Genomic DNA, 144,179 nt, shown 5'->3' on the forward strand with positions numbered 1-144,179 from the left:
GGTGACCTTGCCCGCCACCCAAGGTTTCCATGAGGTCACAGGCGGTTTTGGTCACTCTCCCTAATGGTCAAAAGTGGTTTCTGCGTGGTGGAGGCTTCATCTAGGTTGCTGCTATTTTTTCATCGTGATTAAAACCGGCCTCGACTAAAAATAGGTTGTCGTTTTAAAAATCGATTATTTTTTAGTCGCAGGTCTAATCAAAGCCGTTTGCGACGCTAGTCGAAGCTGGTCAAGGGAGGTCGAAGGAGGTTTTCTTCATAGTCGAGGAAGGTTTTCAACATATGCGTGGGAGGTGGTAGGAGGTTGCAGGTCACCTCGACCTTGATTTTTTTTTTTGGGTGGCGGCAAGGTCACCAGAGGTTGCCGTTTAGGTCTCCTAAGTGGGACAGGCCCTTAACTCAGCGGGCCAGTCAGCATCTCTGGGGAGAAGGAATGGGTGATGTTTCGGGTCGAGACCCTTCTTCGGTCTGAAGACTCGAGAGACTTCAACAAAGAGGCTGAGTGGAGATAGAAGGTAAGATAAGGTACGTTTTTGTTGTTGTAGCTCTTCTGTAGGGTGGTATGAACCTCCTGCTGGATGTGGGAGGTCAGGGAAACTTCCAGTGTCCACTGAGGACGACCCGTGTGGGAAACGCATCCAACTGTCTCTCCTGATTGACTGCATGAGGGAACTAGAGCTGCAGCTGGATGACCTCAGGATCAGAATCTCATGATCTATGGGACTGAGGGCTTCATAGATAGGGGTTACAGTGAGGTAGTTACACCTTAGATAGAGTAAAGTTAGTAGGTAGATCGTGCAGGAATCCCCTGTGGCAATTCCCCCCCCCCCCAAAAAAAAACAGATGTACACTTTGGGTACTGTGGGGAGGGGGTGACTGTTCATGGATGAACAGGGCAGGATTAAGACCCATAGAGGCTCTAAGCACTTAAACAATTTTGGTGCCCCCATATATATGTAATTCAAAATATAAACAATAATAAACCATAAAATAATTTTTTATTTTTCAAAATGAAACAAAACTAACAGTAAGATGGAAAATAATGTTTATTTTTGTATACTTCCACTTCATCATCATCATTCTTTATTGTCATCATGCAAAGCAACAAATTGTACAGTGCAAAATGAGAAGACGTTTCTCAGAGCATCGCACATAAAAACTTAAACATTTCACACATAAAATAAAAACAATCCAGTTCCTGATAAAAACAGTACGAATAGTTTAAAAAAAAATGCAGGTAAAAAAGCAACATTAAAATACAATTTTTTTTAAAAGAGTCATAAAATGTCCACTTTATTTATATTTGGAAAGTTTTCTCCTACATTTTCACTCTATAAATTGTTGTGCGTTATCACTGTAAATTTGCCGTGAAATAAACACCACACGCAAACGCCACTCACCAACGCATAAAACTGACTGGTAAATAATACCCAGCAACACGTGAATAAATTATAAACTCCGCCCATCTTGTTTATGATTGGTCAATTTTATATGACGTCACTATGACACCGTGAACACTTATATTTCCGATTATATAAACCACTTCGAATATTATTTTAGCAAGTGATTTATTCTGTGCCGTAAACCATTTACCATTTCTGTGATGCCCCCACCCCCCCTTCCCTTGATGCCCTAAGCACGTGCTTATTTTGCCTAATGGTTAATCCAGCCCTGTGGATGAACAGCAGCAGCAGCCATGCCTGGCTCTGAAGCACAACGAGGCAGGGTGAAGTCAGGGGGCATCATCAGATGGGGAGGCAGATAGAAGGTTATGTGACAGCAAATGAGACTTTGGGGTGGTGAGTTGAATCCCAGCCAGGATTCAGAATGACTTGGTGGTTTAGTATTGTATCTGCCTCAACCCACTACCCCCAACAGCACATTCCAGATACTCACCACCCTCTGTGTGAAAAAACTTGCTCCACTCATCTCCTCTGAACTTTGCCCCTCTCATCTCAAAGCTATGCCTTCTAGTGTTTGATTTTTCCATCCTGGGAAAAAGGTTCTGATTGTCTCTCCCGTCTATACCTCTCATAATATTATATACTTCTCTCAGGTCTCCCTGCAACCTCTGATGTTGCAGAGAAAACGATCCAAGCCTGCCCAACTTCTCCCTGTAGATAATTCCCCCCTAATCCAGGCATCATTCTGGTAAACCTATTCTGTGCCCTTCCCAAAGCCTCCACATCTGTCTAAGAATGGGGTAGCCAGAGCTGCACACGATGCTGCAAATGCAGCCAAACCTGTCTTACAAAGCTTCACCATGTCTTCCCGACTCTGATACTCAATATCCCGACCGATGAACGCAAGCATGCCACAACAGAGGAATACCACACATGGACAAGTGGAATGGACTTATGGTCTTCTCCTGCCCAAACCACTTGCTGTGACACTCTGTCACAACACTTACATTGTGCAGGATTTGTAAGGAATGCTTTGTAGCGTTAGACACCCATGGTCAAAGAGTTTGTGTGGGAGGCTTCCTTTAGATGTCCAGCTATCTGTCTCTGGGTCATAGCAGTCAAAGGCATCACTGTCTTCAATAATGTGGTCAGAAGTGATATGCCGGCCTCCAGTAACGTAAACTTTATTGTCTACAACTGTGGCCCCATGGTGCATCTTCCTCTCCTTCATATCGGCACATTTTATAAACTGGCTGCTCTTTGTGTCAAAGGCAATAGTCCTCCTTGTGTATCCTAAAAAAAATAAGAAGCAGACTTAAACCATAGCCATCATTCCCAGGCATAAAGCAAAATAATCTGCAATTCTGTGTCAAGGTGTCAGCGGAGGAGTAATAGTTCTCAATATGAATGCAACACGTACCTCCAATAATAATAATCTTGTCCCCAACCACAGCTGCGGGGCCGCAGATGTTTTTAACCATTCTTGTCTCCATTCTGAACCACATGTTCCGTGATATGTTGTAAACCTGAATCGTGTTACAGGATTAACAAACCAATATTACAAAAAAACTTCTGAATGAATTCTGCAGCAGGGTTAACTCCAGTGTAACTAAAGGGCCTGTCCCACTTTCACGACCTAATTCATGACCTTTTTTACTCGTGGACATTTTTCATCAGGCTAGAAAAAAACGCCGGGACCTACTTGATGCCACGAGTACTTACGACTGGCATCACGGCCTACCTACGACCTAGAATGACGACCATAGAAATGAGTCAGGACAAACTCAGCAGGAGTAGGCCATTCGGAAAGTGGGACCCCTTCGAAAAGCCTGCACCGCCTGATTCAAAAATATGATCATGGCTTTAGATCATCCAACCTTTCAGTATCCCGTACCTTCGCCTTCTCTCCATACCCCAACTGATCCCTTTCAGCCACAAGGGCCACAAACTCTAACTCCCTCTTAAATCAGGATCAAACCCAACTGGCCTCAGCAACTACCCTCCTGTGGCAGAAGAGTTCCAGAGATTCACCATCTCTCTGTGATGAAAAAAGTTCTTCTCATCTCGATTTTAAAGGATTTCCCCCTTATCCTTATCCCTACGACCTCCTACGACCTCATGATGACCATGCTGCGCTAGTATTTAGAGGATTGGGGGGGATCTCAAGAAACTCACAAAATCTTAAGGGGTTGGAGGTCTAGGCAGGAAGATTATGTCGTGAAAGTGGACAGGCCCTTTAAAATAGTACTTGCGCCTAGCCTGCACCGCCATTCAATATGATCATGGCTGATCATCCAAATCAGTAAGAATGAAGAGTCTGATTAATATTGAAAATAGGAAGAGAGAATTCACCACTTTGTAGTTTAGTTTCAGAGATACAATGTGGAAACTGTGACCCCTTTCCTGGACCAACAGGGTCCCTGCATCTAGCCGACCATTCCTTAAGCATTTTGTAAGTTTCTATAAGATTGGAGGAAAATTCTAGAGAGCAACTATGAGAAAGTTCATGCATTCACCAGGGAGACGTACAAACTCCCTCTATACAGACAGCATTTGGAGACATAACTGCACGCAATCAAAGGTGTGGGCCCCAGATCCTGTACTGGTGCTCCCTGCAGCTCAAATCCTCTATGAAAGCCAACATACTGCCTTTCCAACTTTGCCAAAGCCTATTTATTTGAAGGGATTGTTGGAGAGATGTAGATAATAATCTTGCTTGAAAAATGAGAATCAACATTTATCTTATATGTAAACATTTGCCCACTCACCCAGCCTATCCAAGTCTCCTAGCATCCTCCTCACAGCTAACACTGCCCCCCAGCTTAGTGTCATCCGCAAACTTGGAGATATTGCCTTCAATTCCCTCAACCAGATCATTAATATATATTGTATAGTTTTGGAGCCTCTCCTAATCTGAGGAAAAGGACCCGTTCTTGCTACTATTTGCTTCCTGTTTGCCATTCCATACTGAACCAGACTGATTCCTGGGGATGTCAGGACTTTCATGACTGTGGACCTATGAAGAAAGACTGGATAGACTTGGTTTATACTCTCTAGAATTTAGGAGATTGAGAGGGGATCTCATAGAAACTCACAAAATTCTTAAGGGGTTGGACAGGCTAGATGCAGGAAGATTGTTCCTGATGTTGGGGAAGTCCAGAGTTTTGAAAGTTTTGAAAGGAGGTCACAGTTTAAGGATGAGGGGGAAATCCTTTAGGACCGTGATGAGAAAAACATTTTTCACACAGAGAGTGGTGAATCTGTGGAATGCTCTGCCGCAGAAGGTAGTTGAGGCCAGTTCATTGGCTATATTTAAGAGGGAATTAGATGTGGTCCTTGTGGCTAAAGGTATCAGGGTGGTATGGAGAGGAGGCAGGAACAGGCTACTGAGTTGGATGATCAGCCATGATCATATTGAATGGCGGTGCAGGCTCGAAGGGCCGAATGGCCTACTCCTGCACCTATTTTCTATGTTTCTATGTTTCTATGTAATAGTGCATTGGTTCTGTACTTCCAAAATGTCTTAGATTCTCACAAACTGAGCAATCCCATCAATACCACTCCCATTCTTATTTCCCTATAACTCTGCAACTTTTTCTCTCATATCCATTAATTCCCTCTTGATTTTCCAGTCACCCATCCACACGAGCGGCAATTTACCAGTAGGTCTATGGGACGTGGGAGGAAACCAGAGCGCTCACAGGAAAACCACGAGGTCCCGGAGAGAACATGTAAATTCAACACAGACAGCACCGGAGGTCAGGGTCAGCACCTTTGACGCATACAACTCAGGAAAGATTTCTGTGTTGATATGTTCACTTGAGGGGAAACCCAAAAATATGGAGTCACAAATATAAGAGATATTCTTATGGTAAATCCATTTGGGAATCGACGAGAAACATTTTTAAACAGTGAGTGGACATGACTTCAGATTTAAGGGACAGAAGCTTAGGGATAACATGAGGGGGAACTTCTTTACTCAGAGAAAGGTAGCGGTGTGGAACGAGCTTCCAGTGGAAGTGGTGGAGGCAGGTTCGTTGGTATCATTTAAAAATAAATTGGATAGGCATATGGATGAGAAGGGAATGGAGGGTTATGGTATGAGTGCGGGCAGGTGGGACTAAGGGAAAAAAAGTTGTTCGGCACGGACTTGTAGGGCCAAGATGGCCTGTTTCCGTGCTGTAATTGTTATATGGTTATACATGGTTATCTCTGGAGGTGAGTAGTAGAGGTGGGCTTAAGGGGAAGCTGGACGAAGAGAGGGAAAGAAAAATGCGATGATGGGATAGATGGGGCATGTAAGTGGAGTCCTGGTTGAATCATAAATGCTGGCACAAGGTTGAATACACAGGGGTACTGATCGAGTATTCAGTGGCCTTGCCAATTAGTCCAAGGACATGGGCTTGAGTCCTGTGGAATTTGATAATTAGTTTTTTTCTGCATTTTTTTGGCCAGGTTCTTTTGTAAAGGTGCTCTTAATAATGGTGCTTTCCATTGACTGAGAGAGCACACAGTCCATTTCTTTCCTGCTGCAGTTGTTACCCGTAGGAAGATGGGGGAAACTTGATAATTAATGGTAGCGTCGACATGGTCGGGTCATATGGGTTGAGGAACACTTGGGGATGGACAATAAATGCTGCCATTGCTTAATGTCTGATCCAGTATATGGATAAATAAAAATAAGAAAGGTACTACAGGATATCTGGATCATTGGACAAGCCTGACGGAGAGAATTGTGTCCAAATCTGGGTGACAAACTTGAGAGAGAGCTGCAGAGATTTGCCAGAAGGTTGAGGGACTTGTTTAAGATGCAGAGACAGTGGTTGACGTCAGAGCAGAGTTTAGGTTAGTTTATTTTAGTTTGAATTTAGTTTAGTTTCGAGATACAGCGTGGAAACAGGCTCTTCGGCCCACTGAGTCCACGCCTGCGATCCCCGCACACTAACACTATCCTACACACACACACACACACACACACACACCACACACTACACACACACACACACACACACACACACACACACACACACACACACACACACACACACACACACACACACACCACACACCACACACACACACACACACATAGGGACAATGTTAATGTTACCAAGCCAATTAGCCTGCAAATGTGTACGTCTTAGGAGTGTGGGAGGGAACTGGAGCACCCGGAGAAAACCCACGCAGGTCATGGGGAGAAGGTACAAACTCCATACAGTCAGGATCAAACCCGGGTCTCTGGTACTGTGAGACAGCAACTCTACCGTTGTACCACCATGACACTTAGTTTAGTTTATTAATGTCACATGTACCATGGAACAGTGAAAAGCCTCTTGTTGCACGCTATCCTGGCCATGAAAAGACTATACATGGTTACAAGCTGTGTACAGATACAGGATGTTATGAGATAAATGAAACTTTCACTACTCGTACTTAACTTAACTTTATTTAAGCTTTAAGCAATTTATTTCTGCAATACACAACCTCAGAAACGTCTGGCAAACATGGCTGATTCCGCAGGCTTTTCCGCCCGAAATACTTCGCACATGCGCACACTCCAGAAATGTCCTGCGCATGCGCACACTCTAGAAGAGCTCAGCACATGCGCACAGGCGCCCACTTCACAGGATAAAGAGTATAACATTTAGTACAAGATGAAGTCCAATAACGTCCAATTAAAGATAGTTTAAAGGTTTCTAATGATAGTAGATAGTAGGTCAGGACTGCACTTCAGTTGGCGAGAGAACTGTTCAGTCGCCTGACAACAGCCAAGAGAGGGTTAAGGTGAAATTTATTTGGGTTATTCAATTAAATAGATATTTGTTTCCTTGACATTTGGATGAATAACTGGAATAAAATAAATAGGAAAGTACAGATGAGAAGAGGAGAATTATTTTTTATATAGTGCGTGATCTGGGATGTTCTGCAGATTGAACAGGAGGTTTCAAAAGAGAACTGGATAAATACAAGAAGCTGAGGAATCTGTGGGGCTATGGAGATGAGATCTAATCAGATCCCTGTTCTGTCGAAGGGTCTCGACCCGAAACGTCACCCATTCGTTCTCTCCTGAGATGTTGCCTGTCCCGCTAAGCTACTCCAGCTTTTTTGTGTCTATCCCCGTTCTGTAGAGTTGGCATTACCACAATGAGCTGAATGTCCTCTGTGTGCAGTGAGTCATATCATATGACTCAGTATCTGAATGGATGCAATTGTCTGAGTTATACTGTATTTGAACATTGTGTGGAGCAGCACTGATGGGGGTTTAGGCTTCTATCGTGATGTGTCTGCCCTGCAGAGTATTGCAATTTTGGTCACTTAGTCCACAGCAGATAAATTATTCACCAACTATTTTACAAAATTGTCAGCTAATCACAATCTCTGAACAAAAACTTTGCTCTGGATTTATCTCAGAGAGGTGAAGCGTTTAAATGCTCGATCTCAGTTATTCTTGATCACATTATTTATTGATTGTTTTAATTCTGCTGTCTCATGTTTCATGAGTCTACCAACTAATGTTCCGTTAATGGAGTTTCCATCTTGGTTAAACAGCCCATACAGATATAAATCATCAACGACAATCACTCAGAGAGCAGGGGATTAATGTTACAGTTATCTTCCACTTCCATTTAGACAGTTCTGAAAGCTCGTTTTCAATCCAGGCTAAATCATCCTGGTATATTTGCCTTATTTCCAGATTTCCAAATTATTTTCTCTCTTCTTTGTATGGCTTTGTAAATGTTTGATTAGTGTATAAATGTAAATAATTTGGTGTACATATAGCTGCTGGTGTACATATGGTGTACATATAGCTGCTAAATTTGTATAAGATAATTATAAGCAGTTGAATAAGGGGAGGGAATTAATAAGCTTTGGCTTCTTCCTGCTCCTTTTCGGACACATACAATTTCATTTATTTATAGATATTGTTTATGACACTTTATAAATATTCTTGTTTTGTTTTTTGTATGCTGTTTCACACTTGCATTTTATTCTTTTATTCTGTTTGAAATAATTAAATAAATATAAAGATAAATATATACATTCTTATTGGTGCTCATACATTAATCCGGAAGAAGGGTCTCAACCCAAAACGTCTCCTATTCCTTTTCTCCACAGAGGCTGTCTGACTCGCTGAGTTACTCCAGCTTTTTGTGCCTATCTTTGTTAAACCAGCATCTGCAGTTCCTTCCCACCCAATCCCGAATTGATGAAGCAACTTCAACGTGAGCAACTTTACGAAAGCTAGCCGTGCATAAAAACTTTTTGATTTTTATGCTTTGTACATCTGATTAGCAGGATTATTAAGCAGAGGAATGCCAGACTGCCAGAATTCTGTGCATGTAAAGTCTTCCAATAAATCAAAAAACATACAATGAGAAATATTGTGTCTTTAACTTAGGCCAAATTTCCCCAGGCCGATTAACTGGAGCGTTAGAAAACAAAGTTTAACACCAAGTCACGTGAGACGGATTTAAGGCAAATGACCAAACACCTGGCAGAAAGTTGGATTGAAGTGTTTTAAGGCTGGAGTGAGGGGTGGAAAGGGTTTAAAGAGGGAATTCCAGATCTTGACAACTGAAGGTATGGACACAAGTGGTGCTGCCATTGAATGGCAGGAAGCCAAAATTCATGGAGCGTACAGATCTCGGAGGTGGTTTAAGTTTCAGTTTATTATTGTCACGTGTACTGAGGGACAGTGAAAAGCTTTATTTTGCACGTTATCCAATCAGATCTGATAATACTATACATAAATACAACCAAGTCGTGGATATAGGATGCGGTGCGGGTATTCTATCGCAACTAAAGATAATTTTAAAACTGCAGCTTCAGCTAGGGGCCAGTGTGAGATAGTGTGTGGCATGGTGAGAGGCAGCACCACTGGCGGACTGGCCAGGGTGTCAGCTTGCCCGATGGCAAGTGGGCCCCTGATGAAGTGGGCCCCCTTTGTCTCCTGGCAACCAATATTTTTCGACCCAGTCCACCACTGGCCAGCACAGCTTGGGGAGGTGGGCAGCCTGCAGTGTTTGACATCTGCAGGTTTATGGAGGGAGGATACACAAAAATGCTGGAGAAACTCAGCGGGTGCAGCAGCATCTATGGAGCGAAGGAAGTAAGCAACGTTTCAGGCCAAAACCTTTCTTCAGGCTGAGGATGATGGGAGCCCAGACACCTTGGGATGGTCAAATGTCACAAGGCGTCACCAACTTGTGTCATGGCCCCTCCCTTTCTCCGAGCACTGTGTGCTCTGACAGCCGTACCTGTATCAAGCGAGCGGCATTCTGGACCACGTCCTCCCCGCCAACAACATAGAGGCGCTGGTTGACGGCAGCAGTGGCCGGGTGCAGCACGGCAACAGGCATGGGAGCCATCTTCTCCCAGGTACCAAACACACTGTCATACCTGTGCATGGTGTCCAGTATCTCCTGACTGGGCCCAATTCCTCCCAGAGAGAAAATACAATTCATGTGCGCCAGAGTCTGATGGGAATAGCAGGGGAGGGGCATGTCTCTCTCTGACCGCCAGCGATTCATTTTCAAGGAGAAACTATAAACTCTGGCACTTGCAATGCTCTTCTTGTTGTTACTGATCAGTCCCCCGAGGAGGTACACATTCCTGTGTAGACATACAGATGAAGCTTTGTAAAGATGTGCGGGAAGCTTCGAGAGGGCTAGCCATTGCTGTTTTGTGTAATTGTACAAGAACACCTCCCTTGTGGTCTGATGGTTGCTCTTCCTACCGCCAATGGTGACGAGGAACTCCTGGGAAGAATGCCTGCGTGGGACGTGCCACAGGGGCTGGACGTTAGGGCTGCTTGTGGGGCTCAAGGAAAATAGCAACCTCAGCGCTGATTCCAGGATACCTCTGCACATGGATGAGGCTTGGACAAAGGGGTTGATGGCGATGAAGTGGAAGAGGTAGGTGGGGTGCACGTACTGGAGTCGCACCTTCTCCAGGAGCTCGTGCGCGTACCGCTGCCTGGCCTCTGGGTCGTGGCTGATCCAGGTGGCCAGGGCCTCGAATACCTGCTCTTCTTCGGCGCAGAGTTTATCGTCTCCGAGGTAGCCCGCCATCTCGGTGCAGGAGAGCTCCTTCAGTTCGTCAGAGGATGCCACCTCCAGGAAGTGCTCCAATGCCACCTCTTTGGCCCCACACTGCAGACTTTTGCAGTCGTACATTTGCGCCAGCCTTACCATGCCCAGGCAGTTGTCAGCAGTTAACTGACTTTGCAAGTACACGGAACAAGCCTCAAGCACCCTGGGGTACAGGTAAATTGCAGCAGCATCCATCAAGGGGAAAACATTTGCCATGTTTATAGTAATTTCACCTGTATACACATAATCCACAAGTAGAGTCAGAATGTCCCCATCGATCCCCAACAACCGCACCTGTTTCAGGAATCTTTCTTTGAAGTTGTGACAAAACATAGCCCTGAAATAGGGACTACTTGATGCCAATACGTTTCGGTGACAAGGCAACTCTTTGTTCCCAGCACAGAGAACAACATCGGTTAAAGTCTCTTCGTCCCGTAGACTATTAAGCTGCCTTAATAATTGGTGAGACAGGTCCATTTCTTTGAACTGAAATGAGTCATGAGGAACTGCAGGGTTATTCATGCTGTAAAAACAGAAAGATTTTGCAATGTTAAAGATAAGGCCAGATCGTTTTAAGAGGAAATTCTTGCGGCAAGCTTTATGCATTTGTTATCATTTGATTCAGGAAAAATTAGATAAGCAAAAAACTATAAACATTCTACGATTGAACACCGATGAACTGTTCATGGATGGGAGTTGATCACGGATAGCAATGCATTCTCAAAAGTTTCACTTGTTTTATAAACTGCGCCAGTTGTTGGCAGAAGTCAGGGGTTTTATAGGTTGTTTTTTTAAAGATAGTCCACTGGAAACGCAGACTTTGGCTGTGGAAAGTAACAGCTATGTTCTGAGTTATTGTGGTCAGGAATGTACTGTTTGAAAGGGAGTGGAAGTGAAGTCTATATTTGTTATAGAAGGGAACTGGAGAGATGGTTATAGAATCATAGTCATACAGCATGGAAATGGATCCTCTACCCAACTTGCCGATGCCAAGATGCCTCATCTACACTAGTCCCACCTGCCTGTGTTTGCCCCATAGCCTTCTAAATCTTTCCTATTCATGTACTGATCAAAATGTGCTTTAAATGTTGCTTTTGTACCCGCCTCTGCAACCTCCTCCGGCAGCTCATTCCATCTGCTCACCATCCTCTGTGTGAAAACGTTGCCCCACTGATTCCGATTAAATCTTTCCTCTTTCACTTTAAACCTTTGTCATCTGGTTCTTGATTCCTCTACTCTGGATAAAAGACTCCATGCATTTACCCGAATCATATCACATTTTACACCTCTATAAGATCACCCTTTATCCTCCTGCTTTCCAAGGAATAAAGCCCTAGCTTGCTAAACCTCTCCCTATAGCTCAGGCCCTCGAGTCTTGGTAACATCCTCGTAAACCTTCTCTGCGCCCTTTCCAAATTTGAACTCACCGATGTTTTTTGCAATTGTAAAATAACATCTCAACTTCAATACTCCATAATAGACACAAAGTGCTGGAATAACTCAGCAGGTCAGGCAGCATCTCTGGAGAAAAAGGATGGGTGATGTTGCAGATCGGGAACCTTTTTCAGATTGAAGGTATGGAGTTTGAGGTGGGGGGGGGGGGGGGTTAGGGTTAAGAGCTGGAGGCTAGCATAAACCAGAACCATTCCAGACAAGCCCCAAATGATCTCATCTTCCAACCCCGCCCTGCCTGAGGTCATTTGTGCCGGCCTTGAATGGTCTTGGTCTATGCTCACCTCCAGGTCTTATCCCTACCACCCCCCACTCCCCCCCCCCCTTCCCCAACTCCATCCTCTCCCTCTGAAAAAGGGTCCCAATCCGAATTGTCACCCATCCTTTTTCTCCAGAGACGCTGCCTGATCCGCTGAGTTACTCTAGCACTTTGTGTCTATCTTTGGTACATGCCAGCATCTGCACTGCCTTGTTTCTATACTCAATACTCTGACTAATGAAGGTCAAATGTGCCGAAAGCCTTCTTGCCCACCCTATCTAGCTGTGGCACTACTATCAAGGAACAGTACATGCATCCCTAGATTCCTTTGCCCCTGCCATTCACTGTGAACAGTTGAAGATAGTCGGAGAAGTAAAATTTGCAAGGCTTTGAGGAAAGAGTAAGGGAAATGATATTAATTGAAGGGCTCATTCTGAAAGCTAGCATCCTATGCTGTGAAGCCTAACCAAGTTAGTGCCCTGCTCTAACCTGAATGCTCCACATGCCAGCGTAGAGGGTCAATACCAGGAGGGTCTCCAAATGTCAAGGAAACTCAGGCATAAAACAATTCATTTAAAAAAAAACATAAATAGCATTTGTTGCAAACGTATACGCTACAAACAGGGGCACAGTAGCTAGTGGTTGAGCAGATAGAGTCTGTGACCATTAAGTTCAATACCACCTTGACAGCTGGCAAAGGTTATTGAGCTAGTAAAACAAAGTTATTTTCAGCAGTGGTAATCATGAACGCGCTGGATTGTCAAATGACCAAATGTTCTTCAGAGTAGGTTATCTGCTGTCCTAACAATTTCCAGCCTATATGTGACCCCAGACCCAGTACAGAGACAATGGAGATAGCAATAAGTGTTAGTGTCACCAGGGATATTTCCATCCTGTGAGTTAAAATGAATTATCTCCTTTTTAACGTTGACCCAAGGGAAGATGGAAAAAGGTGCCAAGAACAACAGGAAGAAATTGATTGGCCTGTTGTGCATTATCCATTCTGATAGGTCCATATTGAACCATTTGATTAGGTTAAATACAATATATCCTAGTTCCTGAACTGAATTCTTTTTCTTTTTGTCCATTGAGGTGAAATAATTTTCTGGTAACGTGAATGTCTGATTGAGAATGGATATTGAAGCCATTTATATATTTTGCATTGTTTAAGAAGGAACTGCAGATGCTGGAAATTTGAAGTTAGACAAAAATGCATGAGAAACCAGCGGGTGCGGCATGAGAAACCAGCGGGTGCGGCAGCATCTATGGAGCGAAGGAAATAGGCAACGTTTCGGGCCGAAACCCTTCTTCAGACGCACCCGCTGAGTTTCTCCAGCATTCTTGTCTACCTTATATATTTTGCATTCCCCAACATCGGGATAATCTTCCCTGCATCTAGCCTGTCCAAACCCTTAAGAAGTTTGTAAGTTTCTAGAGATACCCTCAATCTTCTAAATTCTAGCAGAAAAGCCGAGTCCCTTTGACCCACAGTGTGAACCTTCTCTGTACCACACTGACCAAAAACTGTACAACCCCACCAAGTGCACTAGGACACTATCCTACACACGACTAGGGACAATTTTACATTTGATTTGTCCAATGATTTCACCACTTTCCAAATGTGCGCTCTCTTTAATGTTTAGGGACTACCGATGTTAAACAGAAGATCTTAAAGAGTTTTGAAAAATGCATCCACGGGGTTACTTCCTTAGTACTCTGGGATGCAGCCTATCTGGCCCTATTTATCGGCCTTTAATCCATTCAATTTACCTAACACCACTTCCCGGCTAACCTTCTTCAGACGGGTTTCGGCCCAAAACGTTGCCTATTTCCTTCGCTCCATAGATGCTGCCGCACCCGCTGAGTTTCTCCAGCATTTTTGTCTAGCTTATATATTTTGCATTGTTTAGTTTAGTTTAGAGATACAGCGCAGAAACAGTCCCTTTGACCCACTGAGTCCACACTGACCAGCAACCCCCGTGCACTAACACTATCCTACACACACTAGGGACAATTTTACATTTATACCAAGCCACTGTACGTCTTGGAATGTGGGAGGAAACAGAAGATCTTGGAGAAAATGCGCGCGGTTACAGGGAGAATGTACAAACTCCATATAGACAGCACCTGCAGTTGTGATCAAACCCGGGTCCCTGGTGCTGTAAGCTCTGTAAGGCAGCAACTCTACCGCTGCGCCATCATGCCGTGGTAAGTACCATGCCCTGGTAAGTACATGACAGTTCGGGGATTAATGCCTCACAGGTATGAGGGCTCATTGAGGTGATATTATAGCTGTTTGTCAGCTATAAAAACCTGGATGCAACATAATTTCCTCAAACTCAACAGCGATAAGATAGAATTCCTCCTCATAGGCTCCAAAGCCACACTCAGCAAAATCAATAACCCCACTCCCACCATCGACGGCACCACTGTCTCCCCAGGCCCGCAACCTTGGCGTGATCTTTGATTCCACCCTCTCCCTTGAGCCTCACATCCGCCATGCCATTAAAACCTCCTTCTTTCATCTCCGCAACATCGCCAAACTCAGACCCTCTCTCACACCGCCCGCTGCTGAAAGACTCATCCATGCCTTCATCTCATCCCGACTGGACTATTTCAACTCACTTCTCCTTGGCATCAGCTCCACCTACATCAACCGACTCCAACTGGTCCAGAACGCAGCCGCCCGACTCATCACCCACACCAAATCTTGGCATCACATCACTCCACTCCTCAAACAACTTCACTGGCTTCCCATCTCCCACCGGATCACCTACAAAATCCTGATCCTCACCTACAAAGCCCTCCACCATCTGGCCCCCCCATATCTCACTGACCTCCTCTCCCCCTACCAACCCTCACGGTCCCTCAGATCCACATCAGCTGGTCTCCTCTCCATCCACAAGTCCAACCTCCGCAGTTTTGGGGACAGAGCCTGCTCCAGGGCAGCTCCCAGGCTCTGGAACTCCCTCCCCCAACTGATCCGCAATTCCGTGTCCCTCACCATCTTCCAGTCCCGCCTCAAGACCCATCTCTTCACCTCTGCCTCTCCTTAGCCCCACGTCCCCCTCCCTTTTCATCTGTGCATTAATTGCCTCATACTGTGTTTTGTATTGAATTCTGTATTTACTTTGTGTACTAGTCATGTCTCTACTATTTATTTCATTCCCCTAACATGTTTTTCCTCTACCTGCTAAATCTTTGTAAGGTGTCCTTGAGACTCTTGAAAGGCGCCCATAAATAAAATTTATTATTATTATTATTATATTAGTTTATCATGCCTTCTTCCTTCTCCAAACTTACTAACATCAAACAGACACCTAGTCTCAATAAGGCCTCTCACTAGGTTATCAATAACAAAGGAAAATTGCACCATAATGGACCATCAAGAGGTTAATGTACAAAGGAACCCCTAACATGTTTAAGTAATGTTTGCCCAAATGTGTCCCACCCCAGATTTTGACCCTGCCCCCTTCCCTATTTCTCCCTGAAACACTGCAAGGCACACCCAAAGCCCCCAAGGAAATTTGATCTTGAATAAAGCAGGACAACCAATTACATGAGTGGATGGCAGGTACAAACACCTCATGTGGAAAAAACAATTAGTCACGAAATTTTAGCGACTGCATGAAATAATTCTATTCCCCAGTAACATGAGTGAGTCAATATGTTTTTTTTTTCAAAGCAAGCAGCAAAGACCAAAAGATTTCAATCTTGAAAAAAAACATGTTGGCAATGCAATGAATTTTGATGTGTTCACACATTTCAAATAGATTATTCAATTACCTGAGTTCCATGGTTGATGGTGTCCAGAGCACAGTCGCCGTTGAGTGTCAAACTTTCCCCTTTACACCTTCTTTTCTTTTCTGGAAGTTGATGTGTACCAGAGGTGCTTGAAGGTGCATACAGAACAACTGAACATGAATAATGCCTTGCACTGGTTGGTGTCGGTGTAATTTTCCTGAATTAATATTTCCAGATTTGTTAATAGGCAGACAGCCTTGCGTTGATACTTGTATTTACTTCAGCAGTCGATCAAAACATAACTTACATTCTGGGACTATTAATAGACCAGCATGGACTTCCAACTCACTCCACATGTGACATCTCACTTGCTTGTTTGTGCCGGTGCTAAGATAAGACCCGCACCATTTTTATGCCTGCCTGCCTTGGGGAGAAGGTGGTTTAATTTTAGCATGGTTTAAGGGGCCTACTTCCATCCACTTTAAACTGGGGACGTATGTGATGAGAATCGATTGCCAAGTGCTAAACCTGAGTCAATTTCTCCAAACTGGTGTTTCTATTCGTACCTCAAAAGCTAAACCCTGTTGTGGATGGTCTGCATTTTCCTGAAGCATATGTTGATATATTGGTGCGTGTAAGAAAATTGATCTCACAGATTACTGTCCTTACGGTTTGGAGCCAGGGTTTCTAATACCATCTCCCTGAGGTGCTGAATTCCTTCCAAAGTTTCTGTAAAAGAATCAGCAACTGCTAAAATTGGTAGGTTTAAACAAAAAACTGTGATCCCAGTTTGATGAGATGGGGGCTTCTGATAATAGATGGGGAGAGAATGTATTTATGTGGCACCTTTCAAATCTCAGCTTGTGGTAAGGCAATTTATGGCCAATTGAAGTGTGTTATGTCTGTGGGTGTGGTCTGCCTGACCGGAAACGTCATATGTCCACTTCCCTCCACAGACGCTGCCTGACTCTCTGAGTTCTTCCCGCTGTTTATTTTTAATTCAGGGTTCCATTATCTGCAGTCTCTTGTGACTCTACGGCTGCAGGAAGTACAGCGGTTAATTTACGCCATAAGGTCCGCAGACACCAATATAATGACTAGATTATTCAGAGCCAGGGAGTCTTGACCTTTGATCCAATTCATAAATACTAACCAAGATATCCAATCTATGATAATCCCATTTGCCTGTGCTTGGCCCATATCCCTCCAAATCTTTCCTCTGTATGTACCTGTCGAAATGTATTTTAAATGTTGTTATTTGTACCTGTAACTTCCTCAGGAAGCTTATTCCATCTACCCACCACCATCTATGTGAAAAAGCTGGCCCTCATATTCTGATGAAATTTTCACCCTCTCACCTTAAACCTACTGTATGTTGTCTAGTTCTTTATTCCCCAATCCTGGCAAAAAGACTATGTGCATTTACCCTATCTATTTTCCCCATGATTTTATACACCTTTAGAAGATGACCTCTCAGTGTCCTGTGCTCCAAGGAATAAAAGCTGACCCTTTCCATCCTTCCCCTGTTGCTTAGCCCTTGGGTTGATAGAACTCAACATCCTCATAAATCTTTGTACTCTTTCCAGCTTAATGGAATCTTTTCTATAGCAGAATGTCTAAACATAATACTCCAAGTGCATCCTCGCTAACGCCTTGCACAACTGTAAGATAACATCTCAACTTCTATATCCGATACCTTGTCTGATGAAGGCCAGCATGCTAAAAGTCTTCTTCACCACCTTATCTACCTGTGATGCCACTTTCAGGGAACTTTGTATTCCTAGATCTCTCTACTCTACCACCCAGTGCCATACCATTCACCATGAAGGTCCTGCCCTGGTTTGCTTTCCATAATGCAATGCCTCCACTTATCTACATTCAACTCCATAAGCCCGCTTGCCCAGCTGATCCCACTGTAATTCTTGATAACCCTCTTCACTGTCTATGAAACCACCTATTTTAGTGTCAACTGCAAACAAAAGAACAAACAACAGTGGGCCCAGCAATGATCCTGTGGCACACCGCTAGTCACAGGCCCCCAGTTCGAGAAGCAACCTTCCACCACCATGGGTTTGCTACCATGAAGCCTATACTGTCCACTTAGCTAGTTTTCCCTGGGTCCCTTGCAATCTAATCTTCCAGAGGAGCCTACCATGCAGAACCTTTTCAAAGGACCTCACTGAAGGCCATATACACAAAAGGACAAAGGACATTTATTGTCACATACACCAATTGGTGTAGTGAAATTTGAGTTGCCATTGCAGCACACCAATAAAATAAACACATTATTATAGAATTCAACATTAAACCAAAACCCCCCCCCCCCCCACAGCGAGGTCAACGTTTCCCACTGTGAGGGAAGGCAGCAAAGTGCAGTCCACTTCCTCCAAATTCACCCCTGGTTGGGGCATATTGAGGCCTCCACAGTCGCTGCTACGGCAGCCTGATGTTTCAGGCCCTCTCGCTGGGATGATGGAACTCCGGCATCGGAAGAACACTCTCAGCGGCTTGGAATTTCGAAACGGCCGCTTGCTACTGGAGACCGCAGCTCCCGAAGTCCACAGGCCGCGCTGGTCGGAGCTCCAACACTCAGCGAAAGACAGCGAAAGATCCCAGGTGTTCAGAGTCAGCGACGCCCGCAGCTGGTACTTCTGCAGACCACAGCTCCATGATGTTGAAGTCGGCAGTCCCAGCAGCTCCAACACGGCGTCCCGGGTAAGGCATCGCCTGCTCCGCGATGGTACCTCAGTGCTGCGCCGCCGCTGAAGCTGCAGCTCGAAACTCTGGCCGGTCTCTGGCAGGAAAGGCTGCGCCAATCCAGGTGGCAGGCCTCGAGGAGGGGGCGAAGATGCGGCTCGGAAGAAGAACGCATCCTCACCCAGGTAGGGGACTGGAGAAAAAAACGGTTTCCCCCCCCCCCCCCCCCCCCCCCCCCCCCCCCCCCCCCCCCCCCATCCCCCACATAAAATGACTAAAAGGCCTCCAGAAAAAAACTTTTTAAACAAACTAAAAATTAAAAAAAGGGTGAAGAATTCCCGGGATGGCGGGACTGTCATATGCTGAGAGAATGGAGCAGCTGGGCTTGTACACTCTGGAGTTTAGAAGGATGAGAGGATATCTCATTGAAACATATAAGATTGTTAAGGGTTTGGACACGCTAGAGGCAGGAAATATGTTCCTGATGTTGGGGGAGTCCAGAACTAGGGGCCACAGTTTAAGAATAAGGAGTAAGCCATTTAGAACGGAGACGAGGAAACACTTTTTCTCACAGAGAGTGGCGAGTCTGTGGAATTCTCTGCCTCAGAGGGCGGTGGAGGTAGGCTCTCTGGATGCTTTCAAGAGAGGGCTCTTAAAAATAGCGGAGTCAGGGGATATGGGGAGAAGGCAGGTACGGGGTACTGATTGTGGATGATCAGCCATGATCACATTGAATGGCGGTGCTGGCTCGAAGGGCCGAATGGCCTACTCCTGCATCTATTGTTTATTGTCTATTGAACGAACAGCTGCAGGCGAGGCTGCTGCATGTCTATGGCCCTGCCCTATTTAAACTTCATGGTTACTTCTTCAAAAACTCAATCAACTTCATGAGACACGATCCCCATGCACAAAGCCATGCTGAATGTTTGTTTGAGCTTGTTAGTTGAGAGATAAATATTGGTCCAGATACCGGGGAAAGTGGTGGTTGCACAGTGGCAACAGTTAGTGCTGATTGCCCAACAGCTCCAGTGACTCTGCTGCTAGGGTGCTGCCCTCACAGTGCTGTCTTTACGGATGTTGCTTGTTCTCCCTGTGATCGCATGGCCTCTGGTTTCCTCTCACATCTCAAAGAAATGCAGTTAGCTTAATTGACCTCTGTAAATGACCCCGAGTGTGCGGAGTAAGTGGCAGAAGGGTCGAGGGAGTTGAGAGAGAATGGGTTACATGGCAAGACGTGGAGAAATGGGATGAATATTCTCGCATCCTTCCCTACACCCAGCACCATCTGGCCGTTATCCCCGTCCTCACCTTGTTCTACCTGTTGCCAGCCGGCTCATAGAAACTTAGAGACATAGCAACATAGAAAATAGGTGCAGGAGGAGGCCATTCGGCCCTTCGAGCCAGCGCCGCCGTTCATTGTGATCATGGCTGATCGTCCCCATTCAATAATCCGTGCCTGCCTTCTCCCCATATCCCTTGACTCCACTAGCCCCTAGAGCTCTATCTAACTCTCTCTTAAATCCATCCAGTGACTTGGCCTCCGCTGCCCTCTGTGGCAGGGAATTCCATAAATGCACAACTCTCTGGGTGAAAACGTTTTTTCTCACCTCAGTCTTAAATGACCTCCCCTTTATTCTAAGACTGTGGCCCCTGGTTCTGGACGCGCCCAACATTGGGAACATTTTTCCTGCATCTAGCTTGTCCAGTCCTTTTATAATTTTATATGTTTCTATAAGAACACCCTTCACCCTTCTAAACTCCAGTGAATACAAGCCTAGTCTTTTCAATCTTTCCTCATATGACAGTCCCGCCATCCCAGGGATCAATCTCGTGAACCTACGCTGCACTGCCTCAATCACAAGGATGTCCTTCCTCAAATTAGGTGACCAAGACTGTACACAATACTCCAGATGTGGTCTCACCAGAGCCCTATACAACTGCAGAAGCTCCTGCCTCACTCCTCCTCTTCACCTTTTTTATACTGGTGTGTCTCTTCTCTACACATTCAGTCTCGATGCAGACCATCGACAGAATCTGCATGACCCACTGAGTTCCTCCAGCAATTTGTTTTTTTTTGCTCCACATTCCAGTGACTGCAGTCTCCTGCTCTTCTTTGAAATGGCAACCAGCAGGATGCACCCTGATGGGTGAAAATCCCCGATCGGCAGACATCCCATCGATAGGGAGGCATATCTGCTGAGCAGCACCTTCTCAGTACTTCACTTGGGGTGTCACACTGGGACATCGATTCCCAATCTGATATCAAGAGTCAATTTAATTGTCATTTGGACCCCTAGAGGTCCAAACGAAATGCCGTTTCTGCAGCCATACATTACACACAAATAGACCCAGACACAACATAATTACATTTTACATAAACATCCATCACATAGCTGTGATGGAAGGCCAAAAAAAACTTATCTCTCCACTGCACTCTCCCCCCCCCCCCGATGTCAGAGTCAAAGTCATAGCCCCCGGCTGGCGATGGCGATTGTCCCGCGGCCATTGAAGCCACGCCGGGTGGTGCGAGGTCGCACACCAGGTCTTGGTGTTGGAGCACCCGGTGTGCGCTCGTAAAGTCCCGCGGCCGTTCCAGCCGCGCGGGGCAGTGGTGTTAGGCCCCGCTCCAGGAGCGGGGCAGTGGTGTTAGGCCCCGCTCCAGGAGCTCTTCGACCCCGCAACTCGGGCGGGAGAATTCGCCGTTGCAGGAGCCCCGAAAAGCGGTCTCTCTCCAGGATATATGTAGCATAAGGAGTTTGCTTTACCCACGTAACCGACTCTGTGGCATGAGTGGCGCTCAGCATGGCACTGGACCACGTTGTCCACTGGGTATAGACACAAAAAGCTGGAGGAACTCAGCGGGACAGGCAGCATCTCTGGAGGGAAGGAATGACCAGAGACGTCACCCATTCCTTCTCTCCAGAGATGCTGCATGGCCCGCTGAGTTACTCCAGCTTTTTGGGTCTATCTTCGGTTTAAACCAGCACCTGCAGTTCCTTCCTTCACCCTGTGGAGAGGGTTATGGTTTGATTCATTTCCCGAGGAAGGAAACCAGAGATGAAGGGCAGCAGAACGTGTTGGCAAATGACCAAAGGGCAGTGCTTGTGGTAGAGCAGCTAAAGAACTGGTGCAACTGGAATTTCCTGCACCTCAGCTGCTGGAGTAACTCAGCTGAAGTGCAACGGAAGGATTAGGTGACTTCCAACCATTAATAAAGAAGCAAAGGAGCAGGAGGAGATCATTCGTCCCTTCATGCCAGGTCCACGAATCAGTCCCATCATAGTTGACTCCCTATTCCCACTCTCTGTCCATGACCCCGTATAGTGCCCAGAAACCCATCCATCTCTTTCTTTAATATATTCGGAGATTTGGCCCCTGATATGGGAGAGAATTACACATGTTAACCACCTTCTGGGTGAAGATGTTGCTCCTGATCTCAATTCTACATATCTTTGCCTGTGGGTGAAACTGAAACTGTGAACTCTGGCAGAATAACCAACGGGAAAATAAATGGTGAAGGATCTGCTCGCATGAGATCGCATTTCCTTGCAAGATGCCGCTGGGTTTCAAATGTATTTCTGACCGCTGCACTCTCTCACCAGATCGGTCACTCACTGGTTGAGAGTTGTACCACTTGGTCTTGCGGTCATAGTCAAAGGGCAGGGGAACAGGTCATTCCGCCCAACCTGCCCACGCCAACCAACATTCCCCATCTACACTAGTCCCACCTGCTTGCTTTTGGGCCATATCCCTCTAAACCTATCCTATCCTATCCATGTACAGATACCTCTCTAAATGTTTCTTAAATGTCGCGATAGTATCTGCCTCAACTACCTCCTCCGGTAGCATATTCCATGCACCCACCACCCTCTGAGTAACGAAAGTTACCCCTCAGGTTCCCATTCAATCTTCCTCCTCTCACCTTAAACCTATGTCCTCTGGTCCTCGATTCCCCTCCCCTGGGCAAGAGACTGTGCATTTACCCGATCTATTCCTTGCATGATTTTGAACACTGGAAGGAGTAGGTGGAAGTATTTTTGTGCGGTCCTGGTGTCAGGAAACTATTCATCTTGGCCAGAGCCCAGCATAACAGAGGAGACATCATGGAAAATACCACAAGCCACTCTGTACCTGCACTGTAGTTGACCCACATACAGACCGTTTGGTTGCACAAGCGTCCCTTGGCTCTGGTTCACATCATGTGATTGTCAACAACTTCTGACTCACTTTCGTCAGACTGAATAACTTTGTGGTAAACTCATTCTCTCCACCAGAGGGTGATTTAGCCAAGGTCTGGAAATAATCACATCGCATGCCATGTTACGTGATTATTGCATTAAAAGGGCAATTCTTTCTTTTCTGTTCAACCTTGCACATTATTATTAAAAATCCGTTTCCTTCACTTTCTAAATACATGTATAAGCTCTATGCTTGGATACTTTATTAGCTGTGGCTGAGAGGGATTTATTATTGAAGGATGTCGACAAAAATGCTGGAGGCAGCATCTATGGAGCGAAGGAAATAGGCAACGTTTCGAGCCAAAACCCTTCTTCAGACTGATATGGGGGAGCAGGGGGGGGAAAGGAAAAAGGAAAGAGGAGGAGCCAGAGGGCTGAGGGAGAGCTGAGAAGGGGAGGAGACAGCAAGGGCTACTGGAAATTGGAGAAGTCAATGTTCAAGCCGCTGGGGTGCAGACTGCCCAAGCGGAATATGAGGTGCTGCTCCTTCAATTTCCGGTGGTGCTCACTCTGGCCATGGAGAAGGCCCAGGACAGAAAGGTCGGATTCGGAATTGGGGGGGGAGTTGAAGTGCTGAGCCACAGGGAGGTCAGGTTGGTTAATGCAGGCCGAGCGGAGGTGTTCGGCGAAACGATTAGCAAGCCTACTCTTGGTCTCACCGATGGCGAGGTTTCCGGTTGGCGGCGCGACCAATGTTGCAGCGGCCCCTGCAGCCTGTCTGTCTTTTTTTTTTGTCCAGTTAAATGTAGTTGTTGTGTTCTTTTGTACTGTGTTTGATGTGTATATTTGGGGGGGAGGGGGGACCTTTTAAAATCTCTTCCCTGCACGGGAGGCCCGACCTTTTCCCTGTCGGGTCTCCATTGTCGTTGGGGCCTAGTACCGTGGAGCGGCCTCCAACCGGAATGACCTGGGGGCTCCAGTCGCGGAGCCTGTGGAGCGGAGCTGCAGACTTACCATCGTGGGGCTGGCCGGCCTCGGAGCGCGGGGAACGGTGGTGGCGCGTGGCTGCAACCCGATTCCGGAGCTCGGAGGCTCCAGCCGCAGGCCTGGTGGACAGGAACATCGGGAGCTTGCGGTTGCCTGGTGGGAGACCGCTTTACGGAGCTCCCGCAACGCAACTTCTCCCTCCCTTGTCGCGGGGTTGGAACGATCCGGAGCGGGGCCTTACATTGCCCGGTGCGGCTTTAACGGTCGCGAGAAATGCCAACGCCCGCTGGGGGCTCCCACATTGAGACATTAAGACCTGGAGCGGGGCCGTACATCGCCCGGCGCGGCCTTAACGGCCGTGGGACTTACCATCGCCCGCCTGGGGCTTTATCATCGGGAGAAAAATGGAACACAGGGGAGAGAAAAGACATGGCCTTCCATCACAGTGAGGAGGAGATTCACTGTGATGGATGTTTGTGTGAATTGTATTTTTGTGTGTCTTGTAGAAATTGTTTCTGTTTGTATGGCTGTAGAAACAGAGTTTCGTTTGAGCCTCATTCGAGGTTCAAATGACAATGAATAAATATTGTATTGTATGTAGATCAGCTGACATCTAGAGCAGCGGATGCAATAGATGAGGTTGGAGGAGGGGCAGTTGACGCGCTTTGAGACCCTCCTGGTGGGGGATGGAGGTGTAGAGTGACTGGACATCAATGGCGAAGATGAGGGGATGGGGGCCTAGAGAATGGAATGCCCGGACACGACCGAGAGTGTCTGAGGTGTCTTGAACATAGGTAGGGAGGGATTTAATCAGGGGGGATAGGATGGAGTTGAGGTATGTGGAAATAAGTTCGGTGGGGCACGAACAGGCAGAGACAATGGGTCTACCAGGACAGTCAGGTTTGTGGATTTTGGGGAGAAGGGATTTTGGGGAGAAAGATGCTGCACAAAAAGGTGGATGTTAGCTGAGGTAGTATTGACCTCCCTACATTCGGGATTTACAGAAAGAGTAGTCTCCAGAAGGCAACTAATATCATCAGAGGTCCACATCAAGGCCCTGGCCTTGCTCTCGTCTTGCTGTTTCCATCGGGAAGAAGGTCCAGGAGCCTGAGAACGGTTACTTCCAGGTTGTAGAGCAGCTTCTTCCTATCAGGCCTTTTTGAACCATCTTGCACAATCCTAACTACAGCCCTACTCAGCAAAGGTCTTTGCACTGTATGTTACATATTTTGCATCCTGCTTCATGGTCTGCTTTACCTAAAAAAATGATAATGTATTGTACATTTAGTTGTCGATGCGTTTCATGCATCTATAAAGGTGAAGCAAGTGTGATTTTCATTGATCCAATCCCAGTGCACATGACCATTCAACATTCTTGACACTCTTGATTAGTGATTCACAGTCACTCAACAAAGAAACAGGCCATTTGGTCCATCAGGTCATTTGGCTTGTTTCCTGTGACCCTGCAGGCAGTCCCATGATTCCCAGAGACCTCACTCCCCAAATCCCTCTTCCACTATTCCCAACTCTTGGGTTTCACTCTGTAACACAAGCTTCCATCCTTCATCTTAGAAATTCCCGTTAACAAGAGTACAGGCACAGATCAGACCCACAGCCAGTGGCCATTACTATCCACCCTCACATCATTCCTTACCTTATCCACAACCTTGGTCCCACATCCAAAAACCCACTGCCTGGAGCACTAAGGATCTCAAACATAATGAGACTGTGATGCCCCACATGTAGTTCAACCTGTTTAAATCACACTAGACCTCACCTTGATGGCAGAGATAGATCGATTAGTACAGGTGTCAGAGGTTATGGGGAGAAGGCAGGAGAATGGGGTTAGGAGAAAGGGATAAATCAGCCATGATTGAATGGCGGAGTAGAATTGATGGGCCAAATGGCCTAATTCTACTCCTATTCCTTCTGACCTAATGACCATACCACACTGTGCCCACTTTGTGTGTTCACCATGGCAGAAATGTTTAGTTCCAAGTAAAATAAATTCAGTGATTGACAGGCACATACATGCATAAACCAGGGGGCTGTTACAAGTGCCCTACAAGACAGAGGGAGCTCTTGTTAATTTCAATGCTGGTCAGACAGTAACTTTACCCTTGTTGTTTTTAATATATTATTTTCAGTTCACTTGCACCTCTCGGTTCACTCATCCCTTCCCATCCAAACCATTCCCTCTCCAGGGACATACCCCTGCAACCACCTGTCCTTATTCCTTCTCCCTCGACTCCATCCAGGGACCCCAACAGTCCTTTCAGGTGAGGCAGAGGTTCACTTGCACCTGCTCCAACCTCATCTACTGTAACCAGTGTTCCCGATGCGGGCTCCTATATATCGGCGGGACCAAGTGTGGACTTGCTGATCATTTTGCTGAACACTTGCGCTCAGTCCGTCTTGACCTATGCAATCTCCCAAAGTTTGCCAAACATTTTAATCCCTTTCCCATTCCAATACTGACCTTTCTGTTCTGGCCTTCCTCCCTCCATTGTCAGAGTGAGGCTCGCAATTTGGAGGAACACCACCTCATATTTTGCTTGGGCAGCTTCCAACGTCTTCCCCAGCCAACAATGGGCCATTATGGACTCCACCATTCGTGAGGTCATCAGTTGCTGTCCCTGTTTCGTTGTGGCCCTTTCTCGGCCCCAGTCCCCCACCGCCACCACCAACCTCTACATTTCAGTCAATGAAGAAGGGTTCAGACATGAAACGTCACCTATTCCTTTTTTTCCCCAGAGATGCCGCCTGACTTGCTGAGTTACTCCAGAACTTTGCGTCTATGTTCACTTTAATGCTGGCTTGGACACAGTCAGGGCCATTATATCAGCCTAAAATAGCCTCCAGGGACTGAACAGCGTCCTCTTGTCCCTGTGTGAAACAAAATCCTGGAAACTTTGGTGAGGGATTTGTTTGCTTTGAATACGTTCCTCTCTCAAAATGGTGGAGGGTTGGAATGAAGGGAATGTTCACAGCTTTATTTTTCTGGCCTCCCTCCTCCATCGCTTCTTCCCTCTGTCACTGCGGAAGTCATGCACAGAGTTCCAACAGAGGGAAACTTAGGGGTGGAATTTTGAATAAATATTTGCACTCTATATATTAAACAAGCCCTACTGATGTTTATAATATTAAATCATCGGACACAGGGCTAAAGGAACAAAATTAAGTAACTTGTGCTGAGGCATTGGGAGAGTTACAGGTAGGATGTGAAGGATCAGTGTCACACTTTGAAGTGGTAATTCTAGGAGAAATAAATATGTTATTTCCATGATATATCATGTGAACAGAGTCTTTGACTCGGAATAGACAAACTTTTGACATGACAGGTGGCACGGTGGCGCAGCAGTAGAGTTGCTGCCTTATAGCACCAGAGACCCGAGTTCGATCCTGACTACGAATGCTGTCTGTATGGAGTTTGTATGTTCTCCCTGTGATCACATGGGTTTTCCCCAGGTGCTCCAGTTTCCAAAGACGCACAGGTTTGTAGGTAAATTGGTAAAGATTGTAAATTGTCCCATGTGTGTAGATAGTGCTCGTGTATGGGGATCGTGGTGGGCACGGACTCGGTGGGCCAAAAGACCTGTTTCTGTGCTGTATCTCTAACCAAAAACCAATAATTAATGTGGATTTTCTTTTAATTACAATGCATTGCACTGAAATTAAAACTATGTTGTACATGTAAAGAGGACAGGTATATAGCAGCAGGTTGCTGCATGTTTAGGGATGCCATGAATTGAATACATCATAAAAATACTCCAGCAGATTTGTGGGTTCTTCTTACCACTGAACTTCTGATTGGTGGCAAGGTTAAAGAAGGAGCATGTTATCTGCATTTAGCTTTTACATTGGAAAGTTTGGTCTGCACTTCTAAAAAATAACCTTAATCTCAGACTTGGTGATTGGCCTCATCAGCAACAACGATGAGTCGGCCTATAAGGAGGAGGACCAGCTCCTAGCAGCACGGTGCGCTGATAACAACCTGGCCTTTAACTCCAAGAAGACCAAGGAGCTCATTGTGGACTTCAGAAGGTCTAGGGGCGGCACGCACACCCCCATCCACATTAACGGGACGGAGGTGGAACGTGTTTCCAGCTTCAGGTTCCTGGGAGTCAACATCTCCGATGACCTCTCTTGGACCCACAATACCTCAACTCTGGTCAAGAAGGCTCACCAGCGTCTCTTCTTCCTGAGGAGACTAAAGAAGGTCCATCTGTCTCCTCAGATTCTAGTGAACTTCTACCGCTGCACCATCGAGAGCATCCTTACCAACTGTGTCACAGTATGGCATGGCAACTGCTCCGTCTCCGACCGGAAGGCACTGCAGAGGGTGGTGAAAATTGCCCAACGCATCCCCGGTTCCACGCTCCCCTCCATTGAGTCTGTCTCTCCGGTAGGCGGCGCGGCTCTGGCCAGCAGCGGCCTCTGCAGCCTGTCCGCGTTTTTATTATTTTTTGTCTGTGTTTTTATGTAGTTTTTGTTATTTTATGTTGGGGTGTGTGTGTGGGGGGGGGGGGGGGGGTGGGAGGGGGGGGGGGGGAAACTTTTTGAATCTCTCCCTGCACTGGAGACCCGACCTTTTCTCGTCGGGTCTCAGGTGTCGTTGAGGTCGCAACGAGGAGTGGCCTCCAACGGGAAGAAGCCGGGGACTCTGGTGCCGACTCACCGTTGCCGTCGCGGAGCTGGCCGAGTCCGGAGCGGGTGGAGCGGTGGAGGAGCGCTGCTGCTGCTGCTGCTGCTGCTGCTGCTGCTGCTGCTGCTGCTGCTGCTGCTGATGCTACCGGAGCCTACATCACTGCCCCGCGCGGCTGGAATGGCCGCGGACTCTGCGAGCGCACACCGGGGGCTCCAACACCAAGACCCGGTGTGCGACCTCGCACCACCCGGCGTGGCTTTAATGGCCGCGGGACAATCGCCATCGCCAGCCGGGGGCTATGACTTTGACTCTGACATCGGGGGGGGGGGAGAGTGCAGTGGAGAGATAAGTTTATTTTGCCTTCCATCACAGCTATGTGATGGATGTTTATGTAAAATGTAATTATGTTGTGTCTGGGGTCTATTTGTGTGTAATGTATGGCTGCAGAAACGGCATTTCGTTTGGACCTCCAGGGGTCCAAATGACAATTAAATTGACTCTTGACTCTTGACTCTTGTCTTGACAAAGCAAGCGTTGTCTGTGGAGGGCGCTCAGCATCGCCAAGGACTACTCTCACCCCAACCATAGACTGTTTACCCTCCTACCATCCGGGAGGCGCTACAGGTCTCTCCGTTGCTGGACCAGCAGGTCCAGGAACTGCTTCTTCCCTGCGGCTGTCACTCTACTCAACAACGTACCTCGGTGATTGCCCCCCGACACTCCTCCCACCAGGAAAAACACTATGACTGTATGCACGTAAATATATTTATTTATTGCTCATATTCTATGTCGCTCTTCTAGGGAGATGCTAACTGCATTTCGTTGTCTCTGTACTGTACATTACACAATGACAATTAAAGTTGAATCTTTGAACCTTTGAATCTCTTTAGACTTAAAGAACATGTTTAATACCCATGTGATGCTGTATTCTAATTTCCAATTTGCTTGATGTATGGTTGCCAGGCAGCCAGGCCTCAGTTCACACAACACCATGAAGAACAGAAGGAATTAGATTGCTCCCTTACATTCTGGTTCGAGCCCATGCTTGGGGCAAAAATAAGTCTTCGAATGTCAAATAGACCACGATTTGGAACAACATGTTTTTTTCGATTATGACCATCCCCCTGTTCTTATTTTACCAAGGCCAGCAGAACCTTTTGGAAAGATCCGGAAGTCTCAGACTTGATTTCATCAGCCAAAGTTTTCTTGTACATCTCCTGGTAACTCTCCTTAATGGACGGAAGATCAATCTGTTGAATGAAGAGATGCGGGTCACCTTCCCTGTAATGTGAGAGTCATCTTATGTGGAGGAACATTACTGTGGAGAGAGGGCGGAGGGAGATGATGTGTATTTTCCATTCATGGGCTGTGGGTGCCACTGGTAAGGTTGGCATTCATTTCCCATCTCTTACTTGCCTTTGAGAGAGTGGTGGTGTGCCACTTTCTTAAGTTATTTTGTCAATGGTGCTTCCATAGTGCTGTGGAGAGGGAGTTCAGGGATTTAGATCCAGTGATTGTGCAGTAAAGATGGTGTGTGACTTGGAGGGAACCTGCAGATGATGCTGACCCATGTGACCACTGCCATCGTCCGTTGGTGGAGGTCAAAGGTTAGGAAGGTGCTGGCAAATAAACGGTAATGAACCTTGTGGATGGTACACACTGCAAACCCAGTGGTGGAGAGAGTGAAAGTCTAGGGTGATGTTTTGGTCCCAGTCATGTGGGTTGCTGTGGGTTGCATGACGTGGATTTCGTTGAAGTGTTGCTGAGCTATAATTACCCAGGAAAGTGGTGATTGTCTTATAGATTGTGTAAAATTTTAGCGAGTGAGGAGAGGACTTATTTGCCATGGAATCTTCAGCAGGAGACATTCGTACATCACAGTGATAGAGTCATACAACACAGAAACGAGCCCTTTGCCCCGTCAAATCCATGCTAACCATCAGGTGTCCATTTACTAGCGTTGTTATAAATTCGCTACCATCGGTGGCGCTCTTGATCTGCTCACTGCCCGTGCGTGCGACTCGAGAGGCTATGGGGTGGGGGGAGGGCCATTCGCGTTTTTTTTAACTATCGAATCGCTGGATGAAAATCATCAGATTAAAACGCCTTGAATCACGGATCGCAAATTCAGGACAAAGCAAAAGGTATGTACTGTTGACCGTTTATTTAACATCTTATCTAGTTTTTGGTGTAATTTCATTTAATCTGATGATCCGAAATATGTTATTTAGGCCTCGATATTGGCCGTGTCCTGTCTGACTGTGTGCAAAATCACGGTGGAAGCCACAATCCGATCTATGTATCTTACTCCACTCTAAAGATAATAAAAATCATTATTTTTTGCACAATCTGGTCATAAGAACATCTAAATTATCTATATTTTGTGTAATTGTCTATCCATGATCAATATTTTCATACTAAATATCTGACTAAAAACTATGTACTGTGGAAGTTTTTAGTCAGATCTTTAGTATGAAAACAAGACTAAGTGGGAGTGTGGGAGGGGGTGGGGAGAGGGGGTGTGGGGGAAGGGGGTGTCGTGGGTGGGGGGGGTGGGGGAGGGGGGTGTGTGTGGGGAGAGGGTGTGTGTGTGTGTGGGGGGGAGGGGTGTGTGTGTGGGGGGGGAGGGGTGTGTGTGTAGGGGGAGGGGTGTGTGTGGGGGGGAGGGGAGGGGTGTGTGTGGTAGGGAGGGTTTGTATGTGTAAGGGGGGGGTGTTGTGGGAGGAGGTGAAGGGGGTGTGGGCTCAGCGGCACCGGCTCCGACTGCACTCTAGGCTCCAGGACTCGGCTCCGGACTCACTCACCAGCTCCAGGACCAGGCGCCTGTTGCACTGAGTGGCTCCCAGCTCCGGCTGCACTCATCGGCACCCGGCTTGACGTGGTGGTCATCGTCCCCGCCCGCGAACACAGCAGCTCCCGCCCGCACTCAGCTCCTTCAGCCTTATTCTCCCAACGGTGATTGACAATGGGGCCGAAAGGGGCGTCGCTGTTCCGGCGAATAACCGACCAATAATTTTTGCAAAGATTTCACCAATCGGAATAAAACTTGATGCACTTGCAGCACAGGAGAATGGCGAGTAAGGTGGCGAAAAATCGTTGCGCTATGGGAAATTGTTTTTGCGCAAATTTAAAAACAAATTTTATAAGTGTATATATAGGAGATATTGATCATGGGTAGATAATAACACAATATATAAATAATTTAGACGTTCTTATGACATGATTGTGCAAAAAATAATGATTTTGATTATCTTGAGAGTGGATGTTTGTGGATTTTGAACACGTCTGTGCAAAACAGCCCTCGCCTGCTGCAGTGCTATAAACCAACAAAGTAAAATTTATGGGAATTAAACATTCAATTCCTTCGATTTGGCATAGAAATTCATGACAATGAGATTTAAACATCATTTTATATTGTGAATTCTTGTGTGAATTGGATCAGTTTGTTATTTGGATACTTTGGCTATTTAAACATTTATTTTTAGCCTTTTCTTAAGAATGGGATAGATGTTTAGATCTAGTAATTGAATTTAGACGAATTTAATTGATTTGATGACACCGATGAAGATTAATTTGCTATTTACTATTGTGTTTACTATTTGTTTTAATGTTGCAATAATATTAAAGTTCTGATCTTGAGAATATCACATTTTTGAATTTTCAAGGCAGTCTGGGTGTCTATTACTATTTCCGTCACAATGGTTAATTTTGTAATTAGCTACTTAATTAGGTAATTAACTAATTATATACTTTATTTTCAGGCTATCCAAGTAAGATGTATCATATTTGTTTCAGAATGCTTCAATCTATAATAACTGAACATTTAATTCAATTCTCTTAATTTTTGAGAAAGTTATGGGCTTTTATGTCAATTGACTGTCCTCGATCACAGCTGTTGTGTTAAGCTAATGGAAAAGCAATAGGGAACAAGATGCTAATTTCCAAATATGAAAATGCCCATAACTTTTTTAATACTGAAGATATGAAAGTGAATTAGGTATCAAATTAAAGTTATTTTTATGCTTTATCTGAAGCATAGGTGTTTTATTACTGTGAGGCTAGTTCCAGATTAACATTGTATTATAACCAATTTGTAGTATAACCGAATAGTGCTCCATAATTAATCAATCACGTTATATCCTCTATGCGTCATGGAATCTACGTTATGGCAGAAATACCTGTACCTTCAGGATACTGCCAATCATTTCCCTACTCTCCATCCTAACTGGAAACCAGACACAAAAAGCCAAGTTTGAACACAGTGTTACCTCTGAACGAGAGACCAGGATGCGAATCAGTATGTCCTCACTTGTCCCCACACCTTTCATCGCTTCATGTAGCACCTTTGCAAAATAGGCTTGGCAGTCCTTGGTACATTGAACTAGTTAAGGAAAATAAAGCAATACTGAGCACGGGTTCATTGGCTGATGGTTAATGTTTTAACTAAACCACAGGGCAAATTTCAAAAGCTGGCGGAGCCGACAGACAAAATTGCAGAAAAATAGTAGTTCCATTCATTGCTTTTCAAATACGGCAGGAAATCAGAGCGCATAGGAAAGCACCCAAATGCTTCCAGGGAGAACGTGCAAACTCCACACGCCAAAACCTGAGCCTCTGGAGCTATGAAGTCGCAGTGCTAACAATGTACCACAATGCCGCCCGCTCACACTCCACCTCATCCCGCCCTGACATTGCTTTCTTTCCAATGTTCCTTTCCTTCCAATTTTATTATGTGCTGTCAAACCTTTGGGACATATCCTAGTTTTTGTGGGTGTGTTAAGGGCCTGTCCCACTTACGTGACTTTTTTGGCGAATGCCGGCACCCGTCATAGGTCGCCGACAATTTTCAACATGTTGAAAATTCAGCGGCGACGAGAAAGACGCAACGACTCTTTGGGTGACTAGGAGACTACTCACGACCATACAGGCAACCCCTGGTGACATGTTGCGGTTGTCACGGGGTGTCACCAGGGGGCATGTCACCAGGGGGTCAACTGTATGATCGTGAGAGGTCGCTAGGGGTCGCCTGTATGGTCGTGAGAGGTCTCCTAGTCACCCAAAGAGTCGTAGTGTCTTTCTGGTCAATGGTGAATTTTCAACATGTTGAACATTTTCGGCGACCTATGACGGGTGCCGGCATTCGCCGAAAAGGTTGCGTAAATGGGACAGGCCCTTTAATTTTGCCCAGGTTAAATTCACCAAAGATGAACTTAAAGTGGAACATGCAAAGATTATGCAATGCATAGTAATGACTATGCATCACTAGTCATCGTAGTGATGGCTATCACTAGAGACTTGGCTTGAAGAATTGATAGGTTATAGTATCTCCAAATCATTCTGGTACCTGATGCTACTTTCTCTAATCATATGTGTGTGTTGACACAGTGAAGGATAAATTATTCTGAAGTAACAAGGAAAGCATGACCACATAAGGTGAACTTTGAACTTGGGTTAGACTGAACTGTGGACCCTATATCTCTTTCCACAGATGTCTAACTTGCTGACTATCCCTGGCATTTTCTTTTAAATTTCCAATATTTACAACTTTTTGCTTTCCCTGCCTTTGAATTTTTCTGTTGTATCCTTAATATGATGGTATTCTCAGCTGCTCAGCGGAACCAAGCAGGCATGATAAAAACAGAAAATGTCAAACACACTCAGCAGGCCGGGCAGCATCTATAAAGAGAGAAGTAGGGTTAATGGCCTGTCCCACTTACGCGACTGCCGGCACCTGTCATAGGTTGTTACCGAAAATGTTCAACATGTTGCAAATCCAGCGGCGACCAGAACAAGGTACGACTCTTTGGGCGACTACTCATGACCATAGAGGCTTCACCCCGGGACATGTCGCCCAAAGTGTCGCCTGTATGGTCGTGAGTAGTCTCCTAGTCACCCAAAGAGTCGTAGCGTTTTTCAGGTCGCCGCTGAATTTTCAACATGTTGAAAATGTTCGGCGACCTATGACGGGTGCCGACAGTCGCCAAAAAAGTCACGTAAGTGGGACATGCCCTTTAATGTCTCAGGTCAAAGATGCTTTCATTTTCAAGCAATGGATGGATTTATTTTTCGGAGAAACCTTCAGAGTTAGGTGAGCAAGGTTGTACTACAGAATAGCCTGATCCAAGAGAATGATGGGTAGGATTGAGGGGCTAAATGGCCTTCTCCTACATCTCTTGTGCTGCTGCAACCTCGCCATTATTAGACACTCATATTGAGCTTGTGACATTAATGTATCCCATGGCATGGAGTATTTATAAAAGAGAATATAAATATAATCTTGTGCTTGGTGCTCTAATAAAAGCCAAAACCAATTGGAGAAACAAGGAACTGCAGAAGCTGGTTTTACAAATAAAATACATAAAGTGCTGGATTAACAGCTTCTCTGGACAACATGGATAGGTAACATTTCAGGTCAGGACCATTCTTCAGACTATAGGTGACATTTCGGAATGGAACCTTTCTTCAGACTGCAGATGATGTTTTGGGTCAGTACCCATGGTTTCAACTCTGGAGAAGGGTCCCGACCCGAAACGTTGGCTATTCAGATTCTCCAGAGATGCTGCCTTGTCCACTGAGTTACTCCAACACTTTGTGTACTTTTTTAGTCTCAACTTATTACTAATCATTAATTAACAATTTACCGATTGTCAGATAAGCCTTTTCCATATCACCAGATGTTTCCTTTTTGATCACCTCCTCGATGCCTGAGCCATGGAGCTGTGGGAGTAAGAGGGAGATCAGTAGTAGTCCCAGTTCCACCTGTTCATCCACCCGTGGTTACTTATAGGGTGTCAGTCATGAGTTAGTAGGTAACTTTCTCATCTCTGCGACAAAATATCACGAGGTAAACTCCCACGCAAAAATCAGAGTGTACGATTCAGATTGACCCTTGCACTGTAGGTGGGGGGGGGGGGAGTGCTGAAATACAAAGTAAATGCTGCACAGTTGAAAATGCCACCTCTTGAATGAATTCTTGGTCTGATAAGTGCTGTTGGAATCTAATGCATTCTTAGAGAACATCAACCTACTACTGCATAGGGGATAAGAGGAGATCTCATCAAAACAAAACTTACAAAATATTTCAAGGACTTGGCTGGTGGAATGCTTCCCCTGAATGAGGAGTCTGGGACTAGAAGGCACAGTTTGAGATTAAAGGGTTGGCCATTTGGGACTAATATGGGAATGTTTTTACTCGGAGGGTAGTGAATCATTCAAATTCTCGAGCCAGAAGGCTGTCAAGGAGAAGCTATACTTCACCCTCGTTAGACCTCATTTGGACTACGCAGTTGCAGCATGGGACCCATACACAAATAAAAACATTTCTTCCATCGAACGTGTCCAAAGACAGGCAGCTCGATTTGTTACTAACACCAGAGAGAGAGAAGTGAGTGTTACCAAACTTCTGAATTCTCTGGGGTGGGACCCTCTCCAAGACAGATGTGAAGCTCACCGTTTGACCTGTTTTTACAAAATGTTAAATGGTCAGCTCGACATAGATTACAAGACCTACACCAAACCCAAACCAATTAGGAGCAGACGAGGGCATTCGATCCAATTTGTGATTCCAGCTACAAAGACAGATGTGTACAGCAATTCGTTCTTCCCCCGCACAATTAAAGCATGGAATAATCTCCACCCAACTATAGTTACCCAACCAGATGCAACTAAATTTAAAGTAGCTCTTTCTTCCAAATAACCCTTTCTGGCTTAAGTCCTCCCTCCACCACCTCCAGTTTAAATTCCATTTGGAATATTTTGGAGGACCAAGAAACCAAGAAGAAGAGACTTCAAGGTTGTGTTTTTCTGGATGTTAAGGGATGTGGTGAGAGGTGCAGGGAAATGGAGTTGAGCTTGAAGATCAGCCATAATGGCACCAGAGACAGCAGATGCTGGAATCTAGGTTGAAGAAAGGAGAGCTGCAGGGGGAAGATGACGGGCCAAGCAGCATCTCTGAGGGAATGTAGAAGCAAGGAACTGCAGATGCTGGTTTATACCAAAAATAGACACAAAGTGCTGGAGTAACTCAACAGGTCAGGCAGCATTTCTGGAGAAAAAGGATGGGTAACATTTCGGGTTGGGCCCCTTCTTCAGACTGAAGACTTCTTCAGTATTCTTCAGTCTGATGAAGGGTCCCGACCCAAAAAGTCACCCATCCTTTTTCTCTGGAGATGCCGCCTGACCTGCTGAGTTACTCTAGCACTTTGTGTCTATCTGTAGTATCTGTGAGGGAAATGGATAGCCAATATTTCGAGACCTTTCATCTGGACTGTTAGATGAAGGGTCTCGACCCAAAGCATCAAATATCAGGATCCATCTGCTGAGGCCCTGTTACCGCAAGAGCTACGAGGCTTCCAGTAGCTGCACGCCATTTCCTGTCTTGACATATTCTTATACAAATTTAAATTCTAAAATCGAAAGCTATTTTATGGGGAAATGCTGTATGCTTTACAAATTTATTTCCTGAAGGGGCCGGATCCAAGCTCATGTGTCAATGTCCATGACTCCATTCTCTCTCAACATCCAAGATTAACAATCGAATAAAATGAAACCAGAATGATACAGCTGAGATCAGGGGCAGATCAGCCATGATCATACAGAATGGCAGGGCAGGCTTGAGGGGCTGAGTGGTCTACTCCTGCACCTATTTTGTTTGTGTTCTCGTGTGGTTCGAAATGACACTCACTGTCTCATAAGCTTTGAAGGTAGCTCTCAGCTGCATACTATTCTTCTTGGTTAAAACATTAGTAAATGCCATTTCATCTGTGCCCCAACGATTTTCTCCAGCCTGCAAACAGAAATTAGTTTTATTTTTCGTTTAAAAGGTTATTCCAAATACATCCTTTAATTCTTGCATGATTTGGACCCGGCACAGTTTTATTTACCTCAAATAGTTTTTTGGCATCTTGTTCAGCCAGGTCTTGATTTACCCCAAATCCCTCATCACGGTTGGCCTGCATTTGAACAGGTGTCAATAAGGTTAGCCAAGTCATTTATTATTCAATGAACAGCTGTTGTTCTCTGTTTTTTGGATTGAGTTGATGAGACTTCCATGGATTGTGTTCAGAGTGGCCTCAGACAGGTCATGGTTTGGTTTGGTTTGGATTGGATTGGCTGTGGTTGGGTTGGATATGGATTGGCCATGACTGGGTCATGTTTGGATTTACCATAACTCGGGTGGGTTTGGAATGGTCTTGGTCAGGTCAGTTTGGATTGGCTGTGGTTGAGTCAAATTTGGATTGGTTGTGTTTGGATTGGTCACAGACCAGGTTGATTTGGATTGGCTGTGGTTGAGTCAAATTTGGATTGGTCACAGACTAGGTTGATTTGGATTGGCTGTGGTTCAGTCAAATTTGGATTGGTTGTGTTTGGATTGGTCACAGACTAGTTGGATTTGGATTGGCTGTGGTTGAGTCAAATTTGGATTGGTCACAGACTAGGTTGATTTGGATTGGCTGTGGTTGAATCAAATAAGGATTGGTTGTGTTTGGATTGGTCACAGACCAGGTGGATTTGGATTGGCCTTGGTCTGGTCAGATTGGCCTCGGATTTGCTGAGGTTGAATTGGGTCAGATTGATTTTTAATGCTCCCTCTTGTTTGCTGAATTATGGAAAGAACCAGCAAACTGGAAGAATTGAGGCGTTTTTAGGTTGGTGTGGCTACTGAGGATTGAATTACATCCTTTCTTACTTTGACAGACTTTCCTTCTGTTCCATAACTAACCTTTTCAAATAAGGATTGGATGAATACTAAAAAGGATATTAGTTTCATATTAGGGAAGACAAAATTGATTCATTTTACAAATCTTCTTGTTAGTTGTACATTTACCAGATATTTTAAATAACAACGTTGAGAGAAACAAGTACATTGGCTTTCAGTATATTCTTTTGTACTTTTTAAGAGAGCATTGATTGGTTTATCAGTTCTTACCTCAAGCAGTGAGATCAGCAACTTCTGTAGAGTTCCATTTGTGTCACCTTGAATATCATTAACCAGTTCAGACGAGAACACTGCACATAACAGAGGGATCATATTTACCATTGAGTCTAAATCTGATACGATGGATACTGAGTGAGGGAAATTTAGTGGTCAGATTATGCTTTCTTGTACAGTCCAGCCGGGTCCAGCGTGCATCCAAACTTTCCTAGTTTCCAAGGTTAGAAACACAAGAGGGTTCTCTCACAGTGTAACAGAGACTGGTAATAACTTGACAAAACTGGAAACACTTTATTGTGAAGTCAAGAGTGTTTTATTGTTATATGTCCCAGACGGGACAATGAATATGTAAACATTGTATATAACGGGGAAAAAAAGAAAAAGTTCAATAAATAACAAATATAGTGCAAATAACAAATAATAATATAGTCTTTTGCAGTTCAGAGCTCATAGCTTATTTGTTGTGTTTAAAAGCCTGATGGCTGTGGGGAAGGAGCTGTTCCTGAACCTGGACGTTACAGTCTTCAGGCTCCTGTACCTTCTTCCTGATGGCAGTGGTGAGATAAGTGTGTGGCCAGGATGGTGTGGGTTCTTGATGATTTTGGCTGCCTTTTTGAGGCAGCGACTACGATAGATCCCTTCGACGGCGGGGAGGTCAAAGCTGGTGATGGACTGGGCAGTGATCACAACTTTTTGTAGTCTTTTTCGCTCCTGGACATTCAAGTTGCCGAACCAGGCCACAATGCAACCAGTCAGAATGTTCTCTACCATGCACCTGTAGAAATTTAGGAGAATCCTCTTCAACATGTCGAATCTCCGTAATCTTCTCAGGAAGTAGAGTCGCTGATGTGCCTTCTTTACAATTGCATCGGTGTGCTGGGTCCAGGAAAGATCGTCTGAAATATGCACGCCCAGGAATTTGAAGTTATTGACCCTCTCCACTATCGCCCTGTTGATATAAACAGGATTGTGGGTCCTCATCCTTCCCCTACTAAAGTCCACAATCAGATCCTTGGTCTTACTGATGTTGAGGGCCAGGTTGTTGTGCTGGCTCCATTTGGTCAGTCAGCCGATCTCACTTCTATACTCAGACTCGTCCCCATCTGATTTGTCCAACCACAGTGGTGTCAACGGCGTACTTGATGATGGAGTTCGCACTATGATCGGCTACGTAGTCATGGGTATAGAATGAGTAAAGCAGGGGGACTGAGCACGCAGCCTTGAGGTGCTCCCGTACTAATTGTTACTGAGGATGAAGTGGTTCCTCCAATTCGAACAGACTGGTCTGTGGATGAGGAAGTCGAGGATCCAATTGCAGAGGGATGCGCAGAGGCCCAGTTCCATGAGCTTGGTAACCAGTTTGGAAGGGATGATCGTATTAAATGCCGAGCGGTAGTCTATAAACAACAGCCTGACATAGGTGTTTTTATTGTCCACGTGGTCCAGTGCGGAGTGGAGAGCTAGTGAAATTGCATCTACCGTTGACCTCTCGGACATCCGGTGGCGCTGTCACTAACTGCCTCTGCCCACAGTCTGGTTGTCTTTTGTTTTTTTGTTATGTTTAAAGTGTGTTTTTTTTGTTTTTTTTCCAGTATTTTTTATGTGGGGGGAAGGTATGATAAGGGGGAAGGTATGAGGGTATGATAATGGGGAACCGTCCTTCAGTCACTTCCTGACGAGGGTGCGACTGTTAACTGAGTCGCGCCCTCGCCCCCCTCCTCGCGGCCTACTAGCTAGATTGGCGCGGCCTTTCCTGCCGGACTGGTCCAGAGCTTCAGCAGCGGCGGCGAGGCCTTACCTGGGATTGCCGCTTGGAGCTCCGGAGTGTTGGACCGTTGCTCCAACATCGTGGAACTGTGGGTGTGGAGCTCCCAACGCGGGCGGTGCTGACCTCGACATCGTGGAGTCCTGGGACCCTTTGCCAGGGTTCGCCAGCGCGAATCTCCGCCCAGCGCGGCCTGTGGACATCGGGAGCCGCGGACTTCGGTGGGAGGTGGCTGATTCAGAGGTCCAGGCAGCTGAGGATGTCCTCCCATTCGACGTCGGGGTTCCATCGTTACCGGCGAGAGGGCTTGAACTTCGGGCCGCCCACAGCGGCAACTGCGGAGGGCTCGGGAGGCCCCGACCACGGGTGAACATTGGGGAACATCAGTGAGGAGGTTGACTGGACTTTGGTTCCTTCCCTCACAATGGGGAACTTTGGGGAAAAATAATTTTGTTGTCTCTTAATTGAAGACAATGACAATAAATTAAATCAAATCAAATCAAACTGTTGTGGCGGTAAGCGAACTGTAGTTGGTCGAGGTTCTTGTCGTGGTAGGAGTTGTGTGCGCCATATGCAACCTCTCAAAGCACTTCATCACCACAGACGTTAGTGCCACAGGTCGATAGTCATTGAGGCACGTCACCTTACTCTTCCTGGGTAATGGTATAATTGATGCCCTCTTAAAGCAGGTGGGAACCTCAGACCTCAGAAGTGCGAGGTTGAAAATGTCCGTTAAGTCACACCAGTAGGTCCGCACAGGTTTTTAGAACACGGCCGGGTATACCATCAGGTCCAGGCGCTTTCCGAGGATTCACCCCCTGAAGGATCTTCTGACGTCAGCCTCTGTGACTATGACTGTAACACCGTCAGGGCGAATAGGGGCTCGGGAAGGCACATCAGCGTTCTCCCTATCGAACCATGCGTAGAATACATTGAGCTCCTCAGGGAGTGATGCTTCGCTGTCATTTGAGCCGCCTGCTGATTTTGCCTTGTAGGAGATGATGTCATTCAAGCCCTGCCACAGTTGCCGAACATCCTCTCATCCTCCAGCTTAGAGCAGAAGTCTCTTATGGCCTTTTTGATGGCCTTACCAAGGTCGTATTTGGACGTCTTATAGACCTCTGCATTGCCAGACCTGAATGCCCGGGATCTAGTCTTCAGAAGAATGCGGATCTCATGGTTCATCCAAGGCTTCTGGTTTGGAAACACTTGGAAGGTTGTTGTTGGAACGCAGTCCTCCACACATTTCCTTATGAAGTCTGTAACGACTGTGGCGTATTCATCCAGGTCCGTTACCGAGACCTTGAACATTGCAACAGGAAGAAGCAGCACCGCTGAATGGTCGGATTTTCCGGAGTGAGGACGAGGGATAGAGCGTTAGGCATCTTTGATGGTGGTGTAGCAGTGGTCAAGGGTGTTTGATCCTCTGGTGCTGCAGGAGACATGTTGGTGGAATTTAGGGCGCGATTTCTTCAGGTTGGCTTTGTTGGAGTCCCCGGCTACGGTGGTAAATGCCTCGGGGTAAGTCGTCTGGTGCTTGTTGACCACGGCGTGCTGCTCCTCCAGTGCCAGACGGACGTTTGCCTGGGGAGGGATGTAGACCGCGGTCAGGATGATGGAGGTGAATTCCCTCGGAAGGTAGAAGGGACGGCACTTCACCGCCAGATGTTCGAGGTGTGGAGAGCAGGAGTTGGATAGGACAGCCAGGTCTGAGCACCACGCAGAGTTGACCATGAGGCAGACGCCCACTCCTCTCCCTTTCCCAGATGCCATTGTACGGTCCATGGCATGGATGGAGAAATCTTCAGGCTGGACCGCTGAGTGTGGGGAGCTGGGGGTGAGCCATGTCTCTGTGAAACAGAACACAGAGCATTCCCTCAGCTCCCTTTGGTAAAGCAGCCTTGCCCTTAAGTCCTCCACTTTGTTTTCTAGTGCCTGTACGTTGGCTAGTAGGATGGTAGGGAGAGGGGGCCAAAGTCCCCTGTGCTTCAGTCTTACTTGTAGTCCTGCCTGATGGCCTCGATTCCAGACTCCATGAAGGCCTCCCCGGTATTTACAGGTACAGCCTCCGCGAGGTCAGGGATTCCCCTCCGATCGGGGATTCCCTTACCGTCGCTATCTTCGGGAGTTCGCAATAGCACTAATGCATTTAAATGCATTAAATTGGAAAGCATCGACACTAGGCACTGCCTCAGGCCATCGACAACGTTCCTCATCATCTGGGCCATGCTGCTACTATTACACCACTTTACAGCCACTTCCCATCAGCTGCTAGCAATGAGGGATAGACTTGGCTATATCTCAGTACAGCAACATCATTCTTGATGTTGCTGTACTGAGGGATAACAAAGTCTATCTTTCTTGGCTAATAACCTAACCTTCGGCCTCACCCCTTGGACTCCCCCAACATCGGGAACATGTTTCCTGTCTCTAGCGTGTCCAAGCCCTTAACAATCTTATATGTTTCAATGAGATATCCTCTCATCCTTCTAAACTCCAGAGTGTACAAGCCCAGCTGCTCCATTCTCTCAGCATATGACAGTCCCGCCATCCCGGGAATTAACTTTGTAAACCTACACTGTGCGCCCTCAATAGCAAGAATGTCCTTCCTCAAATTAGGGGACCAAAACTGCACACAATACTCCAGGTGTGGTCTCACCAGGGTTCTGTACAACTGCAGAAGAACCTCTTTGCTCCTATATTTGATTCCTCTTGTTATAAAGGCCAACATGCCATTTCTTAGCGCTAACGGCAGGTACTCGGGAAACGTGGTAACTCGTGAAGATTTTTCAACATGTTGAAAAATGTCCACATGAAAAATATACTGAGGATGTAAAAATGTGATACTTTTTAACACGTAGGCATGCCGTAGTAGCTCGTGAGTTTACCGTAGTAGGACCTGGTGTCCTATATCACTATTGTATGTTCATGATGGAAATAAGAATACTCTGTATATTCATTACCTTTGAATTGTAGTTTTATGTAATCCTCCCATAATTTCTGAGTTCCATTTCACAATATCTATCAGACATACAGAATGTTGCAAGGTAATATCTTGCCCAAACTCCGTTGTATCTTTCTATCTCAATAAATATCACAAAATATGCCATTGTTTCAGCCACATTATGACAAAATATAGAATGTGGGTTATTTGTTATCAGTCACCCCATCCCAGAAACAACAGTACTTAAAGAAGAACATTTGTTTTACTAATTTACGAGCATGTACCATACAGAGTCCGTCGATCCATATCCAACAAACTATTGTGATAATTGCATAAAAAGTATTATTGTCTACGAAATTTGGTGTGGAATGATAATCCATCTCAGTACTCATTTGGGCAAGTCCCAAGCTATACATACTTCCCCCCCCCACCCCCAATCCCCCTCGCCCAATCTTCACTGAACCTATCATTTGACCGATATTTTACTCAGCTGCTGTAACGTTTCCTTCTTATCAAAATCTCTGTGTAGCATCTCTGTCCCTATCTTCCAATTCCCACTTTGAAATAAAATACAACTTTCGACAAAAATTTCGCAGCAAGATCGCGATATAAATGCAAATACATGGTATTTTATCCTAGCATCCCCCCCCCCCCCCCACCCCCCCCCCCTTTACCAACACACTAGAAGCATAACTTGAAGCGTTTGGATTTGGAGAAGTTCGATATGGACCAGGAATGAAAATTAATAGCTATGAATTGATTAACAGTGAGCTACGAGGTGAGATTGAAACACCTGTCAGAGGGCTAAGAAACAATCCTGAGTTGACGGCGTATTGTTTTAAGTGAGCATTTTGCAGCGACCTCACCTTATATTCTGGTTAAATATTCTTTCCACGGAAATCTCCTATTTCACTTTGAAATTATATTCAATTATAACAGTTTGTAACATCAGTAACCACCTTAATGTTCGTGCGTTTGGTACCGGGTACGCTTGAAACAATTTATTGTAATGTACTGTATCTTTAAAAAAAAAACAAAAAAACTATATCAACCAGGTGTTAAAATGACACTGAATCAAACGATGATTGAAAATGCGTGGGGTTTGAAGAAGGGGATGAATTATTTGCCCAACCACTGAGTGAATTAGGCGAAAGGAGATTTAAGGGATCAGGGATATAGAGAAGGGTAACAATATTGTCAAGTCTTTCCAATGCGAGCTGATGGCAGATATCCAGCTGTGTCAGGCATGGGATAGGGAGCGTGAGTGATGGAAAGAAGACAAGGGGCAAAGGAAAAGAAAGGAAGCGCAACAGTTGTTTTTAGAATTCTACAGAGCCAAAATTATGAACAGAGATAGTGTAAAAATAATCAAAAAACAAATTGCAGAATTGAAAGGGAAAATCCAGCAACATAAAAGAATGTCATGATTAATGACGGCAACTGGGACCCTGTAGGATGCAAGAGGGAATGATGACTAGGAACCAGCAGTTATAAGGCTCTGCGAGACAAGATTGACCTACAGGTGAGGATGGGCTAGATAATGGGAATGTCTACCTTTCTGGTGTCATATAGGGAGTTTTAACTCTAAAAGTTTGTAGAAAAATTATCTTGTGGCTCACGGGCAACTGCACTGGTTGACAGTTCTGGCAACAAGTTGCCTGTGCCCCCGAGTACAATAATAACAATACATTTATTGTCATTGTAAATACATACAACAAAATTTCAGGCTCGCTGCCTGAGCGGAGCTCCAACGTACCAGATAAATAATAACGACAATGGAAACAACAAAAACGGCAAGAAAATCGTCGTCTAGTCAGAATGTGCAATATTTCACAGTATAGTGTAAACTCCCCACCCCCCACTCCCACTCACACATGGCCCGCCTGCCCGCTCCCGGCGTTTAGAGTTGAATAATCACAGCCTGAGTTCGCTGCAGTGCTGGGGCTTGCCGCCCTGTAGACTTCCAACCCCCCCCCCGGGTCTGCTCCGGCAACAGAGAGTGACACAATTTAACGCATTTACTGAGGAATGCGGATCGATGCATTGTTTAACTACTTGCTAACTACTGGCTGTTTACAAGTGTTATAGTAGCAGTTAACACATCGTTTGTTATCCATGTTCGTTTTGTAGAAAAATCCGTATGGATAATGTTTTTTTCTTAATCTTTATTTAACATAGCAAATTTGTATTTCCATATGAAATACGGAAAATTAACGCGAGGCCCGCCTTGGGCGCGGGGCCCAATTTGGAAAAATCGGTCCAATCGGCCTAGGGCCGGCCCTGCCTCCTGCCAACATGTCCCTCTAAATCTTTCCTATCTGTGTACCTGTCCAAATGTCATTTAAATGTTATTATAGTACCTGCTTCAACTATCTTCTCTGGCATCTTTTTCCATATACAAATCAGACTGTGAAAAAAATTGCCCCTTGGGCTCCTATTAAATCATCCCTCTCTCACTTTAAACCTACATCCTCTGGTTCATGATTACCCTACTCTGTGTAAAATACTCTGTGCATCTACTCTATCTAGTCCCCTCATAAACTTCTATAAGATCACCCCTCATCCTCCTGCGGTCCAAGGAATGAAGTCCTAGGCTGCCCAACCTCTCCCTAAAGCTTAAGCCCTCACATCCAACAAACATCCTTGTAAATCTTCACTGCACTCCTTCTAGATTAACAACATCTTTCCTATAATTGGATGACCAAAACTGAACACAATACTCCAACGATGGCATCACCAATGCCTTATCCAATCTTCTGGCTGAGAAATTAAACCCAGGCCCCAACAGCCCATGCAGACCGTTGCACAGGATGCCAAGGCATGTTTTGAAGTGTTCTTCGTTGTGTGCTGGTTGATGTTCAAACATCAAACAACACACTCCACCTGGGGGCCTGTGGGAGAATTGCAAGCAAGTGCTTTTCCCTGTGCTGGGGCATGAGGATGCATCAATCATTTAAAATCTGCACTAAGACCGTGGCAAATCAGTTTTTCTTCCTGAGCAACCTAAGCAAATTCTGCGCTGTAGATGATGCAGTGAGTCTTTTAACTTACACTTGAATGCAATATTTATGCTTTAAATTGGATTAGCTATGAATAAAGTTAGGCTAAATTACATTCCGCAGTAGAGCTAGGCTCTGATCAACAGGTGCAGCACATGAAAGATCTTAGTATATTCATGTATGGAAATCAGATTATAATCAAGCATTTGGCCCATGTTGACCAACCTGGGTCTCACTGCACACCTGGTACTGCTCCTCACCCTGACTCCAGTTGCATACCTTCTCTCATTCCTGACCCTGAGTCCAGCTTTACACCTGCCCCCCTATTCTACACTGATCATTGCCTACCTGCTTAGGTTCCCAGTGCTGAACACTCCCAGCTTTGACTGCACACTTAGTACTATTCTAGACCTTGACTGGATGCACACTTGGCCTTGCTCCTCGCCCCTCTGCACTGACAATATATCTGGCCCACACATAAAGCCCCATATCTGACCCCCTGGACTTAACCTATTACGTTCAAGTCCACCGGTGCTTATCTCATGCAGTAATCTTTTATGGGGCACTTCGCAGAGCAAATTTTGGATAACAAAATTTGCTACATCCATTGGCTTCCTTGTTATCTAACATGCTAGTTACTTTGTCAAAGAAGTCATCAATTGGTTGAACATAATTTCTGATCCATAAAATTATACTCACTCAGCTGTATGTATTCTGTTACCATTTCCTTCATTTTCCTAACAAACTGTCCTGAAGTCATATTCACCCCAATATTTTCAGTATTTTGATGTTTTCCTCTCAGCTGGGACTTTTCCGAAATGCAAAGTCCAATAACAATATATATATTTAAGCAATAATATTCTACTTAATGTGATCTTGAGAGTACATAATATTTTCTGTGGTATTCATAAAACAACAATGATAAAAAGATCTTTGTTTTTTATTGCACCTACTAACATGCATACATTATTATATTACAGTTAATATGTACCAAGGGCAATTTTTTGTTCCAATGCTCCCCATTCCCAATTATTTTTACATTGATGTGATTGAAATCCAAGTGAAGTTTAAATGGCATCAGAAAAATAAAACCTCCGGAATGGATGATATTCATTACGTGGTTGTTTGGTGACAGTATCAGCACAATTATTATATTAAACTTTAATCCTGGTTCAAGCTATTTGTCTAAAGACAAATACTAACCTCCTCACACATTCCCAGTATCTTGGTCACTCCTTCTAAATATGTCCCTTATTTGAACAAGCTCTTAAACATTGCATCTGAATCAGTTTCCATCTGATTACACTCCTTGAGGATGTTCATCTATGTGTTCAATTAATAAAACAACGAGATTGGGAACATTTCTATTCAACCTGTCATAGGAATTTAGGGGGGTTAAGAAATAGTCAGTGAGGTAAACAAACATAATACTTGAGTGGCAAATGACAAATAGTACTACCTACCCAATATTTAACTGAAGGAAATAATGGGTTATCGGGGCTGTATGTTGTGACAGACAGCCTGACATTTGCATGTCATTTTAATATTACACTTACATTTCCTGCCTAACGTGAATTTCCTTCAGTTCCTCCGTCACCCTAGGTCCTCTGGCCACTAGTACATCTGGGAGATTGTTTGTGTCTTCCTTAGTGAAGACAGATCCAAAGTACCTGCTCAACTCATCTGCCATTTCTTTGTTCCTCATAATAAACTCACCTGTTTCTGTCTACAAGGGACCCACATTTGGCTTAACTAGTCTTTTCCTCTTCACACACCTAAAGTAGCTTTTACTATCCTCTATATTCTTGGCTAACTTACCGTCGTACCTCATCTTTTATCCGTGTTGCCTTTTTAGTTGTATTTTGTTGCACTTTAAAAGTTTTCCAATCCTCTGGCTTCCCGCTCATCTTTGCTATGTTGTACTTCTCTTTTATTTTTATACTGTCGACTTGCCTTGTCAGCCACGGTCTACTCTTACTTCCCTTAGAATCTTTCTTCCTCTTTGGAATGAACTGATCCTGCACCTTCTGTATTATTCCAAGAAATACCTGCCATTGTTGTCCCATTGTCATCCCTGCTCGGGTATCTTTCCAGTCAACTTTGGCCAGCTCCTCCCTCATGGCTCCATAGTCCCCTTTGCTCAACTGCAATACTGACATTTCCGATTTTCCTTTCTCCCTCTCAAATTGTAGATTAAAACAGCTCTCAAGCCAGCTCTGCAGTTTAAATGTAGAAACAAGGAACTGCAGATGCTTTTTTATATCAAAGATAGATACAAAGTACTGGAGTAACTCAGCAGGTCTGGCAGCATCTCTGGAGGCCACGACCTGAAACATCACCCATCCTTTTTCTCCAGAGATGCTGCCTGACCTCCTGAGTTACTCGAGCATTTTGTGTCTAGCTCTGTTGTTTATTTATGCCATGGCAATCTGATCTCAGCTGAAGTTTCTTGTCTGATCCTCAAATCCCTTGACTCCTCAATAGCCCAAATACTTGTCTCCATTTTTTTCTGTGCATCGTGATAGGCTAAATTAACAAAACATGACAAATGTTGCATTGAAGGTTTCATTGACACTTCAGAAATTCTTACAAAGTTCAACAGGCTGGATGCAGAGAGGGTTTGTACCCTTAAAGAGATGTCTCGAACCAAGGGTCACCGACTGAGAATAAAGGGGTGACCCAAGTTTCTCCAGCATTTTTGACAAAACTTTGCCTATTTCCTACGCTCCATAGATGCGGCCTCACCCAGCTGAGTTTCTCCAACATTTTTGTCGCTCAGCACTTTAACTCCCCCTCCCGTTCCGAATCCGACCTTTCTGTCCTGGGCCTCCTCCATGGCCAGAGTGAGGACCACCGTAAATTGGAGGAGCAGCTCATATTTTGCTTAGGCAGTTTGCACCCCAGCGGTATGACCATTGGCTTCTCTCATTTAGGTAGTCCCTGCTTTCTCCTCTCCTTCTCAGCTCTCCCTCGGCCCACTGTCTCTGCCTCTTCCTTTCTTCTTCTGGCCCCCCCCCTTCCTCACATCAGTCTGAAGAAGGGACTTGACCCGAAACGTTGCCTATTTCCTTTGCTCCATAGATGCCGCCGCACCCGCTGAGTTTCTCCAGCATTTTTGTGTACCACCCGAGAACAAAGAGGAGGCAGTTTAGGGCTGAGATGAGGAGGAATTTCTTCACTCAAAGGGTGGTGATTTTTTTAAATTCTCTATCCCGGAGGCCAGTGGAGGCTCAGTTGCCACCCACCCACGCTTTCAAAACATAAATTGTTGTTAAGATAATCAGGAGATTTGAGAATTGGGTTTAAAAAATGATGCTGAGATAGATTTGCCATAATCCTGATGAATGGCGGAGGAGGCTTGTATTCTTAATAAATTTGTAATAAGTACTCTTTCTAATTCATAAAGCATTTGTTGACTTATTTATTACTAACTACTTACATTGTTTGTATGCTTCTTTTGTGGCAATAATTTGCTGAAAAATAAATTAGAATTAGTAAATAATAAATGTGTATATACACACATCACAAGTTTTGTTTAGACAAAACTGAACTAAGGATGCATGTTTCAGGTGTCATTATAGATCGCAGAAATTATGAAATAAAGACTGAGGATGTGGGAGGCCAAGGACAGTGAACAAAAGTGGCGAGCAACTCGAAGAAAATAAAATGAATGCAGGAGGAAAATGTATGTGCATGCATGTGTGTGTGTCCCCATATTTGTGCACATGTATATATGTGCGTGTATTTATATTTGCATGTGTATTTGTGTTTAGGCATGTGTGTGTACTTTCTATATATATTTGTGGTTGTTCATGCTTTTGTGTGTGTTTCTGTCTCTGTGTGTATATATATAGGTGTATGTCTGGGTCTGTGCCTATTTTAGTGTGTGTGTGTGTGTGTGTCTGTATTTTTATGTGTATAAGTGTGATTGTGTGAGGAAGTGTTCACTTTGTGTTAACTCAGCAAGTAGTAAATGTATTATTTTGTGATTTTGCTGCTGGAAAGTCTCTAATGATGACCCCCCACTTCCCACCCCACCCATAACAACAGCCCCTCCGACTCCCAGCTTGGATCAAATGTCTAAGTTTAGCATTATTATTCTTTCTCCAAATTACAGTCTTGTGGCAGGAAATCTCATTTTAGCAGCACACAGAGTGCAAACACAGAGGTACAGTTGTCTCAAAATTCTATTGCAGAATGTTGTGCGCATCTGCACAATTGCGTTGGTTTTCCCTGAGGGAAATGCAATAACCGGTTTATAATTACAGATTTTCAATTGTGCATTTAAGGGTATGTGTCCCATTTGTATGCCTGACACGGTTTTCACGCCTGACATGCTCCCAATGACATCATTTCCTGTGCCACAATCCTTTGGCAACATTTCCCAAAATGTGGGGTTGAGAGTGGATAAAAGGGTTGTAACAGCATTCTGCTGAATTGAGATCCTACGGGTGTATGATCTGTGTATTCTTATGTGTGTATTTGTGCATGTGTGTGTGTCCACGTGCATGTGTGTGTATTTGTATTTGTGTGCGGTTTATCTCTGTGTGTATGTGAATTCTTAAGTGTGTGTGTGTGCGTGTGTGTATAAATGTGTTTGCATGTGTGCGGAAGAGTTCATTTTGTGGTAACCATGCAAATAGTAAATGTATCATTTTACGATTTTGCTCCTGTCCTTTGCTTCCATCCTTTAGGCCACCCTCCCCTCTCAAATGACACTGTTCCCACCCCAAACCTCAACATGCATAGGTCACACCATCCCCCACTACCCCAATCCCCTGACCTTTGTTCATCCTAGCCCCAAATTCATCATCACTCCAGAATCTTGAATATCCATATCTACCAATTGCCAACTTGTGTTGAAGGAAAATGGGAAGAGACTAAAGTATGGGACTACCTGGAGATCCCACTTAAAGAGGCAGCATGGGCCTGATGGGTCAAATCAGCTTCCTTGCTGCATGATCTAATTTTTCAGCTCCTTCTACTTGGGAATACCTTTTAATGACCGCAGTCAAAATATGTTTATGCTGTCAATAATATTCTCAGAATCAAACATACTGAATTGGCTCGTGTGCAGAGAAGTTCGATGAGGATATCTTCATCTGTTCCAGCTCCTTTCATTGCCTTGTTCAGCAACTTGGCATCAAAGTAGCCGGGCTGATCTAACATAGCCAATAGTGTCTTTAATACGTCCCCACTGAGGTCTTCTCGAAGTGCTTTCTCAAGATCCTGTGGAGAAAAACAGGGAGACGCTGTACTGAAGTGTTGGTCAATGTTATTCATTCTTCTATATGTTTCAGGCCATCAGAACACTTTATGTTCTTCTGAGTCCCATTTGGTCTCTGAGGAACCTCGTCAGTGGGTGGGAGATTGGGCACAAGTCTCAGTCCAGGAGAGATGGGTTTTGGTTGTTTCCTCTATAATGGTGTAATGGCCAGGTTTACCGGCATTACCAACACATGAGAATATGCCACCCATCCTCTTGACCGCACTCTGATTCACTGCCCATGGTGAGCTGGGGGCTGCAATGCCTTCCCTTATTGAATTACCGCCAACAGGGAGAGAAGCAAAGCAATTAAGATTTGCATTTTTATAACACTATCAGGCTTGAAGGGTCAAATGGCCAACTCCTGCACCTATTGTCTATTGTATCCTACTGTGGCTCAGAAAGCTTTAAAGCCAATGAAATGTTTTGATGGCACAGGGGTGCAGTGAGATGAGCTGCTGACTCAGAGCTCCAGCAATCCCAGATGAATCCTGGCCTCGGGTGCTGTCTGTGTGGGACTGGGCATTCTCCATGTAAATGTGTGGGTCACCTCCTCATGCTCTGGCTTCCTCCCATTGCCAAACTATGTTTAGTTTGGTAGGTTTGTACTATACTGCAGGATGCAGGAAGATTGTTCCCGATGTTGGGTAAGTCCAGAACAAGGGGTCACAGTTTAAGGATAAGGGGGAAATCTTTTAGGACCGAGATGAGGAAAACATTTTTCACACAGAGAGTGGTGAATCTCTGGAATTCTCTGCCACAGAAGGTAGTTGAGTCCAGTTCATTGGCTATATTTAAGAGGGAGTTAGATGTGGCCCTTGTAGCTAAAGGGATCAGGGGGTATGGAGAGAAGGCAAGTACAGGATACTGAGTTGGATGATCAGCCATGATCATATTGAATGGCGGTGCAGGCTCGAAGGGCCGAATGGCCTACCTCTGCACCTATTTTCTATGTTTCTATGTATACTGTTCTCTATCCTATGTTAAATAACTACTGTAAATTGCCCATAGCGTTTATGTGAGTGGTAGAATCTGCGCAAACTCTTCAGGGAGAGTTGATGGGAACGTGGGGAGAATTAAAAAATTAGGACAGGGGGGTGGTTAACTTAGTCACTGCCAGAGTTCTAAGGGCGGCATGGTGGTGCAGCGGTAGAGTTGTTGCCTGACAGTGCTTTCAGCGCCAGAGACGAGGGTTCGATCCCGACTACGGGAGCTGCCTGTATGGAGTTTGTACATCCTCCCCGTGGCCGTGTGGGCTTTCTCCGAGATCTTCAGTTTCCTCCCACACTCCAAAGACGTACAGGTTTGTAGGTTAATTGGCTCGGTATAAATGTAAATTGTCCCCAGGGTTCGTAGGGTAGTGTTAATGTGCGGGGATCGCTGGTTGGTGCAGACTCAGTGAGCCAAAGGGCCTGTTTCCGTGCTGTATCTCTAAACTAAATTAAAAAAGGATAAGTGTAGATAAGTGTAAATGTGTGTTTGATAGTTTGCTTGGACACGACAGGCTGATCGGCCTGTTTCCCTTCACTAAAGGGAATGGAAACACAATCCTTTTGTTCCGGTATTTGTTTACCACTGCTTGATGAGGTCATCTGCTTTGGTCCTAATTAAGATGGGATATAGGTGCTCCCAGTTACAAACGTTTGAATTATGAATCCCCTACATACGACCAGACTCACATACCAGTATTAAATTCAGACATTTTATGCAAGTTAATTCCTGCAAATGAAAAGTTTCTCTCTCTTGTTATGTCTCTCACTCTCCACTTTTATTAATTGTTCATTTTTATCAGTCTTCTGTGATTTTGATATCATTCGTTACAATACTGTGGCGTTTTCGTTATTGTATCGAATGATTTCCGTCTCTTTTCCAACAAAGACAAAATTGACGTCTGTAAAACTGGAACTCGTTCTGTACCCAGGAATGCCTTGTAATATTTGGTCATAGTGGGGATACAACAAGACGGGTGTACTGGACTGATCTCTGGACCTGGCAGGTTTTCTCCTGTGGGAAGATTGAACAGACTAGGCAACACCTGCTGGAAATTATAAAACGGAGAGGGGACTTGATTTAAACATATAAGGTCCTGATGAGTCATACGGGCATAAGTGATAGGAACGAATTGGACCATTTGGCCCATCATCTACACCATTCAATCATGGCTGATCCATCTCTCCCTCCTAACCCCATTCTCCTGCCTTCTCCCCGTAACTGCTGTAATCCATACTAATCAAGAATCTATCCATCTCTGCCTGAAAATATCCATTGACTTTCCTTCCACAGCGTTCTGTGGCAAAGAATTCTACAGATTCACCACCCTCTGACGAAGGAAATTCCTTCTCATCTTCTTAAAGGAACGTCCTTTAATTCTGAGGCTATGAAACTCTGTCCTTGGCAGAGTTGATGTTTCCTTTAGATAGACACAAAAAGCTGGAGTAACTCAGCGGGACGGCAGCATGTCTGGAGAGAAGGAATGGGTGATGTTTCAGGTCGAGACAATTCTTCAGACTGGTCCCTAATCAGTCTGAAGAAGGGTCTCGACCTGAAACATCACCCATTCCTTCTCTCCAGACATGCTGCCTGTCCTGCTGTTAACTCCAGCTTTTTGTGTCTATCTTCGGTTTTAACCAGCATCTGCAGTTCATTCCTGCACTTGATGTTTAAACTTGCACAATTTCGTATTTTGGATTTACTTTCAGAAGACTTCTCCCACAAGACTGAGAGTCTTTGGAACTCTCTTCCTCAAAGGTGAAGCAAAATCTTTGAATATTTTTAAAGTAGAGGTGGATTAATGTTTGATAAAGTTGTTGCAGGTAGTGGAGTTGAGGTTACAATCAGATCAGCCATCATGATATGAAACAACAAAGCAGGTTTGAGTAGCCAAGTGGCATACTTCTGCTTAGGAGAATGCTTACATGTTTGATTAAAATGTCACAAAAAAACACTGAAATGATTAGCTAGGCTAGTGAAGAGGTGGCATTTCTCTTCAAGCTGGCCCACAGCAAAACAAAGCCCTGGTTAGACCTTGGAAACACAAGAGACTGCAGATGGTGGGATACGGAGTAAAAATAAAACTGATGGAGGAACTGAACTGGTCAGACAGCATCTGTAGAAAGAAATGGGCAAACATTGTTTCAGGTTGGGACCCTTCTTCAGACTGATTAGACCTTGCCTATAGAACTGGAAGTGTGGATCACCAATCACCAATTTGAATCATCAATGGGCTTTATTTTGCAGATGTTGTTGACGGATAGAGTTGATGTGCAAAGAGTACAAAATCCAGGGTTGTAAACTGTGGAACTTAGAAGGTTAAGGGATGATTTGGATGACTTTTCCAATGTTGAAGGACAATGGTAGGTTAGGTGAGCAAGACTTTCCCCACTGGTCAGAGAGTCTGGGATGAGGGAGTAGAAACTAAAAATTGGAGCTGGGCTTTTTTGAGGTGAAGTTTGGAGATAGTTCCACATGCAGATGACAGGAGAAACTTTGGCTATTCCACACATGATGCTCAGCTTTATTTTAAACTGAGGTTGGTGAGACCTCTATTAAAAAGATATTGAAGGGTTAAAGAGCAAAAAGGGTTAAAGTGGAGTCTTTGTATGCAAAACAAGATCTCACTGTACCTAGGTATAAATGACAATAAAGTATCACTAAATAATTGACCATTGCATCATTGATCGCAGATCTGCCATGCTCTCACGGAATGGTGGAACATTCCCACGAGGCCACATGGCTGCCTCCTCCTGTTCCAATGTGTTAAACTTCGCCTGAGCCTTTGTGCAAGTTGTACTTACTTTTCCATACAGAATCCTGTACTTCTCTTTTATTTTCTGCCTCTGTTCAGAAGAGTTACTCGCTAGAACTTTAATAATTGCAACTTCATCTGTTCCTGTGAAACGCAAAAGTAAATTGTGCAGCTAAGATAGATTGTAATGCATGTTGCCAATCACATTCGGTCGAAGAATTAACATAATGGGGCAATATAGATGAAGTTTATGAAAGAGCTGTGCAGCAGTTAGTGCTTCACAGACCCAATGATCCTGGGTTCATCCCTGACCTCGGGTTCTCTCCGTATGGAATTTGCACTTCCTCTGAAGGCGTGGGTTTCTAGATTATACCATTTGCTTACAGACTAATTGCAATTTCCACTGGCCAATTAACCTTGTAAAACTGTGCATCTTTGGCAGGTGCAAGAAAACGGGAGGGACAGCACCTGGATGAAACCCATTCAGTCATAGAGAGAACATGCAAACTCCACACAGACAACGCACAAAGTCAGGATTGAAACTGGGGTTCTGGCGTGTGAGGCAGCACCACCAAAAGTACTGCCATTTTACAAACGACCAAGGGGACACTTAAGACCTAACAGAACCTCCCGCATCTCAGCGTCATGTGGTCGGTAGGTTAATTGGCCTCTGTGAATTGTCCTAGGTGTAGAGTGGATGGAGGAGAATCGGGGGAATTGATGGGCATGTAGGAGATAAGAGGTTACTGGGATCTGCGAGGAAATAAGAATGATGGGATTGGTGTGAGAACTGACATAGTCTTGATGGACCAAATGGCCGCCTATCTCGTAAGAAAGCACGATATACAAAATATATATCAAGGGAGAAAATTACTTCTTATTATAAGAGGACATGACTTCAGAATTAAGGGACAGAAGTTTAGGGGTAACATGAGGGGGAACTTCTTTACTCGGAGAGTGGTAGCGGTGTGGAATGAGCTTCCAGTGGAAGTGGTGGAGGAAGGTTCGTTGGTATCATTTAAAAATAAATTGGATAGGCATATGGATGAGAAGGGAATGGAGGGTTATGGTATGAGTGCAGGCAGGTGGGACTAAGGGAAAAAAGTTGTTCGGCACGGACTTGTAGGGCCGAGATGGCCTGTTTCCGTGCTGTAATTATTATATGGTTGTTATATGGTTATGGGGAACAAGGGAGTGCAGAATTACAGCTGGGTAGAGAACAGAACGACCAAGGGGATCCGAGGATCCTCCAGTGCTTCTACGCAGCGGCGGTGGAAAGCATCTTGTCCGGGAACATTACCATCTGGTTCGGGAATTGCTCTGCCAAGGACAAGAAGGCTAAGCAGAGAGTAGTGCGTTCGGCTGAACGCACTATGGGAACTTCACTCACCCCCCTGCAGGAACTATACAACAGGAGGTGCAACTCCAGAGCAAACAAAATCATGAGAGACCTCTTCCACCCCTGCAATGGACTGTTCCAGCCGCTACGGTCAGGCAAACGCCTCCGTTGCCATGCAGTGAGAACGGAGAGGTTGAGAAGGAGTTTCTTCCCAGAGGCAATTCGGACTGTAAACGCCTTTCTCACCAGGGACTAACTCTACAGAACGTTTTTCCTTCTATTATTTATTATGTAAAAGAATATGTGTGTTATGATTGTGTTTATAATTTGTTTGGTTGTTTTGTTGTTTGTCTTTTGCACAAAAGTCCGCGAGCATTGCCACTTTCATTTCACTGCACAACTCGTATGTGTATGTGACAAATAAACTTGACTTGACTTGACTTGACTTGACTTGAGAGAGAAGTTATTACATAGAAGGGGGGGCTGATCCCTCGTGTTGCTGTCGTGCTTTGGACGGTCATCATATTGAGGAACAAACCAAAGAGATGTTTTGCTTTGAAATGTAATATGAGAAGAAGCAGCCGGAAACTAGTGACAGGTAATATAAACTAGGTGGTGTTGTCTGTTAGCAGGGCTGTTGACTGAGAAACCACTATCATGTTACGATGGATTTGAAGCACGCCACTGTTCATTGTCGTAGAACAAAAACTGAGGAGCCATGTTCTAGTCTCTATTTAATGGCATCACATACACCAAAAAAAAATCCTTGGCTCCTCCATCAATTTGGTTTCTGAAGCTCTAACATCAATCCACCTTCCTTTGAGCCATGCATTAATTTGATCTCGAGTCTGCAACACATCATAGGCAAAGTCACAGGATCCACGGGCAGCTCAGCAAGTGTTCCTCTTATTGAGGCAACATATTACCCTGGGCAGAAAGACAATTGAAAAATATAGAAAAACTGCTTGAAGTCTTAGCCTATTTTACTTAGGCTGTAAAATAGTTTTGAATGTCCTTCTACCGGGGAAAGTAATTTCAACGAATTTCTTCATGTCATGTTCCCTTAAAAGAAGGCCATTCAGCCCACTGGGTTTATTCAGGGTCTCAGAGCAATCCCAGCGATCACGTGCATCCACTTACTTCCCTGTAGTCTTCCCTTTCATACATGGCCTGTTGCTTTGACCCCTTCCCCCCCCCCCTCTACCCCCCCTCCCCCCCCCCCCCCCCCTCTATACCAGGGGTCACTTCCAGCAGCATATTAAGTTATCAACCCGCTCGTCTTTGGCAGGTGAGAGACAACTGGAGCAACCGATGGAAACCCATTCAGTCACAAGGAACACTTGCAAACTCCACACAGACAGCGGCGGGGGTTGAACCTGGGCCATTGGAGTTGTGAAACAACTGCACTATGGAGAGTGCCACTGTGTCAGAATTGTACTTTAATTTCATTGCCCATTCTCCCCGTCCCAGAACCTCTGCTTGGAGGCTAAAAATGCTTCAATACTTGTTAATTTGGCCACGAGGAAGGCAATCAGCTGTTATTATGATCTTTGTTCCATTATGTCTGCATCTTATCTCAAAATATTAGCTATGTATAACTCAAGTGAAAACGTATTGTCCATTCAGCAACATTAAAGTACCTGCTCCTTTGCACGCCTTTCTGATCTTCTTGGCATCATCCTCTTCACTGAAGTGCACATGGTATTGAGCAGTTGTCTGAAAAATAAACCACGAATTACTCACTTCCATAATGTATACCAAATATTATATGGTTATAAATTCACGGTGTGAAAAAGAGGCTCAGCTGCAGGAGGGGGTGGGAGAGGCAGAAACTGTTAAAATATTTAAAAGATCTTTGGATAGTAGAGACACGAGGAACTGCAGATGCTGGAGCTTTGAGTAAAACCACTGTGATGGAGGCATCATCTGTGGAGGGAATGGACAGGCAACATTTTGGGTGAGGACCCTTCTTCAGATATTATTTTGGATAAGTACATAAATAGGAACGTTTTAGGGTAACGTAGCCAAATGGGACCAGCTCAGGCCAGCAACAGGTGACATGGACAAGTTGGGCTGAAGAGGGAGGTGTTTACTCCAGATTTCACGAGTTTGAAGATGAGCTTGGTTGGATAATGGTTTTGAAAGCTGAGCTCCAGTCTGTGAATAGGCTCCAATATAGCTGTCGTTCTTATCCAGGTGCTCCAGTGATGAGTGCGGGGCCAGGGAGATGGCATTAGCTGTGGATCTTTTGTGGCGGTAGGCAAACTGCAGTGGATCACAGTTGTTTAGTAGGCTGGATTTAATGTGTGCCATAACCAGCCTCTCGAAGCATGGCATGATGGTGAATGTCAAGGCCACTGGACAGTGGCCTTAAGGCATTAGATCATGCTTTTCTATGGCTCCGGGATGATAATGGTCTTCTTGAAGCAGGTGGGTACTTCAGAACTGAGTTGGGAGAAATTAAAGATGTCCGTGAGCACTCCTGCTAGTTGGTCTGTGCCGTTCCCAAGGACTTGGTCAGGGACTCCGTCTGGGTCAGTCGCTTTCCGTGGGTTCACCCTCGAAGGTCAATTTAACTTCTGCAACAGTGACCCTGGGAAATGGCACTGACAGTCTAATGGGACAAATGTCATCACCCTGTTGGCCTTTTGCTTAAAGAGAGCGTAGAATGTTTTTGTAAAGTCACAAACGCAATCCCCAAACAAACATTCTTCCAAACTAATGCTGTTACACTCTATCAGCATATCGTAAGAGTGAATAGGAACATAATTTTTTAAGCGTAATTATGTTACTCTTTAGTTGTTGGTAAAATAGTAGTTGTAAAATACAGCAACCTTTACCAGCATACTGTATTTTGCATCAAATGAGCACATTGACTCGTACATCAGACTTCATGGCATGGAAGGAGGAATAGGCTGTTAAGCCACCAAGCATCAAGTCAGGAAATCCAAAATTTAAACATTGCTCTAGGTAACAAACAAGGTGAAACTATTTTCCTCAAGTATGTATCCAACTCCTTTGTAAATGATCTCCACAGACCAGCTTACTGGAAGCATATTTGCATTCTCTCCACTATTTAGGAGGTAAAGTTTCTTTTTAATTTTAGTACACGCTATCTCATTTTTTGTCTCTCTCGCAAAAGAAAATATCTTCTTTGCATCAGTCATTTAATCTAAGTATCTCTTAGTTGTTTTAAAAGTTTCTTTTTTACACCGGATGTAGACACCCAATGAGCATCTTGGTCAGTACAGTTGTGTGAGGGGTGTGGGGAGGGGGCAGGGAGGGGGCATGTGTGGAGGGGGGGGGCGTGGGGCATGGGGGGAGGTGGGGGGGGGGGGGCGTAGGGAAGGGGTGTGGGGGGGGGGGGTGTAGGGAAGGGGGGGGGGTGTGTGGGTGGGGGGAGGAGGGTGTAGGAGGGGGGGGGGCGGGAGGCTCAGGGGCTCCCGGCTCCAACCGCACTCACCGGCGGCAGGACCCGGCTCCGGACTCACTCGGGGGCTCCCATCCCGGCTCCTGTCACACTCACAGCCCCCGGCCCCGGTGCACTCTCGCGAGGGGACGAGGAGAATAAAACCCCGGAGGCGGGGCTGAGTCTGAAAGCCGTGCAGAGAAGAACGACCAGCGAAGCGACCAGCCCAGCCAGCGCCGTGTCGGAGATAGCGCCGATGTTGCCAAACGGAAAGCGATTCCCGGCGGAGAACGACCAGCGAATTGACCAGAGCCCGCTGCGAGTCCCCATCGCACCCCCAACCCCTTCCCCTATGGTCCACCTCACTGGCACCTGCCCCCTCCCCCGTGATACCGCATCTCTCCATGGCTCTTCCCCGTCTTTTCTCCAAGCTCTCTCCCCCCTACCCCACCCCCCCCGCCCCCCCAACCCCCCCCGCACCCACCCCCCCCACACCCCCCCCCACCCCCAACCCCCCACACCTCACACTCTCCCCCTGCCCACACAACCCCTCTCCCACACCCCCCCCACACCCTCTCCCCAACCCCCCTCCCACACACCCCCCACAACTCTCCCCCTGCCCACACAATCCTCTCCCCAACCCCCCACTGCCCACACTCCGCCCCCCCCATACCCCCACAGCCCCCTCCCTCCCCCACAACCCCCCTCGCCCACACCACCACCACAAAACTGCGCGCCCCCCCCTCCACAATGCCACAAACTCCCCGCCCACACACCCCCCCCTCCACCCCAATCCTCTCTCTCACCACAGAACCCCCACTCCCCCCCTCCCCCCCCACAACGCCCGTCCCCACCACAGCCCCCCCCCCCCCCCCCACACCACCTCTCCACCCCCATCCCCCCCCCCACCCCCCCCCCCCCCTCCCCCCCCACACCACCTCTCCACCCCCTCCCCCCCACACAACTCCCCTGAGATCCTCCCCACACAATTTGCCCCCTTCCACTCCCCTCCACAACCACCCCGCCCAAACATACCCCCCCTGTCCCTACACACATCCCTCCCCCAAACCACCCCCTTTTCCAGGCAGAGGTCCAACATCCTCTCTCTCTTAATCCCCCCTACACCCCCACCCACACCAGGTCACGTGGCAGTCCGAGAAAGGTCCACGAGTTCAGAACTATTGACCACAAGCAACCTATTTTTTTTTAGAGTTCTCATGCTGATTGGCAAATATTTCTCGTGTGTGCTTTTCTGCAATTAGGTTGTAAACTTTGCTTTATGCTTCAGTACCTTTCAGTACCAAACACACTGGGCAGATCTTTGTTGACTTAGACATCATAAATTACAATATCAGCAGATAACATTGTACAGGTCAATCATCTTCCAAGACAAAGACTGTTGGGGTGCGGAGCAGAACCCAATTGTTCAAAATGACTTACTCCACTTAGATTTAACTTAGACTCATCACCTTAATCGACAGCTGGCTGCTAAACAGTGCACTTACTGTTGTACAGCCACCTTTTCTCAGGTATAAGATCGAGTACTTAGTTGTCGTGAACTACTGGAGGGGAATGGGATGGACAGCAATGAGAACAGTAGACTTGGTTGGTTTTTGATATTGTAAATGATGGAGTTAAGGCATGTAAACAGTATCAAGCAAGTTATCAAATGTGATGTGACTAAATGCCAGGGCTGGATAGTGAGGCCTATTGCTGGTGATGATGGCATGAACAATCACTGGATTGATATGCCTTGAACCTGTTCTAACATTCATTTAGCTAAGAGGTTCTCAAATTTTCCTTTAAGCACATCCTCTTCCAAATTATCCATCAGACATCGCACCAACATTCTATACTTTAATCCATTAAATTGTAGCATTTTATTATTGTTTAATTATCATTGGATCTGTTTGTCACTTGTGAAAACATTTTGCTTCTTATTTGGATTCCTTATCTAGGATTATTCACCTTTGACTACGTTGACTGTGCTCTGTAAATGCAAGCTGTTGTTGTTCTTGAGTCATAGGGAGCAAGTTATTTATAGCTACCTTCTTTCCTCTATTCATTGCTGTCATACTGCCACCCTTTGATGATAATGGCTCTCTATCAGCACCCAAAAGAAAGAGCGTGGCTTCCTCCATCATCTCCTGATGCCAAAGTCTAACTTGGATAAGGATGTAAAGTCACCCCGGCCACTCCCTCTTCTCCCCTCTCCCACCAGGCTAGAGGTACAGAAGTTTGAAACCGCATTGCACCAGATTCAAGAACAATTTCTTCCCTGCTGTTATTATGCAACTGAACTGTCCCCTCACGGGCTAGAGAATAATCATGACCTCCCATCTACCTTATTGGTGACCCTTAGTCTATCTTTAATGGGACTTCACTGTGCTTTATTTTGCACTAAACTTTCTACTCTTCTTATATCTGTCCACTGTAGATGGCTTGTTTGCAATCATGCATATGTGGCGGCTCCTAAGGGTCGTGCCATTATACTGCCGAACCCCTCGGCACAGGAGTGGCGCAGTCCGGAGGCGGTCCTTAGCCGGAGGGTATAAAAGGCAGGGTTTGGGTGCCATCTTTTCCTGGTTTCGTCTTCCCCTGAACCGGGAGGAATTAAAGTAAAGTGCTTCTCAAACTTCAGACTACTTGCCTCATTTTGAGACCCACGCACTACATTGGTGACCCCGACGTGATCGGCTCCATTGTAGTGGCGTTGACCAAACGCTGACGCCCGACGTCCACCATGAGGGAATGCGTCCGGAGAAAATCGGCCCCAAGCAATGGTTGGGAGACGTCGGCAACGGTGAAGTTCCATGAAAAATGGCAGGAGCCGAGCACGATGGGAACCATGCGCAGTCCATATGTGTGGATGGGGCTGCCGTTCGCCGCGGTGAGGACGGGCCCCCGCTTACCGGAACGAATGTCGGCCAGCGAAAGGGGCAGGACACTGAGCTCCGCTCCGACATTCGCACTACACATAGCCTTTTTGCTGACTGTACAGCATGCAACAAAAAGCTTTTCACTGTACCCCGGTATATCTGATAATAAACTAAACTATACGGCCATTTATATGGGTTTATGAAAACAGCTTAGAATGGGTGAAATGATTGTCACGGCTTCTTCTCGGGGAATACCTCGGAAATAGACAATAGACAATAGGTGCAGGAGTAGGCCATTCGGCTCTTCGAGCCAGCACCGCCATTCAATGTGATCATGGCTGATCATCCCCAATCAGTACCCCGTTCCTGCCTTCTCTCCATATCCCCTGACTCCGCTATTTTTTAAGTGCCCTATCTAGCTCTCTCTTGAAAGCATCCAGAGAACCGGCCTCCACCGCCCTCAGAGGCAGAGAATTCCACAGACTGGTTTATGTCCACTCTGGTCTGTCTCAATTATTGTCACTTTCAGGAGGTGTTAACCTGTAGGGAACAGGAAAACCGTGGAGATAATAGTGGGACACAAAGTGCTGGAGTAACTCAGTGGGGCTGGAGAACATGGATAGTTGATGCTTCAGGTCATGACCTACGAGATAAAAGTGGGGGTTGATGTTGTCATCAAAAGATCATAATTGATAGAAGGACTAGGCCATTTGGCCCATCGAGTCTAATCCACCGTTCAATCAAGGCTGATCTATCTCTCCCTCCTAAGCCCATTCTCCTGCCTTCTGCCCATAACCTCTGACACCCGTACTAATCAAGAATTGATCTATCTCTGCCTTAAATATATACAGACTGCCTCCGCAGCCTTCTGTGGCAAAGAATTCCACAGATTCACCACCCTCAGACAAAAGTCATCTACTGCCTACAGGATGCAGTGGAGCAACTCACTCAGATTCCTTAAATAGCACTTTTCAGACATACCACTGGAAGGACAACAGCAGAAAAAGCATGGGGATAGCAACATCTGATGATTGCCTTCCAAACTACACAGCTTCCTGCTTGGAAACATATTGCCATTCCAACACTGTAACTGGGCCAAAATCATGGTAACTCTCTTTGATACCTTTGTCATATACCAACACCTCAAGGACTGTAGTGGTTCAAGATGGGGGCTCACCACTACCTTCTCCAGAACTAAGGAGGGAAAAGTAAATGCCAGCTAAGCCTACAAAGCCCATATCCCTTGAATGAATACATTTTTTTAAAGAAACATGAAGAGATATCTTAACTCAGTACATCCATATAACCATATAACAATTACAGCACGGAAACAGGCCATCTCGACCCTTCTAGTCCGTGCTGAACACATAATCTCCCCTAGTCCCATATACCTGCGCTCAGACCATAACCCTCCATTCCCTCCATCCAAGTACTGTTGAGTTATTCCAAATGGCTCCATCCCAAAACTTTGCCTATCCAGTCTCTCTCCAGACGCTGTCTGATCTGTTGAATCCATCTAGTACTTTGTTTTGTGCGGCTGTAGTTCAGCATTTGTAGTTTCCAGCAACTTGTGCCTCAATTCAAATCAGGTTTATTGCCACATACACATGTACGGTGAGGTGCAGATACAATGAAAATCTTGCTTGCAACAGTATCACAGGCACATCCGCTCAGACAACACAACACAAGTCAAATATAAATTACACATACGTTCTGCAAGACAGTAAAGAAAAAGCCTGGAAACAAAAAAAAAAGGCAATAGTGCAAAACATAATTAACCATATAACCATATAACAATTACAGCACGGAAACAGGCCATCTCGGCCCTACAAGTCCGTGCCGAACAAATGTTTTTTCCCCTTAGTCCCACCTGCTTGCACTCATACCATAACCCTCCATTCCCTTCTCTCTTTGATACCTTTTAGGGAATTAGAAAAACAACTCCATGGTAATGCAAGAAAAGACGGAAGTGTCCCATTGCCAATTAATCCACTCCAATGACAGTTAACTCATGACAATTATTAATAGGTTAACCAACATTGAGAATCAATAAAACCTTCTAAAACAAGCTTTATGGAATATTTCATAGAAATCTTTTGCAACTCGGTTCGGATCATTTTCAGGGGACATTTTCACTTGAGCAGATTTCAGAGTCGGGAAATTCAGACACAGTATCCATTTGAGTGAGTTTTGTCAAAGTCTAGTTGCATTTTTACTTACGTGAGTATTGCCCATTTCGCCTCTGTTGGGTCTGCCTTCTGCAGCTCACTGAGCTGAGAGAAACGTATGGTTCAATTTTTATATAAGCTGCAATAAAACCGATCCTTCCAAGCGACTGGGCGTGACTTCACCGTACATGGTTTGAAGTACAGGGATAAAAAGCTTAATGTACTCCCTGACACGTCACCTTGACACCAAGATGCGTAAGTACAAAGAGGCAGAGTTCAGATTATTCATACAAGTTTTGAAAAGTAAATAAACCATTGCCTCATTTGTCGAGCAACAAAATAGGTTCCTGGGCTTTCCCTGAGCATGGGGCAATGGCACTTTGCACCAAATCCCAATCATATATTGTTCTGTGCTTGATGATCTGAATTGGTTCATGTCCAGCAAAGTCTGAATTCCTAAGCACCTTGTTTCCAAATCCCCCAGTGGGCTCAATCCTCCTTATCTCTGTGATCTCTTCCAATTCTGCAATCCGTGATGTTCTTCCAATTCCAGCAACTTGTGCAATCCTGAATTTAAACTCTCCATTGCAGCTGTCAGCAGCCTGGACCCCGACAATCTCTAACTTCACTAACAAGTATGATTTAGTGTCAATGTTTGCTAACACTTCTGTGAAGCATCCAGGCCATGTACACACAGGTTTTGGTGTTGTTAAATGTGTGTAGAAAGCCCAGTAAGGTCATTGAAATATTTAAATTCAATGTCAATTAACCCTACAAAACTCTCAATGTGTCACCAAAGTGTTTTTTCACTGATATGAGGGGGGTACAAAGTTTGCCCGAGTTTGATTATATGTATCTCCAGACCCTTTCAAAGAAAAGCACATATGATAGTGTAAGTCTGAAATAAACCAGGAAATGCTAGAAATCCCCACAACGTCAGTCAGCATTTAGAGTGAGTCATAGAGTCATACAGTGTGGATACAGGCCCTTCGGCCCAACTTGACCACACCGGCCAACATGTCCCAGCTGCACTAGTCCCCCACCTGCTTGCATTTGGTCCATATCCCTCAAAACCTGTCCTATCCATGTACCTGTCTAACTGTTTTTTAAACATTGGGATAGTCCCAGCCTCAACTACCTCCTCTGGCACCTTGTTCCATACACCCTTTTGTGTGAAAAGGTTGCCCCTCAGATTCCTATTAAACCTTTTCCCCTTTTTCTTGAACACATGTCCTATGGTCTGCGATTCCCCTACTCTGGGCAAGAGATTCTGTGCATCTTTCTCATAAGATCACCCCTCATCCTCCTGCGCTCCAAGGAATAGAGACCCAGCCTACTCAATCTCTTCCTATAGCTCAGACCCTCGAGTCCTGGCAACATCATCGTAAATCTTCTCTGAACCCTTTCAAGCGTGACAATATCTTTCCTATAACATGGCGCCCAGAACTGAACACAATAGAGAGTGGGCGGCGCGACTCACGTCGCAGCAGCGGCCTCTGCAGTCCGTCTGTCTTTTTATTATTTTTTGTCTCGTTTGAATGTAGTTTTTATTTTATTTTTTTGTGTATGTGTGTGTGGGGCGGGGGGCGGGGGGTGGGGAAACCTTAAAAATCTATCCCCTGCACGGAGAACCCGACCTTTTCGCTGTCGGGTCTCCGTTGTCGTTGGGGCCTAGCACCGTGGAGCGGCCTCCAGCAGGAACGACCTGGGGCTCCAGTCGCGGAGCTGTGGACCTACTCACCATCATGGAGCTGGCTGAGTTCGGAGTGGGTGGAGCTGTGGTGGAGCGCGGCTGCGACCCGACTCCGGGGATTCGGAGGCTCCAACCGCAGGTCTGGTGGACAGTGACACCGGGAGCTCGCGGGTCCCTGCTGGGAGACCGCTTTTCGGGGCTTCCGCAACGGCGACTTCTCTGGCCCGAAGTGTGGGGTCGAGTAGTGCCTGGAGCGGGGCCTTACATCATCACCCGGAGCGGCTTCAACAGCTGTGGGACTTTGCTAGCGCCCGCCGGGGGCTCCAACACTAAGATCCGGAGCGTGGCCTTGCATCACCCGGCGCGGCGTAAATGGCCGTGGGACAATTATCATTGCCCGCCGGGGGCTTTGACTCTGACATCGGGAGGGGAATGGGGAGTGCAGGGGAGAGATAAATCTTTGCCTTCCATCACAGCGAGGAGGAGATGCGCTGTGATGGATGTTTGTGTAAATTGTGTTGTGTCTTGTTTCTTTCTTGTGTGTAATGACTGCAGAAACAACATTTCGTTTGAACCTCAATGGGGTTCAAATGACAAATAAATTGTAACGTATGTAATGTAATGTATGTAATACTCTAAATGCGGTCTCACCAACGTCTTATACAACTGTAACATGACCTCCCAACCTCTATACTCAATACTCTGGGTGATGAAGGCCAATGTGCCAAAAGCCTTTTTGACCTCCTTATCTACATATGACTTGACCTTCAAGAAACCATGCACCTGCACTCCTAGATCCCTGTGCAGAGATAAACAAGTTAACCTATTAAGTCAAAGGTCTTGAGATCCAAAGATAGACACAAAAAGCTGGAATAACTCAGCAGGTTAGAAAGCATCTCTGGTGCAAAGGAATAGGTGATGTTTCAGGTCTATGTGATCCCCTTTGCATCCTACACAAAGGGGTGATTTTAACAGAAGCCAATTAACCAACAAACTTCCATGTCTTTGGAATGTGAGAGGAAACTGGAGCACCTGGAGAAAACCCACATGGTCACAGAGTGAACACTCCGCACACACAGTAACCATATAGTAATGCCCCTGTCCCACTTAGGAAACCTGAACGGAAACCTCTGGAGACTTTATGCTCCACCCAAGGTTTCCGTGCGGTTCCCAGAGGTTTTTGTCAGTCTCCCTACCTGCTTCCACTACCTGCAACCACCTGCAACCTCCGGGAACCGCATGGAAACCTTGGGTGGGGCGCAGAGTCTCCAGAGATTTCCGTTCAGGTTTCCTAAGTGGGACAGGGGCATAAGGATCAAACACGGTTCTCTTGGTGCTGTGAGGAAGCAACTCTACCACTGTACCATTGTGTAGACATAATTATTTTTCTTCTTTCCCTTTTCTTTGTTTTCTTTCCCACAGGGTTGAAAATACCTTGCTCCCATTCTGATTTTGAGTTCCAAGCTGATTGAATATGGCCAATGTGGAAACCCCAAGCTCGTCCAAAAATGGTGCAGGAGATGCTCATCAGGGTGGGCAGGCAGGCAAGTGGGTAGTTTGTGAAGTGGTTGGCTCCTTCTGCTGCTTATGCAGGACATCTGCTTGCTTTCAACAAGACAATTTGGGGTCCTTAATACCATTCAAATGCTCTTTCTCCACTTTGAGCAGTCCAGGACCAGAGATGCCCAGATGTCAGCAGGGGTGTTGCATTTCCTGAGAGGATTTGAATATTTCCCCCTGTCAACCTGGTTACCTCCAACCATGACATAGCTCATACTGAATCAGCTAAGCTAATATTTGTTTACTTACCTTCAGTAAAGGAACCGGTTCTGCGCTGCGCTGCGCTGCTGAAAAAGGTCCAGCAGAGACTGCACTTCCTGAGGGTGCTCAGGAAGAACAACATCACTCAGAGACTGCTGCTGTCCTTTTATCGGTGCTCCATTGAGAGCATACTAACATACTGTGTATGCGTGTGGTACACCAGCTGCACAGCGGCTCAGAGGAAAGCGCTCCAGAGGGCCATTGACAACGCCCAGAGGATTGTCGGCTGCCCTCTCCTTACCTTGGAGGACTTACACAGTTCCCGCTGCACCAAAAAAACCCAGAATATCATAAAGGACATTTCCCACCCCGGACACTCCCTGTTTGAACTGTTGCCGTCAGGCAGACGGTACAGATCTACAAGGACAAGGACAAACAGACTCAAAAACAGTTTTTACCCCACTGCTATAAAGGCACTAAATGTAGCCGCCAAGGAACGCAGGGGCGATACAGACTAAGGGACTGTGGTAACTGTGAAATCGACAGAAGGATGGAGGGTTGGGTGTGCATGCGTGCTGTGTTCGTGATATTTATTTAGTTGTTTATCTTTATTATTTTACCGTGTATGTATCGTTAGCTTTTAGAAATGTTTGAATGCTGCACTGACTGGCTGACATTTTAAATTTCATTGTACATGGTCCATGTTACAATGACAATAAAGAAACTATTCTATTCTATTCTATTCTATTCTATTCTATTCTATTCAATATGCACTGTTTGGCAAATAATAAGGCGGTGGTAAAAGGGTCAGCTCTGCAGATTTCTACCTCCATTCCTTTCACAATGAAGTCTTGTTAACCAAACTCAAAAAAGCACAAAGGTATATCCAATTTTGGAAAACACTTCCTATTTCCCTTCTTGGTAGATTAAATGCTATAAAGAAGATCAGCCTTCCGCAACTTTTATACTTATTCCAATCAATACCGATATATCTCCCTAAAAGCTTTTTCAAAAAAAATTGACTCTATTGTTACTAACTTTATTTGGGACTACAAAACCCACCGAATACACAAAAGACATTTGTGCAAATCCAAAGAAAATGAAGGATTAGCTCTACCTAACTTTCTCTTTTACCATTGGGCAACTAATATTAAAAATATAATTATCTGGTTGGACGACACATGTCAACATGTAAATTGGTTAAAAATGGAGAGGGAAGATTGTTTGCCTTTTTGTATAGGCTCGATTCTACTATCTCCAATACATCTGAATAAGTCAACGTATGAGCATGAGCAAAACCCGATAATACATGATACTTTCTGTATCTGGAAACAGCTGAAACTCAGTCTTAAATTGAGAAACATGTCTCTCCTTCTTCCCATTGCCCAGAGGATTGTCGGCTGCCCTCTCCTTACCTTGGAGGACTTACACAGTTCCCGCTGCATCAAAAAATCCCAGAGTATTATAAAGGACATTTCCCACCCCGGACACTCCCTGTTTGAACTGTTGCCGTCAGGCAGATGGTACAGATCTACAAGGACAAGGACAAACAGACTTAAAAACAGTTTTTACCCCACTGCTATAAAAGCACTAAATGTAGCCGCCAAGGAACGCAGGGGCGATATATACTAAGGGACTGTGGTACACTGTGAAATCGACAGAAGGATGGAGGGTTGGGTGTTTATGCGTGCTATTTTCATGATATTTATTTTAGTTGTTCATCTTTTAATATTTTATCTTGTATGTATCGTTAGCTTTTAGAAATGTTTGAATGGTGCACTGACTGGCTGACATTTTTAAATTTCGTTGTACATGGTTCATGTTACAATGACAATAAATAAACTATTCTATTCTATTCTATAATCCCTCTTTTAAACCGTCTACTTTAGATGTGGTGTTTGCTCAATGGAAGAATCAAGGAATCAATACTGTGGGAGACTTCTATCAGAAGGGGACTCTCTCCTCTTTTCAAGAACTGCAGGAGAAATATGATTTGAATGCCAATCATTTTTTTTGATATCTCCAACTTCGAGATTACGTGAAAACATATACACAAGATTGTTCCCTTATGGGTCCTGATATATTAGATGACTGTTTGAATAGACATGCCGATACAAGCAAGTTGATATCTTACATTTATAATAGCCGTCTAATTATTGACACTCCACCTTCTGAGATTTACAGGCGAGCATGGGAGTACAAGCTGGGTCAACCTATTTAGAAAGATATATGGGATGAAAGCCTTCAATACATACATTACTGAGAAAAACATTTTTTACACAGAGAGTGGTGAATCTCTGGAATTCTCTGCCACAGAATGTAGTTGAAGCCAGTTCATTGGCTATATTTAAGAGGGAGTTAGATGTGGCCCTTGTGGCTAAAGGGATCAGGGGGTATGGAGAGAAGGCAGGTACAGGATACTGAGTTGGGTAATCAGCCATGATCATATTGAATGGCAGTGCAGGCTCGAAGGGCCAAATGGCCTACTCCTGCACCTATTTTCTATGTTTCTATGTTCTTTAAATGCCAGGCATTGCCTGATACAATTTAAAGTATTGCATAGGTTATACTACTCAAAGACCAAATTGAACAAGATCTTCCCAACTGTTTCTCCTTTTTGTGATAACTGTCACTTTCATAAGCCACCCTAACTCATACTTTTGTATCCTGTATACAAATACAAAACTTCTGGACGGAAATATTCAATATTATTTCTAAAACACTTAAAAATCCATTGGAGCCAGATCCAAAACTAATAATATTAGGAATGTCAGAGGGCTGCGCTTATCTAAAGATATTTCAAAGACGCTTCCTTGTCTACGGTATAATAACTCCAAAAAAACTTATACAGGTGCACAACCTTTTATCCGAAAGCCTTGGGACCAGACACTTGTCGGATTTCGGACATTTTCGGATTTCAGAATGGAAGATTTTTAGCGTAGATTAGGTAGGTAGCGCGGGCGGCTTGAAAAGTCTGGAGCAGCTGCCTCCTCCCCGGAGACCGGGAGAATCATTGCATAAATGTTAGTCAGTTAGTTTGGAGGGATTTTATGTGGTGGTGGTGGTGTAGGGGTGAAGGGGGAAACTTTAATTCTTAGTCCCCTACCTACCTGGTCGGCGACTCCCAACCTCGCGGAGCTGGGGGCTCCGTCCGGCCGCGGGCGGCGCCGGTTGGAGCTCCGACCCCGGCAACTCTACCCCTGGCTGCGAGGCGCTCTAAATCCAGCGCGGCCCACGGCCGGACGTCCCAGCTCCGAGAATATCGGGAGTCGGCGGCGTCGCAGCGCTGGGATACCAGCGGGGAGCGAGCAATGCCTTGCCGGGTCGCCGTGCGTCAAGCTCCGGAGCGCTGTGGCCGCCTTCTTCCAACATTCGCGGAGCGTCGCTGGATTTGGAGCCGCGGAGCTGGGGGCACCACCGGCCGCGGGCGGCGCCGGTTGGAGCTCCGACCCCGGCAACTCTACCCCTGGCTGCGCGGCTCCAAATCCAGCGACGCTCCGCGATGTTGTGTGTCGGCGGCCACAGCGCTCCGGAGCTTGCCGCACGGCGACCCGGTAAGGCATTGCCCGCACCCCGCTGGTATCCCAGCGCTGCGACGCCGCCGACTCCCGACATTCGCGGAGCTGGGGCGTCCGGCCGCGGGCCGCGCTGGATTTGGAGCGCCTTGCAGCCAGGGGTAGAGTTGCCGGGGTCGGAGCTACAACCGGCGCCGCCCGCGGCCCCACCGGCCACAGCGCTGCGGAGCTTACTGCACAGCGACCCGGTAAGGCATTGACCGCTCCCCGCCTCTCCGACCAGGTAGGGGACTAAGAATTAAAGTTTACCCCTTCACCCCCCTTCACATAAAAGCCCTCCAAACTAACTGACTAACATTTAAGCAATGATTTACAGATGTTTAAGCATCTCCCGGTCTCCAGGGAGGAGGCAGCCGCTACAGTAGTACAGACCTGGGTTGACCGTGGGTCGTTTTGGGGCAGGTTTGGCGCCAAACGCGAGCTTTGGTGCGCAGACGACATCTGGAAAAAATGGTCGGTTTTCGGAGCTTTTCGGTTTCTGGAACACCGGATAAAAGGTTGTGCACCTGTACTTAAATTCTGGAAAAGGATAATAACAGTCCCCACAGTGAAGATGTGGACGCAGAAATGACCGAGACACTACATCTAGAAAAAATAAGGTTCGTCTTGACTGACAAACCAGATCAATTTTCAAAAATATGGTCTCCTTTTATTGAATTTCTTCAACAACATAATGGTTGAACACAAACTCAAAACCGATGGTAGGGTTGGGTGAGCGGGCGTACAGATGGGTAATTGGATATATCTCCGCTTCTTTTTCACCTTTTCTAGTTCTGTTTTGTTTTCCTTGCTTTTTTTTCCCCTTTTCTTCTTTCTTTTCTTTTTTCCATTTTTTTTTCCTATATAGTTTATAAAATGTTAAAACTGAAGCTGTACGAAAATTGTATAACTGCTATGTCGATCTTTTTTTTTTGTACAATTGTTTCTAACAAAAATAAAAAATAATAAAAATGGAAAAAAAAATCACAAAGGGCCACAAAGCAATTCTGAAATAAAACAGATAATGCTGGAAGAACTCAGCAGGTCAAGCAGCATTTGTGGAGGAAAACCCCCCCCAAAATGTTTCAGATCTGAGATCCACTCCCCTTGTGATTACTGAGAAAGAGAGAAAACAAGTCACCAAGCAGTAGAGAACGACAAAGGGCCTTGGGCTATATTTTCTCCCTTTCTCAGTTCTGTTGCAGAATCTTAGATCTGCAACATTAACTGTTCCTTCTCTACGTATGCCGCTTGATCTGCTGAGTTTTTCCAGCATTTCTGTTTTAAAATTACAGATTTCCAGCATTTGCCTTTTTAATAAAATATATAATCTTGAAACATTTCCAATGTTTGCACAATGCTTTGGCTTCTCAGTCGCACTCCACATCATCAAGGTGAAAACAAAACCCATGCTCCAATACTGACAACCGTTGAAACTGCCAGAACAGACAAAGTCACACCATACATGAGTACAACAGGTACAAAATAGCAAGAATATAGTGTTACTACTACAAAGAAAGTGTACATCCGTTCCACCCACAATCCACATCACCAAAATCACCATGTCCTTTATCCTGCATTCCATAAGACTGAAACATTTAGCCAACCCTTAAGCACTGTTAAAAGCAGATTCATAAATTGTTCGCTAAACACTCTGGAGTCCAAGATGTCCAAAATGAGGAAAGTCTGGGTGCTGGCCCATAAATAATCAATTATGGTCATAAGGCCATCAGGAATAGGAGTAGAATTAGGCCATTGGGCCCATCTAGTCTTCTCCGCCATTCAATCATGGCTGATTTATCTCTCCCTCCTAACCGCATTCTCCTGCCTTCTCACGATAACCTCTGACACATGTCAACACCTTGTATTTTTTTTTATTGTATGGCTGTATGGGAATTTCATTTCACTGTGCCATCTGGCACATGTGATGAATAAAATCTATCTTGTATCTTGTATCTTATATCAACTCATTAGTTACCCAAGTGGCAACCTACAATAGAATGTCTTGCAATTCTAGAGCATCTTTTGCAATCACGGATGTCCAGAGCACCTTAGCCAATGAAATGTTGTAACAGGAAACCAGGCAACAAAATAGTGCCCTCGCAAAAATCAAGGTGATATTGACCAGGACATGAGTGATGTGGGGAGAGGAACAAATATTGGCTTGACAGCAGCAATAAATCTTTTGCTTTTACTTCAATATAATTTTAACACAAGCAAAAAAATAATTGTAGAAGCAACGAACCGCAGATGCTTGTTTGCAAAAGACGGACATTAAATGCTAAAGTAACTCAGCAGGTTTGGCAGCATCTCTGGAGAACATCAATAGGTGACGTTTTGGATCAGAACCCTTCTTAATTGTAATTCTCCAGGCTGTGTTATAAACTGTGGGTGTCCTAAGTTTTATTATTTAATGCTATTGAATCCTTGTTATGATCAGTTCAGATCAGTTTAATTTAGAGATCAGCGCGGAAACAGACCCTTCGGCCCACCGGATCCGCGCCGACCAGCAATCCCCGCCGACTAGGAACAATTTTTTTTTTCATTTACCAAGCTAATTAACCTACAAATCTGGACGTCTTTGGAGTTGTGATTTATTTTAAGAATGTGTATATGTCAGATATGCACTCTCTTTCGTAACAAGTTCCACATTCACCACTCTATGGGTAAATACATTTCCACAAAATTCCCTTTTGGATTTATTAATGAACACCTCAAATTATATGGCTTTTGTTTTGCTCTTCCTGAAATGCTGGTGCAAGAATTAATATGGCTGCCTCACAACTCCGGGGATCTGGGTTCAATCTTGATCTTGAATGCAGAATGCGTGTCTTCTGATTAATTCTTCTAGTGATGGTATGATTTCTCCCACATCCCCAAAATGTGCTATTAGTTTAATTGGCCAAATATATTTATCCTTAAGCAAAAACCGAGCTGCTAGAGGAACTCAGCAAGTCAGGCAGCATCTGTGATTGAAATCGGGTCTCAACGTTTCACATTGAGACCCTTCATCTGAGGTCATCTCTCCCCAGAGATGCCAACTGATCCACTGAGTTCCTCCAGCAGCTCATTTTTGCCGTGGTTTATAACGTCTGCAGCCTCGGTAGTACAGGTGCACAACCTTTTATCCGACAGCCTTGGGACCAGACACTTTTCGTAATTCAGAATTTGTCGGTCTTCGGAATGGATTTATTTTTGCGTAGATTTTAATGTCTGGCTCAGTGGTAGAGTGCTCGGCTCGTATCCGCAAGGTCGCGAATTTGCGCCTTGATCCCGGCAGTTCCTCGGTCGCGAGTTTGAGTCTTCAATGCCGTTTTTTCTTGCAGAATAAATGTCTGTATGAAATGCAGTGTAGGAGAGGTGTACTGACTGTGTGGGCAGAACTTTGGAAGTGATTGCCCACCAGTCTAAAAAGCCGCTGTGTCTCCCTGTCCCTGGGATAGCAGGTGGTGATCAAACAGCACAATACCCCCCTCCCCCTCCAACTTCAGAGGAATCTGCTCCCCGATGGGCCGCTACAGCGACAAGTGGCAGTTTGCCCACAGCCCGAGCTGCGCCTCCTCATCCGCCACCCCAAGACTTACCTTGCACACCATCAGGTTCTGCCCCTACGTGTTCCTCTGGAGTTGGAGCGGGGCTGGGCTGGAGTTGCTGCTGGCTGTGGGTCTCTGGGATCTCCGTGCTTGCAGTGGGCCTGGGGGCCGCTGTCCCGCTGGTCCTGACGTCTCCGGCCACCCCGCTGGACTGGAGCTGAGACTGGGAACTGTACCGCCCTTGCCCCCTCCCTCTGCAAACAACCCCACTCTCCTGCAAGGGCGGTACAGTTCCCGGAGGATAGCAGGTGTCCGGAGACGTCAGGACCAACAGGAACCCGCTCCCCGAAGGGCCCCTACGACGCCCCGAGCTGCGCCCCATCATCCGCAACCCAGGTTCCTCTGTAGTTGGAGCGGGGCTGGGTGCTGCTGGCTGTGGGTCTCTGGGGTCTCCGTGCTTGCGGTGGGCCTGGTGGTCGACGTCCAATTGGTCCTGACGTCTCCGGTGACTGCACTGACCTGCTGGCTGCCATCGCCGACGTGAAGACAGTACAAAGCCCCCGCGCCGGTGCGATGGGCGGTGAGTTGGAGAGGGGAGGGATGGGGTCACACACATGGCCGGGAAGCAGAGGGGCGTAGGTGGGGTGAAACTGAAGGGAGCGACAATTTGCTGCTGCCTGCTCGCCGAGTTAAAAGGTTTCCACGCAAGACTCACGATACACTGTGTATCGAGTCTACCGTGGGAACTTTTAAACTCAGCGGGCAGGCAGCAGCATATTGTCAATTATTAACCCTCCCGCGCAATATACCCTCACCTTCTCTTTTATGAATGGGGATTTAGTTCCCCTTTCTTCGAGGAGCGACCGGAGGTTCCGCTGTCACCTCTGCGGGCCGCCCTCGGTGAACGTTTTCAAGGACCTTTCTTCAAGGACCGAAAAAATGTCGCTATTCGGAGGTTTTCGTTATTTGGATCGTCGGATAAAAGGTTGTGCACCTGTATAGTGGTTCGTATCCCCGCCTGTTTGGGCAGTGGGCAGGTGCGATAGACCTGCACGGGAAGGTAGACGCTCCCGCCCCCATGAGTCTCGGGCAGATGGGACCCGTCAGCCTGGGAAGGCAGTCCATCTACGAGAGGGAAAACTGTGATTTAAAACCTCCACTGCCTTGTGGCCATACCCAGTCATAGAAAAGGCTCCTGGAGTAAACCTCAAGAAAATCCGGAGTTGGAGCCCCTAAGGCAGTTCGTCGTTGTGTACAACCTCGCTCTGGCAGCTCCTGCAACGGCGCTGGTGCCAAACTGTAACGGTCCTGCTGTTCCTTTGGATCGATCAGCGACGTAGAGAGGGGGGACGTGCTGCATGGGCAACAGCCTGTCCTCCATATGACATCGCCCAGGCTTGCATCCGACCACACATCACCTGCAAACTAGGATGCATCACCCATGGTCAGTCATGACTGAGAAGGGCCTACTACTAGTCTTTTGTGCCTCTATATTACTCCTAATGTAGGAAAGTGACGAAAAAATAATCAGAGCTGTTGATAGACGTGTGAGAGTGAATACGTTGTACAGGACATGGAAATGTGTAAAGGAATGGAACTGATGGGATCCCTCTGCTGGGCATGAGCATTGATCTAAGGGACAGGATCAAGTTCAAGTGAGTTTATTGTCATGTGTCCCTGTATAGGACAATGAAATTCTTGCTTTGCTTAAGCACACAGAAAATAGTAGGCATTTACTACAAAACAGATAAATGTGTCCATATACCATGATATAAATATATACACACATGAATAAATAAACTGATAAAGTGCAAATAGCTGAAAGTGGTGATTAATAATCAGAGATTTCTCCGAGCCAGGTTTAATAGCCTGATGGCTGTGGGGAAGTAGCTATTCCTGAACCTGGTTGTTGCAGTCTTCAGGCTCCTGTACCTTCTACCCGAAGGTAGCAGGGAGATGAGTGCGTGGCCAGGATGGTGTGAGTCCTTGATGATACTGCCAGCCTTTTTGAGGCAGCGACTGCGATAAATCCCCTCGATGGAAGGAAGGTCAGAGCCGATGATGGACTGGGCAGTGTTTACTACTTTTTGTAGTCTTTTCCTCTCCAGGGCGCTCAAATTGCCGAACCAAGCCACGATGCAACCGGTCAGCATGCTCTCTACTGTGCACCTGTAGAAGTTAGAGACAGTCTTCCTTGACAAACTGACTCTCCGTAACCTTCTTAGGAAGTAGAGGCGCTGATGAGCTTTTTTGATAATTGCGTTAGTGTTCTCGGACCAGGAAAGATCTTCAGAGATGTGCACACCCAGGAATTTGAAGCTCTTGACCCTTTCCACCATCGACCCGTTGATATAAATGGGGCTGTGGGTCCCCCTCCTACTCCTTCCAAAGTCCACAATCAGTTCCTTGGTTTTGCTGGTGTTGAGGGCCAGGTTATTGCGCTGGCACCATATGGACAGTTGCTCGATCTCTCTTCTGTATTCTGACTCATCCCCATCAGTGATACGTCCCACAACAGTGGTGCCGTCAGCGAACTTGATGATGGAGTTCGCACTGTGGTTGGCTACGCAGTCATGGGTATAGAGTGAGTACAGCAGGGGGCTGAGCACGCAGCCTTGAGGTGCTCCCGTGCTGATTGTTATCGAGGCTGACACATTTCCACCAATACGAACAGACTGTGGTCTGTGGATGAGGAAGTCGAGGATCCAGTTGCAGAGGGATGCGCAGAGACCCAGTTCTGCGAGTTTGGTAACCAGTTTGGAGGGGATGATTGTGTTGAATGCCGAGCTGTAATCGATGAATAACAGCCTGACATATGAGTTTTTGTTGTCCAAGTGGTCCAGTGCGGAGTGGAGGGCCAGCGAGATCGCATCCACCGTTGATCTGTTGTGGCGGTAAGCGAACTGCAGTGGGTCCAGGTTTTTGTTGAGGTAGGAGCTGATTTGCTCCATGATCAGCCTCTCAAAGCACTTCATCACCACCGACGTTAGTGCCACTGGTCTTATTGCCTCATTGGGTATTGTTATCGCAAATAGATTAACCTTAAGTCCTTCCTGATAAGTGAATGCTCTTGGCTGAGTCATGCAAGTTCACACCCCATTCATGATTCATGTCTGCAGAGATAAGTTGCTAAATCATTTATAATGTTGCAAGTCATCGGCTTTCTGAAATACTACCACTTTGTGCAAGGTATTCTGTGAGAATGGGTGAGAAAAGAAACAAAGCTCCAAATGGCTAAAGATTGTAAAATAACAATTTGCAGCAGTGTGGAACAGCAACGTTGCAAGGAAGAAGGGAGTGCAAAGTATTATTCAAATATAAGGTGGAGTTAAAAATATGATAAGCATCATCTTAAAATGGCAGTATTCCAGAGTCAGCTTTTTACCAAACATGACCACCAGTAGTTCTGGCAAAATTAAAAGTATTGTACTTCCGGTGGCGCTGGTGCCAGCAGCCTCCACCTACAGCCCGGTATCTTTTTGTTTTTTTGTTTATTTAGTTATGTAAAAGTGTATTTCTTTGTGTTTTTTTTGTGTTTTTATGTGGGGGAAGAGGGCACGGTGCGGGGGATACTGTACTTCAGCCGCTTCCTGGTGAGGACGCGACTATTATTCGAGTCGCGTCCTCCCCCCCCCCCCCTCCCCACACAGCGGCCTACCTACCTGGATTGGCGCGGCCTTTCCTGCCGGGATCGACCGGAGCTCCAGCAGCGGCGGGACAGCGCTGGAACATCGCGGGGCTGGTGATGCCTTACCGGGGGTCGCCGTCTGGAGCCCGGAGTGCTGGACCTGCTGCACCAACATCACGGAGCTGCGGTTTGCAGAGCTCCCAACGCGGGCGGCGCTGACTAATCAACGCGGGGTCCTGCGACTCTGCCCAGCTCGACCTGTGGACTCAGGAGCTGCAGACTCCGGGAGCGGGAGGCGGCTGATCAGAAGGTCCGGGCCGCTGAGGAGGAGGATACTCACCGTCGGGGTTCGGCGTCGGCGTTCCACCAGCCCGGCGTGAGGGCCTGAACATCGGGCCACCCGGGGCGGCGACTGCGGGTGCTTGGAAGGCCCCGTCCACGGATGAACACGGAGGGGAGGCTGGCTGGACTATGGTGCCGTCCTCACCTGGGTGCCATTTATGTTATGTTGTGTCGTGGACTTCTGTATTTGTGCTTTTTTTTTAAAAATTTTAATTCAATTTCAATTTTATTTTTAATATGTTTTATTATTTATTTATTATTTATTTTTATAATTTCTTTGTGATTTTTTTAATGATACTGCCTGTAAGGAAAATTCATTTCGTTGTCTCAAATTGAGACAATGACAATAAATTTGAATACAATACAATACAATACAATAACCTGAGACATTAAATCTGTTTCTCTCCCCACTGAAGTTGCCTGACTTGTTGAGTATTGCCAGCATTTTTGCTTGATTTCAGAATTCCAGCACCTGCAGCTTCTTATTTTTGATTTGATTATTAATCATAGGTAGACACAAAATGGTGGAGTCTCAGTGGGACAGGCAGCATCTCTGGAGAGAAGGAATGGGTGACATTTCTCGACCCGAAACGTTGAAGAAGGGTCGAGACCCTTCTTCACGATTATTAATCATGCTTTATTAAAATTTGTAATTGAGATTCAGTGTTAACCATCTCAATTTCCATTTACATACCTTGGGTCTTGTGAATTATTGTTATAAAAATATGATTAGGTATATAGAACTAACTGTTTCAAAGAGGCTAACTGTTTAAAAATTATAAGGCGACACAATGGTACAGGTAGTATAGCCGCTGTCTCATTGTGTCAGCAACCCAGGTTCAATACTGATCTCCAATGCAGTCTATGTGGAGTTTGAACATTCTCTTTATGGCCATGTGGGAGTTTCCGTGCATGCTCCTATTTTCTTCCACATCCCAAAGATGTGCAATGTGATAGGTTAATTGGCCCCTGTAACTTGCCCCTGTAAATGATAAAATCTGTGGGAGATAATAAAAATGTAGGTAGAATAGGCTACACAGGAATGATATTACTACATAAATCACTGTGCATTTGATGGATTAATTAATTAATCTCCTTTAATGTTGCAATGAGATATTAAATATTATCACCTACATCTCTGACGTATAATTGCTTTAGACCCACTTTTCAAATGTCCAAGCTGCAAGATTTTGCAGTTTGGAGATAATTCTGGAAAGCATACTTGCCTTCTTTTGGACATTCTGAAATAGAATATACAATACTGCAGATGCTTGTTTTTGCCAGATAGACACAAAGAGCCGAGTAACTCAGTGGGCTAGGCAGCATCTGTGGAGAAAAAGGATGGGTGACATTTCGGGTCAAAACCCTTCTTCAGACTGGATTCCAACCCGAATCGTCATCCATCCTTGTCCTCCACAGATGCTGCCTGACCTGCTGAGTTACTCCAGCACTTTGTGTCTACCTTTAGTATAAACCAGCATCTGCAGTTTCCTTCTACATATAAAACAGTGCAGCATTGAAACAGGCCCTAAGGCCCTCAATATCTGTGTCAAAACATGATGCCATATTAAACTAATTCCTTCTACCTACATGCCATCCTTATCACTCCATATTCATAGGCCTATCTAAGAGCCGCTTTTTGTTTAAAATTTAAACTTTTAATTCTGAAGACACAAGGTAGATCGTCATCTATTGGACAATTTCCTGTGAACTGATGGGCTTGTTGATCCAATAGAAAGGATCACTTTGAAGTCTGCCACATTTCTGTGTGTCTGGAGTCTGCCAGCAGGCATCATTCTCTAGTATCTCAGTGAACCAGCAACATATAGTGTTTCATCGTCACTGTTACTGATGCCAGCATTTTGTTCCAGATTTTGTTCCAGATTATTGAATTTGAATCCTCCAGTTGCCATGGGGTATTTTTGAAATTGATTCTGGATTTTTGTTCAGACCTCTGGAAAAGAAAGATGGAGAGACAAACAAAGAGAGATGGAAAGATAAAGGTCAAAGAGAAAGAATAAAAGTATACGCAAGAGAGAGAGAGAGAGAGAGAGAGAGAGAGAGAGAGAGAGAGAGAGAGAGAGAGAGAGAGAGAGAGAGAGAGAGAGAGAGAGAGAGAGAGAGAGAGAGAGAGAGAGAGAGAGAGAGAGAGAGAGAGAGAGAGAGAGAGAGAGAGAGAGAGAGAGAGAGAGAGAGAGAGAGAGAGAGAAGAGAGAGAGAGAGAGAGAGAGAGAGAGAGAGAGAGAGAGAGAGAGAGAGAGAGAGAGAAAGAGAGAGAGAGAGAGAGAGAGAGAGAGAGAGAGAGAGAGAGAGAGAGAGAGAGAGAGAGAGAGAGAAAGAGAAAGAGAAAGAAAAGAAGGAGAGAGAGGAAAGAAAGAGAGAAAGAAAGAGAAAGAGAGAAAGAAAGAAAGAAAGAAAGACAGACAGACAGACAGACAGACAGACAGACAGACAGACAGACAGACAGACAGACAGACAGACCTTGTGTAACAACCTGAATACTTTTGGAAGTACCTACTGATTTTGGAAGAATGTCGGAAATTATTTTATCAGTCCATTGAAAAATCACTCTGTTCCTGCAGCCCCTTGAGTAACCTCATTTGTTTTATACAGTGTCGTTGTTTTATTTTCTGACCTTTCAATCCTACCAGCATTAGGAAATGTGTAACTGAGTAAAATAATTTATTGATTTCCAATAATACACACAGAAACCAGGAATGTTTGCTTGACATGAGGTCGTTTTATTATCTGTATAATAATGTCATTTCTCCTATTAACACTGTGCAGTCAGTACCAGTTCACGGTTGCACTGACTAATGATTTCCATGACACGCAGTTGTACAATGTTTGGAGACCTTTTCACAAAATTAGACTATATTTGTCCTTTTCAATTATGAGAGTAGTGTTGGATGAAGGGAGAGTGACAGGAGCTGCATGTGGATGGAGTACAAATGAGGACATTTAGGCTAAATGGTTGCTTTGGCTTAGATTCTATATAATTTACTGATTCTATAGGTAGGCCATTCAGAACAGAGATGAGGAAGTACTTTTTCACCCAGAGAGTTGTGAATCTGTGGAATTCTCTGCCTCAGAAGTCAGTGGAGGCCGATTCTCTGGATGCTTTCAAGAGAGAGTTAGATAGAGCCCTTAAAGATAGCGGAGTCAAGGGATATGGGGAGAAGGCAGGAACGGGGTACTGATTGTGGATGATCAGCCATGACCAGTGAATGGTGGTGCTGGCTCGAAGGGCCGAATGGCCTACTCCTGCACTTATTGTCTATATTTAAATTAATTTTCCATCTCCCTTACCAATCTTAACGACCACTCTGTTTACAATTCCCATCTGGTTTGGAAATGCTCACACTGATTCACCTCTCTATCTCTTTGAGATTCTGCAGTCACAAAACCCTCTGAGAACTAAGTCTAGCCTCTCGTTTGTCCCCTATTTGTATCCCCTGCATTCTTAGCTCTGCAATTCACCTTTTGCGCCACCTCAAGACTCTCCCCTTACTTAATCTTCCATATTACTGTTCCCTTTTTTTGGTCCAGTTATAGATTTTGTCTCATAATGCACACATGAAGCACCTAAGGATGTATTACTGATAACTAAATGCAAGTTCAGTCTTCTTTGCAAGAAATGGATCACCTTGTGAAATAAATTGCCTCACTGGAAATAATTAGCAAGAGAATCAGAAGAGAGACTAGGCTAAGTGGGATCCGTTGGGTCCCAGTCACACGAATGGCCTGGTCCCCAACGCAACCCATTTCCCAACGCAATATTCCAACACTCACCTGTTCCCACAACACAACCCGTTCCCCCAACGCAATATTCCGCCGCTCACCCACAGCCCCTAACTGTGTAGGCACGGCTCATTTCCCCATATCCCCCAGTTCTCCCTTCCCCTCCTCTTCATGTGTGTGAGGGGAGGGAAGGGGGGTGTGGGGGGGGGGGGGGTCGTGTGGGGGTGTGTGGGGGGGGGGGGGTGTGTGCGGTTGTAGGGGGAGAGGAGTGGTGGGGGGGGGTTGTGGGGTGTGTGGGTGGGGGGGTTGTGGGGGGGGGGGGGGGGTTGTAGGGGAGCGGGTGGTGGGGGCGGGGGAGGGGTTGTAGGGGAGGGGCTGTGTGGATGGGGTGGGGTTTGTGGGGGAGGGGGGTTGTGGGGGGGGGGCAGGGGTTGTAGGGGGCGCGGGTGTGTGGGCAGGGTGGAGGAGGAAAAACTTTTTCACAGAGAGTTGTGAATTTGTGGAATTCTCTGCCTCAGAAGGCAGTGGAGGCTGATTCACTGGATCATTCTAAAGAGTTAAATAGAGCTGTTAGGGATATGTGGTGAAAGCAGGAACGGGGCACTGATTGTGGATGATCAGCTGTGATCACATTGGATGGCGGTGCTGTCTCAAAGGGCAGAATGTCCCACTCCTGCACCTGTTGTCCATGTATCTTTGGTGCCTTCCCACACAGTGGGAAACTTTGATTCTGCTGTGTGGGGATGTTTTATGTCAAATTCGATAGTGTGTTGTGTTCTTTATTTTTTTTATTGTATGGCTGTTTGGGAATTTCATTTCACTGTGCCATCTGGCACATGTGACAATTAAATGTATCTTGTATCTATGAACAGAGCATTGGTCCTTGCATCCAGCATCACCTACCTGGGTGTCCCTGGACCTCGGTGCGCACGCGCGGGTTGTCGGGCCGGCGCATGCGCAGGCCGGCTGGCGGGCGGGCGGGCGGCGATGGCGTCGTGGTGCCGGTGAGCGGAGGGGCCGGGCCGGGCGGGGACGGGACGGGCAGCGCAGCGCAACACCGCGCCCTGTGGATTACAGCGCCAGTAATTACCGCCATGGATTGACGAGCGCTCGGAGGATCAGGGGCGGGGGCAGCGATCGGGCCGCTCGCCATGAATATCGACGTGGAGTTTCACATCCGCCAGAACTACCCGTGGGCCAAGCTACCGGGCAACGTCAAGCAGGTGAGGCGAGGCCCGGGCCTGCGCTCCATGGCGCCTGACACATCCCCCCCCTCCCCACCTCTCCCCACCCCCGTGAGAGACTCAGCACCAGACGCGCAGGAACTGCCGTCAATGTGTGGACATGACAACCTGCACACAGCAAGAGTCCGGGGAGGAGTCAGGATGCCTGTCAGTGCCCTTCAACAAGAGCTCAGCAAAGGGGCCAGAACGATGATTGTTGTGTTATATGAGCTGGAGTTATAGGGAGAGATTGGATAAACTGGGACTTTATCCATTTGAGCATATGAGGCCGAGAGATTATGTTATTGAGGGGCATTGTAATGCATTTCGTTGTAATGCATTTCGTTGTCTCTGTACTGTACACTGACAATGACAATTAAAATTGAATCTGAATCATGGGTATGGTGAATGCTCACAATGTTTTTCCCCAGGGTAGTGGGTTCTAAAACTAGAGGGGGGGAAGAGGGGTAATGTTTTCACTCTGCGTGTAATCTGTATCATAGAAACATAGAAAATAGGTGCAGGAGTAGGCCATTTGGCCCTTCGAGCCTGCACCGCCATTCAATATGATCATGGCTGATCATCCAACTCAGTATCCCATTCCTACCTTCTCTCCATACCCCCTGATCCCTTTAGCCACAAAGGCAACATCTAACTCCCTCTTAAATATAGCCAATGAACTGGAAGCTAAAGAAGTGGATATAATTACTAAATCTAAACGATATGTGGACTAATGTATGAGTAGGAAGAGATTGGAGAGCTATAAGTAAATGCCGGCTAATTGGACTGTTTGTCAACTTTACTGTTTGTCAACTTGGTTGGCAAAGGTAAGATTAGCTGAAGGGCTGTTTCCAGGCAGTATTGGTCTATGATTCTCTAAGTTTAGGAGGAGCCCGGGTGCCTTTTTGCACTCGGCAGGAGATCAGGACGTGTTGTGTTGCCTATATGCACATAGCAGGGGCAAGGGTGCCTGTCAGTGTGTGGCAATAAACCAGGAGAAGTCTGTGTGTTGTGCATGGCAAGAGCCCAAATGGAGTGTCGATGTCTGCACACGGCAAGAGCCCAGGAGGAGCTTGGGGTCCTGTCTGCACAGAGTACGAGCTATATCCATGATAAGGGCCCAGGAGAAGCAAGAGTACCTGTCTGCAACAGTCCAAGGGAAGTCAAGGTTCCCCTGAGCATAGCAGGAGCCCAGTAGCAGCCAGGTTGACTGTTGCATGTAAGGCCCGAAGGACCAGTGTGCCAATTGGTGCAAGGCAACAGCCCAGAAAGAGCCAGGGTGCCCATTAGTGCACGACAAGGGGCCAGAGAAGCCAGTATACCTGTTTATGCATAGCAAGAGCCCACTGGTACAGCGTATCTGTTACAAACCAGCTTGTCCTTTTCTGGCAACATTGTGTTCAGTTCTGGGCACCATGTTATAGGAAAGGTGTCAAGCTGGAAAAGGTACCGAGAAGATTTACGAGGATGTTGCCAGGATTTGACTGTATGAGCTCTAGGGAAAGGCTGAGTTGGCTGGGACTCTACTGGAGTGCAGGGGGATGAGGGGTGATCTGAGAGAGGTGTATAAAATCATGAGAGGAATAGATCGGATAGATACTCAGAGTCTCTTGCCCAGAATAGGGAAACCAAGGAATAGAGAATGTAGGTTTAAAGTGAAGAGAAAAAGATTTAATAGGTATTTGAGGGGTAACTTCTTCAGACAAAGGGTGGTGGGTGTATGGAACGAGCTGCCAGAGGAGGTAGTTGAGGCTAGGGACTATCACATCGTTTAAGAAACGGGTACATGGATAGGACAGGTCTGGAGGGATATGGGCCAAACACAGGTAGGTGGGACTGGTATAGCTGGGACATGTTGGCTGGTTGGGCCTGTTTCCAAGCTGTATGACGATGAAGATGCCAGAAGCAGTTGGTCGGACCACTTTTGCACAGCAAGATACCAAGAGGACCTGCCAGTTCATCTATGCATAAAGATCCCATCAATCAGTTTATGCACCACAAAATCTTAGAAGCAGCAATCATCCCAGGGTTTCCAGCTAATTTCTGCACAGTGTGATCCCACAGGCATCACTTTTTTGTGGTACCTTTTGAGAAAAACACACTAAATTATTTAAATATGTTATAAAGCAGAGCTGTTCCGTTAGACTAAACTTTTCGATGTTTTTTTAACTGGGTAAAGCTATTGATTTAATTAACTAGCCTATTACCTGTTATCCCGTGAGTAGCGTGCATACATAAAGTTTGATCTGTCGACTGCTCTAAATTTAGAATGGATAATAAATAATAAATAAACCACAGAGAATGGTGAGTCTATGGAATTCTCTGCCTCAGAGGGCGGTAGAGGCAGGTTATCTGGATGCTTCCAGGAGAGAGATAGATAGGGCTCTTAAAAATAGCGGATGCAGGGGATATGGGGGAGAAGGCAGGAACGGGGTACTGATTGGGGATGATCAGCCGTGATCACATTGAATGGCGGTGCTGGCTCGAAGGGCCGAATGGCCTACTCCTGCAGCTATTGTCTAATAAATAAAGAATGAAGAAATCTAGGCATCCCATGGAATGAAGAGCGAATGTCTTTAGTATATATCAGCATGAGAAGCTGATGAAGTATTGGTAAAAGTCAGTGATGCATCACAGAAACAGACCCTTCTGCCCACCTGGTCTGTGCTGACTATCAACCACTCATTAAAAATCATTTATTATCATTTACAACACAATCCTCCGAAATTTCCACCACCTACAACGGGAGCCACATTTTCTCATTTCCACACCTTTCTGCCTGCCCGCAGAGACCATTCGACCCGCAACTCCCTGGTTAACTCATCCCTTCCCACCCAAACCACTCCCTCCCTAGGTACCTTCCCCTGCTACTGCAGAAGATGCAACACCTGTCGCTTTTCCTCCTCCCTCGACTGTCCAGGGACCCCAACAGTCCTTTCAGGTTAGGCAGAGGTTCACTTGCACCTCGTCCAACCTCATCTACTGTATCCGTTGTTCAAGATGTGGACTCTTATACATCGGCAAGACCAAATGCAGATTGGGCGATCGTTTCACAGAACACCTTCGCTCACCCCGCGTGATCCAACCTGATCTCCCGGTTGATGGACACTTTAATTCTCCTTCCCATTACTACGCAGATCTTTCTGACCTCGGTCTCTTCCATTGTCAGAGTGAGGCTAAACGTAAATTGGAGGAACAGCATCTCATACATCGCATGGGCAGCTTGCAGCCCAGTAATGTGAATATTGATTTCTCTCACTTCAGGTAACCCTGGCATTCCCTCTCTCTCTATCCCTCCCCCACCCAAGTCGCACCAGCTTCTCATTTTCATCCGACAAACAGCTTACAATGATCTGTTTCCTTTATCATCGTTACTTTTTTGCATATCTTTCATTCATTGTTCTTTATCTCTCCACATCAGCATCTATATCTCTAGTTTCTCTTATCCCTAACCAGTCTGAAGAAGGGTCTCAACCCAAAACGTCACGCATTCCTTCTCTCCAGAGATGCTGCATGTCCCGCTGAGTTACTCCAGCTTTTTCAAAGATTCAAAGATCAGTTTATTGTCACATGTACCAATTAAGGTACGGTGAAACAAAAAGTAACAAGGCACACAACTACATAAAAGTTAACATAAACATTCACCACAGTGGATTCCCACATTCCTCACTGTGATGGAAGGCAATGAAGTCCAATCTGCTTCCTCCTTATTCTCCCGCGGTCGGGGCAGTCGAACCATCCACAGTCGGGGCGATCGAAGTTCCCGCAGCCGGCGGTCAAAGCCCCCCCGCGTCGGAGCGGTCGAAGCTCCTGCGGCTGGAGCTCCCGAAGTTGGTCATTAACCAGGGACTGCCAGCTCCACGATGTTAAAGTCTGCAAGCTCACACGGTTGGAGCTTCGAGGTCGATCCCCGACAAGGATCGCGAGCTCCACGATGGTAAGTCCGCAAACTCCCGAAGTCGGTCTCCAGCAAAGGCCGCCAACTCCTCGATGTTAGCGGTAGTGCGGGCAGAGATTCAATACGGAAAAGAAATTGCATCTCTGCCGAGGTAAGAGATTAAAAAAAAGTTTCCCCCAACAAAACGTTTTCTCGTTTATACTAATACCATATTACATTAATCCTATTATTAATTACATTTTTTTAATTCTTACTTTGCTCATAGGAGCCCCAATGGCCTAATGCATAGAATTTGAGTACACTTCTGTCTCCCAATGGATTGGTTCTTTATTTCATTTTTTCATTAGAATCAAATATTTCCAGCATTTTCTGGGTATTTCTGATTTCTAGCATGCACTTTATTGCCTCTGAATATATTTTCATTTGTGATTGTTGTGTTTTTGTAATTTAAAAAAAGTTATTGGAGAAGTAAAGAAGGATACCATGAATATTTGTGGTTATTGTGCAGTACTTTGTATTGCAGTATTTTTGAGCCAAGATTGGAATGGAAAGTTAAGATGGAACAAGATGTACAGAATGGAATTACCATTCAGATGCGATGTTAATTGCTTGCTTTCTTTGAAAGAAAAATTATATTTTGAAGAGTAAAAATTTGTGTTATTGTGTTGAGTATTATTCATGTGCTGTCCTGGGGCGATTGTTACAAGTTCAACGGAGCTATTTTAAAGAAATAATAATTCTCCAATAATTGATTTCATAATCAACAGCAATAATACTTTTCTGGCTCTTATCGCTGTTAGTGGAAATTTCCTCTGTACAAATTGACTACTGCAAATCCACATTTGTAACAACTGCAATTGTACAGTATTTCAGTGGCTTCTTAGGAGCATCCTGAAGTCATTAACATTTTCTTTCAGCCTTGTGCTGGCCAGAATATCTGTTAGGAAATTCTTCACAATTGAGAAGTATCTTGGCAAGGAAATTGATTCAAATATATTTCCGATTCCTAGTTCTGGAATATTTTTCCAGTGAAAGTGATTTAAAAAAAAAAAAAAAAAAAATGTGGTTATGGAATTTCCATTTTATCATGCATTTTAAATGGCTAACTCAGAAGTATGAACACTTTCATAAGTTGACTTATGAACTCGAGAGCAGGCTCAGGTAAAAATTCACAGTTGAGATTTCTGTTTGCGAAGAGCTTCATAATACAGGTTTTGATGTCTTTATTGTACTTGTGTATAACAAAGACAAGCTAGTATTTTATGACAAACCCATTTGGCACGGACATTTAAAGTTGTATTTTTCCAGTTCTATGGCCTTTACAAATTCAATGACACATAGTATGATCAACCCCAGCGATTGTGCTCATTTTTGCATTTCTGTATTTTTGCTTCAACAATTTTCAATGTTACTAAATAGGAAGGAGCTGACCTTTTGCATATCAGGAGGATTAAATTTCATTTTTGCATTAGTACCAAGAAGTTCATCTACCTCCTACTCAAAATGGGTATTTGGATGCAATTCCTGCTGGATTGTCTGACACCACCATAATATGACAAATTTCAAAGATACATTGAGGAGCACCTCCATATAAGCTCCATAATGCAGTTGCACTTCACTTCTACTTCTGGTACAAAAAAAAAATCTTATGGTTGAATTATAAATAACCAGAATTGTGTGTGTTCATGGTAACTTGCCTGCTGTAACTTGCTCAAACACTTTTTTAGTTTCACAGATGAGATATTTTCCCAAACCAGAAGCAAGTATCTGGGTGCCTGTTAGGGGTATGTAGAGAGTGCTTGGTTACAAAAGGCCAGTTTTTAAAACCATGTCTTTAGCAAGAGGCAGCAACAGAATATGGCAGCCTTATTTCTGGTGAGCAGGACCATACATCTCTAGCGCTCAAGCAACAAGTGTTATCAACAAATGATCATCATGAGGCAGAGGCAGAGGCAGGCCAAGGAAACTAGCATGATTGAGACCCTTCTGAAGACTATTTCTGGTTGACCATTGAAAACATCCTGTGATCACTGTTTTACAACTCCTTTTTGCAGATTGTATTGTGGAGCAGGTTAACTAAAAGCTGACATAATTTAACAGGATGGTGTGGTATTTTCACTGAACTGTCACATATTAAAAGCCCAATTCTTGAAGTGGGTGGGTTGTTTAGCACAATGAGCTCTCCAAACTTTCCCTCTCATGGGCTTACTTTGAGCTGTGGTTTTTGGAAATTGCAGTTCTGCTTATGCCAGAATGTAGTGACTCTGTGCTGCTCCAGAATGAGAATCTATCGTACTCTTCATGTACAGTATGATTTGACCAGAAAACAAGCAGAACAAGCATTTCACTATATCTCTGTACATGTGACAATAAATAAGCTAACTAACCAATTACCGAGATGCAGTTTGGGGCAGACTTGCCAATGCTATTAGTGAAGTAGTCTCGTGAGATCCTTTAATTGGAGTACAATCCAAAATATTGCATTTCAGATGGAGCAGCATTTTCTGAAGTTTTATGCTTAAATCTACCAATCCTTCTGATTGGGGTGAGAGTGCAAATTCATTTAACATACTATTTCCCTGATACTGTCTGATGAAGTGTTTCTCGCAGCATCTGAATGGCAATCTGCAACTTCCAACACGTAAACTCGTAACATTTCTAACCTCAGCCCAATCCCCAATTCCTCAATAACTGACTGGTATCTGATCTTGCATTAATTCATTGTTGTCTGCTACTTGTTAACGTATTAATTTTATAGTTGTGTCTGCTGTATTCTTAATTTATTGTTTTATTATATGCAGTGCTTTATGAATTTATTAATTCCCTGCTGCATTGCTTCATTTATTGATCTGGCATGCTGGTTATGAATTTATTAATTCTGCTCTGCTAACTTATTTATTTGTTGGTGTGCCTGCAATGTCATTAAGTTGATTTATGATTGCTTTTCCCGTTAATCTTATGAGTTGTTGCTGTGCCTGGTGCTCCATGAATTTGTTAGCTCACTGTTATTTGCTGCTCTGTAAATTTAATGCCCTGTCCATTGCTGAATTATTCGACTTGTTCCTGATGCATTTATTTATGCCTTTATCATTGGCCCTTCCACCATTTCATTTATTGATTTGTTGATGCACTTTCTGCAGTATGAGTTCATTGATTTGTATTATAACTTTTTTTTGTGTAGTTCATTGCTGCCCACTTTTCCATTTAATTCAGTGGTGTCTGCTACTCTTAAATTTGGTGTTCTTAAAAAAATGTTTACCAGTACAGTAGCCTGCTCTTCATCCATCTGCTGAACTTCTTGGTTCCTGATTTATGATAAGGGTTGAGGAGTAAATATTAGCCAGGACTGAAGAGAAAAATATCCACGATTCATAGTGACTTGGTTATATGGACTCAGAACTGGCTTACTGAAAGAAGATGGAGGATTATGGTGGAAGGGTGTTATTCAGGCTGGAGGACTGTGACCAATGGAGTACATGAAATATATAAAATTATGATTGTATGTGTCGATAGGGGTCTGTGCTGGGACATTGCTTGTTGTAATATATATAAATTACTTGGATGCAACTGTAGATGGTTAGTATGGTTTTACAGATGACATCAAGATTGCTAGAATCATGGACTGTGAGGAAGGCTGCGAAAGTAAACCTATGTAGATCAGTTACATAAATGGCATATGGAGTTTAATCTGAGCAAGTGTGAGGTTTTGCACTAAGGCTATGGGTGAATGGTGGAATATTGCGTTGGGGAAAGGGTGACGTTGGGGGAACGGGTGAGTGGTGGATTATTGCGTTGTGGACAGGGCCTAACGGGTCCACTTAGTCTAGTCCACTATAAAAATCAGGTAGCCGCATTTGGAGTGTTGTGTTCAGTTCTGGTCGCCCCTTTATCGGAATGATGTGGTGGCTTTGGAGAGGGTGCATCAAAGATATACCAGAATGATGCATGTATTAGAGGGTATAAAATATGAGGAGAGTTCGGACAAACTTGGATTTTCTCTGAAATGCAGGTTGCCAGGAGACCCTATAAGAAGTATATAAAGTTATGATTATATGTGTAGATAGGGTAGGCAGTCAGAACATTTTTCCCAGAATGGAAATGTCAAAAGCTAGAGGGCATAGCTGTAAAGTGAGAGGGGCAAAATTGAAAGCAGATGTACTGGATACGTTTTCTTTCACAGAGGATGGATTGTGGAACATGTTGCCATGGATGGTGGTGGAGACTGAAATTATAGTGGCATTGAAGAGGCTTTTAAATCAGCATGTGGATATATAGAGAGTGGAGAATTGTGGATAATGTGCAGGCAAATGAGATTAGCTTATCTTGGCATCGTATTCAGGCAGATTTGTTCCTGTTACTGTGCTATGCTGTTCAGTGTTCTTCCTTTGAAATTATGCTGCAGGTGTTTTGCATCTATTTAATACCAGACTAAGTGGGACCCGTTGGGTCCCATGTTCACACGGGAGGGCTGGTCCCCGAAGGCAATATTCCACGTCTCCACCAATTCCAATATTGGTGGCCAGTGGTGGGGGGGGGGGGGGGGGGGGGGGGGGGGGGGGGGGGGGGGGGGGGGGGGGGGGGGGGGGGGGGGGGGCTTTTTTTGGAGTGCTAGTATGGGTGTTGTGGGCCAAAGGGACTGGTTTCCAGAGGGCTAGTATGGACATTGTGGGCGAATGAATTCTTGGGCTGGCAGCCCAATCACTGAGGCCTGGTGGGGGCTGGCAGCTCAGTCACTTAGGGCTGTTTGGCTGGCAGCTCACTCACGGCTATTCCTTGAAATTCCTATCCTGACAGGGTGCAGGCCACCAAATTGCCAAACAACTCATTGCATTGTCATTAAGGGCTAATAAATCATTTATTGCAAGTACATTGCAGACTCACAATTCACAGCTGAGAATGACAGTCATGACCTCTCCCTTGCGATCTTGCACACAGTGACTGACATATCCAGGCATCCGGGGGGCTTTATAGTCCTGTCTCCCCCCCCCCCCCCCCCCCCCCCCCCCCCCCCCACCCCCGGAGGGGCGTTACCTTCATCGCGGTGATTGACAGGCGAGAGGACCAATCAGCTGATCTCAAGGTTTTTTAAACACTCATAACTTTTTTTATTTTTCATCGGTGGAAAAAATCCTGGGGCCTCCTCAGTGGAGGAGGACTGTGAGTAAGATGGCCAAAAATCATAGCGATATATGGTAGCATTTTTTCTAAAATCAATATACAGCGCAGACAGGAAGTGGTCAAGATGACACTTTTAATTATATAGACGACACCCAGCAAAGCCTTGAAAGATATCATCTGAAAGATGGGACCTCTAAAAATACCCCTACCTTTAGACCAGGACATGTGTTAACCTTGATTCAGTACAGGTCCCTCTCAGGTTATGAGTGTTAAGACTTATGGACAGGCCATATATATAAGTGAATGTTTGGGAGACCAGTGGGATGGATTTGCCGGCTGTTGCACACATCTTGTGTGCAGGAACTCGGCTTGTGGCAATTTCATTGCATTTTGCAGAGAAATCTGAATGGTTGAGATAAGCGCCCTTGTTGAAACTTTGTATTGCCAATGTTTTTATTTAAATATATTGCCATGTGGCCGCATTTATGACTTGGGAACAGTTCTCTTGAACAGAATCCTGTCATAACCCAGGAAGGGCCACTGCTCAAGTTTCTCGAATATGATCCAAAACCTTGAGACATCCAATATTCTGCTTCTCTTGGAAGACAGTTTTGTTTAAATTACATTATAAATAAAACTGGTATTGTGTGTGGATGGATCGAGAGTACAATGTAAATTTTATAAAGTCCACGGTAGTCCAAGTGGTGACCTGTTGTGCTCTGCAGCTGAGGTAGGATTATGTTTATGCAGATCAGTTCAACAATCTGATGGTTGTAGGAAAGTAGCTGTGTCTGAACCTGGTGGTGTGGGACCTTCGGCTTCTGTAGAGACGCTTGCATGCCTTGTTCATAATTACATTTATTTGCTGGGCCCAGGATAGGTCAACTGAGATGTTAGTGTCCCGGAATTTGAAGCTGCTAACTTTCTCCGCTGCCAACCCTTCAATGAAAACTGACATGTGGTCTCGACTTCCCCTTTCTGAAGTTAAAGTATAGTTTCTTGGTTTTGTTACCATTGAGCAAGAGTTGGAGGAAATATTGGGTGACAAGATCTCCTTAAATCTGTTTTAAATCTCCAGTTCAGGCAGTAGCACATCACATTCCAAGATGCCATTTGTTTAGCCAAGGCCCCATCATAGATCGACTAAATAATCCTATGGCTTACTTGAAAGAAAGGAAAGTTCACAATTTTCTGACCAATATTAAGCTTTTGATGAACATGACGAAACCATTATCTGGTGATTTTATGTAAAAAGAACCCACTCTTAATTGTGATCTATTTTTGCAACTCAAAATAAACTTGTGTCACTGGTGCTAATACTTTTAAGAGTTCTGATAATTACAAAAAGCTGTGATCTTTTGCAGAGTCTCGGGAACTCTCAGCGCGAGTATGAGAAACAGGTTCTGCTTTATAGCATCCGCAATCAGCTGCGATATAGAACTAATTTGGGTAAGCAGAACAATGATTTATGCAAAGTCTGACCTTCATTATTTAAAATTGTATATGCTTCAGTTTCGAGCCCTTCAAGGAAAAGGGGAAGCTTTAAATCCTCAAATCTTACCCAATGTTCTAGAATTGTATATTATTGAATAATGAAACATTCTTGACATTCTTTCTTAAATCCAAATATTTAAGAAAATCAGATTGCTTACAATTTTAATGGCTAGATTTTCTTTACTTAAAACACAAGTTGGTTTGGAAAAACTGTCTAAAATTATTTTGTCAAAAGATCATATCTACAATAAACTCATAGAATGTGCATCTTAATTTCCCCAGCTATCTGAGATCTTAACTGGAATTCATTTTTGATAACTTCTGCATCTCTCTCCTCCTCTAAATACTCCTTAAAACCTACCCTTTGAACCTCAGTTTTGAGACATGGAACTGAATCTTTTCGCCAGCTCTGCCTACCATTTTCTTTATTTAATTTAGATTTCCAGTATTCACAGTACTTTGCTTTTGTTCTGTTAAAAAATGATAAAATTTGATGTGCCTCAATGTTTTGCTCTGTTGTTATGGTGGGTTTTAATTTGTCTGCTTTCCTGATTATTCTCTCTTAATTTCAACCTCCCCCTGTCACCAGTTAGATGCATCAAGAAAGATGAACGCAAATACTATGAAGAGCTATTTAAGTATAGCAGAGAACATCTCATGTTGTATCCATACCATTTATCTGACATCATGGTGAAGGGATTGCGGGTCACACCCTTTTCCTATTATATAGGAATTATGGAGGTGAGTTTAATAATTCATTAACTTCAAACTGTCATGCAGAAGTCTTAACATGCAATATTATGCACACTCATGGAAATCTGAGGTGTTATTTTTCATTTGGTTATGGGTGTTGTTTTATTGATGCAAGCCTGCATCCTGTGTGTAAGAAGGAACCACAGATGCTGGTTTAAACCAAAGATAGACACAAAAATCTGGAGTAACTCAGCGGGTTAGACAGCGTCTCTGGAGAAAAGGAATTGGTGATGTTTTGGGTCGAGACCCTTCTTCAGACTGAAGAAGGGTCTCGACCCAAAACATCACCTATTCCTTTTCTTCAGACTAAAAAAGGGTCTCAACCAGAAACATCACCCATTCCTTTTCTTCAGAGATCCTGTCTGACCCGCTGAGTTACTCCAGGTTTTTGTGTCTATCTTCCTTTAAGATTCTATTGCTTTCATCCATTGGATCCCAGACTTCTAACCAAATGGGATTAGTTGGATGGCATTAGTAAAGGGGTGAATGAGTTGAATGGCTTCTTCTGTGTTCTATCTTCTGCATGGAATGCAGAGCATAAAAATGGACCATTTCACCACACATTCATGCTGGTGTTTATGTTGCATGCGAGCTATCCCACCCCCCTTGATCTAATGTTATAAATCTGATGATTGCCCCCTCCCTTTTTTATTTTTGTCTGATTTCAATTACTTTCTAATGGAGCTGTCCCACTTAGGCAATTTTTTAGGTGACTGCCGATGACTGTTAAATTGCCGGCAGTTCCCTTAAAAAGCGGCAACTGGAATGGCGACTGTAAGATTGGAACACAAACAGATACGTGCGGACACACAGATACAGATACACACACACACACACACACACACACACACACACACACACACACACACACACACACACACACACCCGAGTGAAATTGACACGGTGCAAAGCCGATGTGATGCATACAATAATGGGTGCAGGAAGAGAGGCTTGGATTATAAATATAATCTGTGGGATTAGCAAGAGCACCTCAACAAATGATTCTAAACCTGGTAAATTGCTAAGGGTGCCAATCCTTGTGAGTTAGCTGATTTTATACCAGTAGTTGTATAATTCAGGAACAAGATCTCTACAGTTTCGGACTGTAATACAGCTGTCAACAGAACCCAATTAAAAAAATATATTTTTCTTTTCCCTTTTAGGATATCATGAATAGTGAAAAAAGTTATGATTCGTTACCTAACTTCACAGCTGCTGATTGTAAGTCTTTTGGTGCTGGAGTAAATGTTCTTTGTTCTTTGTTTAGTAGTGTGTGTCCAACAAACAAAGACTTTTAGAACCCTTTTAATGTAGGGTTGATGTGAGTTTGGGACTTGGTGCTAGTTGGGACACATGCAGTAAAATTTGGACTTTAAAGAATAGAAACAGTTTGGAAACTTTCTAGGATAAAAGATTGGGTCACTGACTGAAAACTGACTTTGAAAAATAAACATAATATTGGAAATAAAGTCATTGTTTAAAAAATCTTCTTCTTCTTGCGTATGGCGTGCACAGCCTAAAGTTGTAGATCAAGGGTAGACATCCAGGCCAGGACAGCATCAGTCAGTTACTGGGTGGATGGCTTTGATGCCCCCAGGGAAAACCCTCAGTGGGCAGTCATTCACGATGTGTGGGATGGTCTGGTCTGGATATCCTCAGTTGCAAGCAGGGCTGTCTGTCATACCCCACTTATGCAGGCGATGAGCTGTTCTTGCATGGAGGATGTGGATTCTGATCAGGGTTACCCATTGCTTGCGATGGAGGTCAAAACCTGGTGGTTTTACTGTGGGGTCTGTGATAACCTTTCCATATATGGTGTTGCAACTTTCCAGGCTCTGCGCCACTCGGTCTTGGAGTCAAAGTCTTCCGGGGATTTAACGGAAGACCAGAAGGGTTTGTGGGTCACCATGGATGGGAAGGTCAGGGTTTAAAAAATAACAACTTAAGAGAGATCTCGGTGAACTTTTTCATTCAGAGGGTAGTCGGTATCTGCAAAGAGCTGCCATGTGAAGCTTGGGATGGTTGCAAATCCGACTTTGAAAAGAAATTTGGATAGATGTATGACACAAAAAGCTGGAGTAACTCAGCGGGCCAGGCAGCATCTCTGGAGAGAAGGAATGGGTGACGTTTTGGGTCAAGACCCATCTTCAGAGTAGATGTATGGATGGTAAGGGTTAAAAGAGACCTGAGCCAAATGCAGGCAGATGGGACTAGCCCAGAATTATAATTTGGACGGCATGGACAAGTTGGGCCAGAGTGCCTGTTTCTGCATTGTGAATCCACATTACAACCAAACCTCAAAGATTCCCTCTCAAGATCTCTGTCTCTTTGTCCTTTAAGAATCTCTAATGTATAGTTCTTTGGTTATCCTATATAGTTAAATTAAAAATTAAAACAATAATTACTGTATTTGCAGCTGTTTTAACAATAAAACTCTTGGTGTTTTGAAAAAGGTGGCTTAATAAACATGCTTTTCTTTTAAAGGTCTTAGGCTTCTGGGAATTGGAAGGAACCAGTATATTGACCTTATGAATCAATGTAGATCATCTAAAGTGAGTGCCATTGTAATTAATTTGAAGCAGTATGATTTTCCATTTTACTGATGTATTGTATGTTGGGCAAGTGATATTTCTTTCCCTTTACAGTAGAAAATAACAAGATGCAGAGTGGAAGGCACATTTTAAAGATGGTTATACAAATTTTAAAGTGGTTATGTTTCTGGATTAGTAATCTGATATCTGCTGCTGAAGAATTGTCACTAAATAAAACTGTAATAAAATGTTAGAAATGGTCAACAGTAATTTTCTGAATTGTAGTAAATCTGATTTATTAACACCCCTAAATTGGGAACCTGCCATCCTTGTGTAGTATGGCCCAAATGTGCCCTTGGAAAAGGATAAGCTTGCAAATGAATGAATAACAATTGTATAAGCTGTCACAGCCTCTCCCTCATTGGTTATGGCCAATTTGTGCCAACTTTTAAGCAGTTTTATGCAGTGGGAGCATAATAAATCCTTTTTGGATCTGCATATGTTGAATTGGAGAACCTCATAATTTAACTTGGAGATTTCAATGCCAATCTAGATGTAAATATGACATCTACACAACACGTAGCTTAAGATCATCTTTAATCCACATACAGACTTAACAGCATGTTAGTAGTCACTGTCTCCTGTCTGCTACCGAACTGCGTAGCATAGGAAGTCGGCGTTAATATAAATGATACAGTAAGGCGGGGTTAGTGATGCTTACCTATATATGATTGGTTGCCTGCATAAACCAGTCTACACTAGACATTTATCTGAACCTGGATCAAGTTTTTACAAAGCAAAGAATAGTCATGTTATTAGGACAACGCAGAACGCACAGATTTATCTTAAACCTGTGGGCTAATTGTAACCTGATTAGATCGGAGTGTAAAAGCACCATATTGGAGACTGCACGTGGAAAAAATATTGGAAGAAGGTGATTTATAACTTTATCCACTTTAAGCATTACTATCGGTGAAATGAAGCGCAGTATGTCAATACTAGATGTAAAAAGTATCAGCCATCCACGGGTAATGAATAGCTTCCATTTTTACAGACGTCCACATGTGAATTTTGTACACAAACATCTCTCAACATGCTACCCATATATCCACAGTTTTGTAATGAATAGCAACAAACACACACAAGACTGATAAGAAAGGATATTGACAAATAATGTAGAAATACAGAGGAAATTAATTCTTTGTTTGTAGGAACGAACATATTGACATTGGACTTTTCAATTTCATGATATTGGCGGAGCTCGTTCTTATGTAGGTAGAGGAGTCCATAAATCAGGTGTTCATAACCTGGGCACGACCTCTATCATACAGCTCTGAAATATCTCTGGTTTAATGAGTAGGTATATATGAAAAAAAGAATGATGGAGAATGATAATGTATGTAATTGGGCTCCAATGAAAATCCATTGAATAGATGAGTGACCTCAAACCCGTTTCCCCCACCCGCAGCTATACTATTTTATCCTCTGTGGCTGGGCAAAATCTCGCATTGAGACTGATTTTTAGCTACTGCCAAGATGCGGTGCAGTACAGGGCCTTTCTTGCCTCTGCCTCGAACATAGCTTAGAGTCTAGACAGTTAATGGCATTAACAAATGTCTGGAAATATCTGACTGCTATTAACATAAATACAAATCATAAATTAAACTGATTAAAGTTGAAACACTGAAAATACTTGCACATGCTTTAACCCATTAAATCAAATATAAAAGGCACAAAGTGAAAACTGCTTCTGCTGGAGATTTGGAGTAAAAACAGAAAATGCTCGAAATACTCATTGGGTCAGATATGTGGAGAGACAGATGGTTACCTTTTCAGGTTGATGATGAAAGATCATTGACTGTAATCAGTAACACTTTTTCTCTGTAGACGCTGCCTGACCCAAGTATTTTGAGCGTTTTCTGTTTTCATTTCAATTATGTGGTCTGCTAAATGTTCTGTGGACAGATATTTATTTCCATTGGATTTAGAAAGGTGCAGCAGGCAGATTTCCTGGGAAGATCTGAGGAAGTCTGTATTAGACTGTTGGATTCCATGAGGAATCGAGCAGTCCAAAGTGGATAACTGGAGCAAAATGCTGGACTTCAGTCTGTGCTTGGAGTCCTGAGCTTCTGGCTAGTTAAATGTGTCAAAGCTAGCAGGTCTAAGTATATCTGTTGGCTTTTCGGCATAATATGGAGGCCAGTAATTTCAATTTTAAATGTTTAATATGTTTTTTTTTTTTAATTAACTTTGTTCGAGGAATATAATGGCATTTGCTAATTGTAGAGTAAACAATATTTAATCAATATGTAATGGAAGTTCATTAATTGTGTTGAACAATCAATATTCCAGAAATTTTTCAGGAGGAAAACTGCTCGTGACTTGCTGCCAGTGAAGCCTGTAGAGATTACTATTGAGCCATGGTGGGTGGTTCAGGCTGGTTTTATCACAGAAGATGATATCAAGGTAAAATAAAAAAACAATAATGGTTGATGGCAGAAGCTTCATTTGTTGCTGTTGTATTTGTTGCCAAAGACTATTAAATTCATATTAATGATTGAGTGCAGGATCTATACAACATCCTATGCAACTCTGAAATAAGTTAATTTGGTTCACAGAATAGTGTGGAATAGTGATTGCATGGGACTCTTCTGAATATTCAGTTTGTGAGGTTGGAGAGGCATTCATATAGAGGGTGAGAAATGTTGAGGTCTATAACCTGGGAACTGGTAATAGATTTATTAAGAGCATTGGCGTTTGGAGGAGATATCGGAGTGTTATCTTTCAGCGATGGAAAAGTTATTAAGCCCTTTCAGTCAGTATAAGTGTCCCTTTCTCAGTGGGTTGTTTACAAAGTCAGTATTGGACCTGTGAAAATAGAAGTGAGGGTGCAGCAAGATGTCAATCAACGTCAATGTGGTTGGTGAAGTAACTAAATATTTTTCAATAATCCACAGGGTCTGGGAACAGAGGGCCAGGTCCAGGCACAGCTTGGGAACTGAGACAGCCAGTGTATTAGTCCGGGCAAAGCAAAGTTAAGCACTAAAATAAGAAGGGGAAAAATAGCTTGGAGTTGGGTTGAGTAAGGAATTTTGAAATAAGAGCCAAGCATATGAAGCTGACAGCTTTGTGGGCAAGTCTTTAAGGGTCCAAAGAGCAGAAGGTCAAAGGGCACCATTAAAATGTAACCAAGTGTTTGATCGGAAGGGATGAATTGGAACACGTTTCAATCTTTGAAAAATCAGGTTATAGATAGATTCTGTTTTCAAATCCAATAGTGTGTCCTTGTGGGACCCAGAAATATGGCCAACCTACAAATCAGCACAACTAACTGGTAACTTTGTGGTCTTTGAAAAACTTAAGTTTGGGTATTTTCTGATTCTCATCTTAGATCATTTTCAAAATAGCTGCCTTATTTTTCTAGCTTTGTTCTGGGCCTGAAAAGAGTTCTATTGATAAAATTATTGATTCGGGACCTCAGTTGGTTGGAGTATTGGAACACAATGTGGTTCTTGGTGAGTATATTCTTTAGGATGTCTTCACAAAACTTTTCTTGCTGAATCCTGAAACTCTTAACTTTGCCCTCAATAATTGGGTCAACTACTTGTTGAACCAAAGTGTGGCAGATGGATTTCAGCAAAGGTATGTGCAAGGTTGGCTTGTTGGCCTTGCAGAAAGTATAGATCAAAACATTTTTTTTAACTGGAGCAGGAGAAAGCTATATGATTCATGTAAGATTGTGGCAGCTCAACATACTAAATTCTACTTCATTCCTGTGCTTCATTCTCGGTTCCTTTCAAACATGCATCAATCTTATTCTGGAATACGCTTGTCACATTTGTGTTTTCTGGGCAAGATAAATCAACTGTGGCTATTTCCCCAGCCACTAACAGCAGAGAGTTCCAAAGATTTGCATCCCTGTCAAGTGAAGACATGTTTCCGCCTTTTTAGTTTAGAGATCCAGCACGGAAACAGGCCCTTGGGCCCACGGAGTCCGCGCTAACCATCGATCCCCGCATACTAACACCATCACACACACGAGGGACAATTTACAATTACATCACCATTACAAGTCCAATTAGCCTTTAGAATGCGGGAGGAAACTGGAGAAAACCCACACAGTTCATGGGGAGAACATACAATTATTTAATAATAATTCAATAGATAATAGTTTTCATGATCAATTTGTTGATTCAAGTTCTTTTCTGGCATTTTGGTTGAAAAAACTTTGGGAAATACTTTCAGCTGTTGTGAATATTAACAGATTAATGTGCTTTTTCATGGAATCATTTGATTTGCACTTAAATCACCTTGAAATTGGAGGATAACAGGATCTGTTGAGAGCAGGGAAAAGTTCTTGTAAGTTTTGGGTAATGCCAGATTGTTGGGAAGAATAGATGGCAATCTTTATGTCAGGTTGCCTTTCCTGGCTTTATCTAATATGACCCCCTAAAAGGATGAGTGCAGACGTATTCCTCAGTATTAAAACCATTTGCTACTTATTTTTAGTTTTAAAAAGATGGGAATTAAATTAAAAGCACTGAGCACGAGTTGAAAAAACTGTACATTTGTGGCTTCTGGGCAAGATAAATCAACAATGTCTGATTGCACTTAACTGACCAGTTTGCTTTTCAAATTTGCAGGTTTGTATAACAAAGGCTTCATTTACCTTGATGTACCAATATCTGATGACAGCTGTATTGCAGGTGAGCAGTGTGCTTCCAGTGAGCTTGCAGTAACACTAAAGGTGAAGCTTGCAATGGAGCACGTGATCTGAGTGAATTTATGAATAAATCTATCCCTTGCGTAAATTATTATCACAATGATTTTAAAGTAGGATCGTTCGCAGTCAAGATTAAACTATTTTTTAATAGCTCTCGGATCTCTACTTTTGATGTGGAGTAAATAAGAAGAAACTGGTTTGGCTCAATAACCATAAATTTAAGGTAATTGGCAAAACAATTGTTTTGATCTGTTAAATATTGAGAACAGGATTGCAGCAGATGGAATATTAACCTACAAAAAAGGATGTGTGGTGAGCAATATTTGCAGAAGAGATAAATGTATAGTGTCCTCCATAATGTTTGGGACATAGACCCATAATTTATTTATTTGCCTCTGTACTCCACAATTTGAGATTTGTAATAGAAAAAAAAGCACATGTGGTTAAAGTGCACATTGTCAGATTTTATTAAAGGCCATTTTTATACATTTTGGTTTCACTATGTAGAAATTACAGCTGTTTTTTTACATAATCCCCCCATTTCAGGGCACCATATGTTTGGGACACATGACTTCACAGGTGTTTGTATTTGCTCAGGTGTGTTTAATTGCCTCCTTAGTGCGAGAATAAGAGAGCTCACAGCACCTCGTCTCTCCTCCAGTTTTTCCATCACCTTTGGAAACTTTTATTGCTGTTTATCAACATGAGGACCAAAGTTGTGCCAATGAAAGTCAAAGAAGCCATTATGAGACTGAGAAACAAGAATAAAACTGTTAGAGACATCAGGCAAACCGTTACCAAAATCAACTGTTTGGAACATCATTAAGAAGAAAGAGAGCACTGGTGAGCTTACTAATCACAAAGGGACTGGCAGGCCAAGGAAGACCCCCACAGCTGATGACAGAAGAATTCATTCTATAATAAAGAAAAACCCCCAAACACCTGTCCGGCCGACCAGAAACACTCTTCAGGAGTCAGGTGTGGATTTGTCAATGACCACTGTCTGCTGAAGATTTCATGAACAGAAATACAGAGGCTACACTGCAAGATGCAAACCACTGGTTAGCTGCAAAAATAGGATGGCCAGGTTACAGTTTGCTAAGAAGTAATTAAAAGATCAACCACAGTTCTGGAAAAAACATCTTGAAGTGTATAGACACATCCTATCTGCTCAAGTTCAAACAAATGCCTCAAAACTCATTGGCCAGTGGTTCGTTCTGCAGCAAGACAATGATCCCAAACATACTGCTCCGAGATCGCCAGAGTTGGAGCTCCAACCAGCGCGGCCTGAGGACTTCGGCTGCCGCGGTCTCCGGGGAGGGAGCGGCTGCTCCAGACGTTTCCAAGCCGCTGAGGAGTGTTCACCTGACGCCAGAGTTCCATTTTCCCGGCAAGAGGGCCTGAAAACATCGGACTGGCTGCGGAGGCCACAAATAGGCCCCGACCTCGGGTGATCACAGAGGAAGAGGTCTGAACCTTCTGGTGCCTTTCCCCACAGTGGAACATTTTGAGTCTGATGTGGGGGGATGTTCATGTTGAATTCTATAATGTGTTGTGTCATTTTTCTTTTTTAAATTTTTCTATCGATGTACTTAATTATTTCTTCTATGTAAAGCATTTTGGTTTCAACGCGAGTTGATTTAAACGTGCTATATAAATAAAATTTACTTACTGCTAAAGCAGCAAAGGAGTTTTTCAAAGCTAAAAAATGGTCAAATCTTGAGTGGCCAAGTCAATCACCTATCTGAACCCAATTGAGCATGCCTATTATATGCTGAAGAGAAAACTAAAGGGGACTAGCCCCCAAAACAGCTAAGCTAAAGATGACTGTAATACAGGCCTGGCACAGCATTACCAGAGAAGACATCCAGCAACTGGTGATGTCCATGAATCACAGACTTCAAGCAGTCATTGCGTGCAAAGGATACGCAACAAAATACTAAACATGACTACTTTCATTTACATGACATTACTGTGTCCCAAATATTATGTTGCCCTGAATTTGCACTAAAACACTGCTGTAATTTCTACATGGTGAAACCAAATGTATAAAATGGCCTTTATGTGCACATTAACCACATGTGATTTTTTTTCTATTACAAATCTCAAATTGTGGAGCACAGAGGCAAATAAATAAACGATGGGTCTTTGTCCCAAATATTATGGAGAGCATTGTATGGGGTAACTCCTTCAAAGAGTTAGCACATTGACCATATAGTGCCCTCCTGAACTACATCATTTTATAACTCGGTAGTAATGTCTCTAAATTCCATGTTTTTCCTGTTATTTTAAATTAAAATTCTTCTTCAGAAGCCTGTGGCTTAATCTTAGATGGCATCCTTGTGATAATGTTCCATCTGTTGGAACGTTTGCAATGGGCAATTTACCTGTTATAGAGAAAAATATATTTGGATTGCATAAAGAACCTTAAATTACATAAAGGAACCTTTATTCTGATTTTAAGTGGTTCATTCTTAACATTTGCCTCATGTCAGAAGGTGATAACTCAAATCTCACTTTAGTACAAGAGATTGTAACTTAAAGTCACACTTCAGAGCAGTCTTGAAAAAGTTGTGCACTGTTCAAGTTCTGGTGGGACACATTAGTATCTGAAAAATGCACAATTCCATTGACATGCCATCACAAAGGTCATATGGAAGATTCCACAGTCCAGTTAGTTGTGGTAAATAGCATGTTTCCATGTCACAAATTAAATATAACACGATTGATGAATTAGGGATGCTGTTAAAATGACCTTAGTTTTTGACAATTATATGGAGAAAAAACATTGTTATTGCGAGTCTGGAATTCTCTCGACCCTTTTCTCTATTGACACAATTATTTTTCTAACACTGTTTTCTATAACACAAGGTTTTTAAGGACCTGAACTATCACATTATAACATAAATACCTGTACTTACTGCCTGAAGATGAACTGGGAATTTCTGTGCTGTCCGTCTCAGCAGCATCACAGGAAACAGATGGTTGTGAGATTGAAATAAGATAATATGGTAGAGATGGGTTAGGCAAGTACAGAGATATAATGTTTCAGGTTGATGACCTTACAGGGGTTATGTGTTTAACACATTTTGATGGGACGTAAATGGGGTGATTTAAAAAAAAGTCTAGAATATGTGCAAAAAGTTGCAGTAGGATCTTTTATTCCTTGGCTGCAGGACTCTTGGACGAACCATCTTGCTATCCTTGTGTTGTTAGCGGATCCTTAACCTAGATATCAGCTTACACCTTGTCCACTCAGTAGTACCACCTGTGCATTCACCATATCTCTTGCTGTCCAGAACCCCAAACACTTCCAAATGTTTGTACTGCTTCACCATTTAGTGCAGTCTCTTCCTCTAACAAATGCAGATTGAGCAATGACATCACCTATCATCTCCATTTCAATCCATGAGCAAGATTTAACAAACTTAATTCAAAGTTGTCACTGTGATATTGGGGGGAAGGGATAGTAAAGCTGTGTTGAGAGCAACAATGAGGCAAAATGATTATGAAACCCTCCTTTAGGGAAACATGCAACTTTGTAATTATTGATTTCAAATTAAACATTTCAATGATTAAGGTTTGAGAACTGGAAAATCCTTTTTGATTTCTTCTTTTCATTTTTAGTTCCACCATTGGAAGGTTTTGTGATGAACAGGGTGCAAGGTGATTACTTTGAAACGCTTCTCTACAAGATTTTTGTTTCTATCGATGAACAAACCAATGTTGCAGAGGTAGGGGGGCTAAAACAAAAGCTATGTCATTCAATACATTTTCTTTCCCATTGCAAATAAGTACTTTATGTGGCAAAGAAGAATTTTGTTACTGAGGGAATAATGAATTGTGAGAGGCCTGGTCTTTCTTATGAGATGTTGATGAGAAGCTCTGACTTCTCTCTGGGGTATCTGTAATGAATCCCACAGCACACGATTAAGAGCAGGGCAATGGCCTCCATTGTACCTGGCAGTTTTATAATTCAATCAGCAAACATTTCTTTAAAACAATGTTTGTGTTTTCATTAGTGTTTGTATAAGTTAGCTGTGGGCAAATTGACAACAAGGTTTCTTATATTACATAAGTGCCAACAATTAAAAAGTTTCATTACGTGGGAAGCACTTAAGAAGGTCTTGAGATCATGAAAGATGCATTGTAAATGCAATTGTTTGCTTGTTTCTTTTTTTAAATTTTTATATAGCTTGACTTTTTTCATATATTTCTCTGAGAAACTTTCACTAAAGTTTTGAACCTGAAAAGGAAATAATGTTAAGACATTAGAAAAGAAAAGTGAAACAATTGCTTAAATTAGATTATTCATATCTATTAAAAAAAATCACAAAATGCCAAAAGTTAATTGTTAATGGTAAGTTTTGTATTGACTAGGCCATAGTTTTTATATTGTGTGCTGTTTTGGATATGCTTTCTGGAGGTAACTTCAAGTCTAGTTCAAGTTCAAGTGAGTTTATTGTCATGTGTCCCTGATAGGACATTGAAATTCTTGCTTTGCTTAGCACACAGAACATAGTAGGCATTTACTATCTATAGATAATAAAGAGCATGAATCACCCAACACCCAACTGTAGGAAATTATAATAAGATGGAATTGTGGAAATATTGCCTCTATCCCAAAGCAGGCAAGAAATATCACACATTTAATTAGAAAGATTTAGGGAACCCAATTTCAATTACTTTGGGTGTGTTCACGATGGGGGGTATTTGGAAAATAGATTGGGAGGGAAAGTATGACATATGAAGGGGAAATCATGCTTGACTAATCTTCTGGAATTTTTTGAGGATGTAACAAGAATAAATGATAAGGGAGAGCTAGTGGGTGTGGTGGACTTTCAAAAAGCCTTTAACAAGATCCCACACGAGATTAATATGCAAAATTAGAGCACATAGTATTGGGGGTAGGGTATTGACATGGATAGAGAACTGGTTGGCAGACAGGAAGCAAGGAGTATGAATTAATGGGTCATTTTCAGAATGGCAGGCAGTGACTAGTGGGATGCCGCAGGGCTTGGTGCTGGGACCCCCGTTATTTAATATATATTAATGATTTAGACGAGGGAATTAAATGTAACATTTCTGGGTGGCAGCGTGAGCTGTGAGAATGCTATGAGGCTGCAGGATGACTTGGATAGGTTGGATGAGTGGGAAGATGCAGTATAATGTGGATAAATATGAGGTTATCCATTTTGGTGGCAAGAACAGGAAGACAGATTATTATCTGAATGGTGTCAGATTAGGAAAAGGGGAGGTGCAACGAGACCTGGGGGTGCTTGTACATCAGTGACTGAAAGTAAACATACAGGTACAGCAGAGCTAATTATTGCAAGAGGATTTGAGTTTAAGAGCAAGGCGGTCCTACTGCAGTTGTACAGGGCCCTGGTGAGACCGCACCTGGAGTATTGTGTGCAATTGTGGTCTCCTAATTTGAGGAAGGACTTTATTGCTATTGAGGGAGTGCAGCGTAGGTTTGCCTGGTTAATTCCCGGTATGGCGAGACTGGCATATGATGAACCAATGGGGTGACTAGGCTTGTATTCACTGGAATTTAGAAGGATGAGAGGGAATCTTATAGAAACATATACAATTCTTAAAGGATTGGACAGGCTAGAAGCAGGAAAAATGTTCCCAATGTCAGGGGAGTCCAGAACCAGGGGGTTACAATTTAAGAATAAGTGGTAGGCCATTTAGGACTGAGGTGAGGAAAAACATTTTCACCCAGAGAGTTAGAAATCTGGAATTCTCTGCCACAGAAGGCAGTGGAGGCCAATTCACTGGATGTTTTCAAGAGAGAGTTAGATTTAGATCTTAGGGCTCAAGGAATCAAGTGATATGGGGAAAAAGCAGGAACGGGAGATCAGCCATGATCACATTGAATGGTGGTGCTGACTTGAAGGGCTGAATGGCCTACTCCTGCACCTATTTTTCTCTGTTTCTATGACATGAATAATGAGGTGAATGGGAAAATGGCAAAGTCTCATTTGTGATAGAGATGGCAGGTTTGAACCGGCCCGTTTGCGGAGCACGGATTCAGCCGCGGGACTTACCTATCATCACCTGGCGGGGTCACAACATCGGAGGCTTGGATTGCCTCAGCACAGAGGGAGAGCAAGGAGGGAAGAGACAATGACTTTGGGACTTAAACTGTGTTGAGTGTTTGTTATTTATTCTATGTTATGACTGCAGGCTAAACCATTTCGTTGCACTGAAAAGTGCAATGACAATAATTTGAATCAAATCAAATCAAATCAGGAGAGGAATCGAGAATAGAAGAAAATGGCAAGATTTGATAGAGAATTATGAATATGCGAGTCATCTTTGCAGAGATTCAGGAGACTAATTAATTTGTCTATTTTACAATCTCTATCTTTGAATAATGTAATGATTTTTTAATGTTTTTCAGTTGGCAAATGTGTTGGAGATAGATCTATCCCTTGTGAAGGTATGTTGCTTTGCTAAATAATACACTGATTACTGTTTTGTGATTACTGTTTAACCTTTTACAGTTATTCTAATTTATGATAGCGGTATTTTTGGTTGTTCAGAGTCTGTTTAAATATACAAACTGGTTAGAAAATACTGTGAATATTAGTATGCATCTATGCTACCTTTTGTAGTTCTGCACATCTCCACAAGAATGGACAGAGAAATAGAATTTTTTAAATACCAGTAAAGATTTTTAAATGTACTTTAAAAAGAAAGGAATTTTACTAATTCAGTCCGTTTTTGATGTCCACCACAAACAATAAACTAGCCAATTTAGTCTATTTCCTTCCATTTTTTTTCCTCTTTTCCCCTTTCCATTCCTTTTATCATTATTTTCCCTTTTCTCCATACTTTTCTTACTTTTTCTTTGTTTTTCCGTCCTTTTCATTCTATTCTGGAATTGCCAATGTGGGAACTGCAAACTATTTTTCAAAGACTAGGCAGGTAGTTGTAGATATCACAGGTGGATTGGTAGTATGTGATGTGGTTAACTCCTTTCATTGCTTATGCAAGACTTCCGTGCGACTCCAAGGCACAACCTCAGTAATCTCGTTACCATCCTGATTATTTTATCTCCACTGGGTGGTCATGGGCAGGACATTCTCACGAGTCGGTGGAGATGTTGCATTTTACAAGGAGGCTAGCAGCATCTCTTTGAATTGTTTGCTCTGTTTATTTGGTTGTCTCTTTCTGTGACAGCTCTGAATAGTGTGTTTTGGGAGTGGTATTGGACATGTGAATAACGTGCCTTGCCGAATCTAGTCAGCTGAATAACTATTGTCTCAGTACTGGGAGATGTTGGACTGGGAGAGGATACTAATGTCAGTGCACCTATTCAAAATGAATTTGGAGTACTTTACAGAGACAGTGCTGATAGTGTTTTTCCAGTGTTTTGAAATGTCTAAAAGATCCTGGAGCATCCAGGAGGGCAGGTTTTATGCTGTCTGGCAGGCTATGAGTTTTGTAACAAGGCTGAGGCTTGATTTTCAATACCCTCTTCCTCAATCAACTGAATAATGTGCTGGCAAATTGAAAGTAGTGGTTACTTTTATTGTCCGTGTCTGCCTTTGTAGAGAAGTAGCACCCAAGATACATGAAATGGTCCATGTTTGGTAGTGTCTTATGCATCTTTGTCAAAGGGCACTTTGGTGAGAGGGAGCAGATTGGTAAAGGAATTTTGTCTTGCAGTTACTGAGCATTAGACCCATTCTCCCATTTACACAGTTAAAGCATTGATAATGTCTTGGATCTTTGCCATGATCATGTGCATGCACAGGCATCCTCTTTATGCTCTGTGGAGTCTTTTAAGTTCCACGGGAGTCTGTGGAGTCTTTTAAGTTCCTGGGAACCATCATCTCCAAGGACCTTAAGTGGGGTGCGACCATCGACTCCACAGTCAAAAAGGCACAACAGAGGATGTACTTCCTGCAGCAGCTGAGGAAGCACAATCTGCCACAGGCAATGATGGTCCAATTCTATACGGCCATCGTAGAGTCTACCCTCACCTTCTCCATCATGGTCTGGTTTGGCTCAGCCACCAAGCACGACACATGGAGGCTGCAGCGAATCGTCCGATCAGCTGAGAAGGTTATTGGCTGCAACCTTCCCTCCATTGACGAACTGTACACTGCAAGGGCCAGGAAGCGAGAGGGTAAGATCATCTCTGAACCCTCTCACCCTGGCCACAAACTCTTTGAATCACTTCCCTCTGGAAGGCGACTCCGGACTGTCAAAGCTGCCACAGCCAGACATAAAAACAACTTTTTTACACGAGTAGTAGCTATACTCAATAAAAAAAAAAAAACCTGTAGCCTCCTTTTGCTCTGGTATTTAATTTAATTCACATGTTTAATCAATAATGTTTTATTATTAATGTTTAATGTTTTATGTCTCATTCTCAACTGTCACTATGTCATGTTGTCACTTGTGGGTGGAGCACCAAGGCAAATTTCTTGTATGTGAATACTTGGCCAATAAACTTATTCATTCATTTCTGTTGCGACTCGACTACTATGGTTTGGCTAAACAGGCCATCCCAGGCTTATGGACACAACAAATACAAACAAGCTCCCATAATATTAAATTCGAAGTCCAATGTAAACACAAATGTTCATTCCTGTGAATGGCAGAACTCGCTTCTTCTCTCTCCGTTTTTTGTAATTCTCAGCCTTTTGTGGTTTTGATGTCATTCATTACTATAGTGCTGAAGATATGGTTGCCACATCGAGCGATTTTGTTTTGTTCTGACTGGCGGACAAAATTGACTTTTAGGCATCTGTAAAAGTTGAATTGGCTCATTACCCAGGGACCGCCTGTATTGTGTCTGTTAAATGCATAATCAATGGTACAGAAAATCTGTGGGTAATTTAGCAATAAAATATCTATTAGCATTTCCCATTATAAACTCCTGAGCCAACGTTGGGGGAGGGTTGCCGGGCCCTGCGACAGCATTACTTGTTGACCTCAGAACTTTCAGATATATATATATTTCCTTTAGTGCATGATCCCAAAAGCCATTGGTTGTTGGTGTAAGTAGAGAAATTATACTGATATTGAAAGGAGAAATATCTAATAGACCCTTATTTTGGATGTTGATGGAAATGTTTGTTGTGTCCTTCAGAATGCAGTGTCAGTATACTGTCGGTTGGGCTTTGCACATCGAAAAGGACAAGTGATAAATGCCGATCAGCTTCACCCAACATGGAGGAATGTTCCATCAATCAACAGATTAAAGTAAGGGAAAGATTTCCCACTGATCCACATGCTCACTACTGTAGATTTATGTATATAGTAAACCCTTGTTATTACGGACCTATTTATAATGGATTTTGCTTGCAGCTGACAGAGTGTCCCCACAGTAATCCGACATCACTGTCTCTTTAAAATACAGGCTGTGTAAAACACAGTCTGCAGAGGCCATTGAAATTGACGAACAATTACTTCGATCAACAATTGTGCATTGATGAAGGACACAAAGTGCTGGAGTAACTCAGCGGGTCAGGCAGCATCTCTGAAGAGCTTGGATGGGTGACGTTTCAGGTTGAGACCCACTGCTGGTTGCGTTGTGCACCTGACCGGCACGAGGCCGAGGTCCACAGTGGCACTGTGAGACACGGCACCAACTTTCAACCTCCACTCTGAGCCTGTGACCACTGAAGTTGCCGCTGGGGTGATGGTTCTGGTCAGACCAATTCTACTAACCTTCACTGCCAGGCCAGGCTGCTGATGCCAGGCCCACACCAGGCTGCTTCCAGGCCAGACCTACTGCCACCACCGCCAGCCCGCACACCTTCCCCGGCCGCCTCCATCCTCTGTGCCTACTGCCGCCACTGCACCCTGGCTGCCTGCGGGCCTTGACCAATGATTTCACTGATCCCCGCTTCTGCTTCTGTCACCAGCGGGCTGTCAACACCTGGATTTCAAGCCCAGTTCCAGACTGATCTGAAGAAGGATCTCAACCTGAAAAGTAACATATCCAAGTTCTCTCGGGATGCTGCTCGACCCCCTGAGTTATTCCAGCACTTTGTATCCCTTTTGTCTATTAACCAGCATCTGCAGTTGTTTTGTTTCTACTACTTGTGCAATGATACGCGATTACTCAATAATCCCTTACAAGGTTATGGCCGACAATCGCCAATAATCAATCACAATCACAATAATATTTTATTAGCCAAGTATGTTTTGCAACATACGAGGAATTTCATTTGCCAAGTCAGTCATACAAATAAAAAGCAATGGAACACACAAAAAGCATTTTAACATAAACATCCATCACAGAGACCTCCGCATTCCTCTGTGATGGAAGGCGAAAAAAACGGTTTCCATCTTCCCAGTACAGAGCAGGAACAGGCCCTTCAGCCACAATGTGTAGCCGATCATGATGCCAAGATCAACTCTTTATCTGCCTGCACATAATCCATATACTTCCGCTCCCTACATAACTCCCTTGTCAATTCTTCCATTCCATCTCGTACCACCCCCTCCCCGGGCACTTTCCCTTGCAACCGCAAGAGATGCATCACTTGTCCCTTTACCTCCCCCCTCGACTCCGTTCAAGGACCCAAGCAGTCGTTCCAGGTGCGACAGAGGTTTACCTGCATCTCCTCCAACCTCATCTATTGCATCCGCTGCTCTAGATGTCAGCAGATCTATATCGGTCAGACCAAGCGGAGGTTGGGCGATCGTTTCGCCGAACACCTCCGCTCGGTCCGCAATAACCAAGCTGACCTCCCGGTGGCTCAGCACTTCAACTCCCCCTCCCACTCCATCTCCGACCTCTCTGTCCTGGGTCTCCTCCATGGCCACAGAGAGCAGCACCGGAAATTGGAGGAACAGCCCCTCATATTCCGCTTGGGGAGTCTGCATCCTGGGGGCATGAACATCGAATTCGCCCAATTTTGTTACTCCTTGCTATCTCCTCCCCTTCCTCAGTCCCCCTGCTGTCTCCTCCCATCCCCCAGCCTTCGGACTCCTCCTTCCTTTTTTCCTTCTTGGGATCAGTCTGAAGAAGGGTTTCGGTCCGAAACGTTGCCTATTTCCTTCGTTCCATAGATGCTGCTGCACCCCCTGAGTTTCTCTAGCTTTTTTGTGTACCATCCATATACTTCCATTCCCTTCATATGCATATGTCTATCGAAAGTCTCTTAAATGCCACCTGTGCCTCCACCAGTGATGGCAGTACATTCCAGGAACTCACTGCTCTCTGTAATAAATGAAAGAATGACCCTCACATCTCATAGTCATTGAGTCTTAACATATGGAAACAGGCCCTTCGGCATAACTTATCCACACCGGCCAACAATGTCCCAGCTACACTTGTCCCACTTGCCTGTGCATGGTCCATATCCCTCCAAACCTGTCTAACTGTTTCTTAAACAATGGGATTGTCCCTGCCTCAACAACCTCCTCTGGCAGCTTGCTCCATTGACCCACCACCCTTTGAGTGAAAAAGTTACCCCTCAGATTCCTATTAAATCTTTTCCCCTTCACCTTGAGCCTATATCCTCTGGTCCTCGATTCCCCTATTCTGGGCAAAAGACTCGGTTCATCTACCCGACCTATTCCTCTCATGATCTTGTACACATCTATAAGATCACCCCTTATCCCCCTGCACTTCATGGAATAGAGACCCAGCCTAATCAACCTCTCCCTATAGCTCACACCCACTAATCCTGGCAACATCCTCGTAAATCTTTTTTGAACCCTTTCAAGCTTGACAATATAACATGGCGCCCAGAACGGAACACAATATTCTAAATGCGGTCTCACCAACGTCTTATACAACTGCACATGACCTCTCAACTTCTATACTCAATACTCTGACTGAAGAAGGCCAAAGTGCCAAAAGCCTTTTTGACCACCTTATCTACCTGCGACTTGACCTTCAAGGAACCATGCACCTGTACTCCTGGATCCCTCTGCTCTACAACACTACCCAGAGGCCTACCATTTACTGTGTAGGTCCTGTCCTTGTTTGGCGTCCCAAAATGTAACATCTCACACTTCTCTGTATTAAATTCCATCAACCATTCCTCCGCCCACCTAGTCGATTGATCCAGATCCTGCTGCAATCTTTTACAACCATCTTCACTATCTGCAAAACCACTAACTTTAGTATCATCTGCAAACTTGCTTATCCTGCCCTGTATGTTCTCATCCTAATCATTGATGTTGATGACAAACAGTAACAGGCCCAGCACCGAACCCTGAGGCACACCACTAGTCACACGCTTCCAGTTTGAGAAGGAACCTTCCACCATTACCCTCTGCTTCCATCCATGGAGCCAATTTGCTATCTCAGCCCCTTTAAACTTTGCCCCTCTCATCTTAAAGCTTTGCTCTTTAATATTTCACATTTCCATTCTGGGAAAAAGATTCTGACTATCTAACCTATTTATGCTTCAATATTCTTTAACTGGCAAGGTAACAAGAGTGTGAATTTGAGTTGGAAGTATAATTGAAATGAATTGAAATATACAGTATGGAACAGGCCCTTCAACCTACCAAGTCCATGCTGACCATTATCCATTTGCACTAGTTCTATGTTTTCCCACTTTTGCATCCACTCCCTACACGCGAGGGACAATTTACAGAGGCCAATTAACCTACAAACCAGTATGTCTTTGGGATATTTGAGGAAACCAGTGCACCTGGAGGAAACGCATGTAGTCACAGGGAGAATGTTCAAACTCTAAAGGGACAGTACCTGAGGTCAGGATCAAACCCAAGTCTCTGGCACTGTGTGAAGCAGCTCTACCAGCTGCACGACTGTGCATTATGCAGCTAGTAGCTAATTTGTGACAAATAGATGTACTGAGGCAAGTTTATACACGGGATACAAATTTAGAAACATGCCTCTTTTCTTTTTCGAGAAATAGTACACAATTATTGGAGCCAGTCGAGAATTGATTTACTAGGTTAATTCCTGAATTATTGTCCTATCATTAATCACATAAAAAAAATGCAGACCTTTACTCCTTGGAGTTTAGAAGTATGACATGGGAATTTATATATTGCAATATAATCACAAGGGGTCATGACAAAGGTATGTTGTAATGTTTCCATAAGTGGGTGATTCTCAGTCAAGGGGGCATAATTGTATGGGACATTAATTTAAAACTGAAATGGGTATGAATTCCTCACAGAGGATGGTATCTCTCTGAAATTGTATATGTTGATGCATTGTGGAGGCCACATTACTGGAACAATATAAAGAGGAAGTAAACTTTTGAAAGATCTGGGAATTAAAGGCTATGTGATCAGCATGATGATATTGAATTGTTGGGGTAGACTTGAGGGCCAGGTGGCTTGATCCTATTTTATTTAGTGTGTCCCTGATGTACATTTTGGCATGCTATTGTAAGTTCCTATTATGGGCTTCATTTTAAGTAGCAATATTTATCTCTTCACGTGCACATATATACTTGTCCCAGGCAAAGTTAATTGTCCTCGCAATGAATACCAGTTTAATGCAACATTCTATTTCTCTTATAAAATTACTTTAATTGAAGATCATGAATGCGACTTCCTCATAACAATTTCCTCCTTACTTTTTCCACCCTTACCAATGCATTAAAAATAAAAAATACCAACAATATTATTGGTCTTTTTTTACTTAGTGGGGCACCACATTGAGGTTTTCAAATTTGATGACAATGTCTTCAGTTATGAAACCTAAAGGTCACTTCAGGTCACGTAAAGGTTTCATCCCAGGCATGTTTACCCAGTCGAAAACATCTGCCTTCTAGTTTGCAGAATGGTCTCTAACCGCTGCCGAACTTGCTTCAGTATTGATGCATATCATTTGAAACTTCCAAAAAATTAGTGGGGGCTTCTCTCTCTTAAATTTGACAGCGTGCTGGCAAAAAATGTGCCTGGGAGGTTTACTCCCGAACAAAGGGATTTAAACTATTATCTGGATTATCCTCGTAAATTGTACAACATTTATTTTATTCATGAGACACCATATAAAGAGAAACTAAAATCTCGGGATGCAATGTTTGTGCCCTTTCTGTATCCTGTAAAAAGGTCAGGTTATTATTCTGCTAATATGAAAAAGTGATGATCATATAATTCTTGATATTTAAGATAATAAATTTATCTGGTTCAATAATAAGATATTATTTCAATAATAATATATTATTAGATTATTTAATTCAATATCTTAAGTTCATGAAATAATTAGACTTATTATTGGACAATACATCTCACCCCCTCCATGACACAACCTGAGGAGCACCTTCAGCAACAGACTAGTCCCACCAAAGTGCAGCACAGAACGCCACGGGATATCCTTCTTCCCTGTGGCTATCAAACTATACAACTCCAACTTCTGTTGTCGGGTACACTGACTCTCACCCCCCCCCTCCCCCCCATCTTTGCATTTCCCTCTTCCTGGACTTTTGCACGACAATTTAGTTTCAACTGGTCCCTTAAATTGAATTATTATTATTTCATTATTATTATACTGCACAGGACGCTTTCAATGCCTTGTATCTTTTGTATTTTTTGACTGGTGGCAGACCAATTTCCCTCTGGGATAAATAAAGTGGTATCGTAAATTTATTTAATCTTAATTATATGGTGTTTTCATTGTTTTCAGACTTATTTTGTATTTGGCAACAAGGACCAAAACAAAATTTAAGCAAGAGCAGGCAATCAGGCTACCCAACTGGGTTTCACATGACTGGGTCCTTACTTTGTACTTAAGTCCACTTGTTCAAGGCTGTCCTTCTCGCAAAACCATTCCAATGTCTACCCTGTCAAGCCCCCTTAGGATTTAAAGATCATTTGGTCATAAGGAATAGGAGTAGAATTAGGCAATTCGGCCCATCAAGTCTACTCCGCCATTCAATCATGGCTGGTCTATCTCTCCCTCCTAGCCCCATTCTCCTGGCTTCTCCCCATAACCACTGACACCTGTACTAATCAAGAATCTATCTCTGCCTTAATAATGTCCACTGATGGCCTCTACAGCCATTTTATATGTTTGAATAAGTTCATCCCTTGTTCTTCTAAACTCCAGGCAATACAGGTCCAATCTATTTAATCTTTCTTTGTATGTCAACCCTTTCATGCAAGGAATGGGCCTGGGGAATCTACTTTGCACTGTCCCTAATGTTACTGTTCCTTATGTTATGTATGAGGACCAAAACGGCATGCATTATTCCAGGTGAGACCTCGCTAATTGCAACAAAGCCTTCCTATTTTTAACCTGATGGTTGAAATTCTATTTATTAACAAGCTGTACACACATGGTGCTATTTGTATGGTTGTTCTAATTGCAACATCACGCAGTGGACAATGTTACCACTTACATATCGAATGAAACGGAGATCAAAATTAATTGGCTTTTTTAAACTGTCATCTAGATATGCATACATATCATTGAGATACGGAAAAGCCACGTTTCTCTTGATCCTTGGGTACTTTGCTTTCTCTCACTCTGTATTCTGCTCGACCTGTATTTTTACATCAAAATTACTGCGTTTATTGTTCTGAGTTTATTCTGACCATTTTTTTGATTTGCATCAAAGTGAATTTGATGAAGAAAAATTAGGAAGGTATATAGATATCTACTTTGGTCTAATTTTGCATCTTTATAAATGTATACCCTAAACGTGAATATTGTAAAATTAAATTTTGATTATCATTAAGTTCCATAATCCTCTCAGATCAAGATCCTGCTAAGCAGCATTTCTACATAAGCATATGTGAGATACCACACCATTTAAATTTAATCAGTTCTGATAGTACTGGTTGGATTTTCCTCTTTCCTTTCCCTATTCTTGAATCCAGTTTGCTTTTAACTGGATGCAAACTTCTTTGTAGAATATGTTAAATTTTACACATTTTTATATTTTGTTGGTGTTGTAGCTACAATGTTCATTATATATGTGCTGGTCACTTAAATTTCAATATTATATTATAATGCGCAGGACACTTTCAATGCTTTGTGTCTTTTGTATCTTTTTACTGTTGGTAGACCAATTTCCCTCTGGGATAAGTAATAAATATAAATAATATAAATAGGCTCATATGTTCTGCACTTCATAGTTCAGACATTTTTTTATCAAAACAGTTCCAGTTATTGTTATTTGAAAAAAGGATGCACGCATAAAAGGATACATTTAAAATGAAACAGTTGCTCCTGAAACTGGTGCTGCAATTCTCTTCACCATTGGGGGGAGAAAACATTCTGTGAACAGGAGTGCAAAGCATAGTCCAAATGTACAGTTTTGTAGTCAAAGGTACTCCATCCATCCAAACCTGTGCTAATGCTATCAATGCTTGGTTATGTCATATAGATGTGCAATGGATCCACAGAAGATGCTGCTGTCATGGGATGGGATGGAAAATCGGAGTCCTGTGCATGATACAACAACAACAACAGAGACAGATGCAACTAGTCAGGATGATGTGGGTTAGTGATTTATTCTTCTTACCTGATGATATATAGTGATTTATTCTTGTTACCTGTAGTTTACAGCCATAGTTAATCCTACGGCTTGATCAAACTTTCAAGCACTTCGTCTTGCATATCTGGTAAAAATATCCTTGAATTTTTTCTGACGTTTAATACATGTACAGTGAAGTGTCATAAGATGTGGTTTTTCCAAATCATGTCATTTCGGCATTTTCCCTATTTGGTTGTGTTTATGTTTAAGTGATCATTATGTTTTTCATTTGCAGCTGACTCTGCCAGTGTGAATAGTTTAAACTTGCCCAGTGGACACACAAAAAGAATTGCATTCCTGTTTGACTCAACCCTCACAGCGTTTTTAATGATGGGAAATCTTTCACCGGTAAAGTCCTTTGAAATGCTACTAATGCCACCTTTCTCAGTAAATTAAAAAAAAAAAAAAAAAAAAAAAAAATCTCAATAGCCAATTTTCTTGCATTACCGAAAACATGGTAATCAATTTGCATGAAGTGCTCTTCCAAAAATAGCAATATGAGTACAACCAAATGATCTGCTTTAGTAAAGATACACAAGACAGAAAATGCTGGACTATTGAGTAAAAAAAACTGGTTCCTGGAAGAACTCCGCAGGTCAGGCAGCATCTGTGGAGGAAAGTAGAGTGGACGCTTTGGGTTGCGATTCTTCAGACTGAATGAGTAGTGAGGAGATAGCTGGTAGAGAGGTGAAGGGGGGGGGGGCAGAATTAACATGTGATAGATGGATCCAGGTGAGGAGGGGTTGATTGGCAAGTGGGGAAGAGATGGAAGGAGATAGTAACGTTGATGTTGATTTATGTGAATATTGGTCTGGAACCATATTTGACATTGTTTGCAGTGGTGTATGAGAAAGCTCAGCTTAGAGAATTTTTTGCCTGTTCGAAGCGATCCGAGGTCAAGTTCAATAATGGAAGCTCAAAGGTCAAGACTCCAGTACAGCACTGAGCGAGTGCTGTAATGTTGCAGGTGCCGCTTCCACATTAAACTCCAGTTCTGAGGGGAAAGTAAATGGACCCGTGGCAATAGAAACAGAAAATTAACCCTGTCTCTTGGCCGATATTTAGACTTCAACCTGTGTTTCTAAAACACATGACAAGATCATTACCACATTGCTGCTTACGTAATCTTGTATTGTTTACATTGTTTAATTTATTTTGTACTTTGGAAGAATGCTTTACAAGTTCACAAAATTGGCTGTAAGGCAATTTAGGATGTTCAGAAATGAACGTGTATAAATACAAGACTTTTTAAAGGCGTAGTAATCTGCATTCAATTTCTAAGTTGTGGGAATCTGAACCAAAGTAACCATTATGTGGATTCATTGTTATTTGTGGAGTGTCATCGTTGGTTAAGATGTGAAATTTGCTGCTGTATTAATTGTACCTATGAAATGTATCTCAGGTAATTAATACTGCTTTATTAGGTAAATTCTGGACTAAATTTTAGGTGGCAAGATTGCAAATAATTGACATTTTTGTTAAAGGTTTGTTATCTGTGCTTTGTGTGGTTAATGTGTTGTTGCTTCTTTTACAGAACCTAAAGAGCCACGCTGTGACTATGTTTGAAGTTGGAAAGTTATCAGATGAGTCTCTGGACAGTTTCCTAGTAGAACTTGAAAAGGTATGTTATCAGGGAAATGTTAGTGGTTACTTTTCTGGTATTCTGGTATATCTGTATACAACACACAAAACAGAAGGACTTCAAATGTTCTACCAATCACAAATTTGTAGTAATTTAAATGTTTGGCTTTATTGACTTTGTTTTCCAAATGGTGCTGATTTATTTGAGTTGAAGAGTGGAAGAGGGGGAGGGGGGGATATCCAGAGCTTGGGTCTTGTCAGCTGCAACCAACAGTAGAACCATGGAATTGTATAATCAATGAAAGTAATGGAGGTGTACAGAAAACTGCAGGACCTGGGGGTGTTTGGAGGATGGGACCAGGACCTGATAGTCAAGGAGAGACAGGATAGGAAAAAGTGAGTCTAATTTCAATTCCGGATACTATCACGCAACTCTCTAATAGCAACATGGTGACTAATTGCACTCTTGTAAGGTGTCATTCTACATACCAGGTGAACCGTTGCAAAGAATAAACTGAAAGACACCTAAGGAACACCTTGTAGATGATATACATTTCAGCAGACGCCAGTGGATTTTTACATATTCACAGATATTGATGTACGTTTATTATTATCACATGTACTGAAGTATAGTGAAAAACTTTTGTTTGCATGCTGTCCAGTCAAAGTGAATCATACTAGGCATGAGCACAATCAAAGCTTACACAAGTCGTGCAAAGTAGAAAAATACCAGAGTGCAGAATGTAGTGTTACAGCATTATAACCCAGAGAAAAAGTCCAAGGTCTGCAATGAGGGAAGATCAGAACAGCACTCAAACTAATGGGAAGACTATTTAGTAATCTGATAACAGCAGGGATGCAGCTGTTTCTTGAATCTGCAGGAGCATGCTTTCAAGCTTTAGTGTCTTCTGCCCAACGGGAGAGGAGAGAAGAGGAGACAATCGGGGTGGAAAAGATCCTTGATTGTGTTGGCTGCTTTCCTGAAAACGAGAGTGAAGTAACGAGGAGTTGATGTTGGGAGACTGGTCTGTGTGATGGACTGGGTTACATCCACAACTCTGCAATTTCTTGAGATCTTGTACAGAGCTGTTGCCAAACCAAGCCTGTGGTGCATCCTGGTGGTATGCTTTCTACAGTGCATCTGTAGAAACATAGAAACATAGAAATTAGGTGCAGGAGTAGGCCATTCGGCCCTTCGAGCCTGCACCGCCATTCAATATGATCATGGCTGATCATCCAACTCAGTATCCCGTACCTGCCTTCTCTCCATACCCCTTAGCCACAAGGGCCACATCTAACTCCCTCTTAAATATAGCCAATGAACTGGCCTCAACTACCCTCTGTGGCAGAGAGTTCCAGAGATTCACCACTCTCTGTGTGAAAAAAGTTCTTCTCATCTCGGTTTTAAAGGATTTCCCCCTTATCCTTAAGCTGTGACCCCTTGTCCTGGACTTCCCTAACATCGGGAACAATCTTCCTGCATCTAGCCTGTCCAACCCCTTAAGAATTTTGTAAGTTTCTATAAGATCCCCTCTCAATCTCCTAAATTCTAGAGAGTATAAACCAAGTCTATCCAGTCTTTCTTCATAAGACAGTCCTGACATCCCAGGAATCAGTCTGGTGAACCATCTCTGCACTTCCTCTATGGCAATAATGTCCTTCCTCAGATTTGGAGACCAAAACTGTACGCAATACTCCAGGTGTGGTCTCACCAAGACCCTGTACAACTGCAGTAGAACCTCCCTGCTCCTATACTCAAATCCTTTTGCAATGAAAGCTAACATACCATTCGCCATAGAAGTTGGTAAGAGTTGTTGGAAACATGCCAAACTTCCTTAGCCTAATGAGAAAGTTGAGGCATTAGTGTGTTTTGAAGGCAGTAGCTTCAATGTGGTTGGACCACAAATTGTTGGTGATATTTATGCCTAGGAACCTGAGGCTTTTGACCATCTTCACTTTAGTGTGGGCTTCACTGGCAGGGTTGACATTTATTGTGAACACCATTGAACCGAGTGGCATGCTGGACCACTTCACAGGACTATTTATAGTCAATCACATTGCTGTGGATCTAAAGTTATTTAGGCCAAACTAGAAATTGGGGACAGATTCACTTCCCTAAAAGATTATAACTTTCTGATGCATTTATAGCTACTATTAATAGTTCTAGCTGTTTATTTCAGGTTTGCACAATTCATTAAATTTTAAATTCAGGCATGAGTTGGTGTCTCTAAAATCATTAACCAAGCCCTCTGCCTTATTAGTCCTGTAATGTATCCACCATTCAACCATGTCCTCTTGCAGTAAAAACAAAACCTAATTATTTACAAACCTCAAATATATTAAAGAAATTGTGGAATCGCAAGCAATAAGAATTACAATTCCATATCATGTTTGTATATCTTAACCTAAATCATTTTGTTTCAAACATTTGTTCTCAATGCTGTTTATGAATGGTAATTGGACTGTTGTTATATTTAAGGTTCAGAACACTGGTGAGGGCGAGGCACAGAGATACTTTGATCATGCACTAACTTTGAGAAACACTATTCTCTTTCTACGACATAATAAGGACCTGGTTACGGATGATGAACAGCCAAGCAATGGTAGGATTTGTGCTCTGTTGGAAATATGGTTAAAGACCTAAAAAAAAATTAAACGGTCACTTTATTCATTAATTTTTCTGGATGCTCCTTTATTTCTTGATGCAGGAAGATTATTCCCAATGTTGGGGAAGTTCAGAACAAGGGGTCACAGTTTAAGGATAAGAGGGAAGTCTTTTAGGACCGAGATGAGAAAATCATTTTTTACACATCTGTGGAATTCTCTGCCACAGAAGGTAGTTGAGGCCAGTTAATTGGCTATATTTAAGAGGGAGTTAGATGTGGCTCTTGTGGCTAAAGGGATCAGGGGGTATGGAGAGAAGGCAGGGATGGGATACTGAGTTGGATGATCAGCCATGATCATGTCGAATGGCGGTGCAGGCTTGAAGGGCCGAATGGCCTACTCCTGCACCTATTTTCTATGTTTCTATTTCAAGACGAGAATATTGAATGTATAGAGTGGGTTAATTCTTGCTTTAATATAGAGCAGATCCTTAAGTTTATCACATTTGGGAATTAATTGGTCTTGTTTCCATTTTGCAGAAAAATAAGATGTAAAAAAGAGAATTTTCAAGCACAAACTCAGATCTATTAGAAAGATTGAACGTGCCGAAGTTGTTTTTATAAATATCGGGTGGTGACCGAAAGGAGATAATGAGGATTATAAAAGCATTAAATTGTGTAGCCCCTTTTGGGGAGGCTAGAATTAATGACACTAAATAAATGACCCTTGCTAATAACCTGCCTGAAGAAATTGAGATGAATCTTCTTTTAACAAGGGAACGGTGTAAATGTAGAACACGTTGCAACAGTTGAGCAATGAAGCATAGAATTACCGAAGGAGAAGTTAGATAAGCATGCATGCAAGAGGCAATAATGTTGATGAAGATAGATAAAACAATGGACAGGTGGAGTGCTAAAACCAGCATGTACTTGGTGAACTTTATGGCTTATTTCTATACTCGGAATTATTTTTAAAAGGAAAAAACATCTTGCATTTCTGTTGTCTTATCAGAAGATGCTCTATTACTCAGTGAAGTATTTTTGATGTATACCTGGGTTGGAAGATTGCAACCTTCATGTGGTCTGCCCTGTTTTGACGAATGCAATCAACCCCGGCGGGCACAATCAAATAAGATCAAATAGAACAAGTTGTCGTACAAATTTAAGCTGCGCACGCCATACGCAAGAAGATATATACCTGTTTGAAATATGGCAACCCAATTCTCTGGACAGTGGCTTCTATAATAAAACGTGTTTTCTGCCGTGCGTGATCTTCTCTAGGTTTTCCACTGGATCTGTTACGTTGTGAAAGTTTGTTGGGATTGGACCCTGCCACCTGCAGCAGAGTCCTAAACAAGAATTACACTCTGTTGGTCTCCATGGCTCCACTCAGCAATGAAATCCGACCAATAAGCAGCTGCACACCACAGGTAAGCACCAAGGTTTTGAAACATTCCTCAGATTCAGCTTGAGTAATGAACTCCAACTGCATTATTATTGTTCAATGTGCTCAAAGTGCCATTCTGAAGATGTTAGTCGTAAGCAAGTTCCTCCAGGTGCTTTGTGTGACTGCTTAATTGTACATCATTTCTGGTAGCTGGGTGTACGAACTGCAGGTGTTTGGTTACAGGAAATGCGCAAAATATCAAAGGTGTTAATATTTTTCCTTGTCCTGTTGTTACTCCATAAATCATGACTAGAATTACTGTTCAGAATACAAAATGATACTCACAGTGGGGATAAAAATCTCCACATCGGTGCACATGTTTAGCTAATCCAGAGGAGTTCCTGCACTGTATAAAGCATGCATTCAGCCATAATAAAATGTTAATAATAAATGGAAGATAGCAGATGAGAAATTAAGTGAGAGAGACTTGATGATTTGCTTGGTACTGTTGTTCTAAGGAATGGTTGCTATTTGTAATTTATAAATGATCTGTTGATGTGCATTTGTATTTAATTGTATGCTGGCTTTGACCATGATGTGACATTTTCCTGGCGGTTTTTAGCCAGTTGGAAAAAAATGTCCTTGAGCTTCAATTCAAGAAACCTTACTGGCTAAAACTGATATTTAACAAAATGGTTGTTGTCATCGGCACTATATTCCATTTTTCTTTTCTGCTGCCCTAAATTTCCTATGCAAGTACTCATTTGCAAATTGAATGTTTTTTTTTTTTTGATTGATCGCCTGATGAAAAGGTATTAAATTATCCCAAGTATTTATGTTGTCTGTCAAAAATCCAGGTTTAATCAATTGTCCATACATTGACATTTTTTAATCAAAATATGAATTTATGAAGGGAGGTAATTTGTGCATTTATCCGGTTGTGATAAATCCTGTGCAGTGAACAAAAAGATGTCTGGAAATTCCAGTAAAGCCGATGTTTAATTATTCATCTATTCTGCGCAAGCATTTCATGCAACTTTCAGAAATGTGTACTTGCTAATGCAATATCATCAATGTGGAATTGACATTAACTGTTAGTTGGACTTAACACAGCTGTAATACAATTAGTCTTGTTTAGCCTGAAATTAATGTCACTCTGTGGTCCTATTAATATTGTATTTATGTTGTATAGGCTTGTTCCACAAAATAAAACCTACAAAATAAAATACTGGCATACCCAGTCACTTAGCTTCTGAAAGGAAAGTCAGATAAAGAATCATGAGCATGTCATATTTTGTGTGATTTTGATAACATGCATCACCCTTAAGGGCCTGTCCCACTTGGGAGACCTCCACCCCGACCTCTGGCAACCTTAAGCAACTTTTTTTTTTAAATCAAGATCGCGGTGACCTACGATCTCCTACGACCTTCCACGACTATGTGTACGACCTCCTGTGACTATGTTGAAGACCTCCCTCGATTATTAAGAAGACCACCTTCGACCTCCTTCAACTATGTTGAAGACTGGCTTTGACCATGTACGTTTTACTCGAGGATGGTCTCTGGCAAATTGGTCCGTGAATGAGCACGACCTCCTTCCACCTCAGAGGACCAAACCGTAAACCAACAATGACCAGTGACGAGTGTCTACAGCTCAAATGATCACCTGATAAAATGATGTCAAGTCTGCATTTTTTTTTCTCACTAAAAAATGCCTCCTGGGTTTTTTTTGTTTAAATCATTCTGAACCATGCAAGCAAGGAAGGAACTAGTTTGGACGATGTTAGCAAAAATACAACTGCTGCTGTTTGCAGTAGCCCTTTTGATTCGGCAGCCTTTTAAGAAAGGCAGAAGGGGAAGAGCAAGGGTGAATAGGAAGTACAATAAGAGGTCTCAATGGGTGAATGAAGATGATGTGACGGGCTGTCCCAGATGACTGGAAGAGAGTGGCGCTGGGCTTTGACAAAATATGGAACTTTAAGCACACATGCAGGGCAGTGGATGGCAAGCATGCCATTCTTGTCCCTGTATCCCTCATTTCCCTTTTCGTACAGGATGGCATTCTGCTAGAACCATTCCTCAAAGGTCCCCCTCCTGCTGCCTGGTGAAGGTGTAAGGCATAACTTTCCTCCAGCCCTCCCTCACCACCAATGGGGCATCTGCCTCTGATGCTGTGTCAGACACAGGAGAAAGGGCTGCTTCGCTGCCTTCAAATGAGGCAGTGAAGGATGGGGTGGTGGTGGTGGGGACATATACTACCACCCTGGTCTCTTCCTCTAGGGGTCTCTCATGCAGGGCTACCTCCTCCTGTACTATCACCTCCTGTGACATCACCTGCCACTCCCCCTCCTGGGTGAGCAACACCTGCATGCCAAGTTTTTTTTAGGGTTGTGCCCTGCGCTGCTGCCTTTTTGGTGCCATCTCTAAAACACAAGTCTCCTCTCCAAAAAACTCTCCAGCTATGAATCGACATGCCGGAGTGAAAGAGGTGACGTTCTGCTGTTTAAATTGCCTTTTTTTTCCCCACTGACCACCTACGACTAGCATCACGACCTACTATGGCCGGCTTCGACTAGACCCAAGACTAAAAAAAATATGGATTTTTCCCACGGCATCCTATTATTAGTCGCGATCAATTTTGAACATTTTGAAATATACGCTGCAACCTAGCTGAAGTCTCGACTACGCGGAGACCACTCTCGACCATGAAGGAGAGTGACGAAGACCTCCTACAACCTCGCCGCGACTATGGGTCGCGGGCACACTCGCCAGAGGTCGCGGTGGAGGTCGCCCAAGTGGGACAGGGGCGGTGGAGGTCGCCCAAGTGGGACAGGGGCTTTATAATAAATCAATAACAATTTTTCTCATATTTTAGCACATAGGGCCAGCCATCCCAGAAGTTAGTTCAATCTGGTTTAAACTCTACATCTACCATATTACTGGACAAGGACCTCCATCATTATTACTTACGAAAGGATCAAGGCTTAGAAAACTTCCTGACGTTTTACAGGTATTTTTGAGAAAATATGTTCTCATAACTTTTATATATAAAATCAACGTTTGTTTTCTTTTCTGTACTGCTTGTACGTCATTTATAATTGATTAAAAATACAAAAATCCTTCTCATTTCCCAGGGATATGACCGGTTACTTATAACTTCTTGGGGACACGATCCTGGTGTTGTTCCTACTTCAAACGTGCTCAGCATGCTGAATGATGCCCTCACACATTCTGCTGTATTAATACAGGTAAAGCGATATTCAAAACTTTACATTCCTTTCCTAGAAAGCTAGAAAATAGGTACAGGAAGAGGCCCTTCGAGCCAGCACCACCATTCATTGTGATCATGGCTGATCGTCCCCAATCAATAACCCGTGCCTGCCTTCAATGGAGCATATTCCATGCTGGGGTGAATAAGCGAGTTCGGTATTCCAACTGCGCATACCCAAGTTATAGGTCACTGGAGATAAACATTCTCGGCAGCTAAGCTGCTGCATGTATACAGAACTGCGTTTCATCCATAGTCAGGATCTAACCCGGGTCTCCAGCATGAGCAATTGACCGTCCCCATCCAAGTGGCCCATCCCTGTTCGGGGGCGGCCGGAGATGTCCGGGTGACCCTGGACTGATGGGACACCGGCCCGGAGCAGGGTCAAGACCCGAAACATCACCTATTCCTTTTCTCCAAAGATGCTGCCTGTCCCGCTGAGTTACTGCAGCATTTTGTGTGTATCCCCATTTATGACCGTCCTGTTAGTCCAAGGTCACCCAGGATATCTCCGGCTGCCCCCGTTAAGGGATGGGACACTCGGGAGGGGACGGGGACGGTCCAGTAGCAATTCAGCAGCGCTTGCAGTGCTGGAGACCCAGGTTCGATCCTGACTACGGATGATACCCAGGTCTGTACGCATGTAGTAGTTCAGCTGCCGAGAATGTCTCTCTGCCAGTACAGTCCCTCCCCGTCTCCCACTCGCATCTGCTCCCGCTACCTGGCACCCCTGTTCCTCAGATTAAATATATTTTTACACATAAATTATGAATAAAGATAATAATTTATACTATAGTCCAGCTAAAAACTAAGCGGACTCAAGTTGTGTGCTTGAACGTGTTTTAATTGGTAAGATACAGCTCCCTACTCCTCAAATGGGCATGGGTGTTGCCCGACCTTAATCAATCAACGAGACCACTATTTAGCATAAAATCATGAATTTACGGTGCTTATGTTAATGTATAGTTTGGCAGATGTGCCTGTGTTGGATTTAAAATTGAACATAATTAGTTATCTGCATACTGGTATTCCTATCCTGATGTTTGGTTGCATGGACTTCAATGAAATCAAAGGCATGGAAGTGAATATAGCTGATACACTAATATGATGTTTTGCAGCAGTGACTTCTCTCCCCCTCCTTCCACCCTTGCCCCAGCATCACTAAAACATTTAATTCCCAATGAGGTAGTAATGCTGCCATAAGAATAGTGAAATAAATTGATCCATTGCATTGTTCTTTCAAGGGTTATGGTATCCATGGTGATGGAGAAACTACGTACATTCCATTTCCCTTCGATGAAGTGGAGATAAATGGAGGTGAGCTTTTGCAGCTTCTCTTTGTTAACTTCCCTGATTAAAGTAGCATTACAGTAAAATACCAGCAAATCTCATATCAAATCTTGGTTGACTGCTGTAAGTTGCATTAGAATGGATGTACCTTTCGATTTTATTCATTTTCAGAATAGTAATGCATAATTCAGCCATCTTTTATATAATCAGTCTTTGACATCATAAATCTTCCTACTGCTGTTAAATCTTTTCTTACATCTGTAATGCAAAGGATTTATAGTACGGGAGTAGGTTATGCTGCCAAACTGGTTCCTGTCATTGTTTCTGTTCCTTATAAGCCTTCCCCAGGCCTCTTCATTTCATATAATCAGTGAATATTTCCATTCCTTTTTCCTTCGTGGGAGCAGAGGGATTCCGTTTGATGGAGATTTCCTCGTGAAATCACCATCAAAGAGAAGCAAGACTGGTTAATGCTTCACCTGAAACCAAACAACTAGTGGAAGCGCTGGATTCAGCAAAGGCTTACGTTTCAGACAACATCCCCCTCTTGTAGTATTGATAACTTTTGCACAAGCTCGCTGTGTCTTTTGCCAAGTTGTTCCAGGACAGTTACAACACTAGAATCCACTGGCCAAGATGAAAAATTATCCAGAAAAGTCCTGTTCACAAAAAGCAAAACAAATCCAATCCAGCCAATTACTCCCTTGTCAGTCGGTTCTCAATAAGGTCAAGTCAACTTTATTCGTCACATACACATAAAAGATGTACAGTGAAATGAAAGTGACAATGCCTGCGAGATTGTGCGAAACTAAAGAACAGAACTGAACCAGTATTTACATTTTTTTTTTAAAGAAGACACAACAGAATTTACGCCCTGTGTTTAAGAATTCAGATTCAGATTCAATTTTAATTGTCATTGTCATTGTCAGTGTACAGTACAGAGACAACGAAATGCATTTAGCATCTCCCTGGAAGAGCGACATAGCAAACGATTTGAATAAATAATAATAAGTGGGGGGGGGGGGGGTGGGTGGTGATTGGCAGTCACCAAGGTACGTTGTTGAGTAGAGTGACAGCCGCCGGAAAGAAGCTGTTCCTCGACCTGTTGGTTCGGCAACGGAGAGACCTGTAGCGCCTCCCGGATGGTAGGAGGGTAAACAGTCCATGGTTGGGGTGAGAGCAGTCCTTGGCGATGCTGAGCGCCCTCCGCAGACAGCACTTGCTTTGGACAGACTCAATGGAGGGGAGCGAGGAACCGGTGATGCATTGGGCAATTTTCACCACCCTCTGCAATGCCTTCCGGTCAGAGACAGAGCAGTTGCCATACCATACTGTGATGCAGTTGGTAAGGATGCTCTCGATGGTGCAGCGGTAGAAGTTCACCAGAATCTGAGGAGACAGATGGACCTTCTTCAGTCTCCTCAGGAAGAAGAGACGCTGATGAGCCTTCTTGATCAGAGTAGAGGTATTGTGGGTCCAAGAGAGGTCATCGGAGATGTTGACTCCCAGGAACCTGAAGCTAGAAACACGTTCCACCTCCGTCCCGTTAATGTGGATGGGGGTGTGCGTGCCGCCTCTGGACTTCCTGAAGTCTGAGCTCCTTGGTCTTCTTGGAGTTAAGGGCCAGGTTGTTGTCAGCGCACCATGCTGCTAAGTGCTGGACCTCCTCCCTGTAGGAAGAAGGAACTGCAGATGCTGGAAAATCGAAGGTACACAAAAAAGCTGGAGAAACTCAGCGGGTGCAGCAGCCCTGATGAGATCAGAGTTTACAGTCCTGATGGCCTGTGGGAAGAAAATGCCTCGCATCCTCTCTGTTTTCATAGCGTGACAGCAGAGGCGCTTGCCCGACCGTAGCAGCTGGAACAGTCCGTTGCTGGGGTGTTAGGGGTCCCTCATGATCTTGCTGGCTCTGGATCGGCACCTCCTGGTGTATACGTCCTGCAGGAGGGAGTGAAGTTCCCGTGGTGCGTTCGGCCGAACGTACTACTCTCTGCAGAGCCTTCCTGTCCTGGGAGGAGATATTGCCAAACCAGATAGAGTTGTTTCGGGTCAAGATATTTTCTATAGCACCAGAGTAGAAGGACTGAAGGATCCTCAGAGAGACTCCGAATTTCCTCAGCTGCCTGAGGTGGTAAAGGCGCTGCCTTGCCTTTCTCACCAATGCGGCAGTGTGTGTTGTCCACGTCAGATCCTCTGTGTTGTGGAATGTGGACTCCCAGGTATTTAAAGCTGCTCACCCTATCCACAGTAGTCCCATTTATCCCCAGTGGTGTGTACGTCCTCGGTTGTTGTGCCCTTCTAAAGTCCACAATCAGCTCCTTCGTTTTAGTGACATTCAAGAGGAGACTGTTGTTCTGACACAAGAGTGCCAGATCACCCACCTCCTCCAGGTAGGCCTTCTCATCGTTATCGGAGATCAGGCCCACCACCACAGTGTCATCAGCAAACTTGATGATGGAGTTGGTGCTGAACCTGGCCACACAGTCGTGTGTGTACAGGGAATACAGTAGGGGGCTGAGGACGCAACCCTGGGGGAATCCTGTGTTCAGGGTGAGGGTATGTCTACCCATCTTGACCGCCTGGGGCCTGACGGTCAGAAAGTCCTGGACCCAGGCACACAGGGGAGTGTTCAGTCACAGTTCTAGTCTGGTGGGGACTATGGTGTTGAAAGCTGAACTGAAATCAATGAACAGCATCCCCACATAGCCCCCCTTCTGGCTGTCAAGGTGAGAGTGAGTGGCGTGCAAAACCTGGGAGACCGTATCATCCGTGGATCTGTTTGGACGGTCCAGGGTGCAAGTGGGGATGGCGCAGATGTAGTCCTTGATCAGCCTCTCGAAGCATTTCATGACTACTGAGGTGAGGGCCACCGGTCGGTAGTCATTCAAGCAGGCTGGAGAGGCATTCTTAGGCACTGGTACAATAGTGGATCTCTTGAAGCAGGTAGGGACCACGGACTTGGACAGTGAGAGGTTGAATATTGTGGTGAACACTGGAGCTAACTGATTAGCACAATACTTTAGTACTCGCCCAGATACACCATCTGGGCCTACAGCTGTATGCCCTGCCCATGCCAAAAACAAAAGTGAGGAGACCCAAACATGATTGAAATGTTGAAATTTGTCTTGAGTTCTACATACAAGCAGTCCCCAGATTATATAAGGGATCTGTACCTGGAACTGTCTAAATTTATTTTTCTTTGTCAGAAACAAGTGATTTCAATGTGGGTTGATTTATCATGTATGTTTCTCTGTTGTCTTTCCCTGCGTGATGTCAATGGTAGAGAATCAGATTGTCTCCCATCTATAGGCTATTTTTCATGGCCTTAAAGTATCAATGGGATATGACATTGTTTGATGAAGTATTTTACAAGAATCAATAGAACACAATGCCTTGTCTGTTTCCAAAGCAAATCTATTAAGTGGCCTCCAGCTGTGAACCAATGTAAGGTATGTTTGTAAGGACTACGTGGCGCCTGTTAGCTTATTTCATGGAAGTTACGTGTGACTGTTTTTTATTTTGAAGCCTAGTTGCCTGTTGAATTAAGTATTTGCTACCCGTCTTCCATAACTTGTGAAAATGTTGCATTTCTGGAACTAACTTTCCTGTCTTAAAAATTGTTTAAAAAAAATTATGGAAGAATTTGCTTACATTTGGATTTCCCTAATTTAGGTATTCCTTAACCCGGGGGGGGGCTCCTGTGTATGACATTTTAATGAACTTCATTCTTTTAACTCTTCCTTGGGATTATTGCAGAATTTTCCCGGAGTAATATGTGCTCACACAGAGCTTTGAAAGTGTTGAGGGAAAAAGTGGATCTGGAACATTTCTGTGGGTTTGTGAACATGGTGAACCCTCGAGCTTGCCGCTATAATGGCAGACGATCCAGTGAGGACCTGGATGAGAAAGGTAGGCCAGGTTCAGTTTGTAGAACAACATTGGATGTACACTTGTCCAACCATTTCAATATCTGTGAATATCTTGAGATTTTTGATTTACAGAGTCACACGGCACAGAAACAGGCCCATGGGCCCAACTTTACCATGCCGACCAAGATACCCCATCTACACTTGTCCCATCTGCCTACATTTGACCCACATCCCTCTCAACCTTTCCCATCCGTGTACCAGTCCAAATGTCTCTTAATTGTGATTTTGTCTTTTGGTTGGAATATTAAACCAAACAACACCCCCCCTTCATACACCACCTTCTTTCTCAACTACCTTCTCCTCAACTACCTTCTCTGCATCTCATTCTATATACCCGCCATTCTCTGTGTGAAAACGTTTCCCCTCACATAACTTTAAATCTATCCCCTCTCACCTTAAACCTAAGTCCTCTGGTTGTTGATTCCCCTACTCTGAGTAATGCATTAAAAAATTATAATAGAAACGTAGAAAATAGGTGCAGGAGGAGGCCATTCAGCCCTTCGAGCCAGCACCACCATTCATTGTGATCATGGCTGATCGTTCCCTATCAATGACCCGTGCCTGCCTTCTCCCCACATCCCTTGACTCCACTAGCCCCTAGAGCTCTATCTAACTCTCTTAAATCCATCCAGTGACTTGGTCTCCACTGCCCTCTATGGCAGGGAATTCCATAGTGCAGTGCACTAATAAGAGATTATTTAATAATGAGAGTGCGGGACTTCTTATCACAGATTTATGGTAAGGAATAGAAACATAGAAACATAGAAAATAGGTGCACGAGTAGGCCATTTGGCCCTTCGAGCCTGCACCGCCATTCAATATGATCATGGCTGATCATCCAACTCAGTATCCCATACCTGCCTTCTCTCCATAACCCCTGATCCCTTTAGCCACAAGGGACACATCTAACTCCCTCTTAAATATGGCCAATGAACTGGCCTCAATATCCCTCTATTGTCTGCTGCATTTCCAAGTTATTTCAGTTTAAGGTATTGTCTAGTTTTTCTTCAAGGGAATAATGGGTTGGAACATCACAAGGTTCTTCACAAGCATTTACAGGATCTCAAGATTTTGTCATAGTGTGATGCATGAATGGCAGCTATTTTATAACTGCAGTACCATATCCTGATCAGTATTTTGTTGAGGGGTAAACATTGGCCAGTTGGAATTTGAAATGTCATTCTTTGATTAGAATCCTCCTCTTGAACGAATGCGAGCAGACCCTTTGTCAAACTGAGAAAGAAGATGGTGGATGAAGGGGGGTGTTGTTTGGTTTAATGCTACAACCAAAAGACAGCACATGCAAAAATCCGGCAGGACTGTACATGGGGTTGAGAAACTAACTATTTTGGCTCAAGGAATACAAAATCAATGGAGATACCTCTAGGTTTACTTCGAAATTGCGCATTTCATTTTGAATGCAAAATATATTTCCCTCTTCTTGTCATGGGTCTAAATCTACAGAAATGCCTTCACCCAGAGGGATTGCAAACAAAGTAGCTTACCACCTTATCAAAGCAATTTGGAATGTTCACTAAATTCTTGCTAGCAATGCATCTTGAAAATGAATAAATGATGGGGGAAGAAGGAGAAATCCTTGACATATTGTTAATCTAATGTGCATTTGTATTTTTTTGCAGAAGAATTTGAATCCCCATCTGGCTCTGTTCAAGGCAGCACAGAATCATTTGAGTTAGTGGCAGATGAGCCCGTGGCTGATTCTGGAACCAAAAGAACTGGTGAAGGTAAAGGCAAATCTTGCGACATTAATCTTCTGCCAGTGTTTAGAATCGAGCACCTTCCAAACCCAGGTCCATATTCAATCAAAAGTGAATGGGTTTTAGTTCCCGGAGAGTACAATCACTTCCTGTTTCCATCTCTGAGCTGCACTCTACCTTGCTTTGACATATTAATATCAGGTCAAAATCCTTGCTATTCTCCACTTAGGGAGCATCTCTGCTGCATGGACTGCAGTGGTTTAAGAAAGTGACTCACACCCACCTACACAAAGGCAATTGTCAGTGACCCCCACCACCCAAGAATAAAGTTTTAATAAAACCAAACAGGGCTCCTTCTAGTTGGTGAATATGTGGATGTTCGTAAGATCATAAGATACAGGAGCAGTATTTTGGTCATTTGGACCATCGAGTCTGCTCTGCCATTTGATCATGGCTGATCTATTTTTCCTTCAACCCCATTCTCTTGCCTTCTCACCAAAACATTTGGTGCCCATATTAATCAATAACCTAGCAATCTGCGCTTTAAAAATGCCTAATGGTTTGGTCTCCACTGCCATCTGTGGCAATAAATTCCACAGATTCACCATCCTCTGGCTAAAGAAATTCCTCCTCGTTTATTCTGAGACTGCTCACTTGAGCTGTCTGATTTGAGTTCTTGGCACTGAACTAGTATATTTCAGCATTAGTTTAGTGGATTTCAGTCATCAAATGAACGTGCTGGCTAGTCATCTTGCTTCACATTCTCACACAGTGTCTAAGGTGTGTTTGGCAACTGCTTTCATTCCTACAGCTCTCTGACATCTGTGCTCTTTTAATTCTGCCTTTTCATGCATTTGCAAATTTAATTGTGCCTTCGGCTACCAAGACCCTTTCATCTGGAAAGTCTTTCAACAACCTCTGTCTTCATTTCATTCCTCACAAACCAACCTCATCATTCATCTTTTGATCAGCTGTCGCATTATCTTCCTTGCAAATTTTCCTCTTGCCCTTATGAAGAGCTTTTAATCATTTCTCTTTCACGTTGAATATCTTGGACTTGTTGAATGTACCAACTGCAGAAAGGCCTTTGGCCAAACATGGCTTGTACTCGCTAGAATTTAGAAGATTGAGGGGGGATCTTATAGAAACTTACAAAATTCTTAAGGGGTTGGACAGGCTAGATGCAGGAAGATTGTTCCCGATGTTGGGGAAGTCCAGCACAAGGGGTCACTATTTAAGGATAAGGGGGAAATCTTTTAGGACCGAGATGAGAAAAACATTTTTCACACGGAGAGTGGTGAATCTCTGGAATTCTCTGCCACAGAAGGTAGTTGAGGCCAGTTCATTGGCTATACAGGTGCACAACCTTTTATCCGAAAGCCTTGGGACCAGACACTTGTCGGATTTCGGACATTTTCGGATTTCCGAATGGAAGATTTTTAGCGTAGATTAGGTAGGTAGCGCGGGCGGCTTGAAAAGTCTGGAGTAGCTGCCTCCTCCCCGGAGACCAAGAGAATCATTGCATAAATGTTAGTCAGTTAGTTTGGAGGGATTTTATGTGGTGGTGGTGGAGTAGGGGTGAAGGGGGAAACTTTAATTCTTAGTCCCCTACCTGGTCGGCGACTCCCAACCTCGCGGAGCTGGGGGCTCCGTCCGGCCGCGGGCGGCGCCGGTTGGAGCTCCGACCCCGGCAACTCTACCCCTGGCTGCGCGGCTCCAAATCCAGCGACGCTCCGCGAATGTTGGGAGTCGGCGGTCACAGCGCTCTGGAGCTTGCCGCACGGCGACCCGGTAAGGCATTGCCCACTTCCCGCTGGTATCCCAGCGCTGCGACGCCGCCGACTCCCGACATTCCCGGAGCTGGGGCGTCCGGCCGCGGGCCGCGCTGGATTTGGAGCGCCGCGCAGCCAGGGGTAGAGTTGCTGGGGTCGGAGCTACAACCGGCGCCGCCAGCAGCCCCACTGGCCACAGCGCTGCGGAGCTTACTGCACGGCGACCCGGTAGGCATTGACCGCTCCCCGCCTCTCCGACCAGGTAGGGGACTAAGCATTAAAGTTTACCCCTTCACCCCCCCTGCACATAAAAGTCCTCCAAACTAACTGACTAACATTTAAGCAATGATTTACAGATGTTTAAGCGTCTCCCGGTCTCCGGGGAGGAGGCAGCCGCTACAGTAGTACAGACCTGGGTTGACCGTGGGTCGTTTCGGGTCAAGTTTGGCGCTAAACGCGAGCTTTGGTGCGCAGACGACATCTGGAAAAAATGGCCGGTTTTCGGAGTTTTTCGGTTTCCGGAACTCTGGATAAAAGGTTGTGCACCTGTATTTAAGAGGGAGTTAGATGTGGCCCTTGTGGCTAAAGAGATCAGGGGGTATGGAGAGAAGGCAGGTACAGGATACTGAGTTGGATGATCAGCCATGATCATATTGAATGGTGGTGCAGGCTCGAAAGGCCGAATGGCCTACTCCTGCACTTATTTTCTATGTTTCTATGACAATTACATCAGGTGACTATTTTTCACCCAGAAATGCTGCCCCTAAAGTGAAAGAGGGGAATATCATGGTGTTCTAATTTTACAATGTTCTAATTTTCCAGTTTCCACTGTGGAGCAGGATTGGATTCCTCTGGAGGTCTGCTTCGGGATCCCGCTCTTTGTTTCAGAACTGAACAGACATGTTTGTAGGAAGATTGCGGCGCATGGATTGTGTGGGAAGGAGAAGTAAGTTAGTTTTCACGATCATGGCTGGTTTGCCTTTTTCTCCTCATGGAATCATTGCTTTAACTTGCATTGAATGATGCATGATGGACACTGTTGTGGATGTACTGGTTCTTGAGGGCCCAGCTCTTTCATTGGAGCTCATCTTCAAATATTAATCCAACCGCAAGAAATTGCAGAGGATTGTGGATCAGCCCAGACCATTACACAAACCGACCTCCCTTCCATTGACTCCATTTGCACTTCATACTTTTTCTGCAGCTCCACCACCATAATAAAGGACGAGACTCACCCAGGTCACTCCCCCTTCTCCCCTCTCCCATCAGGCAAGCATTATCGAAGTGTGAAAATGCACACCCCCAGATTCAGGGGCAGTTTCTTCCCAACTGTTATCAGATAACTGAATCATCCTATCAACAACTAAAACGTTGTCCAGAGCTACTTTCTATCTCATTGGAGACCCTCAGACAATCTTTCATTGGACTTTATTGAACTTGTATCTTGCACTAAACATTATTTTCCCTTTATCATGTATTCGTATACTGTGGATAGCTGGATTGTAATCATGTACAGTTTTTCTGCTGACAGGTTAGCATACAACAAAAGCTTTTAGCTGATGTTCAAATATTTGTCTATTTCTCCATTGTCCTGTTTGTTTTTAAGTTGAGTCTGATTCTGAAAGATTCTGAAACAGCTCTGCCACTTGAAATTGCTTCCCCCCACACTCCATGAACAGTCTGAAAGTTCAGCCCTTGACACTGTCCATCATTCAATTAAATAATGGCTGATCTGTGCTTAGCTCCCTCAGTGAGATCCACATCCCTCATTGTCCTTAAAAAATTTGTTTTAAATTGCCAATCTCATTTTTGGTTTTTATTTGACCTTCTCTCTATCTCTCCCCCCCCCCCCCCCCCCCCTCCCCCCTTGGAATCACACATCCTTTTGGGAGAAGCGTGTTGCAGAGTTCTTCATTATTTATTGTGCAAAGTGTTTTCTACCATTTCCCCAAGCTGCCTAGCTGAAAATTCACACTTTATGCAAGAGTTAAAACAATACTTCTCATCTCATCTATGAAAGATGATTACCATTAATTTCATATCTGTGCCATCTGCTAATTGATGCCTTGCTAATGGAAACAAATGCTCATTTACCCACCAAGGCACAACATAACATCAAACATCTTATTAGATGGCCATTTTCTTCACTGTCAACATTTATGAATTGTTACTAATTGCATTGCTGTTCGTCAGATTGAATGTATAAATTGGCTGCCACATTTCCTACGGTTGGGTGTCCTGAGGACATGAAAAGCACCACAGAAATGCAATACTTTATTTCTAAAAATCCTCTGTAAGGAGAAGGATCTAATCTTGTCTCCATGTACACAAAATGCATCAAATCTGATGCTATTTAATAAATTCACAACATTTCAGGCCTGTGTGCCTGATCACTCATATTCTTCCATTGAGCATTTAAAGGTGTAATATCTAGACAACGGTTCTTAAAAGTCACACTTGCACAAAGGTAATCCTATTGTCTTTAATTTGTTCAAAAGTAATCCAAATGTACAACTGCCAAATTTCAAGTCAAATTCATTGTAATATGCATAAGTGCAGTGTGGGACAGGTACAATTTAAAACTTGCTTACAGCAGCATCACAGGTACATTAACAAGACTACACACAAAAAAAACATGAGGGGAATTGATAGGGTAAATACACAAATTATTTTACACGGGATAGAGGAATCAAGAACCAGTGGACTTAAGTTTAAGGTGAGAAGGGAAAGATTTGATAAGAACCTGAAGGGCAACTTTTTTAACTCAAGAGGGTAGTGGGTCTATGGAATGAATTGCCAGATGGAGTAGTTGAGGCAGGTACAATAGCAACAATTAAGAGACACAGGTACATGGATAGGAAAGGTATAGAGGGATAGGGATCAACTGCGGGCAAATGGAACTAGCTGAGACTGGGCATCTTGGTCTGCATGAACAAGTGGGGCTGAAAGGCTTGTTACTGTATAACTCTTGACAGGTTTTGTACCTCCTACAGTTGCAGAAGGAAGTGCCATGAGATGAAAAAGGTGGGTGGGGAGGGAAAGTGAACCAGGGAGTTATGAAGAGCGGGTCCCTGTGGAACTGCAAACTTTATCCTGGCTATCTCCCCTCTATACCCTCAATACATATTTTACACACATTCTACAAGATGTTGAAAAGAAAACAAAAGACTACAAAAAAAACAAGACTTTGATGCAAAATAAATTAGAAAAATCAGATCCATGGCAGAACAAGTGGTGCATGGTGTTCCATTTGGCATACTTCACCGTTAAACAAAAGGCAGGAAAGCAAATGTTTTTCGACCCAGTTCGAACTAATTAATTAAGTTATGGACGTGCTGAAAAAATACCCAGGCAGGAGAGAGTGGATCCTCATAAACTGAGTTCCTAAAAGCCTCAGTTTTGAAATACTTAGACCACATTAACAATTCTAGAATCTCAACCCATTCACCTTCAGTGATCCCTGCCACCCTTCCATAATCATTTTAAATATTCTTCCTTGATGCCCACTTATTTTAGGGCATTTTACCTTGCAATGAACTAAGCATAAGTTGCCCTGGACAGTGTGTTTAGATGATGCAAACTTTACATTCATAAGATAACTTAAAGCAATTCAGTTCTTTGTGGGAATAGTTCAAATGATTAAAAGAGGGGGAACAGGTTGTAACTGCTGCTTATGTAAATTTGAAGTTTTACTGTTTATGGTACAATTGTGGTATTGATGTATTGGCAGAAGCAGTTCACTGCCATTTGTTAGCTGTAAAACATCGAAAACTATACGTTGGAAAGTTATTCCTTAATATCATTCATAATGATTTGGACTCTGTCTCCTTAAACAGAGGCTGGTGCAATGAGTAGGCATATTCTCCCTCTGTGCTTTTATCTGCGCCATATCTTTGTCGATTCTTAACGTGCTATGTTCTCATTTTTCCACAGCCTTCTGAAACTTTTGCATTCCAGTAGAAAGCTATCTCTGCAAGTCCTCAGCTTTGTACAGTCATTCCAGGTAAAAAAAAAAGTGCAGCTCACTTTCAACCAGTTGTAAAGCTGTTTAAGATGTATATTTATGTACGTTAGTTAGATAAGAGGAAGAAGAGTGAGACAGGAACCCTTTTGTCTTTAGGATTTGGTTTCACATCTAACCTGAAAATCTCTTATTGGCATTGATGAACCTAGTTAGATATGGAACTGCAGTGGTTGATATTGGATTCATAGGGGAAATGACTGGGGAAATTAATTCTTAATTGACATTGGGCCCTGAGTATGTCATGTTGAGAGATTGGGAAGGGAGTTTGATACTGGGTACCTGAAAGGAAAAGTTGTTCCATTGTACAAACATGCAGAAGAGCAAGCTATGTGGCCCAAAATAGCCATCCCATTGTTTATGCTCCATACCAGCTGCTTCCTCCCACTCCTCACTATCATTTTGTTTCTCCTTTATGGGTTTGACCAACTTACTCTTAAACATGTCCGTCTTTCACGCCATCCACTCTCTGGTATTGGGAGATGTGCATTTCCCAATATTCTGCATTTCCCATGTATTCAAGAGAGAATTAGATTTTGCTCTTCGGGCTAAAGGAATCGAGGGATATGGGGAGAAAGCAGGAATGGAGTTCTGATTTTGGATGATCAGCCATGATCATATTGAATGGCTCAAAGGGCCGAATGGCCAACACCTGCACCTATTTTCCATGTTTCAATCTCTGATTTCTGGGTAAAGAAATTCCTCCTGAACCAAACCGAGTGTAAATTTCACAAAACATGGATAATAATAAATGTATTTCTGGTGTGGCATTTCTGGGATGTTTTTCTTAATTACTGTTCTTGTGTGTTCAGGAAACCAGCGACTCGGATAGTGGTGTAACAAATTTATTTCCCTACACATCGTCCATTGATGCAGGAGTTCCTCTTCCAGCTAAGAGCCTGATCTTCAAAGATGGAGTCTTGTCTGAATGGGTTGGACGTTCTCACTTACCTGTACATATTGCAAGATTGCACAAGGAGCAAACTAATTGAACTCATTTCTATTGTTATGATACTGCACACCTCGATAAGAAAGTTTGTTTCATTTCTTCTATACTTGGCTTTTCACTTCTTCCTTTCTAACAGTTCTCTCTTTTCTCTCTCCCACTCATCTCTCCCCCTCTTTTCTCTCCCTTTCCATTTTTCTCACCCTTTCCATTTTCTTCCCCTCACTTCTCTTCTTTCTCTCTCCCCCCCCCCCTTTTTTCTCTCTCCCCCTCTATTCCCTCTCTCTCTCTCTTTTTTCTCCCTCCCTCTCCTTTCCCTCGCTTCCTAAAGAACTAAATGCTGATCTAAATTGATGTGGTTATTTAGTACCTTAATAATGTTTTAAAAATAAGCTCTGGGCTCTTAATGATGTAAACTTCTTAGGAAAATGGTGGAAAAAAATCACTTCTGAACATATGTATAAAGAATCACTTGGTATTTCCACTTGAAACTGTTGGATAAATATATGCAGCTTTTTCTCTGAATCAGTATTTGGAACCGCAGGTTGTAGAGGCTAATATTGAAAAAGTGTTATATGGTGCAGAGCAACTTCAGACAACGGTGATTACGATCTATACTACCATTGATCGAATCTAAGTGGGAATCAATTTTCTTCTTTTTTTTCCCTTCCTACCCAGAGAACTGACTAAAGCAACATTTGGTTGTCTGGTTGTGGGCCCATTACTATTGGGCAGCATGTATGTTGGTCATTGTTGTAATCTAATTCCATTGGCTAAAGGTTTAGCTTGAAAGTGTTCATTTACATACCTCATCCCAAATCAAATTGGAATCTAGTCTCCTGAAGAATCCTCTTGCAACAGTTTAACTTACTGAATGTTGATTGAAGTGCTAAGTTTGAGATTGAGGTCATTGTACTAAATATCCATGGCATTAATTGGTGTAAAACAATGCCATGCTACAAATATTGCTTCAAAATGTGATTGAAAATAGGAAGCTAAGAATAAGCTGTTGGTTTGATCTGGTGTGCAGATTTGCCAGCCTCTAGTTTTGTTTGTTTCTGAAATATATCAAATACTATAATAGTATATGAAAAGCGTTACAGTATTGAAACATATATTAAATTATATGGAGAGACCAGGAGCAACATTTCAATTAAGCATTTCTATCAAATACAATTGAAGTCCTATTATATTTTTTGACAACACAGAAGGAGGCCATTCAACCCCTCTAGTTGTACCTAACACCCAACAATCCCGTCCCTCCTTTGTTTTCTGGATACCCTCTGCTGAAGCTGATTGAAAGATATCTTGAATTTTGCAAATTTTGCTTAATGTTTAAAACCAAAACTGTTTTGAGAGATAAAGTAACAAACAAAACTTGACAAACAGAGGGATCTTTTCTCTGTTGAACCCTGTTGGAGTTTGTCCATGGGCAGTTTGAACTGCTACTTAAATTTGATTTTATTCTTCCTGAACTATTTAGTTATCTGATGTAAATCTTTGGAAAATGAATTATCCAAGTGGCTGATTTGCTCTGACTGTCTCAGTAACAACAAACTGGATCTACATTAGGACAGTTACCTTGGCAATGATTTTGCCCACAGTTCTGGGACCAGTAATGCTGTGCATATGATGCTGAATGGAGTCCTATTAGTAACCAAATATATTAAACCACCTTCGTACATCTGTGTATTTGTCTTTGGTAGTTCACCTGTTATTGAAATGCTCTGTGTCATTGTAATTTCACAAATAACCCTTATCTAATTTTCATTCCTTTCGTATCTGGATGCCCAAATAATTATCTTAGCAATAAGTGCTATGAAGTATAAGAAAATAAACCATGGAAATGTATATATTAATATAGGCATCAAGTGTGTGTGTTCACTAACTCTAATTATCTGTAATGCCGGGCGGTGATCATTTCTCTTGTCTTATTTTTCTGTGCACCTGTCATGTTTTGCAAAAGCAAACGTTAAATTCTTGTAGTCATGCACATTCCAAGTACTTCAATTGAAGATTTGACCCCTTGGATTGGAAACATTTTGAATGGTGAGACTGTTGATTCAAGGTAAAAGAATAGTACCGTTGGAAATTTATTCTGATATTATTTTGGAAGAATATTGCAAATAAATGTTAATGAGATTTGATAATTGGCTTTGTTTCATGTCTGTTACTCCAGATGCGCCACAAACTCCACTGATATATAACGTTTACAGCACAAGTTGTTCCGACATGCTCCAGTTCTCATTGCTTTCTGATCGTCACAATCACTTGTAGCACTGGTTATTTTGCATTACCATTAAGGAAGAGTGTTCCA

At 43.8% G+C, this 144,179-nt stretch overlaps 3 protein-coding genes across 5 annotated transcripts; 1 reads left to right on the forward strand and 2 right to left on the reverse strand.

Moving 5' to 3' along the window:
* Positions 1-1,527: 1,527 nt before the first annotated feature.
* Positions 1,528-17,811, reverse strand: klhl38a (kelch-like family member 38a). 2 transcript variants are annotated; one of them, XM_055634742.1, is made up of 4 exons: positions 15,992-17,811; positions 9,661-11,017; positions 2,823-2,928; positions 1,528-2,695 (listed from the first exon to the last, which is right to left on the reverse strand). In XM_055634742.1, the coding sequence occupies exons 1-4, from the start codon at positions 16,000-16,002 to the stop codon at positions 2,406-2,408; spliced, it is 1,764 nt and encodes a 587-aa protein (XP_055490717.1). In that variant the 5' UTR covers positions 16,003-17,811; the 3' UTR covers positions 1,528-2,405. The 2 variants fall into 2 exon arrangements, with proteins under 2 accessions (XP_055490717.1, XP_055490716.1); XM_055634741.1 differs by lacking the exon at positions 15,992-17,811 and having other exon boundaries at positions 9,661-11,429.
* Positions 17,812-29,106: 11,295 nt separating this feature from the next.
* On the reverse strand, positions 29,107-66,004 carry LOC129696652 (annexin A13-like). The gene is made up of 11 exons (XM_055634743.1): positions 64,960-66,004; positions 58,092-58,167; positions 55,162-55,256; positions 51,160-51,330; positions 49,541-49,574; positions 38,388-38,467; positions 37,342-37,410; positions 37,143-37,244; positions 35,101-35,176; positions 32,728-32,840; positions 29,107-29,709 (listed from the first exon to the last, which is right to left on the reverse strand). Exons 1-11 carry the CDS (start codon positions 64,972-64,974, stop codon positions 29,590-29,592), a joined length of 951 nt encoding a protein of 316 aa, XP_055490718.1. The 5' UTR covers positions 64,975-66,004; the 3' UTR covers positions 29,107-29,589.
* Positions 66,005-84,150: 18,146 nt separating this feature from the next.
* fam91a1 (family with sequence similarity 91 member A1) lies at positions 84,151-142,060 on the forward strand. Of its 2 annotated transcripts, none has more exons than XM_055634744.1 (24): positions 84,151-84,382; positions 94,763-94,847; positions 95,482-95,633; positions 96,809-96,866; positions 98,130-98,197; positions 100,529-100,642; positions 101,601-101,691; positions 102,820-102,882; positions 106,527-106,633; positions 109,309-109,347; positions 112,012-112,124; positions 119,198-119,313; positions 119,583-119,695; positions 120,882-120,968; positions 123,408-123,531; positions 124,813-124,961; positions 127,794-127,928; positions 128,053-128,166; positions 129,431-129,503; positions 133,233-133,385; positions 135,046-135,150; positions 137,718-137,841; positions 140,829-140,898; positions 141,729-142,060. In XM_055634744.1, the coding sequence occupies exons 1-24, from the start codon at positions 84,311-84,313 to the stop codon at positions 141,906-141,908; spliced, it is 2,505 nt and encodes an 834-aa protein (XP_055490719.1). In that variant the 5' UTR covers positions 84,151-84,310; the 3' UTR covers positions 141,909-142,060. The 2 variants fall into 2 exon arrangements, with proteins under 2 accessions (XP_055490719.1, XP_055490720.1); XM_055634745.1 differs by having other exon boundaries at positions 84,341-84,382; positions 95,486-95,633.
* The last annotated feature ends 2,119 nt before the right edge of the window (positions 142,061-144,179 follow it).

The sequence above is a fragment of the Leucoraja erinacea genome, chromosome 4, assembly GCF_028641065.1.
Source record: "Leucoraja erinacea ecotype New England chromosome 4, Leri_hhj_1, whole genome shotgun sequence".
Classification (NCBI taxonomy): Eukaryota; Metazoa; Chordata; class Chondrichthyes; order Rajiformes; family Rajidae; genus Leucoraja; species Leucoraja erinaceus.

Bases quoted from the DNA above. Each gene is read 5' to 3' on its own strand.
- klhl38a (XM_055634741.1), bottom strand. From the start codon at position 11,100: ATGCATAAAGCTTGCCGCAAGAATTTCCTCTTAAAACGATCTGGCCTT. The intron at 2,929-9,660 runs GTACGGCTGTCA...AACACGATTCAG, and splicing joins ATGCCGCTCGCTTGATACAG to GTTTACAACATATCACGGAA. The intron at 2,696-2,822 runs GTACGTGTTGCA...TATTTTTTTTAG, and splicing joins CAAGATTATTATTATTGGAG to GATACACAAGGAGGACTATT.
- LOC129696652 (XM_055634743.1), bottom strand. The intron at 32,841-35,100 runs GTAAATTGTTAA...TTCCTTAACTAG, and splicing joins AAAGGCTTATCTGACAATCG to TTCAATGTACCAAGGACTGC. The intron at 29,710-32,727 runs GTAACACTGTGT...TTCATTCAACAG, and splicing joins TCCTGGTCTCTCGTTCAGAG to ATTGATCTTCCGTCCATTAA.
- fam91a1 (XM_055634744.1), top strand. From the start codon at position 84,311: ATGAATATCGACGTGGAGTTTCACATCCGCCAGAACTACCCGTGGGCC. The intron at 120,969-123,407 runs GTATGTTATCAG...GTTATATTTAAG, and splicing joins TCCTAGTAGAACTTGAAAAG to GTTCAGAACACTGGTGAGGG. The intron at 135,151-137,717 runs GTAAAGGCAAAT...CTAATTTTCCAG, and splicing joins AACCAAAAGAACTGGTGAAG to TTTCCACTGTGGAGCAGGAT.